This window comes from Myotis daubentonii, chromosome 17 (assembly GCF_963259705.1).
Source record: "Myotis daubentonii chromosome 17, mMyoDau2.1, whole genome shotgun sequence".
Classification (NCBI taxonomy): Eukaryota; Metazoa; Chordata; class Mammalia; order Chiroptera; family Vespertilionidae; genus Myotis; species Myotis daubentonii.
This window is the reverse complement of record NC_081856.1, coordinates 15,563,259-15,707,437: the sequence shown is the minus strand read 5'-3', so window position 1 is coordinate 15,707,437 and position 144,179 is coordinate 15,563,259. Positions and strand designations below refer to the sequence as shown.

At 42.2% G+C, this 144,179-nt stretch overlaps 1 protein-coding gene, 1 non-coding gene and 1 pseudogene across 2 annotated transcripts; 1 reads left to right on the top strand and 2 right to left on the bottom strand.

Moving 5' to 3' along the window:
• Positions 1–50,769: 50,769 nt before the first annotated feature.
• On the top strand, positions 50,770–50,988 carry LOC132220210 (U2 spliceosomal RNA; annotated as a pseudogene).
• A 27,507-nt stretch (positions 50,989–78,495) lies between these two features.
• Positions 78,496–128,266, bottom strand: TRPA1 (transient receptor potential cation channel subfamily A member 1). The gene is made up of 28 exons (XM_059672891.1): positions 128,182–128,266; positions 124,821–124,978; positions 118,928–119,087; positions 116,492–116,667; positions 112,094–112,201; positions 108,500–108,608; positions 107,216–107,361; positions 106,618–106,754; positions 104,274–104,322; positions 103,159–103,258; positions 102,446–102,546; positions 101,315–101,484; positions 101,065–101,229; positions 99,012–99,129; positions 97,952–98,118; positions 95,502–95,595; positions 94,247–94,306; positions 93,679–93,771; positions 92,333–92,403; positions 91,628–91,790; positions 90,749–90,838; positions 89,154–89,323; positions 86,577–86,706; positions 85,976–86,158; positions 83,122–83,190; positions 82,559–82,672; positions 80,040–80,137; positions 78,496–79,445 (listed from the first exon to the last, which is right to left on the bottom strand). Exons 1-28 carry the CDS (start codon positions 128,201–128,203, stop codon positions 79,241–79,243), a joined length of 3,426 nt encoding a protein of 1,141 aa, XP_059528874.1. The 5' UTR covers positions 128,204–128,266; the 3' UTR covers positions 78,496–79,240.
• LOC132220225 (U6 spliceosomal RNA) lies at positions 106,390–106,496 on the bottom strand. The gene has a single exon (XR_009449727.1). It is a non-coding gene; the product is annotated as a U6 spliceosomal RNA (small nuclear RNA).
• Positions 128,267–144,179: the final 15,913 nt, after the last annotated feature.

Below are 144,179 nucleotides of genomic sequence, written 5' to 3'. Positions count from 1 at the left end.
AACTGATGGCAGGGCAAACAACTACCCTGAACTATGGGGAGAGACATGTGCTTTCAAAGAAAGGTGGTACTGTTTAAGCTCCATATATGCCAAAAAGAAGATTCAGCTAGAAATTTTGAATGAATTCCCAAAGAGTGAGTGGGAGTGTGAAGCCCTTGAGGGTTTCAGACATGTGTATCCGGGGGTTACACCCTCTTGAAGGATTTTACTCTAGGGACTCACAGGGAAGATTGGGGACAGGCCTAAGAACACTTGTGATATAAACTAGGGCAGGGGAGGAGACAGGAGCCACTGCAGAAATACTGCCAGACTTGACTGTGTCATTTCAGAGGAACAAAAGCCCTAACATGCAGGGGAAAGGGAACAAAAGTGTAGATTGAGGCCCCTGGGGGAGGGACTCTGTGTAGTGTTACCCCTGGAGAAGGAGCAAGAATACTTGAGACTGTCACAGGCCCAAGACCCAGGTTGACAAGGCCTGCCTGAATCTGAGGTTTAATAAGAACATCAGACAACACCTCCTTCCCCCACTCCTCCAGCTTCATCACCCTATCAAGTGTCAAATAAAGTTAAAGTGGAGTACAGCTAGGAGAGCTGGAGAGACAGACAGGTTCTCTGTCTCCTGCACAGAAAGAACAATCCTAAGCCAAGTGGGGAGACCCAAAGCCAAACAGGAAGCAAGCTTCAGAGCCAGCCCGCCTTGCCCAGACTGACACGAGCCCCTCCCTGCATGGACGGCCCAGCTAAAGGAAAGCTGTGCTCATCTCCAAGTATAACAACATTTATCTCATTATCTGTTGTCTTGTACAATATGTCCAATTTGCAATGAAAAACAAAAGGAATATAGAGTGGGAAGAAAAAACAGTTTAAAATGACAAAAAAGTCAACAGTCACTTTTTTGAGTTTCTAGTCTCATACACTGATTTTCAACCTGCATGTACAGCAGAGTCACATAGAGGGGACTTTAAATACAGTTTAATTTTGTCATCTTCACCCCTGAAAATTAAATCAGAATCATTTGGGGATGGGGGTGGAAGGAGGGAAGGGATATCCATTTATAAGTATTTATTTTAAAAGATGACAGATGATTCTAATACAACTGGGGTTGAGCAACACATTTCAGTAAAGAAAGGATATATAACACAATTACCTAAAATGAATTTGCTTCCCTACCTTTCTATAACAGCTTTCCCACATTATTCAATAGATTTTAAAATATAATAAAATGTGTTATGTATATAATTAAAACCGAAACCAAGGTTCAACTGCCTGCCGCCATGAAAGCCAAATATATGAGACAGGTGCTGGTGAAGAAGGAAAGAGGTTTATTCCAGTGTTGGGCACCTAACAAGATGGGAGACTCTTGGCACAAAGCCCATCTCAACATCTCAGTGCACCGGGTCCGGGTGCCAGAGTGAAGCTGGTGCCAGCAGCTGGGGGAAGGAAGGCCTACTCTTGCAAGAATTTTGTGCATCGGGCCTCTAGTTCTTATATAAACATGCTGTTTATTTACAAGCTCCATATCAGGTCAGCATTTACAGAAACAATGTCAAAAGAAAGGTGAGGTGGATTATAATTCCCCACTGCTACATAATTTTAAGCAAATAAGTGCTAAATAGTATGTTTAGGCAAAGAGACAGTATATCATCCCTTAGGCTCTTATATATTTAAAAAAAATTGTCTTACTGATTTAAGACAGTATATGCATATATGTGTACATATACATGTGTGCGCACATATATAAATATATATAGCATCTATATAATTAAATATAAAGTCAAGGAGAATATTATATCTTGAACATGTATCTGCAGTTCAGAAGAGGCAAAAAAGATAAATCACAAATCACAGATTTTATTGTTTGTTTTAGTGGAAAGTTGTTAAAGAGAGTCATTGCTAGAATTTTTTTCTGGACTATATAGTACTTAGAGATTAAGTAGATTTACTACCTGGGCTCTAAATGGTGAATTAACATATGAAATGAAAGGTTTGAACTCAGCTAGGGTAAAAGCCAGGGAAGTGACCATCATTATTCTCTCACTCGCTATGGATTTCCTCCTTGGAATTCCTGGCTCTTTGTGTTTTAATTTGGCGTGTAGGTTGGGAGATTATATTTAAACCATGAGGGGATTTTAACTGGAGAAAGGTGAGAGCTGAGAGGTAATTGTTACTAGATGACATGACAATACAAGGTACTATCAAACATCCAGCTTCAACTTGGAGAATCATTTATCTTCTCTGCATGAAGAATGCCAGACATAGTCATAATCAATTATGTGTTCTTTTTCCCTTTTTTCTTAATAAGTTGGTGTTTGCGGGTGGAGGGAGTAGCTAGAGGCATAAAACCCCCATTAGTCACAGAGAATTATTTGTTGTATAGAATTACTTATTACGATGGTGAACCGCTTTTATGGGCCATTTACTGAGACTTGGAAATGATTTACCTGGTGTAGTAGGGAGAGCGTGGACATTACACAGACAGGTCTCGTTTTGAATCTCACTTACCACTTATATATTCTTTGGTTAGTTTACCTCTTTAAGTCTCAGGTTCCTTTTCTATGTATGGGGATAATAATACCCATCTTAGTAGACACAGCCAGTTCATTCTCGGTTGGTCCACAGGACCCAATAACAACTCTTTAGGGCAGAATACACTGCTGTTCCCAGTTGGCTTCCAGCCTATCCCGGGTCACTCTACTGGAAGCTTCAGCCACACACAAAGCCATTCCCGAAACATTGCATATTCTTCCCTGCTTCCTGCCTTTCTGAGTGCTATTCCTTCAGCCCAAGGTGCCCTTTTTTCTCTCCATACATCTGGTAAGCTTCCACTTCTGTTTTGTGGTCTAGCTAAGATGTCAGATCCTCTGAGAATCCTTCCCTGCTTGTTGCAGGCCCCCAACTCCCATGATCTGCTGTAAAAACCTGTAACTCTGGAAATTAGTGATCCATTTGTCTCGCTGTATAGAATTATTATCCTAGAACTGCTGGGGGGGGAGAAGAATTTTTGCCACTGGTTGGTGTTTAATAATGGAGCGTGTGTGTGTGTGTGTGTGTGTGTGTGTGTGTGTGTGTGTGTGTAGTGGAAATTTCCATTAAGATAATTTTAGATTCATATGCAGTTATAAGAAATAATAGGGAGATCCCTTTTTACATTGCCCATTTTCCTCCAGTGGTAACATTTGGTAAAACTATAGTATAATATCAAAACCAGGATATTGACATTGATACAATCCACCAATTTTATTCATTTTTTCCAGCTTTGTTTGGACTCATTGTTGTGTGTGTATTAAGATTACATAAAAATGTATCACCTGTGTAGGCTTGTGTATGCACCACGACAATAACAATTCTGAGCTGTTCCTACACCACAGGGACCCCTCCTGGGCTCTTTTATAACCACATCTGTCCTTCTACTTCCCCATCTCCCACTGCATCCCTAACCTTAGGCAACCTTTTATCTGTTCTCCATTTCTAAAATCTCATCATTTCAAAAGTGTTGCATAAGTGGGATCATACATTATGTAATCTTTTGGCACTGGCAATTTTAACTCAGTGTAACTCCCTGAGGATTCATCCAAGTTATTCCATATTTTAATATTTCATTCCTTTTTATTGCTGAGTAGTATTCCATGGCACGTATATACCACAGTTTGTATAACCATTCACCTGATGAAGTACATTGGGTTGATTCCAGTTTGGATAAAGCTATTATGAACATTTGGGTTCAGATTTTTTGGTGACCAAACATTTCAGTTTCTCTGGGATAAATACCCAGAGTGCCAATGCCGGGTCATATGGTAATTGTGTATTTAGGTTTATAAGATACTGCTGAACTGTTTTCCAGAGTGGCTGTGCCATCTGACATTCCCACCAGCAATGTATGGGTGTACTATTTCTCTGAATCCCAGTCAGCATTTGCTATTGTCATTATTTCTGTTTTGGCCATTCTGATATCTCTCTTAGTTTTCCTCCTCCCCTCTTTCCCTCGCTTTTTCCCTTCTTCCCTCCCTCCTTCCATTCTTTCCTTGGTTCTGTGAATTATGCCTCCCTCAGTGTGTGCACACTTCTACTGTGAGAGTATTTGAAGTAGGGGCCCCCTCCTTCCACAGACATTTATTTTCCTGCCTCCTGTGCATAGCCAAGTAGCATGCGTGGCAGGGAAGGCAGGGCTCTTCTGTTGTGGGGCCGGTGCTAACCACTGGTCCTGCCCTGGCTCCACCTGTTCTGCACCCATGGTTCTTTCCTATTCCAAAACTTGGTTTTCCAAACACCCTTCTAGGGGGCCTTCCTTGCTGTTTTTCTCCAGATGTCTGTTGCTTAAAACCTAGAACCCTAGTTGATAACATTGACTTTTACAATTTTAAATGATTTTAGCTACTAATTATTCATTGTAGAGTATTTAGCATATATTTTGGTGTGTATTCTTAGTGCTCTAACACATGGAGCTACTAGCAATGTGGAATAATGCTGGGTATAACAAAAGTTATGTAGGCTCAGAGGGAAAACAGTCATGTTTACCTGGGTGGGCATGGGCAGAGGAAAAGCTTTGTGGAGGATACAGAATTTGGTCTTAAAATCAAATGACATTTAGACTCATTATAACCCAAATTGAACGTTTGCTGAACATTGATTTTATGCTTATCCAAATAAAAACCACAATGATAACCATTGAATGTCTTTCCTGCATTTTCACTACCTATATGTTTACCTGTTCTAAATAGATAGAAAGTAGATCCTGTACGCTAACACAATCGGATTACTTTAGATTTGTGTAAGTGTAACCCTGTCTGCCCTGAGAGTGATGGCAACTGTGGTGAACTAAATGGCCAGGGGCTGGGGAAGAGGATGCAATCTGACATATTAATACTAGGTGGTGCTTATAGTGTTATTGACAATTGCTGCTTTTTTTTCTTTCTAAAAAATGCTGTGTTTTATTCAGTTGTAAAACAAGATGGAGATAGGAAACTTTAAAGTAGACATCTGATTATTCTAGCAGGAATCACAGCAGTAGGGAGACCCACCCACTGCTGCTGGCTTATGGGTGGTAAGGAGCGATATCAAAGAAAGGAGCATAAAATAAACTTGTAAAGAACTTCTTCATGTGTTATAGACATAGTTTAGCATGTTTATTATAACTAGAGATGCCAGAGAATGGATTCTTACATGGAATGTTATGACCTCACTGAATATTATATTTCACTTAGCTCTAGAAGCAATGAAATCTGTATCAAGTCATAAATTATATAAGTGGGGTTAAAGCAACATCTGAAATATAGTTAATATATCAAAGAGGATTGTATTTTAACTTATATTAAGGAATTAATTTGTGACATTTTTGAGATGAGTGACATGAATCACAAAACATAATGATGAATTCTGGAAATATCACAACCCACCCGTATTTTCTTATTATGACATATGACACTGCTATAGAAGAGTGTAAATAACATATATGCACACTTTAGAGAACAGCAAAATAAACAGCCATTTTCCCAGCACCCGGTTTTAGAAATAGAATGCTCCCAATATCTTTACAATCCCCACTTTCCTTCTTGGGTCCCTTCTTCTGCCTCCCTTGTGGCAGTGGTTGTGAGCCTGAATTTTATGTTTATCTCTCTCCTGCCTTTCATCATGATTTTATTACATATGTACGTATTATATGCAATAAATATTTTAAAATTTTGCATTCTGCTGAAGCACCGATAAATGGAGTCTACTGTATGTGTTCCTCTGTGATTTCTCCTTCTCACTCAATATTTAAGATTTAATCACATTGCTACTTGAGCTGGAGTTACTCATTTTTACTGCTATATAGTGTCCATTTGTAATGACGTCTCACTGATATTTTTATTTATTCTAATTGTAATAGACATATATTTTAGGGCCCACTTTTAGTGGATGTAAACATATGGAATGTGAAATAATTTACAAGTACTGTTTTTCTATTACAAATGTATGGTGAGATACAAGAGTTTATGTACAATAACATTTTACAAGCTTTTCTGGCCATAATATAAATTGGTTTTGCACAATTTTCTCAAAACAATATTTGGATCACAAAGGATGCCTTTTGATATTTTCTGTTCCATTCCACTCCATTTCATTTTATTTTTAAAACTACTGGTAATGTTCCTCTAAATTGATTTCTTGACCTACTCATGGGTCAATGAGTCAGTCAATGAGCAGTTTTAAGAAGGTTGCACCAGCACCAGGAATGGAGTTGCTGGGCTGGGGAACATGCACACCACCAGCCCATCACACAGTGCCCAGTGGGTGTGGTCAGTGGCACTGGGCTCCTCCCCTACAGCCACAGCGCATGTGCTCTCTTCTACTACAGCTTTGTTCACATTTGATACCATCCAATTCTTACATTTTCTCTTTTACTACATTCCAGGTCTTTAATAAAAGTAATTGAATAGGTACCCAATATTAAAGCTCACCACAGATCATCCAGATTAGAATAATCTACTCAGTCTGTCAATAAAAATACAAATTCAGAAGAAATCAGGTTTCATTTGGGGGCATTTTCGCATATGAGCTTTTTCTTAGGAAAAAAAAAGTGATGTATGCTAAACATATACACTAAAAAGTGAAGTGGCATCTGAAGTACAGTTCCTAAATTGACTCTTCTGGGACTCTGATTGTCAGATCACTAGTCAACTCTGAAAAGCATGAACCTATAATTGTAAAAAAAATCTACTTTGAATTTTAATCTGAGTCAACAGAAATATTAGCAACACCAGTAAGCAAATGAAATGCGTGTTTTGTATTCTGGGAGCCCAAGTATACCACATATTCAAATAATTCCTGGTGTTGTCATTATGCTATTTCTATTTAAACTTAGACAAAAAGAATTCTTTGATTTTCCCACTGTATTCAATGAAGAATGATAGGAAGAGATTTGGATAATCTGTTTCTTTCACTCTTCTAAATCCTCGAGATAAATTTCTGGGGAACATGCCACTCACTCACTAGTGGAAAATTAGGGGCTTGGGATTGGGACTTGGGGCACGGGAACTTTCACTCTGACTTGTGCCTCTCTCTGGCATGTGGAAGGTCTGGAGGAGAGGATTGCTAAATTTCCATGCACACAATCCTTCAGAGGTCTGCACCATCCCAGACCCTCAGCCATCGCCAACGCTGTGGCAAATTAGCAAGGCCAAGGAAGGCAGTCAAGTTCTCTTCTTGCAGACAGGCAGCTAATTTATTTATGGCAAATTCTTTGGCCCCTTGCCAACACCAGGCATGTTCACACAAAACTGGTTGGGGAGGGGAGGCAGAGAAAGGAAGACTGCAAAGCTGCATCCTGGCCCACAGCATCACTAGGGCTTCCAAAGGGTACAGCCTCCACGGGAGGGCTATCTGGGGAAAGGTTCTGAATCCGGTTTAGAAAGAGAGATGTATTCTACCACCAGCCTGTCCCCTGCCTGGAAAGCTGTCTTACAGAATTGCCCTAGCAGTATCCCACTTGGTAGAGCAGAACCTAAGGTCCAGGAACGAGGGAGTAACGCTCTTAGGAGCTTAGCAGTTTTGGGTCCTGGCTCTGTTAGCAGTTTGCTGACTTTTAAAAACAAGTTTCATTTCGAACTTGTCAAGAGGGTTTTAGATCCATAAAGTTCCATCTGTATTCACAGATTTAAATGCAAGCTATAGCACCTTCTGCCATTTAACTCCCAAGTTATGTTTCCTTATTTTTCAAACACTGATCACTAATAGTAGGACTCTTTATGTAGAGTATTTTCCATCAGTTTGATTTTGAGTTCTTAAACTTTACGGTTTTTATGAATCATTTGTGTATTCACATTTATATTTTAAAGAAATAGCTTTATGTAAATGTGAGTCAAGAGGCTGAAAAAATAAATTTTAGTTTATATCTAATACAGATTAATATTCAAGTAATAATATTCATTTATCTTCATTCATTCATTCATTCATTTAACACCTTTCTAGGCACATGCCTGACATTTACAAAGGGCTTTATGTCATGCATCATTTCACAGAAGTCCAACAGAACCCTGAGAGCATCTTAGTGGGTTCAAATGACGACGACGTTGGTGGGCTCTGGAGACCCTCTCAACCAGACTGAAGCCTGAGGGTCTTCTCTGGGGTCTAGCTAGGCAGGCAAAGGGGTCATCTGAAGGCATTGGGACCTTGGTCACAGTTGACCCCTTCCTCCCATCATCCCATCTTTACCCAGTTCCTATGCTCTGGAGGACAAGGTGGAGATAAGAAAAGACTAAAGTGCTAGTGATTCACTAGGCCAGTGATGGCGAACCTTTTGAGCTCGGCGTGTCAGCATTTTGAAAAACCCTAACTTAACTCTGGTGCTGTGTCACATATAGAAATTTTTTGATATTTGCAACCATAGTAAAAAAAAAGACTTATATTTTTGATATTTATTTTATATATTTAAATGCCATTTAAGAAAGAAAAATCAACCAAAAAAATGAGTTCGCGTGTCACCTCTGACACGCATGTCATAGGTTCGCCATCACTGCTAGGCCCTTCCTCCCAGGAATAGCTTTCTGAATGTTCTAGCACAACCAGAGGGAGTAACTCACTGAGATTGCTGCTGGCGGCGCTTCCTGTGTGGTGATACCCAGGTGGAGGAAAGAGTTTTGCTGATCACCTAGTTCCTCGTACAGGAAAAATCGGGTGATAATTTCTGTATTAACCCAACAGCTTCTTTAGTTTTATTTTTCCCTTTGCAATACTGTTAAGACTTCTGATATTTTTGTGGCTGTTTTCGCTATTACATTAAGTAAAAAAACATTCCCAAATGGGCGATAACAAGTTGAAAAGTTGCTAACCAACTAAGGGAAGGAGTGATTCTTAAATCTACTCTCCAGGCATCTAGAATAGCTGAAGGCTGTGCCTGAGTCCTAAAAAGCTGATAAAAGAACCTCCAGGCAAATGAGTCAGCTAATGATGTGCCCTGAGGAATTCTGCTTCATAAACTCTGCAGCCTACTAGGGACAAGCTAGCTTCCTGCCTCTACCTTTCTTCCATATGCACATGTTGATAACATTTCTCAGGTATTAACATAACAGTAGGGAATTGTAACCCACCCCACCATTCTTTTGACATTGTTTCTGTAAATGCTGACCTGACTGTTATGTAGCTTGTAGATAAGTAGCATCCTATATAATAAAAGGCTAATATGCAAATGGGCCGAACAGGAGAACGACCACTTACTATGATGCGCACTGATCACCAGGGGCAGATGCTCAATGCAGGAGCTTCCCCCTGGTGGTCAGTGTGCTCCCACAGGGGGAGCACTGCTCAGCTAGAAGCCAGGCTCACAGCTGGCGAGCACCGCGGTGATGGCAGGAGCCTCTCCCACCTCCACAGCAGTGCTAAGGATGTCTGACTGCCAGCTTAGGCCTGTGGGGAGCGGGCCTAAGCCGTCAGGCGGACATCCCTCAAGGGCTCCCAGATTGCAAGAGGGTGTAGGCTGGGCTGAGGGACCCTCCCTCCCCCTGAGTGCACGAATTTTGTGCACCGGGCCTCTAGTGTTTATATAAGAATCCTAGGAACTAACTTCAGAAGATACAGATTCTGAACTTCAGTCATCCAAGTTCCCAGAGATTTGCTGACCTTCAACCATAGAACCAGGATGAAGAAGACCAGGATGACACACACCAGACCGTCACTTGATCAGTTTCGAGGTCCTTATCAGAATAGACTGTGCTGGCCTGAACATAGAGAACTTTTCAACCCCCCCCCCGGCCCCCCCCCCGCCCTTTGATTTCTTTGTTCTGTTTTCCCTCTCCCTCCTTATAATAATCCCTACCTGCACTGAGATGTTGAGATGGGCTTTTTGACAAGAGTCCCCCATCTACTCCAGGGCCCACACTGAAATAAACCTCTTTCCTTTTTCACCAGCACCTGTCTCATGAGTTTGGCTTTCGTAGCCGCAGGCAGCCAAACCTGAGTTTTGGTTACATTAATAAACTACAAGGAAACAGTTGCCAAGTCTTTCACCCGTTATACCCCTCCCTGGTGGTGCTAATGGGCACAGATACTCTGGTGAAGCAAGGAGATAAAAGAGAAAAGTCAACCATGATTAAAATAAGTAATGGAATTTGTGTCCCTCTGGAGAAGTCTTAATGGCACATGAGCCTCAGGTTAAGACAATACTAAATGCATTTTATCCACTTAGGGATCTGCATCTTGCTAGAAGATGGAAAGTGATCAAACCCAAAACCTAGATATGTGCCCCAACAGGGAATTGAATCCACAACCTTTGGTACATGGTATGATACTCCAACCAACTGAGCCACACCAGCCAAAGCAATGCATGTGGTTTTTATGACTCTACAGTCTTGACCAGGAACATTACTACTTATGCCTCCTGAGAACTCTGAGGATGAACTCATACCTTTAACCTGGTTTCATACTTAAGAAAACTGGTAAAGGCTCTGTGAGCGCTTGGAATGGTGACATTTGGCAAATGGCTGAGTCATTCTGTTCTTTGTGTATGTTTTTGCGGAGGTTTTTAAACATATCCTAAAATGAAAAAGGAAACAGCTTCCTAGTTATAGTTGCCACTACAGTAATATCATATCTGTAGAGTTCCTAATTTAGAGTTGCTACTGACCTTTTTCTGAATAGAAATTGGCACTGATTAGGCAATATGCCTAGAAAAAAATCTCTGATATATTCATATACAATATCCTTTCCAGAAACAATGTTCCAATTCCAAGTAGGTCTAGAAAGGGAAGCACTAACCATCGCTTCCCTACCTAACTGGAAGACTTCCCTTAGCAGGGGATTTTGTTCTGTCATTGATACCTCATTTAAGCTATTCACTGAATGTCACTAACTTAGTTCCTGGAAGCTGGCTGGGAGCAAGACAGATGGGGGGCTGTATGGGTTGTGAAGACTAGAGTAGCAGCTTTTATCTCTGTTACTTGAAGATACACTCTTATCTTGACTTCTCTCAGGATGACTTGGCGTTTGGCTCAGCAGGAGATGGTTTTAGAAATCATGTGTGGCAAGGAAGAAGCTAAAGAGCTAGGTTCTTAAATGCTCAGGTACTTCTTGACCTGTGAATGCCAAGAGTCATGATCATGTTGAAACTGTGCGTGTTGCCTTGTAAGGGCTCAAAACTGCCCAAAGAGGACTACAGCGGAATATACTGAAGTCATGTTTTTGAGAGAAGGAAGATTTGATAGCTGATTTTAAGTCTCTCCTTATAATAATGAACTACCAGCAGTTTGACGATATGTTATTTCTAACTAACAAGTTCCTGTCAGCTCATTAATGCTATATTTATAAGAAACGATGATAAACATTGTTCTAATATGTACACAATCTACAAAATACAGAATACTGTAGAAATAAAATTATTGATGTAATTATGCAAGTATGAAATTAGGGATTTTTTTGTATCAGATATTGTTATGTTGCAAGAACATTTTTTAGGGGAACTTGGGCAAGGGGTGATTTTGACAGAAAAATGTGAGAGCAAATGAACTTTCCATCTCTGGATTTCTCTTTACACTCGGAGTGGATGGTTCATTTTGAGGAACTGGAACTTAACTGTTTTTGTTTTGTTTCCTTTGTTTTTAAAATCGCATGCCCTTTATCTCTGAGCATCAGAGCAAGCACTTACCACAATGCACTGTTTCTTAAATCTCAGTTAATCTAGGGCCTGCTGGGAAAGGTATATTTGTATTGTGAGATAACACTGAAAAATTAGGTTTTCCAATGTTTCTTTTGAAGTTGAAATCTATATTGGAACAGTGGGGAAGTAATCCAGGGTAGGGAGACAGCCAGGAAAGGGTGAGTTATCAAGGCAGCTACCAGTGTGGACAAGTGGAGCCTAATTCCATGGGGGGAACTCTGGGAAATAGTGCGGGCTTCTCGGAATAATTCCCCTGAGGAGGCAAGGAAGTTCGAATCCCTCTACACCAGCTCTCACTATTATTGGCTGAAGGTTGTTCCCAGGGACTGTTAATTCCCTGGCACTTGTCCTTCTGTGCTTCTGGCAGGAGTTCTTGGCACTGAGAGGCAGGTCCCAGCCATTGGAAGTTGCCTGGAGTAACTGAATAGTGGGGTTCAAGGAATACAAGGGGCATTACAGTACCTGGTACAATGGACGGTGGAGTTACTGCCAGCAGTCCAAGAATCTGCACATTGGCATGCAGTGATCATCACACACTGGCATGGGGGTGGGGGCCTTTTTCTGATACACAGTTATTTATATACTAGGCCCGGTGCACAAAAATTTGTGCACTTGGCGGGGGGCACCCCTCAGCCCAGGCTATGCCCTCTTACAGTCTGGGACCCCTCGGAGGATGTCCACCTGCTGGCTTAGGCCCGCTCGCTCCCTGGGGGATCGGGCCCAAGCTGGCAGTCAGACATCCCTCTGGCAGCCCAGCAGCCCTCGGGGGATGTCCACTTGCCAGCGGGGAGCAGGCCTAAGCTGCAGTCAGACATCCTTAGCACTGCTGAGGAGGCAGGAGAGGCTCCCACCACCATCGCTGTACTGGCAGCTGTCAGCCTCTCTTGTGGCTGAGCAGAGCTCCCCCTGTGGGAGCGCACTGACCACCAGGGGGCAGCTCCTGCGTTGAGCATCTGCCCCCTGGTGGTCAGTGTGTGTCATAGTGACCAGTCATTCCCAGTCGTTCTGCTGTTAGGATCAATTTGCATATTACCCTTTTATTGTATAGAATAGAGGCCTGGTGCACAGGTCGGGGCTGACTGGTTTGCCCTGAAGGGTGTCCTGGATTAGGGTGAGGGTCCCGCTGGGGTGCCTGGCCAGCCTGGGTGAGGGGTTGATGGCTGTTTGCAGGCTGCCCAAACCCCCTTCAGGGTGGGGGTCCTCACTGGGGTGCCTGGCCAGCCTGGGTGAGGGGCTGATGGCTGTTTTCAGGCTTCCCAAACTCCCTTCAGGGTGGGGGTCCCCACTGGGGTGCCTGGCCAGCCTGGGTGAGGGGCTGATGGCTGTTTTCAGACTGACCAAGCCCACTGGTGACTGAAACTCCCAGCCTTTCTTTTTTTTGTTTTTTATTTGCTCCAGCTCTGTGGCCATGGCGACTGGAAGCAGGTATCTGGGGTTTATTTACTTTCTATAATTGAAACTTTGTTGCCTTGGGAGGAGGCAGCAGCCGCCAGGAAGCTTGGCTTCTTCCATTGCAGGGGCAAGCAAGCCTCCTGCTCGCTCCAGCTCCGTGGCCACAGCCTGCTGAAAACAGATATCTGGGGTTTATTTACCTTCTATAATTGAAACTTTGTTGCTTTGAGTGTAGCTCAGAGCAGGCCGTGGCAGGCTGGCTTCCTCAGTCACTGGAGCAAGCAAGCCTCTTGCTCGCTCCAGCTCCGTGGCTGCTGGCCACCATCTTGGTTGGGTTAATTTGCATATAGTCACTCTGATTGGTGGGCGTGGCTTAAGGTGTAGCAAAAGTACAGCCAATTTGCATGTTTGTCTATTATTAGGTAAGATTAGTTTGAGAACAACTAATATAGGCTATTGATCAATGAATCCTAGATTATCAGAAGGTTGTCTAATGCAATTCTTATTTTATAGTCAAGGGAACTGAAGGCCAGATAGCTTTAATGACTAGTCAATGTCATAGAACCACTTTCGGCACATGGGTCTCATGATTCAGTGAATTGTGATGGACAGATGATCTGGTTATTAACTTGGTTGTCTAGAAATTTCAAAATATTAATATGTAGGCACAATGGCTCCAATGTTCTTGGCCTCCACTTTCAGCACCATTTCTCCCTACCCTATGTGCAACCCACCCTCATGTGTGACATTCCATTCTGGGTTCCTGAAAACTGTTTTCATTTGGAAACTTACTTCACTCTATACTCTTCAAAACTTGCTTAGGAAAATATATCTTAAGTGTGTGGATACTAAGGTATAAATACTAAATTAATTTATATCAAAGAATTTGTTATAAGGGATGAAGCTTTAATATTTTCAAGTGAACAGAAGTTCTCTTTGGGTTCCAAGGGCCTAAGGCTAATTGTAAGTATTAATATAGGGCTGTCATCTACTTTTGGAAAATACTACTGACTTTGTAACCATTAAAGTGCATTATATCACATGAGCTTTATTTACTCTGGGGAGTAGTGTGGTCCTTAGGGAACTGAGTGTTTAATAACTCTGAATCCAGTCACTTACAATAATATAATTATTATCAGAGTTTTATAATTTAGAGATATCTAGTTGTATTTTTCATTATATTGGGTTAAATACAAATATGAAGTCCATTTTTAAAAATCCTCACCCAAAGATATATTATTATTTTTTTATTGATTTTCAAAGAGAGAGAGAGAGAGTAAGGGTGGAGAGGGACAGAGAGAAACATCAATGCACAAGAGAAACACTGATCCATTGCCTCCCATACTTGCTGGGAATTGAGCCCACAGTCTTGTGTGTTTGTGTGTGTGTCTGTGTGTGTGTGTGTGTGTGTGTATAGGACAATATTCCAACCAACTGAACTACCTGGCCAGGGCAGTGCATTTTTAAATTATAAACTAACTAGAGGCTCGGTGCATAGATTCATGCACAGGTGGGGTTCCTTAGCTTGGCCTGCGGGGATCAAGCCAAAATCGGCTTTTCAACATCCCCTGAGGGGTCCTGGATTGCGAGAGGGTGGTTCTCGGGCTCCCTCCTCTCTGGTTCTGGGTGCATCACCTGAGAACCGCAGCTGCCAAGTCACTGCTGGTGGTCAGTGTGCATAATCGCTAACAATCAAATGGTCAAACAGTCAGATGGTCGCTTAGGCTTTTTTATACACACACACACACACACACACACACACACACACTAGAGGCCCAGTGCATGAAATTCATGGGGGGGGGGTCCCCTCAGCTAGCCTGAATCTTCTCCAATCCAGGACCCCTTGGGGGATGTCCAACTGCCAGTTTAGGCCCGATCCTCTCACAATCCTGGACCATTGGCTCCTAACTGCTCACCTGCATGCATGCCTGCCTGATCGCCCCTAACTGCCCCCCCATCAGCCTGATCACTCCTAACTTCCTCTGCCTGCCGGCCTGATCGCCCCCAACTACACCCCCACTGGCTTGGTTGTCCCCAACTGTCCCCCCTGCTGGCCTGGTTACCCCATGCAGCCTGCTGCTCAGTCATTTGGTCATCCCTTGCAGCCTGCTGTTTGGTCATTTGGTCACCCCTCACTAACCCCCCTACCGGCCTGGTCTCCCCATGCAGCCTGCTGCTCAGTCATTTGGTCGCCCCTCATTAACCCCCCTGCTGGCCTGGTCACCCCACGCAGCCTGTTCAGTCATCCATTTGGTTCCAATGGTTGCTTAGGCTTTTATATCTAATCTAATAAAAGAGAAACATGGTAATTGGCGTACGACCGCTACCCTTCCCATTGGCTAATCAGCGAGATATGCAAATTAACTGTCAGCCAAGATGGCGGCGGGCAGCCAGGCAGCTTGAAACTAACATGGGGCTTGCTTGCTTCAGTGATGGAGGAAACCAACGTTCCCCGCCTGCCTTGCAGGCCTCTGAGCCTGCAGTTTGAAACATTTTAACAAATACAGAAGCTAAAAAAAAACAAACCCAGAAACCAGCTTTCAGCAAGCTGGGATCTCAGAGCTGGAGTCAGAGCTGGAGTTATACATTGTTTCGATTACCTACTTTCAGCAGCAGAGGCCTAAGAGCAGGAAACTCAGAGCTAAAGCTGGCCCAGAATTAAAAAAAAAGAAAAAAGAAAAAAAGGAGTGGTTGGGAGCTTCCATCACCCGCCAGCCTGAAAACAGCCCTCAGCCCCTCACCCACACTGGCCAGGCACCCCAGTGGGGACCCCCACCCTGAAGGGTGTGTGACCAGCTGCAAACAGCCCTCAGCCCCTCACCCAGACTGGCCAGGCACCCCAGTGGGGACCCCAACCCTGAAGGGTGTGTGACCAGCTGCAAACAGCCATCATCCCCTCATCCAGGCTGGCCAGGCACCCCAGTGGGGACCCCCACCCTGATCCAGGACACCCTTCAGGGAAAACCAGCCAGCCCCACCCATGCACCAGGCCTCTATCCTATATAGTAAAAGGGTAATATGCCTCCCAGCACCGGGATCAGCGGAGCCGAGAGGCCTCCCGGCACCGGGATCAGCGTGACAGGGGACAGCGCCCAAACCCCCTGATAGCCCTGCGGCTCTGTGTGTGACAGGGGATGGGGCCACAACCTCCCTATCCGTCCTGCTCTGTTCGTGACAGGGGAAGGCGCCCCAACCTCCTGATCAGCCCTGCTCTGTGCCTGATACGGGGGAGCTCCCCAACCTCTGATCACCCTGCGGCTCTGTGTGTGACAGGGTGCGGCGCCCCAACCCCCCCACGGGCCCTGCTCTGTGTGTGATAGGGTAGAGCCATAACCTCCCCATCGGCCCTGCCCTGAGTGTGAGAGTGGTGGCATCCCAACCCCCTGATCGGCCCTGCCCTGTGGGTGATAGAGGGTGGCACCCCAACCCCCTGATCTGCCCTGCTCTGTGTGTGACAGGGGGCGGTGCCCCAACTCCCCTATCGGCCCTACTCTGTGAGTGACAGGGGGAGCTCCTCAACCCCCTGATGGGCCCTGCTCTGTGCATGACAGGGGGTGGTGTCGCAACCTTCCCATCGACCCTGCCTTGAGTGTGACAGGGGGCGGTGCCCCAACCCCCCCCCCCCACCAATCGGCCCTATCCTGAGCGTGACTAGGGGTGGCATTGCAACCTCCCAATCCGCCCTGCTCTGTGCATGACAGGGGGCGGTGCCCCAACTCCCCAATCGGCCCTGCTCTGAGCCCGACCAGGGGCTGCACCTTGGGATTGGGCCTGCCCTCTGCCACCCGGGAGCAGGCCTAAGCCAGCAGGTCGTTATCTCCCGAGGGGTCCCAGACTGCGAGAGGGCACAGGCCAGGCTGAGGTACCCCTCCCACCCCCCCAAGTGCACAAATTTTTGTGCACCGGGCCTCTAGTAGATAGATAATAATAGCAACTCTTCAGGGAGTCAGAAAATATTCAAACTGCAGATTTAAAAATAATTCCCTATTTGGCTTCTAACTACTATAATATTTCCCAGATAATGTTTTGTTTTTGACTAGGGTTAAATTTCATTTCATTGTGTTCAATATTAATAGCTATCATTTTTGAACTTCTACCAGATCAAATGTTAGGGGATTTACATAGTATAACTCATTTAACTTTACAGTAACCTTGCATGATGAATATCCTTATTTTATAGACATAAACTAGTTTCTGTAATTAATTTATGTAAAAAATTCAATGCCTGGCATGTATTAGACATTTGGTAAATATTTTTGAATGCAGAATGAGTGACAAAAACTTGCCCAAAGACATTGAGCTTCGGAGTGGACGGTGGAGCTGGCCAGAGGGCCCTGGAGCCTTTCGGCTGGGCAGAGGAGGTGTTCAGTGGTGGCACAGTTCCAAGAGTGTAATTGTAACATGGCTCTTACCAGGCAGTCTTGGTGGCTAAGAGTAGGTTGCTATTGTTTTTGAAAGGTCTGTGCGTACTCTCCAATAGGGCCTCAAATAAAAATAGAGCATAGTCCTGGCCGGGTTGCTCAGTGGTTGGAGCGTCGCCCGTACCCCAAAAAAGGTTGTGAGTTCCATTCCTGGTCAGGGCACATACCTAGGTTGTGGGTTCAATCCCCAGTCAGGCATTCTCTCTCTCTCTCTCTCTCTCTCTCTCTCTCTCTCTCTCTCCTCCCATTCCCACTCCCTTCCTCTCTCTCTAAAAATGAGTAAACATATCCTCAGGGGGAGGATTTAAAAAAATAGAGCATCATAAAATAACGGTTCTTATCATCTGAATTTCCCCCTAAATCAAAGATCCCTTTGTCACAAAATATTTTCTTTGTATCTGGGTTTATTCATAGACTTTTGGGAAAGGCATTTTTAGTGCTAATTTTCAGTGCTAAAAGCTAGTCATGGTATCAGGAAATAGTTGTACTGTCCTTTAGAATTTTTTCCAGAACTTCAGATAAAATGTTTTTGCAAAGCATTTTTTTTCCCTTCAAGGCTCATGTTAAAATAAAGGTCAGGAAACTCAGTCAAGTAAACAAGCTAGCCACAACTTTCATCCAAAGGGACACGCACCACAGGTGTCGCTCAGTGCTGCTGGAGTTGGTTTAAACACATTGGTTATGGTTATATATAGCACTTAAAGTCCAAACATCCACTCCAGCTCCATCATCACTTACTCAGGTTGTCCCAGCAAATTCCTCTCGGACAGTTTCTTTGCCAAGTTTAAGAAGTAATGGATTCTAAGCTATAACAGAGAAAAATCAACTTACTCATTTTAGAAAAAGGTAAAATGTTTCCCCTTTCTTCCTTCCTCTACAGAGAAAGCTTTTCATATGCAAACAAGTTTGTAAATAAGTATATTTCGTTAATGCAACAATGAAATCAATACACTAGTTTATCTTGGTAGAAGACATTTTTACAAATTAAAAAAATTGTAAGAAAATAATGATATTATTTTGCTTTAAAAAAACGTGAAGGATAAAAATAGGAATGGCAGATTATTGTATCTGTTATGCTTTTGAAGTGAACCTTTCTCTGAGGGAAAATACACACATAAAACACCCAGTTCAGGGGTGTACAGCGAGAAGAGTTTTCACAAACTGAAGACACCCAGGTGACCAGCACTCAGCTCAGAGACTAGACCATCATCGGAGCATGATCCTGAGCCCCCCTCCTGTTCTCTGCAGTCAGTACCACTTCCTACCCTTAAGGGCAAGCAGGACCCTAACATCTAATACCATGCACCTCTTTGGCCTGCTTTTTCACTTTGCATCTTGTATAAATAGAATTATGCAGTGCTGTGTGTAATTTTTTGGTGTCTGGATAATGAACAGTGCTGGTGAGAACATGGTTATATATTTCTTTTGGGGAACACACATGCATTTGTTTGGGGTATAAGCCAAACAGTAGAAATGGTGGGTAATAGAATAAATACATGTTCAGTTAGGATAGATAACGCCAAATTGTTTACGTTTTCTTTTTATGAATGCCTGTGCTAAACTATAATGCTTATAAAAACACATTGGACTATCTCAAGACTAACATATACAAATTTTTTAGAATTTTAACTTCTGAAGTATTTTTCATATTAGGTAGATTTCAGCATTATGCATCAATCTTATAAAATATAGATGTATATATTTAACCCCATTTGGTCCTTTAACAATCATTTAGTAGACCATAAAGCTGATCTCCAGAGGCCAAAGGACCAGCTCACAGTCGTGAAGCAGGCTTCCGTGACCTCAGAGCGAGTCAGGGCAAGTCTGGACTCCAGATTGGAGGCCTTTCCACGCCCTGTAGCAGTGCACACCCACCCCTAACGGACAGAGCCCTAGCTGGAGGCTCCAAGCCCTTTAAATTCCCAGCACACTTCTCAGAAGCTGGGGATGGCTAAAAGGCATTTCACAGTGGGAGTGATTTGCAGCCAGAATCAACCAGGCTTTGGCCTCGTTTTTTGTGTGGTTTGGATGATTCTATCATCAAATCTGCCTCTCCATATAAAATGTTTCCTGTTTGAGTTTTCTTTTTCAAGTGAATGGATTTATTATCCAGGAGGAAGACTTGGCCTAACTGTTCTGAGAAGGGCAGGACGAAGGAAAGGTTATAGATCACATGTCTTTCGTGTGGCCCTGTCAGCTGAGGATTGGTTTATGTGTGTCATTTATGGAAAGCAGAGGTCAGTGACACACATACTGAATTTATGGGGTCAGGTGTAACAGCACTGGCAGGCCTAAGAAAACAGATACACACCTGTATGGAGAGAGGGGGTGGGCAGGGTGGAGCAAGGAAGGGGGAGTTAGTTCACATGGCCCCTTCTTATCTCACTTGGGAAATCGAGAGGTGTGGGCGAGAACCTTCCATGCCAGTGAGTGGAGAAGAGGGTGAACAGTGCTGGATGTAGAAGGCTGAGAAGGCTTCATGGAGAAGCTAGAGTCTTAGCAGGATTTGGAAACAACATTGCCTAACACCTGTTGAATACCTACTTTATTCAGCATGATATCACGTAGTCTTTGCAACGTCCATTGAACGAGATGCTACTGTATTTTCTATTTTAAAACTCCAGAAGGTGAATTGCCCAAATCACATAGCTAATAGGAGGGAACTGGATTCCAGCCAGATGCTAAAGCACATGCTCTTAACTGCACTTCTCTGTGCTGCTCAGACAGGGCAGAGGAGAGGTGCCCAGGCCAGGGAGCAAACAGGGACAGAACAGTTTAGACCAGCAGTTCTCAACCTGTGGGTCACGAACCCTTTGGCAGTCGAACGACCCTTTCACAGGGGTCGCCTAAGACCATCCTGCATATCAGATATTTACATTATGATTCATAACAGTAGCAACATTACAGTTATGAAATAGCAACGAAAATAACTTTATGGTTGGGTCACAACATGCGGTACTGTATTTAAAGGGCCAAAAGGTTGAGAACCACTGGTTTAGACAAAGGTGGGGAGGTGAGTAGGACAATGGTAGTATGTTCTGGGGTCAGTGCAACTGGCCTGACCAGTGGGTGGCCTAAAGTTATGGTTGATAAAACTGGAGGATTGATAAGATTGGGAAATAATATTATGGAAAATACTATTTTCTTAAGAAGGTGAACTCAGCAGCCAGGTGTAGATGGACAGGAGAGGGATGGACTGGAGGCTAGGAAGTTATTGAGAAGGTGCTGCAAAGTTGAGAGAGATGTAACAATGAAGACATGGACGAGCACAGCAGTTCTCAGACAGTTAGTTGACCTTGGGACCATTGATAAACCTACAAATGAGGGAGGACCCAACAGTTTGGTTTCTGTGGCTTTTATCTAATTTTTTTTATCATATCTGAGAAATTTAAAAATATTTTATTAAATTTTTAAAAAATAACATAATAAACCCATAATATATTATCATAAAAACATTTTCATGAAAACTTACTATGTTTTAAAAAAAACTGAGAAAAATTACATTGTTTTACACTTTTACAAATTTCTTAATAGAATCCAGCTGGATTGTCACACATTCAGTTGTCATCTGTACGATGTGTTATAGCATCACACGACATGTGGCCTCTGAGAACTCCACTGTACACTTGTGAGAGAAAGTGAAATAGGCCCACAACACCCTGAACGACTCTCGGGGATTCCCAAGGGCCCCTGGACCACAGTTGAAGAGCCATTGGGCTGGAGTGTGGCCCAGGAGATGGAGAAAGACAGAACCACACAGGGACACACAACAGCAGCACCTAAAGGCAGACTAGGGGTAGGGGGAGCTGCAAAGGGAAGTCTCAGATGATTTGAGACATCACACCTGGGTGACGGGACACTTGTGGGGCTTCTTGCAGAGCAGGGGAAACCCGGAGGCAGCTTGGTAATTTCTGGTTTTAGTGATTTGAATGTGAAGTGGCAGAGCGATATGACAGTACACATAGAATTAGGTCACAGAAGATCATTTGTTACTAATGAAAGTAATGTTTTCAAAACAATTTAAAAATGAAATTTAAAGAATTAATTCAAAAATAAAAAATTAATTAAAACATTAAATGGGAAGCAAGCACTATAATTTCTATTTAATTCATCACAGAGTATTTATTTACTTAAGAGTGGAATATTAGAAGAATTCAACTGTATTTGAAGGATTTTATTTGTTAAGATGGATATATATATTCTTCACACATGTTATATGTCTGGAATAATTTATAATAAATTCAAAGTTTAACTCTCTCTCACACACACACACACAATATTTATATTCCTTAGATCAGAGCCCATTTTATTTCCACATACTAGTGATAGGGATGGGCCATGTAGAGAAAGGAAGAGAGAGACAGAGAGAGAAAAGGAAAGAGAGAGGATAAGGCAGAGGAAGAGAGGGAGGAAAGAAAAAGAACCTAATCTGAACTCAAAATCTCGCACCTTTTCTTTAGATACTGAAATGCAGACTGTAGAGAAAGGGCTTACCTGCAACATTGGAAAAATACAGGGAAAGTGTAAGCCAAATAGGGAGACACAACTATTCACAAGATACCAAAGACCGTATTGATGACGTGACTTTAGCAAAGATTCAGTCAGACCCCAAGTCCCTATTGGAGTTTACGGCACTTAGTGGGAGAGGTGAATGGGAGACAGAATTCCTGTGCATGAGGCATGTTTCCTGTGGAGTCGGCCATCAAAAGAAGGAAGTACACGGGGGGGGGGGGGGCCTCAGAGAGAAAGGGGCTGACCTCTCTGGGAGGCTGGGTAGCTGAGATCTGCTCTGGAGTCAGAGGTGACCTGGATGTTGGCACTGGCTCAGGCAGGACTAGCTCTGAGACTTTGGGAAAGTCACTCAATTACTTAAGCTTTCGTTTTAGAATATTTTTATTTCTTAAAAATACAGAAATAGTCCGGCTCACAGCGGAATGGGTGCCAGGGAATGTCGGCTCCTCTTTCTGTATAGCACCAACCAATAAACCCCCATCTGTCTCAGAAGTGTGGGCCTGCATTTCCAGCAGCCTTCACCCATAGCTTATCTTCCTGTCTGTCTGTTTCACAGGCTTTTCATTCTCTGATTCTTCCTTAGCTCTATAATGATTATATATATCCACTGTATCACATACCTTCCTTTGCCTTAGAATTCATTCCAGAGTGTGTCCATTTTAGAAATGAAGTGAAAAGAAAATATAAGTTGTTACATTTTTTTTAGGAAAGTGATATGATAAAAACTTCTAAAATTATTTTAAAAAACATTTGTGTGTATACGAGGGCAGGATGAGAGAGGGTGATCAAAATAGTATTTTAGATCACTAACAAGTAAGTTCATGTGCTGTAGCTAGCTGTTATTTACCTTCAGTGTGTCCTATCGCAGCTATGTGGTGAACTAGCAGTAAATCAGGTGCTCATGAAGCCAGGTGCCTTCTTTCAATGGATGGATGGATGGATGGATGGATGGATGGATGGATGGATAAATACAGGGTATCCCCCCAAAATGTACACACACTTAACAGCTGACAGCTCAATTTATGTTTCTTTCTTTTCAGATTTACCCCATTGGAATTAATAATTACTCAAAGTGTGTATAAATTTTGGGAACACCCTATCTATGCAAAGACTGCTTCGCCCAAAACAATGTCCATACACTGAAACATATGAATTGTACTGTATAGATAATTTATCCAAAAAATGAAGTTAAACTTTCTTAACAAACAGCAATTTAATTTTTGTGGGTTTTTTCCCCCCAGGGATATAATTCATATAAAGTAGGGATAAATGTTAATTTAATGCCAAGTAGAGTATCTTTCTACTAACAATTTTCATAAATATGTGTTCTATAAACTGTCATAACCCTCATCTTTATTTGAAGTTGTTTCCTGACCTGTTGCAAATGAATGACAGAATCGTATTTGCTCAGCTCCCTTTAGTGCCCAATTACTAGAAATTTAAGGACCTAGCAGGTCTGCAGCTGTTCTGAGTTTCAATTATTTTTCGTCTTATCTCCAGGCTAGTAACTTGGAGCTCTAGGCTGAATTCATTCCCCTTTTAGCAGTGGGAGCATCAGGAGGGTCTTGTTTCCCACATAACTGAGTGGAACAGGAGAACGGGGTCACCCACAAGCCTCAGAACCCCCTCCCCTCCCCAAGGGCTCAGCAAATAAGCAGGAGCATCTACACTACTGGGAACAATTGGTTTTAATCAGAAGACTCGGCAATAAAAGCAGAAAACTGGTCTGGACCGGAAGGGGTGTAGGAAAGACTCCCTGAATTGTAAAAAGTGCCTGTGTAAAATAATGATATGCGTTCTTGGTGAATCTGGGCATTATTGTTGTGGTTTAGCACCAAAGTGTTGAATCACATAGAATCATAGATTTTTCACAGAGCTTTATTGGGTCAAAGGGATCATTTGGATCGATTTCGTTATAGCTGAGGAGCCTGGGGTCCACAGAAGTGGAAGGACTTAGCCTAAGTCATACAGCTTGTCCGTGGTGGAGCTGGGAACAGAACACATTTCCTCTTCCCAGTCAGTGCACTTCCCTCCGCCACATCTGCTTCCTCTCCGCCCTGCAGGCCCAGTGTTCCCAGCACAGTCTCCAGGAGGATGCTTTAGACACATCTGTGTCTGGGCACCTCTTGTCCCTAACTTAACAAATGATGTTTTTGTCAAATTATTCGGTTTTGTGTTCAATTCGGGCACCGATGTTGAGAAGTTACTGTATTTGGACAATATCTAGATACGTAGCTGTGTGCCATTGAGTTCAAGTGTGTTTAGAGAATCGTGTTGCTGGAAGGAGTTATTTGGATCAAGTAATCTAAGTCTCTGCTTTGCAGATTAGGAAACAAACACCTAGAAAATTTAGTGGCCATCAGTTCAATATTCAGAAGTCCTAATGTCATGGAATATTCTATCAAAGCAAAGTGTATGCCTTTGAACTTTGACTCTATCAAAGACTTAACAGGAAGTAGGTTTTTACTACGTTCTAAATAAGGTTGTTTGGATTGATTAGATGTTGAGGTGCACTATTATATTATTCATTGTTTTATTCAATTCTAATGGGAATAGCATGAAACCATTAACCATTAAAAATTATTGGAATGCTGGGGTTGGTGTGTAATAGGAAACCAAATAGTTGAATGTAATGTGAGCAGTAATGGATTTCCATGGTCATCAGTGTTAGCATTTGATTAGATTGGCTGTCAGTGCACTTGTCACACATGTTTCTGCCTGGACCTCGCTGGTTATGCTGTTGCCATCTCACCATCCTACAGCTTCACCTGTGAAATCCTCCCCGTCCTTCAAAACACAGGGCAAGTGCCACTTCCCCCATGAAACTTTCAACAGTTCCTTCATACCTGAGCCTTCTCCTGTCGCTTAGACCACATAATTGCTGGGTCACCCCTATTCTAGGTTTTACGCTCCATAAGAGAAGAGATTATCAATAGTTTTGGTTTCCCCGTGGTATCTTGTATTTTGGAGATGTACAGTATTTGTTGAATGAGTAAGAAATATGAAAACATTTGGCCGAACACAAAGCATTATATTTTAGAACACTAATGTTAAAAGCACAAATTTGAGGAGTCCTAACTTTTTAAAGTTGTTAGTCAATTGAGAATTTGTTGAGAAACTGAGTGTCCAGAACAAATATCATAAAGAATGTTCCTCTCTGGGATGTCTTTATTCACAGAGGAATCTGGGAAATAACAGCCTGTAAAATACTAAATGATGCCACAAATTGTAAGAGTGGAGTTTTCATAATAGTCAGTCCCCTGCAATGCAAAAACCACATGGTGGCCTTCCAATAGCTGTGTTTTAGCCGAATCAGGTGCATGACCAGACTCCGGGAACCATCTGCTCGGCCGCTGCCAATTAAGTTTGCTGTGTGCTCCCTGACAGGCGGAGGTTCCATTAAAGCAAGTGGCTTTTCCAGGAAAAACGATCTCAGGATTTTCTCGGGTCATTAGATAGCTCTACAGCAGATAGGAACATAACAGTTTTCTTTGTGTGGGGAAAGAGGAGAACTTTCCTGAAGGTTGACTCATGTTACAAAAATGGGGGGAAAGGGATTTATGTGCTTATTTCAGTTCCTTTTCCAAACTTGGAAAATTAAATAGTAGCTCAGCCTCAGCCCTTCAGAGGACTATCTCACTGCAAATGTAAACTCTACTACTCACTCACAGTGTTTAATATATTACAAGTACCCCAGACGCACGATTTGAACTGCCGCATGCAAATCCTCGTTTAGAGTCTAGAAGTGTTCGTGAGATCAAAAGCAAGAGAATTCTCGATATGCAATTGGGTTCTGGTTTCTTTATAACTTTACATTACGGAGCCCCATCTTTATCTTTTGAAATGAAAAACAGATGAGAAAACTAGCATCATACTGTTATTAACTGGCCACAGAGCAAATGGGTGGCAGGAATGGAGCATGGCCTTTGCCTGTGAAACTTGCCCAGGTTCATGAGCCCAGGTGGCCTCATGCTTGGCTTGGCTGCTGCTGCTGAGTGTGAAGAGGGATGGAACATACCTGACTATCTGAAGTGCATCTTCTCTAAGGTCAAAAGTTCCACAGGACGTATTTCTTGAAACAGCACCTGGGTCAGAAAACTCTGTAATTCCATCTCTGCAGTGTACTTGACTCTGTGAGCTTCATTGTTCCCATTTTGCAAAAGGGGAATACTCACTCACCCAGCATATTTTTAAAACTCGTTACAAAAATCAAGGTAGCCTTGAAACTTGTAAAGTCCTGCATAAATGTAAGGTACTGTTATAACTAGAGAGAGCTATGTGTACTCACCTTGTGACCCTTTGATTTTCTTGGCTAGAAACACTGAAGCATACTGAAGATCAGATACCTCCCCAGAGTGTTCCTACTGCTCTATCATCACTACCTCGTGGAGGGGAATGGGCTCTATCGGGAGAGGAGGGAAGAGGACAGAAAATCTTGTTGATTAATTAGCATAGAAAACACATATAGGGAGTTTTTGTCACCTGAGGAAGTGTTTCCTTCTCACTCCCCCTTTCTCTCTCTCTCCCCACACACACTCACTCACACACACACACACACACACACACACACGCATGCATGATATAGACTCATGATTCTTTGTTGTTTTTCAAGTCAGTAATGATCCATTACTTTTATTTTGTTGCTCAAATTAACACAGATTTGGCCATGGGGAGCCCCTTTAGTTGCCTCTGGGACCCACTGACAAGTCCCACCATTCTTTGAGCACTTCCTTATTTATATTTTGCATACAATGTGTTAGGCTTACCTTGTACTTTCCCTTTCCCAGCCCTAGAATCAGCCATTTTCCCGAGAAGTTCTGGTTCCTTTAGCAGAGAATGGAATTTAGAAACCAAGACCTTCATGTTATATGTACTCATTACTGCTGGAGTGTCATTACTTTAGGTCCATGGTCGGCAAACTGCAGCTCGTGAGCCATATGTGGCTCTTTGGCCCCTTGAGTGTGGCTCTTTCTAAGCCTTAGGAGTACCCTAATTAAGTTAATAACAATGTACCTACCTATATAGTTTAAGTTTAAAAAATTTGGCTCTCAAAAGAAATTTCAATCGTTGTACTCCTGATATTTGGCTCTGTTGACTAATGAGTTTGCCAACCACTGCTTTAGGTCATTGCAGGGAACAGTAAAAAATCTGGAAGTAGCCAGTCAGAAGTGTGTATCTGTTTTTAGGTGGCATAAGGAGTTTTCCAGGTAGAAAGAACAGCATGTGTAGGTGTGTGTGTGTGTGTGTGTGTGTGTGTGTGTGCGCGCGCGCACGTGCGTGTGCAATTTTATTTTCTTGGTTTTCGTTTCTCTGATTACCAATAATGCTAAGCCCTTTTGCCATGTATATTTGCCATTGATTTTTATTCCTTTACTAGAGGCCTGGTGCATGGATTCGTGCACTGGTGGGGTCCCTCAGCCTGGCCTGCGCCCTCTCGCAATCTGGGACCCCTTGGGGGATGTCAGACTGCTGGTTTTGGCCCCATCCCCACAGGCATTGGCCGAAACCAGCAGTCTGACATTTCCTGAGGGATGTAGTAGTGCGCGAAGCCGCAGGCATCATTGAGGAGCCTGAGCCTGGGCAGGGTACTGTTCCCACTCATCCCAGCCCCACTGCACCTGCCTCTGCCGCTCAGTAGTGCTGCTGCAGAGGTGTGAGCCTGGAGTCTGGCACCTGTCAGTCAGCTGAGTGGTGCTCCCACTGTGGGAGTGCACTGACCACCAGGGGGCAGCTCCTGCTCGAGTGTCTGCCCCCTAGTGGTCAGTGTGTGTCATAGCAACCAGTCAAATGGTTATTAGATCGTTCGGTCACTTAGGCTTTTTTATATATAGATGAAAAGAAATGTGTATTTTTTTCCTTTTGCCTAGTTCTCTATTGGGTAACCTTCCACTCTTCTTATGTATTCATATCAGGTTTTTTTTATTTAACTTTAAAATTTTTAAATATATACATGTTTTAAATAGGGATCAATATGTGTTTGCATATTACAGATAAGTGTATGAAACATTACTAATGATAGCTAAAACGTGGAAGCAAACCAAGTGTCCACCAACACATGAATTGATAAACAAATGTAGGATATACATATAATGGAATATTATTCAGCCATTAAAAGGAATGAAGTTCTAATACATGTTACAATGTGAATGAACCTTGAAAACAATATGCTAAGTGAAATAAGCAGACACAAAGGGATAAATATTGTATGATTTCACTTGTATAAAATATCTAGAATACACAAATTCATAGAGGCAAAAAGTAAATTAGAGGTTATCAGCGGCTGTGGGGAGATAGGAGGGGGACTACTGCTTGGTGGTTACAGAGTTTCTCTTTGGAGTGATGGAGAAGTTTTAAAAATAGTGGTAAGGGTTGCACAGCATGGTAAAAGTAATTAATGCCACTGAATTGCACACTTTAATGGTTAAAATACCAAATTTTATGATATATATATTTATCACAATAACAGGTAAGTAAATGGACATGTTTGTGTGTGGGTCCACTTCTGAGCTCTCCATTCGTTTGTGTGTCCACCCCTCCACCAGATCCACACTGTCTTGGTGACTGTAGCCATATAATAAATGTTTCAAATTTGAGTAGACTGGTTCCTCCCACTTTTCTTTTTGAAAATTATTTTAGCTATTTTAGTTTCTTGTTTTTCCATATATTTTAGAATAATCTTGACTATACCTACAATAAAAATTTCTTGCATTTTAATAGGAATTAGCTAAACCTGTATTGTTATATCTTCTTGATGTAACATTATGTAATATTTTTTGTTTGTTTCATAGTCTAATGCGCCTTATATAAAAACTGCCACTCCACCTCTCTCATGTTCAGCCTTTGCAGGGCATATCATTGCTAACCTTTACATTAGGCTTATCTGTGTCTTTATATTTAATATTTATGGATAACATATAGTTAGGTTGTTTTTTTAAATCTAGTTTGATAATCTCTAACTTTTCATTGGTGTGCTTGCACCATTCACATTAAAATAATTATCTATGTTATTGAGTTGAAATGTTTGCTTTCTCCCATCGTTTTATCCCCTTCTTTCCTTTATCTTGCCTCTTTTGTATTGATTAAATATTTTTGTATTTTATTGTCTCCACTATTGCTTGCTGTATCTGTTTTGTTTAATTTATTGGTTAATGTTGCTATTCCATTATTATTATTATTATTATTATTATTATTTTAAATTTATTTTTACTGATTTCAGAGAGGAGGGGAGAAGGAGAGAAAGAGATAGAAACATCAATGATAAGAGAGAATTATTGATCGGCTGCCTCCTGCACACCCCCTACTGGGGATGGAGCCCGCAACCCAGGCATGTGCTCTTGATTGAAATCGAACCTGGAACCCTTCAGTTCGCAGGCCGACGCTCTATCCACTGAGCCAAATTGGCTAGGGCTATCTTTATTTTATTTATCTTTATTGTTGAAAGTATTACATATATTCCCTTTTTTTCTCCCATTGGCCCCTTATAGCCTGCCCCTGCCGCTACTCTATCTTTAAATAACATTATATCCCTTCACTTATAGTAGAAAAACCTTGCAACAGTTTATTTCAGTTCAACTCTGTCCTTCCTGTTATTGTTCCCATGTGTTGACCTCTACATACAAACCCACAAAACATTGTAATTATTTTTGTTTTAGGTAGTCATTTTCTTACCCTCAGAAGTTAAAAAATGAAGACAAATAAGGTCACCCCTTTATTACAAATATTAGAGACCATTGGATAGTCACACTCCTCTGGGTATTTAGCAGTTAGTCCCTGTGCTTACACTGGAAAACTGTCTATTATTTGTCTTCAGGCTCACTGGGGTTTTCTCCTGCAGAGTCTAATACACCCTTTCTCATCTCCAGTGATTTCGTTTTTATTTCAGACAAATTATCTCAGACATTCCATTAGGTTCTTTTTATGTTTTTAATAATTATTATTATTAAATCATGTTTTATCTTAAATTCACGAGCATATTTAAAGTAGCTTTATGCCGAAACCGGTTTGGCTCAGTGGATAGAGCATCAGCCTGCAGACTAAGAGGTCCCAGGTTCGATTCCTGCCAAGGGCATGTACCTGGGTTGCGGTCACATCCCCAGTAGGAGATGTACAGGAGGCAGCTGATCAATGTTTCTCTCTCATCGATGTTTCTAACTATCTCTCTCCCTTCCTCTCTGTAAAAAATCAATAAGATATATTTTTAAAAAAATAAATAGAAAAATAAAGTAGCTTTATAAAGTCCCTGCTGCAAAAATATATCATTTCTTTCATTCCTGTCTGTTTTGTTGACTGATTTTAATTTTGGTTATGGGTCACATTTTTCTGCCTCTTCGCATGGCTAGACTTCTTTGAGCAGAATATAGACATCATACTTATTAGGTTATTACGTGCTGCATTTTGCTGTCTTTCCCCAAAGAGTGGTGGACTTTCTTTTGTCATGCAGTTAAGTTACATGGATCCGTTTGATCCTTTGGGGGGTTGTTTATAATATTTATTAGGGAGAGTTTAGAGTAGCCTTAACTCTGGGGCATGGCCCTGCTGGAGTCTTTATTGAATGTTCTCAATGTTCAACAAGGATTCTTACTCTGACCAGTCAGAATTGGAACATCACTCAGCCCCATGTGAGCTTTGGGAATTGTTCAGTTCCATGGAGTTTCAGACTATACACGTGTAGATTGGTATTCAGCCAATGATGCAAGATGAATGATGCAGAGAATTCTGGAACTTTTTCTATGAAGAAAACGTTTCTCTCAAACTCTGATGCTCAAATGATAGTTGGTTCGTCTCTTGAACTGTAATCTCTGTCTCTTCACCTCAGTGTGACGCTCTGTTCTACTTGGGGTCCCTCCCTGCACAGTGACCAAAATGTGCCTCAGACTGAATGCTCCAGTTCCCACAGGGCTTACTTCAGTGATTCACTTGCTTTTCCAAGTGATAGTCTGTGCCGTCTGTTACCAGTTTTTGAAATGATTTGTTTCAGATATTTTGTCCATTTTAAAATTGTTCCTTACAGTGAGAGGAAAAAGTATGGTCCCATTTATGCCAGCATGGCGTCCTCATTCCATTTTTCCAGTTAGCTTTCCTTCTAACTGTGCTTTTCATTGTTATGCTCCTAGATAGAAATGCTCCTACACTCTTTATGATAATGCTTCCAGTTATCCTCTCACATTGCTGTGACCATCTTGTAAACAGCAGGGCATTATTACAGTTTTATAGAATTATTGCTCAGGGATTCTCCCCAAGAGAAATGCCAAAGCTTAGGTCTACTGCACATCTGAACAATGAAATCCTAAATACAGTATAGCTGCTGCCTCCTGCACACTCTCTACCAGGGAGCTAGCCCGGCACCCGGGCATGTGCCCTGACTAGGAGTTGAACCAACAACCCCTCAGTGCACGGGACAACGCCCCACGAACTGACCCCCAGTGGCCAGGGCTTCCTTCCCCTGCACCCATCCAAGTACCTGCTGAGAGAGCGAGAGAGAAGGAGAAACATCATTGTGAGAGAGAAGCATCGATCTGTTGCCTTCTGTACATGTCCTACTCAGGGATCAAACCCACAACCCAGGTATGTGCCCTGACCAGGAACCAAACCAGCAACCTTTCAGTGCACAGGATGACACTCGACCAACTGAGCTACTCAAGCTGAGCAAGATAGCGTTTCTCAGCAGAGTGGAATCATTGACGATTAAAATGATGACTTGAATAAGCCAGAAAAGTTTATAACACACTCAGCTCATTTAGTTACGAAGGTAGGGAAATGTAAACCGTCACTGAGATTCATCTTTTCTCTAATCCAGAGTTTACTGCCCCACAGGGACTTGTCTGCTATATGTAAGTTCTTTTATCCTTTCTCTTCGCGTGGGTTATTTCTGTTATCTTTCGGGTTTTAACTCCAGGAATTCTCCCCTCAGTTTCTGGTCAATATTAGGTCCTTCTATTATATGTGCTTTCATTGTATCCTACACATTTCCTTTATGGCTTATTCAGTCGTAATTATAGAAATTTCTATATTTCTTTTTCAGTATTTATCAACATCAGTAGGCTATGTACTCCTTGAATACATTAACCATATTTGTTTGAGTCATTGCTGTGTTGCCTAGTGAACGTGATGCCAGTAACTAATTTTTAAAATAAATAATGGTCAAACTAAAAAACACTCTCAAAGTGTTGCCAGTTATCTACAAAACTTTGGTCTTAATACAAATGTGGAGTGTGACTGAGTTTCTTGTGAATGCTTTTATTTCTTCTTGGATCATAACCCAGTGTGCATGATAAATACGTGCTGGATGAATGATGCTGTACAACCATAAATTACTCTCTGGTTCTTTTCCCTGAGAATCAGTGGTTCTTAGCACCTGAGACTTGACAGTAACTAAATATTTGCACATTTTAACTACAAATTACAATTTTAATTACAAAACAGGTCATTTCTTTTAAAATATTGGAAAATTCTAAATCCTGACAAGCGTAACAATGGTACAAATGTAAGACAATGCAACAGTATATGCTTAAATTAATTAGCCACCTTAAACCCTGAAGTATGCCCCATTTTACTTTTTTTTTTTAATTATAAACCCTCCCCAGACTCAAACTGATGCCCCAACAGGAAGCTGGCCTGTTCTATAGCTCACAACAGGCATGCGTGGTGCCAGAGACAGCACCATTTCAGTGGGGAGGAAAAACAAAGGTTGTGTTTAAGGTAATGGAAAAGTAGGAATCCGAAACAATTTGCTCATCAATCAAAACACTGGAAATTTTGAAAAAAGGGGACTTCTCGTTAACAGGCTTTTCACATGGGGCTCATTAGTGGTCGAAAGTGGTTCTTTCTCCAGTTTCTAACTAATGTGTGGCTGGGAGTCAGGCCAGGTGTTCCTTCTACTGATTTCCACTTGGAGCAACTTCATCTGGAAACCCACCCTTTTCGGGGCACACAAATGCAACCTGCTCCTGGGTCCATTGGACCAGCTAGGTCTCCATTTGGTCCTAGACCAAGAGGAGTGGCTGGTAACACACGCTGAGAACGCTACTTTTTTTTTTTTTTTTTTTTGCCTGTTTGTTTTTTGTTAATGAGACTTCGAGCTATTTGAATTTTAAAAAGTGGGGTTTTTAGGTTGTCTAGCCATTACAAAGGATTAAACAAGAGAACGTTCTCATAGTCATTTTGACAAATTTGTTGAGCAATTAGAAAACTAGGATAATATATTTAAGTGAAAAATTTTAAGTTTACAAACAAGATCCCTCTGTCTTCTACCAGGTTTCAGCAAGAGAACTGTGTGTGGAGGAGGAACTTGCCCAGATCTGCTTGACTTCCCTTCTAGAAGGCTCTTCATGGTTTTCCCAAGCTCCAGCCGACTTCCGATCTCCCTTATCTGGTGAGAAATGCCTTGACATGTTCCTTCGTTTAGTGGAAGGTCTTCCTCTTTAAGTCACGGTGCGCTAGGTGCGGGCAGCCAAGGATGTGGAGCTCACCAGACCCCACTTGTCCAAGCGCCTGTGGGGTTTATGACAGGCCAGATACGTGGGAATCCTCTAGGCTAACATGCTTGGTGAGCCATTAAGAAAATAGAAGTTTTATTGGTTTGGAGAAATGGGAAACAAGTCCCGAAACTATCATAAGGGGGAGACAACCTGTGAGTCCAGTGTAAGGAGGGAGGGAGTCAGAGAAAGGCAGAGTGGAAGAAGTCAAGGCAAGTAATGGCAGAATGAACACAGTGTGGAGGGGGAGGGGCCGTGACTGCCATCTGTCTCTGAATTAGACCAGGAGAGTTTCATTCATGGCACAGAGAATAGCCCTGGATATTTAGAGGAGGACATGGGCTCCCATCTTCTTGGAGAAAGTGTAAAGATGGTTTTCAGGACCAATCACAACAGCCTTTGAAAGAAGCGACACGATTGGTCATTGACCATGATATGCATCTGTTACTTATGTAGTGATATTTGGGCTGAAGAGCTAGTAGCAAAGTCCGTACTGTATGTTACTTACCGTTAATAGAACTTGGAAAGTGAAATTTGAGCCTGTTGTTGGAGGATTGTTGTTATTTAACTAAATCATGGTAACTGAAATTCATGCACTTGGGAACACTGTAAAATTTAAGTTTACAAGCAATATCCCTCTGAACTTTGTAGCTGATGCTTAGTGACCAATCACCGTAGCCTTTGAAAGAAGCGACACGATTGGTCATCAGCCAAGGTATAATAATGCCAGTCATTTGACAACTAGATGAGTGCGGTGGCCACTTACATCTCTGCTCAGGGAAGCGCTTCCCAGGAGCTGCTCCTAGCCAGCGATGGAGGGTGGCACAGGTAAGGAGACCCACTCCTGACAGACGGGTGACTTTGCCTCAAGGACTCCCATTGGCCTCGCTGACATGTTTTAGAACTGCGCTGTAGTCTGTGGCACTTCCACCCAACCCTCCTTCCTTCCTTTCTCCTTCATAGGGGTCTCACCAGTGTCATGGTCCTAAGGCTCTCCCCACCTCCTGCAGCTCTTTCTCTTGCCGACATTCCCCTCAATAAATCTCTTGCACGTCCAATCTCATTTTGGCATCTGCTTCTCTAAACAAATACAAGTAATCCTGAGAGTGGGCCAAGAAAACAGGGGTGGCACGGAGATTTGGGCCTATCATCACATGCTGGTGAAGAGAATGCCATCATGAGTGGTATGCAGGGTACAGATTTCTCAGATGGTGACCTAGAGAAATGTCCCGATGAAATAGCGTGTTTACAGATGTGGTGATTTGGGCATTTGGAGTCAGCAAGAGAGCGGAGTCAGCGGGTGATTGCTGAGTTGTCCAGGTGCCCCACAGAGGGAGGATGAGAATTGAAGGGCCATTCTCAAGCAGTTGCAGGCTCACGAGGAGTGACCCCCCCCTTTCCTGCTGGAAGTCAGAGCAACTGAGCAGCGACCGCTGACCTCGTAGACTCATGGAGCCCCGGGCCTGCCTTGTCCAAGTCAGAGCCCCGATTCACAAAACCTGGGACCTAAGTGGATGCCTCTGAGGATTTGGGCTTTGCAGAACCCCCAAACCTGCAGGGCTTATGGCAGTGGCCCCCTCCCTGGTGCAGGCAACACCCAATGCTGGAAGACACCCGCTCCTCTGGCTGTCAGTGGACAACCAGTCAGCTGTCGACCGCATGGTATTTTCTGTCTAGTAGGAAATACAGAAAATAATGAGAACACAAAAGCTGTGGAAAGCAAAGGAGGGAAAGCCAGTTCAGTCTTGACCAGAGGAGGGGCTGAGAGAATGCAGAGACTGCTCAGAGCAGGTCCGGCCTAGAGTGGGGCGTGGACCTTGGGTGGAAGAGGACGATTGGCCTGGGAAAGAGGAGAGAAGAGGTACTACCCAGAAGGCACAGCTGAGCAGAGACATGGTGGAGGCCTTGGAAAACAGCGCCTCCAGGAGCTGCGATCAGCTTAGTGTATCTGAAGCACAGGAGACACAGAGGAGAGGGGTACCTCGTGTGTTACGAAGAAAGGTCAGCTTTCATGAGACAGGCTACAAGTGGCCCCAGGAGGGTTGCATCCGGAGAGGAGGGCGAACTGTGTGCGTCTGTGTATCCTGGTGGCTGTGTGGGAGATGGACCAGGGGGGTGATGGGTTTGAGATGGGATTATAAGGAAGGCTAGGAGCAGGGAGAGGCCTTGGGAGGGGCCCATATGAGAAAATAATGAAAGTTTGAGCAAACATGGGCAGGGAGAAGGAGCTAAGATGTATTTCAGAAAGTCTTAGAAGTAGAGGAATAGGACTGGGTGACTGGACGAGATGAGAAGGGAGAGTAGAATAGGATGGTCCTCAGGCCTCTGTAGTCTGGATTATGTCAGTTTTCACTCATAATTTTATCCTTGAAGCCTGGCACGTCAGAGTTAATGTTTGTTTTATGAATGACTAAGCTGCAGTTGAATCCTGTTTTTCCCTAGAATCTTATTCCTGATTTATGGACAATAGCTTTGTATAGATTTGGCTATACAATTAGATTTAGTTATTAGGATAGTCCATTTTTAAAAATAATCATGTTACTTTCCTGCAACTATTGTAACAAATTACCACAAATTGGTGACTTAAAGTAACAGAAATCTCTCACCTCCTGGAGACCAGAAGTCCCAAATCAAGTGTCTGCAGGGATGTGGTTCCTCTGAATGCTCCTGGGGGGACTCATTCCTTGCCTCGTCCAGCTTCTCGTAGCTGCAAGTGTCTCTTGGCTCATGAGGGCATCACTTCCATCTCTGTCCCCATCACCTTCTCCTCTGTGAGTCTGACTTAGGGTCACATCCCTCCAGCCTCTGCCCCTGTCTTCACATGGTCTCCTCCACTCCTGTCTACGTTTTCCTCGGCATCTCTCTTGGAAGGATAACTAGAGGCCCAGCATGTGAAATCGAACACGGTAGCCCACCACTGCTCACAGCCCCACCCACCCACCACCCACTTTGCTGTGATCGGAGCCTGTGGGCCACGGGGGAGGGACCAAGAAGTGCTCAATGCACCTCGTGGTGACCAGTTGTTTGGTCATCCTGGTCGTCACGGACACTGGCTTTTTTTTTTTTTTTTTATTGCTTAAAGTATTACAAAGGGTATTACATATGTATCCATTTTATCCCCCCGCCCTAGACAGTCCCCTAGCCTCCCCTATCACCCAGTGTCTTATGTCCATTGGTTATGCTTATATGCATGCATACAAGTCCTTTAGTTGATCTCTTACCCCCCTACCTCCTGCCCCCCAACCCTCCCCGGCCTTCCCGCTGCAGTTTGACAATCTGTTTGAGGCAGCTCTGCCTCTGTATCTATTATTGTTCAAAAGTTTATAATGGTCTCTATACAGACACTGGCTTTTTATATATATAGATTGGTACTGGATTTGGGGCCCACCCGGATAACCCAGGATGACTTCCTCTTAACCTAATTACATCTTCAAAGGTTCTTTTGACAAATAAGGTCACATCCACAGGTCCCCTGGATGTGCCCCAGACATATCTTTCAGGGGAGGGCACCATTCAGCCCATGAAATAATTGTCTGTTCTCAAGGACCGATGTCATTGTAGCATCATATACACCAAGCTTTGCTTTATTTTAGTTGGCAGCAGAAATGACATTGTTACTTTTTAATAAAAACACAATGTAAACTTTCTTTCTGTGATTAGATGGAATTAGAAATGTAAATAGACTTGCCATTTGCCTTCCTAAACTGTTTGTGGACATTGTGGGGGTAGTTTAGAGAATTCAGCCAATTTGAATTCACTGGGTTTCTATCTGAATCCTGGTTCTTAGGATGACATTTTTTAGTAGGAAAGTCAACTTTTAGCTTCTGTTTCCAGAAGATCTTTTCTAATCAATATTTATTGTAATAATGGAAAGAGAATGACTATAGAAAGTGTCTTTCAGAAGCCAGAGGGAAATAAAAAGTGACAAAACATATTTAAAATTGTCATAAAAACTTACAGTTGTGGACAAAGGACAGTTTTGTAATAAAGGCTCTTTAAAGACCCAGAGATGTTATCACCTTCCCATGGACAATACTGCGCTTATTGGAACTTGGCTTTAGGAAAACCAGCGCTGACTGAAGGGAACACCACTGTTTTCTTAGGAATTGGAATCTATACACTTTGAGAGGACTTGTTTTGTTTTGCTTTCCAGTAGAATTGGGAAGTTGGTTCCATAGGAACTGCATAAAAGATTGAAATTTATTTTCAATAATGTTACAACCATTATTTGATGTTTCAAACTTGGAAGTCCAAAGCACAATAGGAAAGATTTCATGTGGGAGATTTAGTTTGGGGTATTTGGGACATATGGAGATGGATCAAATCCCTTCCTGAAGTCCCCCCGGGATTGTCTGAGAGTGAGATTAAATCTTTTTATATCTATATTTTTATTTCTTAATGGGACATGGAAAATGGCATTAATGAGAACTGAAAATGTCATTTAACGATCGGGCAGTATTCGGTTGATAATGGAGAAGAGTTTTGTCTTTATCCCAAGTGATTCTCTAGGAATCCCGCAGTGAGCCCCATCCAGATGCTTCATAAAAGCCATCAGTATAATGAGTTAGATGGAAATATGAGTCCTTCATCTGGTGTATTTTGACCCCAGCTGGTAGCAGGACGGTGACCCAAGGCAAGAATTTCCAGAAGTACTAAGTACAATTGGAACAGCAGCAACAGATATGAGTCTCAGCTGTCATGATATCAGATTGTCACTCTCCTCCAGCCTGTGCTACATGAGCAACTCACAGTCCTGTGAGATGCTTCTCTAGCTGGGATCCCCAGCATCCAAATTCCTTCTTGCATAACAGAAAAAGAACCTGGAAAATGTGTTGGGAAGTGAGAGTCAGGATGGCAAACCTGCAATCCAGTTCCCTAGGAATTTCTCCAACGTGGGTGGCTAGCAGTGTGGTGCGGACAATGAGGTCAGACCAGCCGTGGGTCACAGAGGGACAGTTAAAAGACACCCCGCAGCTGTTCCCATTTCTCCTGAGGCCAGAGGAGGAAATGGGCTCACTCTGGAGTGGGGGATTAGACTGGCATATGAAAGGATTTCTGGCTCAAGGTAAAGTTTTCTCACAAACAGCACAATCCCATCTCCTGCTTCTGTTGTTTAAAAACATAGAATCTGGTGTCTCTTGTTGGCCAGTTAGAGACCAGAAGTCCCCAGAATCCCAGGGACCCACAGATGACTCCTTTAAAATCTCAAAAAGCCTAATTATACAAATTAAACATTCAAACCCAAAGCATTGAATAGACAAGTAAAAATGTCCTTTTGAAAACCTTTCGACTGAAATTATACCGAGTTTTATCTCACGTTGCTCAGACATACTCATTTGTGTTTTTTAAATATGTTTTTATTGTTGATAGTGTTACAGATATCTCCCAGGCCCTACCCACCCCCAGGTCTTCACTACCCTATTGCCATGTCCATGGGCTGTGCATATAAGTATGTAAGTTATTTGGTTTATCTCTGCTCTTCCCCTCAACCCCACATCAAGGTATATCAGTTTGGTCCGTGCCTCCGTGCTTCCGGTCTTAATTGACCAACTCATTTGTATTTTAATAAATATTTTATGACTAAAAATGGAGAACTAGTTGCTATTTAATTTTTAAAACTTGTTTCCTGGTCAAAATTATATCAAACCTTGGGTTTAGTGGGAGAGACAGGAAAAATGAAAAAGAGGCTCTTGGAGGCAAAAAGGCAGGACCCATTTCTTTAGAAGGGAAAGCAGGATGCATTAATAAACGGGATTTGGCATTCGGATACCTCTGGGTTAGAAGTCTGTAACTCTTTACACATTGTCCCCAAGCATTTATTAGCCTTGCTAAGCCTTTCTGTGCTCACTCTAAAAAAATAATACTCAGCTTGTAGACTGTGACTATTACATAAGAAAATACATGCAAAACTAGATTTGAAGATCTCTGGTTCTGAGCAAGATGGAAGCACAGAGATAAATTTTCCAGGAAGGATATCAACAAGTACATGGATTCATGCAATGAAAGGAGGAGAAATGTTGTCAAGTGGGCTTTAAAATGACAGTCATGTCCTGGCCGGTTTGGCTCAGTGGATAAGCATCGGCCTGCGGACTAAATGTTCCCAGGTTCGATTCCAGTCAGGGGCACATGCCCGGGTTGCAGGCTCAGTCCCCAGTGTGGGGCATGCAGGAGGCAGCTGATTGATGATTCTCTCTCTTATCATTGATGTTTCTCTCTCTCTCCCTCCCTCTCCCTTCCACTCTGAAATCAATAAAAATATATTTGAAAAAATAAAATAAAATAACAGTCATATCACTGTTGCCTCTTAAACATGCATGCATGGCTCAGGTTTTCCTCACTACATAAATGGAAGGAGCACATTTGCAAAAACACAAGCAATAAAATGAAGAGCTTTCCCAAGTCATGATGACTTTCTTTCTGGCTGTCTCTGCCTTCTCAGTTATTGGTAATTTTATTATTATTATTTTTAATCATCACCCAAGGATATGTCTATTGATTTTTTTTAGAGAGAGAGGAGAAGGGAGAGAAAGAGAAACATCGATCAGTTGCCTCCCATACATGCCCCAACAGGGGATGGCACACACAACCTAGGTGTGTGCCTTGACTGGGAATCGAACCCGTGACTCTTCAGTGCACCACAGATGATGGCCCAACCAACTGAGCAACCCAGCCAGGGCTGGTGATTTTTTTTTTTTTTAATATATTTTATTGATTTTTTACAGAGAGAAAGGGAGAGAGATAGAGAGTTAGAAACATCGATCAGCCGCCTCCTGCACATCTCCCACTGGGGATGTGCGCGCAACCCAGGCACATGCCCTTGACCGGAATCGAACCTGGGACCCCTCAGTCCGCAGGCCGATGCTCTATCCACTAAGCCAAACCGGTTTCGGCAAGGGCTGGTGATTTTGTTAATGCAGTTTTAACACAGTTGATTATATATCCAGCTTATTCATTATTTATAGGATCTATGTGTTATTATTCCCTCATTGATTTTTCAAAGCTCAAACATTCTTTAACCCAGTGGAAAATCAACGATGTAGTTCTTAGGGGCTGCTGCCGATGTTTCTCATTTTCTTTGGTTATTGTGCTACCAGCTCCCTCACAGAAGAGAAAGCTGGGCACCCATGTCTGAGTTAGACCACGTCCTTTGATTTCCTGCCTCTCTTATTCCCACACAAGAGATATTTTGCCTTGTCCGCTCTGAAGGTTACCCAGGTGCCTTTCTGGCAAGAATGAATAAGAGTGGAGACCTCAGCTCCAACTAGAAAGGGCACACAGGGGCAGCAATTTAGGAGGCTGAGAGCAACCCAGAGCAGACACCTGTGCTGGTAGTGTCAGCCTAGTTTCCAAGGAGCATCTTACCTGGAACCTCTCTTCCTGCTTTCCTACAGGCACCTTAACCATCTGCTATATATTTAACCTCTTTATTGGATAACTCAAAAGTAGACCCAGGTGGTGCCAGTGAGCTGGATACATGGCAATGATGAATATCAGTCCATGGCAAGATTAATTTATAGACATCTTTTTAAAGTAATAAGAAAAAAACCTCTGATGTTTTGAAGTAACACACAAAAAAATCTCTAATATGGAATGGCTGGCTGCTTTTTTTTTTTTTTAAAGCAAATCAGAAAATAATAGTGTGGTTGCATAATGGTGATGGAGTTTGGGAGGAATTACCTTTTTGAGGTAAATTTATAAGAAAGGTTGGAGCATTTCTTTTGAAAGAAAGTGTTGCATAGAAATAATGAAGCAGGCCATGCCCCTGTATTAGACAAGAATTCCCCAGGGTCTGAAATGTGCATCCTCAGACGTTTACATTTGAAAGATAAACTCAAGCTGTGTGTTTTCCCTGCGGGCCTGGCTCAGCCATTAGAAGGCCAACCGTGGACTCAGAGGCCAGGACTCCCAGCCTGCCCAAAGTTCACCTTCCAAGGTCTGTGAGGACTTGCCTTGAAATGCCATTAGGCCGTGGGTAGGCATCTTCCGGTGTATGGTTACGGAGAATGTGGGATCCGCCGGCGTGGGCGATCGCAGCAGGAAGCCCTGGGCTGTTTGCTGAACAGGGAAAGGTAATTGGGCTGGGTCACATCATATTTAACATTTAAATACACTCAGCCACACACCTCCCAACGCCCCGCCCGGCCATCTGGGCAGAGGACCCCCCCCCCCCCACACACACACACACACACACATGACATGGCCAGTGCCGGGAATGCCTTCCCAGGCGCCTCACTCCAGATCTGAAGAGCCTCTGTCTTTTTTTCCTTTCTCACTTCTGATGTAGATTAAAGTCTGCACTCACAGCTCCCTCCACTAGTTTAAGGATATGTGATCCTTCAGGATTTATCCATTATTGGCTCTGTTTACCCAAGGGAAAATTAAGTGCAGGGCCTCCGAACAGGGAGCGCTTTAATACGCGGATGCATACGCTGATCTCTGACAGATGTTGGTCCTTGGGAACAACAGAAGGAGAGCTACGTCATCCGCTTGGGAAGCTGCTTGTGCAAACCCACTGAGCCTGCAGGTGCCCGGGCAGCGTGGCCGAGCGGCCTCAATGCTGAGAAAAATGCCTGGTGCAGGGACAGCTCCCACGTGCACGGTTTTCTCACACAGGCCCAGCCAGCTGGCAGCATGCTGAGCAGCACTGCCTCTAGGAAAATGAGTGGACCTACGGGGTTCAGATTTTAGGTATATATTTATTTCTGGGCTTTCGAGTTTAACTTCGTGTTTCCTACAAAATGAACAATCTTACTTGTATTTGTCACTAGGTAGTCAGGTTTTTAAATCTACCCAGGTATGGAGCTTTTCTCAGGCTAAACTGAACATTAGGCTGGATAAAATGTAAAGTGACTTTTGTGCATGTAAGATGGGAAGTAGCGAGAGAGAGAGAGAGAGAGAGAGAGAGAGAGAGAGAGAGAGAGAGAAGAGAGTATATGTGTGTGTGGTCTTGTGTATATTTGAGGTAGAAGAAAGCCCTGCAGGCAGGTTTTGGTAAAAACTCTTTGTTTCTGATTTAACTTTTTTCTGTTTGCTGTTATAGGAGGCGCTTAGGACTGACTTGACTGTTGTCTCTGTGACAGTACAGCTTTTCTGTGGAGCTGTGTGAGGGGTGTGTGTGTGTGTATGTGTGTGTGAAGTGTGAGATGTGTGTGTGCAAAGTGTGTTTGAGATGTGCATGTGAGGTGTGCGTGTGAGGTGTGTGTGCGAGGTGTGTGTGTGAGGTGTGTGTGGGAGGTGTGTGTGTGTGTGTGTGTGTGTGTGTGTGTGTGAGAGATGTGCGTGTGAGGTGGGCGTGTAAGGTGTGCATGTGAGGTGTGTACATGTGAGGTGCAGATTGCCTGAAAGTGCCTTTTGAGGACCTGGGTCTCTCATTCACCTGGGTGTCCCCTTTACTAGAATGGTGCCTGTTATACTGAGGTGCCCAGGCTCCCAGAAGGCTCACCCCTGCCCCACCCTATGTAATTGTTTCTGTGCATCTTATTCCAAAAGGGAAGAAACCCTCCATGGGAAGCCATGGCCCTGAGACTTTGTGCGAGAACTTCAGGAAAACGTTCTTTATGTTGTGTGTGGACACTCCCTGTGTTCTCCCCCACCCATCGCTGAGAGTGTAAATCAGCACCCACGTCTTATCTGATGCAGGCACCCTCCCTGATGGCTGCCTTTATAGTCCTGAGCTCTCATCATGAAGAGCAGCAGCCCTGGAACCAACTGGCCCAGGTTCGAATCCAGGCTCTGCCGTTCCCTGGATAACCTTGTGACTTAGACTCTCTCTCAATCAGTTGTTGGTGTGGGGTTTCAACGTCAATGGGCGTGAAGAACTTGGAGCAGGGCCTGACGTCTATTATGTACTCACTACATATTAATTTTCATGCTTTAGTACTGTGTTTTCTCCAGTGACTCAGAACATGGCGCTGTCCTGGGTTAGGGCTCTCTGAGGCCTGAGCTCTCCTCCCCGCCTGCCCAGCCTGGATCTGACTGTCCATCTCACTCCCCTCCCAGCTCTGCTGCCCCACCCTGGCCCCTCTCCCCATTCTCACATCTCCACTCAGATTCCTCCTGGAGCCTATCGCCCACTCCACCTCGGTGGTGTAACTTCAGTGGCTGCAAGGCCGTTTCTGTAGTTTTAACTGAATCAAGTTCCACCCCACTGAGTATCTATGCCCTGGAAGGCACTGTTCTCGCTGCCTGGTCACAACAGCAAACAAAACAGCATCTCAGTGCTCGTGTATCACGTCCTAAGGAGAGGAACAGAGAATTATCAGCACAGACGTTTACTCGAGTGTCAGGTTTCTGGCTCACCCAGATTTCCTTAGGGTTGCAAGGTAGGCACCACAATCACCTCCATCTAAGGAATGTTCTGCCCTGTAGGTCCTCTGATGCCCTAGAGCAGCCCTGGGCAAACTATGGCCCAAAGGCCGGATCCTCCCTTTGAAATGAATAAAACTAAAAAAAAAAAAAAAAAAAAGACCGTACCCTTTTATGTAATGATGTTTACTTTGAATTTATATTAGTTCATACAAACACTCCATCCATGCTTTTGTTCTGGCCCTCCGGTCCAGTTAAGAACCCATTGTGGCCCTCGAGTCAAAAAGTTTGCCCACCCTTGCCCTAGAGCCAGGGCCAAATCCTGTTTAAGCAGGAAGCTTCGCACAGGCTATGTTCTTGCTTCCAGGAACGTGTCCGTAGTGAGTGCAGTGTTACAGGGTTGAGCTGGGCTGGCATAAGGCCCATCCGCTCCTCCTAGGACATCACCTCCCAAAAGCCCTGGAAATCCTGGGGCCAGAGAAGAGGCAGTTCAGCACCATGGCCATAGGCTCAGGCTTCAGAGCCCCACAGAACTGCTTACCAGCAGAACAACCATTGACAAGTTACTTCATCTCTCTCAGCCTCTGTCACCTCTTCTCCATAATGGGACATACAGGATAGGCAAATGCAACGGTAAACCTACCTTTACCCAGCCCTGAATAAGTATTCCGGTCATACAGCTTTGTGAAGGTTAAGTTAGATTACGCAGACCAGATTTGACACAGGACAAAACAAACTATAGCTAGAGTTTAAAGGGAATGACCTCAGCTAGCTTTTGCAGGGACATTCCTGACAGCAATACTGGGACTCCTTTGTGGTTATTCTTACACATGATGATACAATTTTCAAATATTGTCTCCTAATAGTTGGCCAGTGGTATCTCCCACCGCATCATGATAATTAGAGCTCTCCAAGTTTGCCTATGTGAAAGCGATGTCGTTGTGGGTGGATCTCTGTTGTGACGCCAGTGGCATTCACCAGTGTATCCCAAGCAGGTAGAGGCCCTTCGCCAACATGTCCCATCCCCTCAGTCCTCAGCATTTTCCCTTGAGCCACAGGTGACCGCTGACTTTCCTGTCCAGCCCATCCACTTCGGTGCGGTGCCTAAGTTCCAATGCAGCAGCTATAGCTCCCTCCCCCCTCCTGCTAGCCCATCCAACCAGCAGCTCAGACTGAAAGTGAGCATGGCCTTATTGTAGAAATGAACTTGAAGCTCCTCAGGTTGATTGCAAAGACCAATTTCTAAATTCCAGAGCCAAAATATTACTAAGAAATCACTTTTAACAGAATTTATAGATTATTGTGATTAATCAATAGTTTTAAACTGCTATTCTGATCAAGTTCACCAGTCAGAGATTTGTGTAAATCAGAACAGTTCACATCTTCGGGAGGCAAGGTTTTCATAAGTAAGATGCAGTGAAGTATATAATCTGTGAAATCTTTTTAGCCACGTGGGTCTTTTGTGGCCTTTGTTCATGGAGATTGTGTGAAACAGGGCACACATGTTTCAGTAGTGACTATAGCCCCACTGAGAAAAGGAGTTTTTGAGTTGTGTCTGTAAAAAACATTCTTATGCCCGGCTGGCGTGGCCTATGAACCAGGAGATCAAGGTTCAACTCCAGTCAGGGAACATGCCCAGGTTTCAGACTCAATCCCCAGTAGGGGGCATGCGGGAAGCAATCGGTCAATGATTCTCTCTCATCATTGATGTTTCTATCTCTCTCTCCCTCTCCCTTTCTCTCTGAAATAAATAAAAATATTTATTTTTTAAAAGCATATGTGAAGAAAGATGAGAGAGGGTAGACCAGAGAGCATCATGTAACAGAAGAGAAGGTAACACTGACTTCCTCTGGAAGAGTGGAGTTCCCTCACCCCTCTTTAATTTGGCCCCAAAAGCAGTTGTGTGCAGTCAGCTTCCCCTCCCAGTGTTCTCAAGGAGAAAGAAAGGATGACCATGGAGATGGGTTTATTCCAGGGCATTCATGCCCGATATGCTACTTCTTCTGGGCAGAACACTTTGTAGGGTCTTTACCCGAATGTAAGGACCCAGGGGAAGGCAATGTTGACTAGTAATCTTGGCAGTTAATTATTAGAAGGTGCAAGTTTTGTCTTAAGTCCCTAAGGACACTTAGTAGTGAAGAAGCCAATTGAAGATTTTAAGCGGGAAAGTCACATTGTTGGGTTTTTGTGGTAGAAAGATGACTTTGGGGGAGTGGGAATGCATCTAACTGAAGCTAGACTTGAGAAGACCCCACAATGCCACTTCCAGGTATATATACCACTGAAAATTCCTCACACACATGTAAGAGACACGGGCAGAGAGATTCAGTACAGCCTCCTCTGCAATAGCAAAAAATCAGCATCCAAGTACTTAGCATCAAAGGATCAAATCTGTCTAATGCTGCAGAGTCCCATGAATACACGAATTGGCACAATTACGTGGCATAAATGTGATCTTTTTATGGCAGCATAGACTGACTTTAAAATAATGTTGGGGGGGAAAGTGAACATTTTGGTATGGTATCATTTATGTAAATTTATAAAACACTCACAGACACAAATAACATCTGAATGTGTGTAAGCTGTAAGTAAAATTTTGAATGAGCTGGACACTCACACACCAATGTCCTGGTGATGGTTGCCTGAGGAGAAGGGCCAGGAAAGAAGTGGGGTTGAATGAGGATGGTGAATAAAAGAATCTCTAACTTTATCTGAAATGCAATCTTTCATTTTGTTTTCAAAGGAGATTATAGGATTATGTTACATATGTAATTTTCTTAAGGGCATAATTAACGAAAAAAGAGTCTGATAGCAAATATCACTCACTGCTAATAGGTATTAATTCTGGGTTGTGGATGTTTGTTAAATTATATTCTATTTTTAATTTTAATTTAAAAAATTTTATTTTTTTAATTACAGTTTACATTCAATATTATTTTGTATTAATTTCAGGTATGCAGCATAGCGTTTAGACAGCCATATACTTTAGATGTTCCCCCTTATATTTTAAATTATATTTTATGTTGTTTGTAGTTGAAAAAATAATTATTTCCTTATCTATATATGTAAAAGGCTAAGATGCAAAGTGTCCCCTCAGGAGTTCAACCGGGAGACCAGGAGTTCGATTGCTCGCTATGATGTGTGCTGACCAACAGAGGGTGACACAGAATGAAGGAAGGCCTTGGCTGGCAGTCGGAAGGCCCCTATTGGCCCTGATCACCAGCCAGGCCTAGGGACCTTACCTGTGCATGAATTTTGTGCACCAGGTCTCTACTAAGTAAAATAATAAATGTAGGGTGTGTGTGTGTGTGTGTGTGTGTGTGAAAGAGCAGTAGCCAGAGAAGTGTGAATGCCCTCAGAGCCTGATGACTAAAACCAAGGGACATGAAAGTTCAAGAAGAATTGTCAACAACGTCAAGATTACAACCAGAAGAATTGAGCCAGTTTGTAAATTGGCCAGTCCTTGGTAGCTGTGGTGGGGTGATTCCGGCCCAGTGATGTGAGCAAAAGTTGTGTGGCAGTCATTGAGTGAGTGAAGGTGAAGTAGAGGCGACATGAGTTCCCTGTTTCCAGAGGGTTGACCGCGAAGGGGGTGAAACCATTGAACTGGTACCCAGAGAGGATATAGATTTAATGAAGATGGCTGTTACTTTTAAGAGTCGGGAAACGTGATGTTCACCTGAAACAGGAAAAATACAGTAAAGAAAACAGGGTAAAGGTGTGGGAGCAGAGAGGGCTCTGGATAGAGATCTACTGTGCCTGGAGAACTGTGATTGGAGGAAATGGAGGAAGCATGGGTCAAGGTCAGACTACAGAAGGCTGGGGATCTGGGCTTCATTCAGGGAATAGGAGAGATACCTATACACTTTATTTTGAAGAATGACACACAAATACTTTCCATTTCAAATGTTTTGTTCTTTCCAAACAAAAATGGAAAAAAAAATTTTCTTTGCTCATTTGCCCCTGTATTGGCTAGATCACAAATAGGGAGGTGGCCGCTGACTCAATCACACTCTTGGTTGAGAAAGTAGGGAGTGTAAACCATGGTTGTGTAGGAGCAAGGTGAGTAAAGAAAGCTCTGCTCATGGTGATCTGGGGTCTACAGGTGATGGTGGTGTTCACACCTTACCCACCCTCTTCATGCTGACCTGTGAGCTATCATCACACTTAATAAACGTTTTAAAATCAAGAATTCATTCATCTGCCAGCTTATCTGTGCTAAATCCGACTAACTGTTCATATTATTAATTATTGCTTTTGATATTTACTCACCAAACCCTTTTATTCTCAAAGAGAGAATATTTTCTGGTTTTTCATCATTTTTTCCTATTTATTGGGTTTCTGAGTGAAGAGCCATCTTGAATTAACAGATGTCATGATGTTACATGATTGGAATCGGATTAAAAATGTAACAGTTTGAGGATAAATTCAACAGTGATGCCACAGAAAATCATAGATTTTTTTATGTTTTAGCACAAAGGAAAAGAAGTGAGGCAGAGATTTTTAGAAGACCCACAGAGCTAGCCCTGTCTCTTTGGATGTCCTGTGGAATTTTGCAAATTGGGGTTGCTATTTCGGGTATCTTTCTACCAAAGAGGTTTATTATTAATTTATTAGTGAATGATGGAAACTTTTATAGAGCTTCAAGGTGTTTGGAGAACCCTTTTTGTCATAAGATAACCTGATTTGTATATTCTGAGAGCTCCCCGTGAAGAAAGCTACATGGATGCTATGACAGCAGCACTGCCAAGAAATGACTGTGCTCCCATTCTACCTGCTTGCCTAGCAGCAGTTTCTGTTTGCAAAGCCTTGTGTTGCTGCTCCTGCAAAGGAATGAAGGGGGAGGTGGAAGATAGAAGAGCAGCAAAATCCTCACTTGGGGGGGTTAACACTGGCCCAATATTTTTTAAAATAATCAGGCTCCAGAACTGTAGTGCAAAAAATAAAATTAAATCAGTCACATTTTTAGTAAAGAAGTTATGCTGTGAGTTTGTAACCCACAAATTTATGAAGAACTAAGCTTTTGATACATTAATTAGTTTCAGCCAACACCCCTACTAAGCTGTGTACTATTTTCTTTGAGCAGATCTGTTGGTTTAGAGAAGCAAAAGTTGATAACAAATTACCCTTTTCTTTGGAAAGAGCTTTCATACCATATTATTATAGAGGAGGTCTGGTAGGTTGCATATTAGAAAAATTTTCTGATTGTTTTGATATATTTGATACAGAAATATTTTTCATTTTTTTATGAGAATTAGTTAATTATTGCTAAAAGTCTAATTAGTTAAGAAGGTGAAGGTATATTTTAATGTCAAATAAATCACTTTTTAGGAGGGATGGAGCAAAGGTGGCAAAGCCAGGAGTTATTGTGCACAAAAGCACCATCTAGTGACCAGAGTGAGTAACTGCATGCTATTTTTGAAAAGGGAAAACTTCTCAACCATCCTATATAATCCTATATAATAAAAGCCTAATATGCTAACTGTCTGGTCATCCATTCAACCAATCAAAGCATAATATGCTAATGATATACTAAGGCTGCTCAACCGCTAGCAATGACATACACTGACCACCAGGGAGCAGACAGTCGACCGGTTGACCAATCACTATGACGTGCACTCACCACCAGGGGGCAGATGCTCCGACTGGTAGGTTAGCTTGCTGCTGGTGTCTGGTGGATCAGAACTGAGCCAGACCAGCTGGACATGCCCTGGAGCCCTCCTGTGGTTTCTCCCCAGCTGGCAAACCTCCTGCATCCCTCCCCAGCCCCGATTGTGCACCAGTGGGGCTCCTCGGCCTGGCCTGCATCCTCTTGCAATCCAGGACCTGTCGGGGGATGTTGGTGAGCCAGTTTCGACTTAATCCCCTAGGCCAGATCAATGGACCCCACTGGTGCGTGAATTCGTGCACTGGGCATCTAGTTTAAAGTAATTAACCATTCATGGCATAACATTTCCTCTGATTGAATGGCATAGTCATTAGAAATCCACTTGGAAACATTCAGCCAGGCATTTAATTGTTGGCTATTAGTACTTTTCTACTGCTGAAAAGGGCATCCTATCTAATAAAAGAGTAATATGCAAATTGACCATCACTCCAATACAAAAGATGGCTGCCCCCATGTGGAAACAAGATGGCCTCCACAAGATGGCCAGCAGGGGAAGGCAGTTGGGAGGGACCAGGCCTGAAAGGGAGGGCAATTGTGGGCAATCAGGCCTGCAGGGGAGGGCAGTTGGGGGGGACCAGGCCAGCAGGGGAGAGTAGTTGAGGGCGACCAGACCAGCAGGGGAGGGCAGATAGGGGCAACCAGGCTGACAAGAGAGGGCAGTTAGGGGTGACCGGGCCGGCAGGGAAGGGCAGTTAGGGGCAATCGGGCTGGCAGGGGAGCAGTTAGGCGTCGATCAGGCTGGAAGGGGAGTGGTTAGGGTCAATCAGGCAGGCAGGCAGGTGAGTGGTTGGGAGCCAGCAGTTCTGGATTGTGAGAGGGCAGTCAGACATCCCTCAAGGGTCCTAGATTGGAGAGCATGCAGGCTGGGTTGAGGGACACCTGAACCACCACCACCCCACCCCCCTCCACAAATTTTGTGCACTGAGCCTCTAGTTACATATAAAGCAAAACACTATAAAGTTAGGTTGGCATATATGGAAATTATGTACTATTTTCTTACTTTTTATTTTATTTTTTCCTAATCCTTACCCGAGGACATATTTTTATTGATTTTTTTTTCCAGAGAGTGAGGGGGAGAGAGGGAGAGAAGGAAGAGAGGAAGAGAGAGAGAGAGAGAGAGAGAGAGAGAGAGAGAGAGAGAAACATTGATGTGAGAGAGAAACATGGACTGGTTGCCTCCCACAAGCTCCTGACCGGGGATTGAACCCACAACCCAGGTATGTGCCCTGACTGGGAATCGAACCCACAACCTTTTGGTGTACAAGACAACACTCCAACTAACTGAGTCACCCGGCCAGGGCTATGTACTATTTCTTATCCAATACCATGGTTCTGTGTTGTTGCTTTATATTTAAAATACAGCTTACTTACATCGCTTCTCGGCCTTTTGGCTAAGATCAAGTGTAGTATCTGTTCTTATCAGTTTAAAATACAGCTTACTAACAGCTAAGAAACAGATTTCATCTAAGAGTCCATCTGGATAAGTGAATTACCATTTTTTTTCAGGCCTGATTTTCATTTCCTACCTGCTGTACAACTTGCCTATTCAGCATGTTTCTACACATTTCTGTGGCTTAGAGAAGTGCCATTTTTATCATCAGGGGACATCCTGCTATTTATTAAGAAAATAGTGTCACAAACTAAATGTCCAATAACAGTGGAATGATTAAATAATATATAGCAATTCTGTATGCTGGACTGCAGCATGAAGCAAATTGTCCAAGAATATTTAATGGCACAGAAAAAAATGCTTCTAATATAATTTGGTGAAATTTTTTAAACCCTTATTACTATTTTAGTTTGATCTCTATGGAAAAAAAAAGTTTTTTAAAGAATTTTTATTTTTTCTGTAGAAATAATACCAGAATGATAAAGTCATTATTAATCATGGTTACTGGTGGGTGGGTGGTGGGATTAGGGAATAAGTTTTAATTTTCTGTTTATCCTCACCTGTCATTTCCAAAATTTTAGCTACTATTTTGCAAAATCGTATTACTGCTTCAGTTTTTCCCAGTCTCTGTATTCTTGTACTTCACCATGTGATTTTTTAGCTCTCTCAATATGAAGGAACATTTTGGCCACCCCTTATATTTGGGTTCACTCTTGTAACTTGCTTTGGTTAATGAAATGTTAGCAAGCATGTCTTTGTGAGCAAAGCCCTGGACAGTGGCTTTGTGGTCTGGCTTGCGCCCTTGCGCCATGTCCATGAGAAGATTGGCCCAGGCTAGCCTGCTGGAGGAGGGTGACGCAGGCATGGAGCAGGCGAGCCGAGCCCAGCCCAGCTGACCCCTGCCTCCCTGCAGGTCTTGGTCTGCGGCTGAGATTTTTGTGGTTGATAGTTACGCAGCATTATCGTAGCAGTAGCTACTCACTTCATTGTTATCACAAGGAAAATGCTCTCTGTGCGATTTAAGCCTATCGTGTCCAGTGTAAAAGTGGAGTAGGAAAGAGGGAACGGGGAGGAACAGATGTCCCCTCCCTGCAGACATGCCCCACAGGGCTAATCTCAAGGCTGCTCCCCACTCTTTTGCATCGTCTTCTTAGATATGAGACCTTAACCACTTTGAAATCCAGAGTCCAGCTGTGGTGATTGCAAGGACTCTGGGTCAGCTCAACTCATTTCCGTGCTTTTCCTGGGAATTTTTCCTTTTAGTCAAAGTGGGGAAATTTATCAGGAATATATTCTTTGTCAAAGAAGTCACTGTGTTATTTTTCAATTTTCTATGTCCCAGTTTCTACCCCACCCTTCTTTCACTTTCTTTCCTCTCTTCTCCCATCTCCATGGTTTTATTACAACAGCAAAACACAACACAAAGAGGCAGCAGTTCTAGGGGGTTCTTTTCAAAGACCACTCCTTTGGTCTTTATGGTATAGGGCCATGTAACTACTTTCCCCCAAAGGTGTTAATCTCATGTGCTGTCCCCTGGTATGGGGACACTAGTGCCTTTACAACCGAAACTTGACTACGTTTGGCCAACCCACTCCACTCACCTCACCCCAAAACAAGCGGAGTGCTAGTGGAGGCGAAGGACTCAGAACTAAGGCGGTGTATCCAGAGTGGGCTTTGAGGGATTGCTTCTCTCAGGGAGCCAGGTGTCGGGCTGGTCCTGGGTCTCAGCAATGCCGAGGAACCAGACATGCACCCCATGCCCTTGATCCACAGAGGCAACTGTGAGCCACTCCGGACGGCACGGAGAAGCCGGCACAGGACAGAAAAAGACAGCAAGCCCATCAGGCGCCTTTGGACAGGCTGACACCACTTGGCCTCCTTTATCCTCTTGCGCACTCAACCTCAAAGGAGTGGGTGTAGGGAGGAAGTCCACCCCCTTCACTCCAGGCCCCTCCAGCCTGTGCTGGTCCAGGGAGGAGAAAAGCTTGAAAGGAATATGAGGGTCAAGTTTTAAAAAATAAAACAACCAGAGTGCACTGTAAGAACAAAAAACTTTTTTTTTTCTTTTTTTTTTTTATTGCTTAAAGTATTACAAAGGGTATTACATATGTATCCATTTTATCCCCCCGCCCTAGACAGTCCCCTAGCCTCCCCTATCACCCAGTGTCTTATGTCCATTGGTTATGCTTATATGCATGCATACAAGTCCTTTAGTTGATCTCTTACCCCCCTACCTCCTGCCCCCCAACCCTCCCCGGCCTTCCCGCTGCAGTTTGACAATCTGTTTGAGGCAGCTCTGCCTCTGTATCTATTATTAAGAACAAAAAACTTTTAACAAATTGACGTGACAAGAAGATGGACTTGGAGTCACATCATTAAAACTGAAAATCAGCCAGAGTCGAGATTCGACAGAGCAGATACTAGAAAACTGAAACCATTTCATGTTCAAACTCCAAGCCAGTTGAGAGAGCTTACTAATCCAGCTTCCTCACCTTACTAAACAGAGGACTCGGGTGGGAGGAAGAGGAGAAACACAGGGGGCGAGCTTTCTCTGACTGCTCTTGGCCAGATGGCCGGCCCCTGCTCTCCCTGCCCCTCCATCTCTGTCCAGCCCCTTTCTGCACACCCCAGTCAGGACTTCGCTGGGTTTGTGGACCAGGTGCTTTCAGACAAGAGAGTCTCCAGTCAGGCGTCTTGTAGGAAGAATTCTCGCCCAGGTGGCTGAGTCCATTGGGAAGAGACGGTTGATGCCACACGCTGTGTGTTCCCCTCCTTCCTCTTCTGGGCCCTCCTCTTGTAGGATGTGTGTATGGAGTGGGTGTGTGGGGGCGGGGAGGAGGGTGGTTTGTCCCAGTTGTCCTAAAATGGTAGCTTGGAATTCTTTAAACATGGAACTGGAGGTGCTAAGCCCCTGTGTCCTCCTCAGTGGGAGGTAGTAGTTATTTCCAGGGAAACAAGAAGCACTTCCTCCATACCTTACACTGGCCAGCTCACCCACACTGCCTCTCGTTTGCCCAACCAGACACATAATTGACCTACCACCTTGGACTTTATTTTTTAATTGATTTGATAGAGAGGAAGGGGGTGGGGAAGAGAGGCAGGGAGAGACACATCTACGTGTTCCACTTATTTATATATTCATAGGTTGACTCTCCTATGTGCCCTGACAAGGGATCTAACCTGCAACCTTGACATACTGGGATGATGCTCTCACCAACTGAGCCATCCTACCTGCCAGGGCCCATCTTGGGCTTTTATTCCTACTGTGCAGCCTCTATGATGATGATGTTCATAAAATACCACCCGAGCGCCTACTCTGTACCAGGTGCCTTGCCTGCTTGTCCTTTAAGTCTCACTACAACACACATTTATTGTCCATTTGACAGACGAGGAGTCTTTGGCTTTGACCACCTCTCTCCTGTCCAAGGTCAGAGCTCTAATATCTCTCCCCTGACCTTGTACTCTCTGAGGCAAACTTGGGCCATCACAGCCACCCCCGCCCAGGAACCCAGGGCCTCCACGGACTTTACCTGCCTCCCTTGCCAGAGAAATGACAGACAGGAAGTGATTTTCCAGAACCAGTTAAACACTTCCCAGCAATGACTCTGCATGTTCTGTTGACAACAGCATGCAGACTACTTCTTCAGTGCAGACAAGATTGACTCCCTACTGTGCGGACAAGAGGTCTTCCATTTTGATGCTTTTTCTCCCCTGCCTCTGTTAACCGAGGACCCCTCTGTTAACCGAGGACCCCTCTGATGGGACCCCTCCTCTGCAGCTTTCTCCATGCAGGGCCTCACTTCCCTCCTGGGGCTCACCGTCCTGGTTGGTCCCCACTTCAGGTGACAATCAGGGAGGCCTTGGAACTGCTGGATGAGGCCATGCGAAGTAGCCCTGTTTGCAGGTCAAACGTCAAATGTCAGCTTGTTGGTCTGTGTTCACCCGGCCTCTCGCACTTACCAAACCCAAGTACAGGTTTGTGTCGTGTGAAGTCAGCCACTGGGCATTTACTCAGAACTGTGTTAGAGGATTTAATATGTTACTAAACCCAATGAAAGCCTTTTTATCAGTTTATTTCCTTAAGTTTCCTTGCATCATACGAGTGTGCACCTGTGGCCCGTCTTTGTTTGGCACACTGGGTTTTCTGTTTTATTTCATTTTGGGGTTTTTTTTTGTTTTGTCTTGTTTTTCTGAAGTCAAGCATGGCAGCGTCTGTTTAGCGGAGCTAACTCTAAACTCGTATATCACATGAAATATGATTGCATGTCAAGTTGAAACATCAATAAAAGAAATAACATTAAAATGTCTTAAATAAATGCTAAACCCAAGAAACTAAGCCAGGAAAGTACTTGTGGACTCACTTGAAAAACAGTTAGAACCATTGTTCAGAAAGAGCGACTTTAACTTGCTTCAGGTGTTCTCAATTCCCAGCAATTAATGCTGGATGTGCGAGAGAGGAGGTTCGCCTTTCAGGGCCGGTGGGTTCCCTGGAACTGGATAGTTCTCGTTCAAGGTCACTTAGCTGCTCGCTCCTCTCCAGTCTAACGTGAAGCATTTAGAAAGGTCCTTTTCCTTGTTGCTCAAGTCACACATCCTAAAATCCTGCAGCTGTTCCCCTAAGATTGCCAGCAAGATAACAGCTATAAAGCTCCAACCGCAAGATGCAAATTCTTGCCCATTTTCTCAGTTCTAGCCCAGCATAAACATCCCGCCTCCTCCCCTGCTTCCTAAGCGCGGTTGCTCCATGGGGCTTTCCGACTGTTCGCGGGGAAAGGAGAAGGGTCTACAGACCTGTTGGGCTGCCCTGTGTCTCCCTGCCTCCAGGACCCCCGGTTTGCCCAGGGGGACTTCATTCAGACGCGCTGTGTTTGTTTCAAAGGACAGCGCACACAGGAAGGGCCATCTCTGGAGTGAGTGGACACGGACCACCCTTTTGCTTTTGCCAGCGAACGAAAGGACAAGCTTTCTGGTGCTAACGGTTTGGGCTAATACAGTGTGAACAACTAAATATAGAATACTTTTGTTAAAATCAGATTAGACTAATTCTATATGAAGTGCTTTAATGAAAAATGTTTAATGGTGGAAATACTATACCACTGGCGTTAAAGTGCAGGTGCAAGAATGATATTCTATACTCCCCGGAGAACCAACGAGAACACACTGTGAAATAGCAATTAAAGTTTATAGTTGCCTGCGTTGGCTAAATGTCTTTTTCATGGGAAATTTTCATTGTCTTATGCAATGATCATTTTGGGTTAAAATATGTGCTGAATTATGTGGGCATTCCAAGTTATTAAGAAATGGATTTACTTTACAAGCAAACTGTAAGCATTCTTTGCTGTTTTTATGAGGTCATCGCCATGACTTCTAAATGGGGCTGTAGGCCAACTCTGATTCTCACATCAGTTCATTAATTCACACAGCTGTCTCTGAAAACTACAAGCATAATATATACTGCAGACAGAGGGCCAGGGAGGGGGTGGGGTGAAATTTCAAGGCCGTATTTCAGTCCGGAGATCCTGCTGACATCATAAACTATGAGAAGACAGCTTAAGCTGTTTGGGGAACCGCAGTAGCCCCCCTGAAGGAAATATGGCCAGTTTAATTGATTCTTTTGCGTTTCAGAATATACAGAGTAGGGACACCCAGTCGTTTTTATTCTGAGCAAAGCCAGAACATGAAAGGCGGGCACCGCGGGAATGCATTAGCAGGGAAACCCAAGCAGCAGCCCAAGGTGCGGGGACGGATTTGATTGTGCCGATGATATATGAGCAGCCGCGCTGACATGTGAAGGGCATTGGCAGGGTTTACTGCACAGTGATCGTGTTTTATAGGTGATTGTGAACTCACCCTCCCAATGAAGACTTTTCCAAATGCGATGTGACAGGGATGATAGGACTGTGGTGTGCGTGAGGGGCCGGGAGAGCTCTGAAGACGGTTCCCCGCCGCCCCTCCACTTCCTGATTGTAACAAACATGGACTGTGAAGGGCTGAAACCTGTGGCAGGACCTCTGACAGCTTTTCCCGCTTGGTCGGGAAGAGGCACTGCTAATATCTGTATTAAAAACGCACTCTGCTGTGTATGAGCCCACAGGCTGAATTTGGAGGCAGCTTAGGCAAACCTAATGTTTATGAGAATGTCCCGGTTCCCAATGCCTCCCTCCATGTCCATATGATCTTTTTAAAGAGGATATCGGCAGTTTCACATCCTTTAAATGCCAAATTTGTTTTGGTTGCCATGGGAAGGTGAGCTAAGTCTCTCTGAGAGTAATTTCAGTTTTACAAATAAAACCAGCCGCATTTTTACGTTTTTGGATGGAGGAAAGTTTCGTGAAATGTGACATTTTAAGTGTGCTCTTCAGTAACTCTCCATTAAAACACTGACACCTGTGTCCATGTGGGTGTTGAGATTTGCTTACCCTTATCTCATTTGTATACACAAATGTCTTTTTGTACATGTGACCTGAAGTTTTGCATGAGAAACAGATGTGTCCTTAAGGACTATGCATAAGACTGTTAACCCAGAAGACAGAGTGAGAAAAGTCAAATTCACTTAAGAGTTTGGGGCTGAATCTCCTCTAGGCTCTCCCTACATGCTTTTCATCCCCCTCCTATGCTTAATTATTCCCTGGATAAATGCTATGGACTTTTCTCTTAGAATCATGAAAAGATGTAAAACTTGGCATGTTGAACAGGATTGTCTTAGTCTGGTCGGGCTGCTATAACAAAATCCCGGAGACTGGGGGGCTTAAAAACAACAGGCATTTATTTCTCACTGTCCTGAAGACTGGGATCATGATTCCCAGAGGTTCTGTGCCTGCTGACAGACCACTTCCTCATACAAGGCCTTCTTGCTGTAACATCACAAGGGGCGAGGGATCTCTCTGGGGTCCCTTTTATAAGGGCACTAACTGTATTTGTGAGAGCTCCACCCTCAGGACCTAGTCACCCCCAACAGCTCCTCTGCTGATACCATCGCCTTGGAGATAAGGATTTCAACATATGAATTTGAGGGAGACACAAACATTCGATCTATAGACGAAGCCTGGACTAACAGGTGGCAGTCCCAAGCATTATCTGAGAGATTTTCCATCTCTGAGTCACACTTGCTTGGCCATAATTATTTCTTATTATATAAAAAAGTGACACTAAAAATATGTGATTTGTGATTTGTTATGACATTTACCAAATTAAATTAGGATGATAAGATTTTACTTTTCATTAGTACACTAACATATTTTCCAGGTTAACCTTAAAAGCTTTACTAACATGACTCTGTGAAACTGTATTGTCAGAAATTGTTCAGTAAGTCCAGGAAATATGTATTTCAGCATTAGAGTCTAACCCAGTCGTGGGCAAACTACAGCCCCCGGGCCGGATCCGGCCCGTTTGAAATGAATAAAACTAAAAAAAAAAAAAAAGACCGTACCCTTTTGTGTAATGATGTTTACTTTGAATTTATATTAGTTCACACAAACACTCCATCCATGCTTTTGTTCCGGCCCTCCGGTCCAGTTTAAGAACCCATTGTGGCCCTCGAGTCAAAAAGTTTGCCCACCCCTGGTCTAACCAGTGGTTCTCAACCTTCCTAATGTCGCGACCCTTTAATACAGTTCCTCATGTTGTGGTGACCCCCAACCAGAAAATTATTTGCGTTGCTACTTCATAACTGTAATTTTGCTACTGTTATGAACCATAATGTAAATATCTGATATGCAGGATGTATTTTCATTGTTCGTGACCCACAGGCTGAGAACTGATACAGAAACCACGGGAGCTCTTTTTCTGGAAGGCTTCAAATCACAATGATTCAGAGTCCTTCCAAATATATTTCTTTCCTAGAATTATTTGTTCTGTCTACTTTTACCTAAATTCTATGAGTAACATTTCAAAACTTCTGATGGGTATATGGAAAGTTTTCATTTTATTTGCATTCTGTGCTGGGCACTCAATTCTTCTTCCTCTTCATTTACAAAAAGGTAAACTACAAGTAGAGCCTATAGTAATGAAATTTAACTTTTATTTAGACATGCCGATTGATTTCCTAAAAACTAAAGCCGAGTTTCCAACGTTCTTCATTGTGCTGGGCTGGAACTTTGCTAGTGTTACACTTTCCCTTGCAATATGTTATACTTACAAAAAGATGACACAAAACTGGGAACTGGGGGCAAAATATCAAATCTATTTCCAAATGTCCACATGTTCCGACTGTAGCCTAGCAGGTTGTGATTAAATATTAATCTTATTCTTAATATTTAGTTACTACCTAACACCATTAGTTTTTATTAATGACTACATAAAACATAGTATGATGAAATGCATTACATTTCTTTCACAATAGAAGAGATTTTTTTATCTCATTATTATGAGGAATTGATAATTTTTATAATATTCAAGTTGATTTTTTTAAAAATGCCAATGTATGAAAATATTTTTATATGGTTATTTTCACAACTAGAATGTTTTCTAACTGGAATTATTTATAGCATTGCTCACACAAATAAATGAATTTGAATTAGTTTATATAAACACTCATTAAGTTAGTTTCGGTTCATTTATGGTTCTATGTAGTGCTGTTACTTTTCTCCTCACTTTTAAAATGAAATACTTACAGTAAAAATGTTATTATGATATAACAAAGAAGAATCCAAATGAAAGTCACTTTATATGAAATTTGCCCTCGCCTTATAAAATTAGTGACTATAAATTTTATGATGCTGACGGTATATGAGGTGTTGGCTGTGGAAATGGCTGGGTGTTTTCACAGGTAGACGAATGTATGTATAGAATGAGTGTAACTTAATCTAGATGGAATTTCACACTGAAAGAAGTAATTTATTGCATATTTGGCCCATTAGATCTGATAGAGGAAAAGTATTCCAGAAAAAAAAAGTAGTACCTCCTATGAAGAATTTCTTAGATGAATGTTCTGTGCTATTTTGACTTTGAACACACTGTTTTTTCTTAGGTCCTTGTGAAATAAACTAATTCTCCGTCTGACTAAAGTGAAATGGCATATTTTAAAGTTTAATTGAAGATGAACTTACTTTGATCAAAGATGGAAGCTTATTTTGGAATGTACATGCAAGTTATACACTTGAATGTGAACAATGGTGTCTATGATCAAAATTCTCTTTCAAAATTAACTCAGATTGTGGAGTTTGACACAAATCCTCCTCCATATTGTTGGATTGACTTCTTGAATTGGCTCAGTAGTCATTCATTTGAAAGGAGACTTTAAAGGGTCTCAGGGAAAACTGTCTGCCAAATCCGTCTCCCATTCTAGCTGCCACAGCAATGGGGTCTGTCATAAGTCTTTCTCGTTACTTTAGGTGATGCCTTAGTGCAGTGGTTCTCAACCTTGGCTGCACATTAGAATCACCTGGGAATCTTTTTAAAATCCTGATTTCTGGGCCTCATTCCGGAGGATTTTAAAAAGATTCCCAGGTGATTCTAATGTGTTGCCAAGGTTGAGAACCACTACCTGAGTGAAACAGGAGACTTCCTTTCTAGCCTCCCTCGCTAGAAATTTGTATATCTTCCTCTCCTCTCTCTTCCTTACCCTCTTCACACTCACCTGATCACAAATACCTTTCCCAAAGTCTGTCCTTCTCTCCTCTTCTGGCCCTTTTCTGGGGCCTCTGAGAATCACATCTCCACCCCAGGCTCTCCTTCATCTCCTTTGTCACTGGTTGCATGTCTTTTGCTTCAGGCACACTCAGTTTTTACTTTTCCTGGAACACTTCTGGCCCTTTTACAACCCAAGACACCCTCTTTCTGTCTGTGCTTTTATTTCACTTTGCCTAGATAAAAATAAACAAAAAAAAATGACTCACCAGCCAGTGTTCAGCTCAAATGTCACCACCTCTGTGAAGCCTTCCCGGCTGGCCCTTCTGTGTCCCGGCAGCATATTTCTTAGAGCATGTAGCATGTTGTACTACAATATATTATTAACGACACCCTCCGTCCACTAGGCCGAGCTGCCTGCGAGCATTGAGGATGGGTCACTGACACGCTGCATTATGCGTCCCTGTGCCTTCGCACCCATGTACCTGGCGTGCAGTAGGTGCTCAAGACATGTTTGCCAAATAAATGGTAGAACCAAAACTTCAACATTTGGGAGTAAAACATCAAGCCACTATCTCCTGTGTTTACCAGGTCCATTTCTCTGGCCCTAAATAGCAAGCAAACATGGGGAATTTGGGGACCCTGAAGGGGCTGAGGAGGCCATCAGCCACACTTCACCTGGCTCACAGTGGGGCCAAGGCCAGCCTGGCCAATGAGATCAATACCAGGAGCTTCAAATAGTGGAAAATGGCCAAAGGAAAGGGGAAGGGAAGAGGAAGGGAAGGATGGCCATTGCTGGATACTCCGATCACTTAGATGACTACTCTGTGGAGAAATACATTTTAAAACAATCATCTGTTGAGGTGAAATTCACATAATATAAAGCAACCATTTTAAAGTGAAAAATCCCAGGCATTTAGTGCAATCACAGTGTCGCACAGCCAGGAGTGATGGAGATGTTCGAGAACTAGATAAGTACCTAGTTTTAATCCATCACCCTGGCCACCATTTCACAGTGCCTGGCAGTAAATGAAGACATGCATGGCTATCCTCACTCTCAATCTTGAAGCAAATGTGCAGCCTCAGTGTGAGAAACACATCCAAACGCCTGCATGACTTGAATTCCACCTGGACTCATCCTGGTGTCATTGTGTGATGCAGAGAGAGGAGTGGGAAATGCAGACTACAGGGCAACACTAGACCCAGACCAAGGCCCACACTTCTGCTGTGAAGTTGGGACAAGAAAGACATTTATTGAGGTTCTTCTCTGGTTTCAGTTAAGATGACGCACAAGGAAATTCCCTTATTTAAGTGAGCACACAGCATAGGAATAGTGTAACATTGTGCCAGGTTAACCTCCACCTGCCCTAGGCAAGCGAGTGTGTGTGTGTGTGTGTGTGTGTGTGTGTGTGTGTGTGTCAATGTATACCAATGTGCCCCCTTCAGAAGGCTGGCAGATGTTGGTAAGACTAGATATTCGTAAACATGTAGTTATGATTCTTCCTCCTCCATGTTTTCTAATTGTTCAGATACCCCATATAGTGCCATGATGAGTAACATTAGCTAGGGCGAATATAAACATACACAATTACAGTTTAGAAATCGAACTGCTGAAATGTGATCGGCACAATTGAAGACTATGTTTCTCTACAAACTATTGAGACCACGTGACTGTGGGTCTGTATGTTGGTGAGTTATGAGTGCAGTGAATGGTGTAATAGGAGGCATGTCAAATCTGCATAGTACAACTGGCTGCCTGTGCCAATGCATCTTATTATTTGGGATTTCTTAGCTTTAGTTTTAGATTATACTTCTCCTACAGGAAATTTCTTTCTTGGCCATTGTGCATTCTGACACATGGAAATAGCTCTCAAACTACTACGACCGTCCTGTCACCAAGCTAAGACTATCCTCCCATTGCTCACAAATGCTTGGCTCAGAATAATGTCAAGTGACAACAGGGAACAGGCTGCAGTCACCCTCGGAGACAGCGCTCTGCTGCCATGCAACTAATGGGCTGTGGGGAGATTTATCCTGATCCCCAATATGTGGTTTCCTTCCAATAACACCGTTTGGCACTTGCCCATTCAGAGGCCTGACTTCAACGATACCGAGAAACCGAACCACACACTCCAGCTCCTGGAAGAATTCAGTGCCTCTGAGTATTAGCTTTGTTTTCACAGTGACATCAGTTTGCTCGAACATTCCCATCAGGGATTCTGTTGTGCGAGGAGACGTAAATTAGGCTTTACCTTATTTATTCTGAGTTTCTCATGAGCAGAATTTTGATGATAATCACCTTTGAAAATCCAAAAGACCCTATGCACCATGGTGGCACAATCCAGCTTCTCCCTCACTATCCCATCTGACATCCTTCTGAAAAAAATTAAAAAAGAAAGGCTATTTTAGGCAGGAGACAAAAAAAGGGGAAGAAGGGGTGTGGGGGTGAAATTGGGGACAGATGAGAACCCCAGAGCTGCGGGGAATTGGATCTGCTCGCTCGCTCGGTGCGCGGACCGAATCTCAGTCTTCAGTTTCCTCCGCTTTTCCACCCCATTTGCCTCCCCCTCCAGCAAGGTCAGCTGCTCCAAGGAGCCATTTATAAACTTGCAGTTCATATTGTGGTTGCAGTTCCCGGACTGACAAGAAATTAAATCAGTCTTGAGTGCTGTAGGATGCACACGCTACCTTCCGAGCTTACTAGGCCTCCAGGCTCCTCATAAATCTTGGGGAGGTAGCATTCCACCAGCGACGGCCCGTTTCTCCCCTCACGAAAGGACCTCGACGTGGAAACAAGGACGTTTTCTTCAAGGCCACGTTTCATCCCTGGGAGAGACTTGCAGGGGAGGCACATTTTTAAGCCCCTTTTCCAGCTCTGGGCAGGCGCTTGTGAGACTGTGTTAAAGGAGCCAGAACTGACTCCTCCTCCATCCCAGGCCTGGCCATGTGGCGTGAAGACACCCAGAGAAGTTGACTGCACCCCAAAGTATTTCTATTGTTTTTAAGAGCCTAGAAACTTCCCTTTGCTCCCAGTGACCCAGCGGCTTATTGATGGAGGCTTCCCAGTGTGGCCGAGAAGGAATTGGAAGGCGATGCTGACAGATGTTTAACCCTGAATTAAACCCGATGGTGGCTCATATTTTCTGCTGTTTCACAATTTAATCTTAAATCTTTAGTCGAATCTGTGTAAAACCTTGGGACACGAAGCCAGTGATGCGGTCCTGTGCAAAGTGTTTCATGGGCACGAACATCTAATGTTCCGGGAACCCCTCCGAGCCAGGCATCACGATGGTCCCCGGTGATGGTTCATGTCCTGTGTCAGTTCAGTTAGGGCCGCGCGAGCCACATGCGGCTCTTTGGCCCCTTCAGTGTGGCTCTTCCACAAAATACCACGTGCGGTCGTGCACATACAGTGCGATTGAAACTTCGTGGCCCATGCGCAGAAGTCAGTATTTTGTGGAAGAGCCACACTGAAGGGGCCAAAGAGCCGTGTGTGGCTCGCAAGCCGTGGTTTGCTGAGCCTCAGTTTGCCGACCACTGGGTTAGGCCATGGTACTCAGGGGACCCAGTTTCGGCCAAACACCACTCCAGACGTTGCTGGGAAGGTATGTTTTCGATGAGATGAAGCTTTAAATCAGTTGACTTTTGAGTAAAGCAGCTTACCTTCCACAATGGGGTGGGCCTCACCCCATCAGCTGAGGCCTTAAGAAATAATTTTTGAGGAAGAGGGAATGCTGACTCCAGACTGCTTTTGGCCTTGGGGCTCCAGCATCAGCTCTTCACCTGGGTCTCCACCCTCAGGGCTGTTCTGCCGATTTCAGACTGGCTGGCCCCCATGATCACACCTAACAACTCCTGAAAATCAGTCGCTCTCTCCCCACAGACCCCCGAGATTTCCCCAGACAAGCCTGACTAGTTAGTACCTCTCCATTTTATGGCTGGCGAAGCAGTCTCGGAGAGAGAAGATAACCGGCCACAGGCCAGGCAGCTAGTTAGTGGCAGGGCAGGTTGCAGGCTGCTCTTCCCTGCAGCGCCACCCCCTTTCCAGTCAAAGTCGCGTCCCTGTTCCTTCCCAGCCTGTGGCCAGCAACCACACGAGGGGCACGTGAAGAGTGGGTTGAGTTTAATCCTGTCATCGGTTTATTGCAAAGCTTTGCACTGCAGCCCGCGTGAAGGAAACCGATTTGCTGGGACGAATGTGGCCACCAATGTGTTATTTCCCTTCATCTAAACAGAGCCTCAGGCACACTTCATTGATCATGCCTCTGAGCTGAAAGGTTGCCTTAGTGCTGGCCAGCAAATATTATGTTTCTCAGGCAGCCCTGTGCTGTCAGCCACGTTTCCTGATGTACTCTGATTAGATATATAAACAGCTTCAGTCAAACAGAGCCGCGCTTTGCTGTTAGAAATATAAGATAAGGCCTCCATAAAGATTCATCAACAGCAGTGATGCTGTCCAAGTTAGGCCTGCGCCCTCGGAGCTTACAGCCTTTTTTTTTTTTTTTTTTTTGATGTGTAAGAAGGTTCAGTAAGCAAAGAACCATGATTTATAATCATGTTTTAATAGTGGCTGGTGTGTGGCTAGGGGACACCTTGGGGAGAAGAAAGGGTTAAGACAGCCATGGGCAAACTACGGCCCGGGGGCCGGATCCGGCCCGTTTGAAATGAATAAAACTAAAAAAAAAAAAAAAAAAAAAAGACCGTACCCTTTTATGTAATGATGTTTACTTTGAATTTATATTAGTTCACACAAACACTCCATCCATGCTTTTGTTCCGGCCCTCCGGTCCAGTTTAAGAACCCATTGTGGCCCTCGAGTCAAAAAGTTTGCCCACCCCTGGGTTAAGAGGATTGAGCAGGGTCACAAGGTGGCCTTGCATGAAGGACCCAGCATGTGGTGGCATAAAAGTAACAGTCAGTTTGTATCTGCTATGAAGTGTCACCTGTCCCAGCTGAGAACAGGGAAGTGGGCCACTGCCTGCCAGGTGCAGAGGCTTAGGAAGGTAGAACCCAGACTCCCCTGAAATGCAAATGAGTGAGTCAGTGAGGAAAATGAAGCCATCCAAAGCAAACATGTTATACCTGCATACCTTCATACCTTCCATGTGCCTGTTTCCCATACATCTTGTATTATAAACAAGTACAAGGTGGGAAAAGGTTAGGAATTTTATTATAGCCGAGTGTTTAATTGGCATACATTTCAAAATACTCCTCTAACATTTGTGCCAAGGATGGACTAAGTGACCTAAAGGATTTTCCCAGCTCCAGGTTTCTTTGAACAAGAACATATGCCTTTTTTTCTTTTTCTTTTTTTAATATATTTTTATTGATTTCAGAGAGGAAGGGAGAGAGATAGAAACATCATGATGAGAGAGAATCATTAATCAGCTGCATCCTACATGCCCCACTGGGGATCTAGCCCACAACCCGGGCATGTGCCCTGACAGGGAATCAAACCCTGATCTCCTGGTTCATAAGTCAATGCTCAACCACTGAGCAACACAGGCCAGGCAGCCTTTTCTAGATAATTTTAGGTATTTTTTTTCTCAGAAAGATAAAAAGGATTGTCAACATCAGTGTTAAGGGAGGAAAAATGAGGTGAGTAAGAGGACTATCCACAGTTGCCTGGTGGGGAAATGTAAGACGTTAACATACTGGATGAAGTTTTAATGTGCTTTGCTATGTAAACACTGAGTGGCCAGATTTTTAAGACCAACCTGACATTTGTAGGCAAATTAGCCGTACACTGCATCGTATGGGATATGGAAGCCGAAGGCCTGTTCAAACACCTTTGCTGTCTGCAGTTATCAAGATAAAACGTCTCCAATTCGCACAGGAACACAAGGATTGGACAGTTGAGCTTTGGAAAAAAGTCATGTGGTCCGATGAATCATGTTTCCAGTTGCATCATGCAGATGGCAGAGTGAGAATATGGCGGAAACAGCATGAAAGCATGCACCCCACATGCATGAGTAGAACCCTTCAAGCTGGTGGGGGCAATGTTATGGTTTGGGGCATGTTTTCCTGGCATGATTTAGGCCCTTTATTCGTGTGGAACAATGTCTGAATAGCACAACATACCTAAGTATCATTGCTGATCAAGTTCATCCTATCATGTTGATGGCGTATCCCAGTGGAGATGGCTTCTTCCAACAAGACAACGCACCATGCCACGGTGCTCATATTGTGCAGGAGTGGTTTCAAGAACATGAGGAAGACTTTACCTTGCTTAGGTGGCCCCCACAATCACCAGATCTCAATCCAATTGAGCATTTGTGGGACGAAGTTAAAAGAGCCATCAGGCAGCTGGTTCCACAACCATCAAATCTCACAGAACTGGACAGTGCTATTCATCAGGCATGGTGTCAGATTGCTCGCATCACCTTTCAACATCTCGTGGAGTCAATGCCAAGAAGAATCGCCACAGTATTGAAGGCAAAAGGTGGCCCAACGAAGTACTGGAAGGCAAAAGGTGGCCCAACGAAGTATTGAAGGCAAAAGGTGGCCCAACGAAGTATTATGATGGAGTGGTCATAATAATCTGGCCACTCTGTGTGTGTGTGTGTGTGTGTGTGTGTGTATCTGTATCTATCTATATATATATATATATATATATATATATATATATATATATATATATATTTCCCACATTCAAAGGCTGTTAAATCGCATTGTTTACCCATATCTTCAGAAAAAAATCACTTCTACTGTCATGGTAAACAACCTGCTTCCCTATTTATAATGGTCTGGCCCTCTAGCAACTTCAGCACGAAATTATAGCTAATTTGCCTACAAACGTCAGGTGGTCATAATAATCTGGCCACTCAGTGTATGTAATTTCTAAAGGATATTTTGCTCGCATACAGAGTGGATTACTCACACTTTAATGATCATTTATGAATTTCCTAAATTAACCAATACAATTTCTACTCAATACTAAAAGTAATCGCTAACATTTGTTGAGCATTTACTGTGTACCCAGCACTGTTCCAAGCACTTTATAAAAATTAGCCAAAAACATTTTTTTCAGCAACCAAAGAGCTTGCTGCTCCCCCGCCACCCCGCCTTAATCTTAGCCCATAGAATTATACATGCTAAATGCAAACCTTTCTTGAATTAAATAATATTCTCCCAGGTTGACACCTGGTTTGGATTAACATTAAATATAAATATCTTTTATTCTTCAGAGATGGTAGCTTTATTTTCTTGGAATTATTGTAACTAGTGGTTTCTATGTCTCTGAGCATGAAAATCAGGTGAAGAACTTTCCCAAACTGCCAGTTCCTGCGCCAGACACCCCACTGCTGATTCTCTGAGGGTGGGACTAGGAGTCTGTGTTCTAACAAGGAATATGCTATTTTTAATCCCCATCTCAGAAGAAGTAACTGAGTCACAGTTAAATAACAGCCTGAAGATGCACTAGCAGTAAGTGGTATTTCTGAATGCGAACACTGGATGATTGTAGGTTTTTAAAAAATTGTTCTTTAGCTGGTCTTTGTGCCATTTGTGCTTCTATGACAAGCAGCATCTTTTCTTTGTACAAGGAACTCATACTAAAAGTGAAAGTGATATGAGGCTGCACTGAAGATACACTGGGGAGCATGGGCCACCTCTCAGGCTTCCAGAGAAATGCATGCCTATGGACTGTCTTCCGATCTTTCCTTCAGATCAAATACCCTTAGGCTTGGTTTACACATGCAAATGGGTTTCTATGATTGGAATGACTGAGAGAGCCCCTCAGACTGAGGTAGGTCCATGTGGGTCTGAATCTAGGAACTCGGCTGTAGGCTGTAGAGAGGTCTGGGACCAGTCCTGTTAGGGGAGGAAAGACAAGCCCAAAGCTAGAAGCAGAAGCCCAGGGTGCCAGTCCTGTCCCAGTCATGGGTCCCTTCCTGTCTGCACAGCCCTGAGCAAATCTCAAGGCCTCTCTGAGATCACTTCTAGCTGTTGCCTTTGACATTTCAGGATCGCCCGCACCCCTCCCCTCCTCCCACCCCCCCCACCCCCACCCCCCCACTTCCCCCTCTGAAGGACAGTGCCCCGGGCATTGTCTGATGAGGTCCACAGCTTCCCCAAATGAAGGCTCTGAGCAGAGGTTTGGGGCAAGGATTTCATGAGCCCATTTGGGAATAAATGCTAATTCGTCAAGAGGGACAAAAAGCGAGTCTCTGATAAAAACCCAGGAATGGAGAGCCTTGGAAAAGGCTCACCTTCTGTTCCAATCGGCTTGTTTGACATGGCACTACCGCTCCGAGCCGCGGGTGTTAGGGAAGGACAGTGCACTGCGGAACCAACACTTGGTTCTGCGTGTCATTTTTAAAGTTCCAACAACATAGTTTCCCACATTTTCTCAGGAAAGGAATTTCATTTTATAAACATTATGCTCAAGGCCTTTACTGTAACAGTAAGTCATTTCCTTAATTTTGTCTTAATTCCCAAGTACACAATGCAGCGATAAACAGGTCTGGCCTTTAACCATTTGAAGCTCTGAAGTATTTCTGTACAGATCCAGGAACACTGCAGGCAGAGTGCACAGGGCAAAAGAGATCAGGCTCCCGCATGTTCCAGCGTGTTCTTCGGTGGCAATCTCCTGTTTATTCAAGGTAAAGAAGGGTCTTGCTACCACAGACTGGAATCAGACATAGCCGCTTGCACCCATGAGAGCTGAAGTTAAAGGACCATCACTGTTTTTCAAACAAGCTGTGTTTACTCTGACCTCTCCAGGTCTAGCCCAGCCCATTTCCTCGTCATGTTTATGCAGCATTCTCTGTTTACATATTTCTTCCCAAACCCTGATGGCAGCTCCACATGTGGTGACTTTTCACCTCCATGAGGTAGCACCACCTTTTCCTTATATGTCACATGGCACATTGATGAAAGAGCATAGTAATTGCCAAATGCATTCTCTTCTGCTGCTCACTGTCCGTTGATTACCTAGTACCATCTGAAATAGAAGTGAAATAGGCGACGGTTCCATTCATAAAGAAATAGGACAATTTTTTTGCATCCCCACCTTTACAAAATTCAATTCATCCCACCCTCCAGGTTAGGTTTAGGCCAGCGGTTCTCAACCTGTGGGTCGCGACCCCTTTGGTGGTCGAACAACTCTTTCACAGGGGTCGCCTAAGACCATCCTACATATCAGATATTTACATTACGATTCATAACAGTAGCAACATTACAGTTATGAAGTAGCAACGAAAATAATTTTATGGTTGGGTCACAACATGAGGAACTGTATTTAAAGGGCCAGAAGGTTGAGAACCACTGGTTTAGGCCTTTGCTCCCCACTTCTTACTATGATGTCTTTCAAAATGCAACTGCAATTGGTGAGTAAGCCTTTTGCCCTCAAATCAAGTACCTAGCAAATGCTCATTTTTGGTTTCTGACTCATCTTCCTATTTTCAGATGCAGTGCTAGGTGGACTTACAGAAATGCAAAGTAAGGAGGTAGTTCAAGAATTAGCAGAAGTTCCTTAATGAGAAAATTGATCTAGGCTTGAGGGACCTCCATGGGGGTAGCTCGAACACATTTTGTGAGGGTATCTTATAATTTTGTGACTAGACCTGTGAATGAGCCCATGCACAGTAACAGGAGATAAGTAGACCAGGTCTTCTGGAAATTCTAGAGAACAGTTAAGCAATGACGGTTTTCGGTTTCTGTTTCTATTCTGATGCAGTTTTAATTCCTGTAGGGCCTTATAGACTTTTATATAGCCCTGAATACTGGTCCTCTTCTCCAGGCTTATCAGCCTTGGGCTATGACATCGGGGGAACAATTCTTTGTGGTGGGAGCTGTCCTGCACGTCGTAGGATGTTGAGCACTATACTCATCAGATGTAAATAGCATTTCACCACCAAAATGTCCCTGTCCCCCATTCTCTGCCCTCCATTGGATGCCACCACTTTAATCTTACACTTCTCAAGTCCTGGGGGGCGGAGTAGGGAGCAGGCTGCATCTCCACCAAATGGGTAAAGGTAGGTACTTCCTATTGGCCACATGTGGACCTTAGAGAAGGAACTCAGTCACTACCCATTTTGTAGAGAACCCCTTCCTGGAGAATGAGGCACCTCGGCCAGAAATGGCTGGATATAGAAGTTTGCATATAGAAAGTACGGGGTGCGAGACAGCAGCCAGCAGGAGAGGAGACACAATCCACACCAGGGAACTGCAGTGAGAGGCCCCCAGTAGATGTTCAGGAACTCACAGTAGCATTCCATGGAAGCGTCCACTTTGGATGTCTACCATACCCACAGGGAACAGATGTTTGGGCTGCACTAATCAGTGAAAACTTTCCCCCTCCCCTCCCTGTAGGAGCCAGAGGCAGCAGACTGAACGTGGGAGGAGAGGTTGATGATAAAAGAGAGGAGGGGCCGAGGATGACACATCCTCTCCACACTGCAGGCTTCTCAGGCCAGCCAGGCTAGGCCAGGGCAATCAGGTTAAATTAGGTGAGAGCCTTTGGTTTTCAGAGTGAACTTTTTATTAGCTAACAGTGACTGGATGGAGGCAAAAGAAATGAGTCCTCAGTGTGCCTTTGTAGGGTCAGCCTTAGAGTGAATTACCTGCAGTTTGTAATTTGCCTGGTCTTCAGCACTGTCACGGGCATGTTCCCAACTCTGAGATCCTCAAAGTAAGTGGAAACAACGCACATCCTGCATTAAATTGTCATCATGAGATGGAGCAGACATTCAGTAGGAAAATAAAATGCCCTAAAGAAGAAAAATATTGGCTTCTGTTCACAGGTGGCCTGAAAGTTGTCCCGGCCCCACCCTTTTTGGTTTCTTCTCCTGTAAACCATTGACTTTCCCAGGTATGTTCTTGCTTCTTACAGTTCCTTTAACGTCTCCATCCTGTAGCCTATGGTGATGAGACACATCACTGTCCAGTGTTCTTTTTAGACTCGGTGGGAAGGGAACAGCCACAAAGCTACTGTATCACCACCACCATCATCATCATCATTATCATCATCATCATCCCCCTGGTGTAACGAGGTAATTTTAAGTGGTTTTCAGATAAGACATTAAGTAATGTCAAACCACCCACTGATGAAGTTATTTCCTTTTCATTTGATGGCCTCCTGGATGTTGCCGGGTGGCACCGGTCATACCTGTTGACATTTCATCTTTGAGCAGATCTCAAGCTCAGAGCTGGCATTCAATAGCATTGTTCTGTTTTCATTGCATTATTTTTATGATCGCTTTCTATTTATTACAAACAATATTGCCTTTATTAATGGTAGTGTTTAAAGTATTCTTTAGAGCAGCGGTTCTCAACCTATGGGTCGCAACCCCTTTGGGGGTCAAACGACCCTTTCACAGGGGTCACCTAAGACCATCGGAAAACACATATATAAATACATATTGTTTTTGTGATTAACCACTATGCTTTAATTATGTTCAATTTGTAACAATGAAAATACATCCTGCATATCAGATATTTACATTATGATTCATAAGCCCTAACTGGTTTGGCTCAGTGGATAGAGTGTCGGCCTGCGGACTCAAGGGTCCCAGGTTCGATTCCAGTCAAGGTCATGTTCCTTGGTTGCGGGCACATACCCAGTAGGGAGTGTGCAGGAGGCAAACCTCAATAAGCCAAATGTTTCAAACCTCAATAAGCTCCAGAAGAATGCTCTGCCCCCTGTGGGACCCCACCACCACTGGCTGGCAACCTGATTGGCACAGGTGGCCAGGCAAGTAATCCTTCCCACATCGGATGGAGAGGAGGAAGTGACACCCACTGGTGCCTCCACTACCCTGGTATCAAATGCCCTGGCTCCCTCCCTGGCCTCACAGCCCAGTTAGTCATTGGCTATACCCATTGCATCCTGCTCAGCAACCAGGAGGGGGCGCCTTCATGGGACATGCTGGTCTCCAGTGGTGCAGTGGCTAACAGCAGGGGCTCTTGTCAATGGCCTAACACTCCCACTGGCTGATTTTGAAATGGCAGTGTCTGAAACGGGGCTGGCACATTCCTGAGGATGGGGCACTTACTCCTGGAGCCAGTAGCAGCAGGCTCCAGCACCCTCTGCAAGTCATCCCCACTGCAAGAATGTCACTAGCCCTTCCCTAGTCTGTTTTCTTCTAAACTTTAAGCTCCAGAGAGAAGAAACCACATCTGTTTTATTCACCACTAGGGGCCCAGTGTATGAATTTGTGCACCTTGAAAGGAACTGTGGGTCCTGAGACTGTGGGCACAGGGGCAGGTCTTGGCACATCCTCCAAGCCCCCACCCAGCCCCTCCCGCCATGACCCCAGGTCCCCTGTCTGCCAGCAGCCCCACTCTCACTGCCGCCACTCCCAGGTGCTGATGGTGTCGGCCCCACTCTCACCCACTGAAGGTGTGGGGAGATTGGGGCTGGTGCCAGCAGCAGGTGCAAGCAGGGCCAGCGTCATCAGTGGGTGCAAACAGCAGCTGCTGCCCCAATCGCCCCTCAGGAGCAGGGGGAGGTGGAGAAGCCCTGAGGGGCAATCGGGGCCAGCAGCCGCTGCTCGCACCTGCTGATGGCACCAAGCAATTGGGGCCAGAACTGGGCACCGGTGGGAGCAAAGAATTTTCAGTAACCACCAGAGGCTCACCCCGATGACAGCAACCAGCACCTCACCTTAGTCTGGTGCCCTCGCTCACCTGCTCCGCCATCCCGCCACGGCTGAGGCCCGCCATGTTCCACACTCTGCCACCTGCTGCGGATGCCGGCCATGTTCCACCCGTGCCCCATGGTGATCAGTGCACATCATAGCGACCGGTTGTTTGGTTGTTCCACCATTCGGTCTATTTGCATAGTAGCTTTTTATTATATAGGATGGTAACCCCTAGCTGATGCCCCACAGAGTTATTGGCCACTATGTATTGGTGAGGCTCTGAGGTTAAAAGGAATCCCCTCAAGGGCCCCAGTTCTTCAGATTTTAAAGACTTGGAAAAAAATTTATATCTATATCTCCAGTTGCAGGCTCCATCTGTTGCAGAAGACCAAAGAAATACCAAGCATGCTTCCTAGAGTAAGGGCGGACCCCGTTTATTAATACTAGTGGACTCCGGGAATAATTTCCAAATCAGAGTGAAGAAACATGCAGAGGGCTTCACTTTTTATAATCTTTGGGGGTCTTTGTCTTGCAGATGTGGTTCTGCCCCCTTTTGTGTGCTTACAGGAAGGCCCCCAGGTGTTGGGGGTCCCCAGGCCATATCCGATTATCTGTCCTAAGGCAAGTGATAATGACCTCCCCGCCCTGCCCCCAGTTTTTATGGCCTGACACACCTTGCAAGACCAGTTTCCTCCTCACATCCCCAGTGTGGGCTGTGCAGGAGGCAGCCAATCCATGATTATCACTTGCTCACTCCCACCGGTGTACTCCCTGTCTCTCTAAATTTGTCTCTCTCTCCAGTCCCTCACATGGGGTTGAACAAGCCTCTATGACATGAGCTGCAGTTTCATGGTCTAGCACTGAGGGAGACCAATAGACAGAGAGGAAGTCAGGCCTTCAATTCAAATGAATCCCGACATCGCCCTGCGTGAGCTCAGATCCTGACACAGATGTTGCCTCAGCTGAGACCACAGCCCATGTCCTGAGAGACAATGTCCTGGCAGAAGCACCCAGCTGAGGCGGGCTGGATTCCTCACAGCCAGAAAGTGGGAGAAAGTGTGTGCTTGTTGGTTAAACCACTGACATTGGGGTAATGTTGTCACGTAGCCGCAGATCACTAATGCAGTTGTCTCCACACCGGGCCTTGAGCCTGACCTCTCCTCCCGTATCTCTTCTTACAAAACCTTTGTGGATATTTGTCCATTTCAGAGACCAGATCGAACAAAGCTGTCTCTGCCGTGAGGCTAAGACTTACCCTCAGTAGCTACAACTGGAGATGAACAAGACATTGAATCTTTTATCAAAATTTGGTTTAGCTACCTTAGGGGTTGGCACCTGACTTAAAGCACCGTCAAGTCTCACAAGTTTATTTATTACAGGTCTTATCCGAGCCTTTATTAAGCCGGTGTGCATTGTGAACCAGGAGTGGGGGTGTTAGAGTAGGTAGCATTTCCATATTTGACCAGAGGTTTTTTATTATTTATTTATTTTTAATATATTTTTTATTGATTTCAGAGATTAAGGGAGAATGAGAGAGAGATAGAAACATCAATGATAAGAGAGAATCATTGATTGGCTGCCTCCTGCACACCCCACCATGGGGGTCGAGTCCGAACCTGGGCATGTGCCCTGACTGGAATCAAACAATGACCTCCTGGTTCATAGGTCAGTGCTCAACCACTGAGCTATGCCGGCCAGGCAGACTAGAGGTTTTTAAATTATGGATCCAGTGGTAACAGTGTGAAGTCTTCACAAGAGCAGTGTGCTGAGCCTGTGATGTGCATGGAAACCACCAGGCCATCTGGGTCGCATCAGGTGCTGCTTTTCTGAGATTCTGCATTTCTAACAAGCCCTGGGGATGCTCGCGCTACTGGCCCACTATGCATAGTAAGGCACTAGGACATACTAGGGTCGAGAAGAAATATTCACCACCCAGCAAGAGGGCAAATGACTCCACTGAAGCACATCTTACTCCCGGTGAGGACCACTGTTTAAACAAGGATGCTATCCAGAGGGGACAGGAGAATGTGGGGCAAACCCACATGAAGAGCAAGCTCTGGAGGACGCTAAGGGCAAGAGGAAATGTGAAGGACGAGCTTATGCAGGGCAGGTCTCATTCAGCTGACGTTCAGGTGGTGAGTTTGTTGGGGAAGGGACATGGGGTGGTCAAATAGCCCCTCTATTGGCATATGGACTAAGGTAGCTTCATTTTTTGTCATTAAAACCTAGGTAAGGGGGGAAGAAAGCCAGACCCAGTACTGGTTCAGATCTAGTTACTCTTGTCTCTTTACCCACAAACTCAAGTTGCATGGGTTACTCTTTAATTTATTGTTCAGAACGGGATATTAATGTCAGACACTGGAAGGGGAAAAGCTGGCAGACATAAAAATAGGTTAGGCTGGGTCAGGTGAGGAGCTCACACCACGCAACACTCAGGGAGTTAAAGGTTCATAAACTCTTCCCTCTCCTGCAGACATACCCTCTTTCTGGCCAGGCTCTGTTCTCGTCTGGGAACCTCGGCTTGGCACACGTGTTACTGCAGCTGCAGCGGCTGCTGCAGCGGCTGCTGCTCTCTGCTGGCTGCCTTGCCTAGGAGGCTCTCTCCGGTTCCTTGGCAACTGTGTTTTAATAAACTGTGGGTCACACGATTCATAAATGTAGAGCTAGGATTAGCCTAATGGAGGTGTGTTAAGGTTCTCCCACAGCGTCTACCAATGATTCATTTCTACCAGTTATAGCTTGACATATTTTGATAACTTATTTGAAACAAAAACTTTAGTAATTCACAACTTCCTAATAGATCAAAACCTCAATCAGGGTAAAGCACTGTTTTTGCCTATGTTTCATTTTCCTTGAGTTATTTCTATTAAGTTCATTTTGTCACTCCTGTTGTTTACATTTTATATTTTTCTTTGCTCATCTTTCTGTAATGCTAATTTAGATTATTCTCTAGGAATTAAAATTTTAAACCCAAATGGAGAGTATTTTGCCTTCAGTGATTTTTATGTTTGTGATCAGGATTTATAGGTTTTATTTGTATAGTCTTGTTTATGCTTTTGGATTTTTGTGGGTCTTGATGCTTTTCCTTTTTTAAAGCTTTTTTTATATTGTTTGTTTATTTTCTTCTTTTAGTGTACTGATAGATAGTTATTCTATTTAAATTGTGTTTATGGTTACAATTTTTAAAAGGAATTATCCAACCTAGGCTTCAAATGTCAGGTATGAAACAGTATCTTTAACTTTGATTTGAATAGAATGGACTCCTTGCTGAGAAGAATGGGTGATTTAGAATGTTTACCATCCCCTGCTCACTCCCCCCGCCCCCACACACACACCTCCCACCTTTGAAATGCAAACACCTGGTTTTTGTAATTGTAAGAGCCTTTGTTGCTCAATGCTGAAGGCATACTCGGCAGTTACACAGCGCTTGGTCTTTGAAATGTACAGGTTAGTCATCTCCCCATAAATGTGTGTGCTGTGTCGTGTGTGCATATCACGCTAGTGTTCCACCTCTGGGAACTTTTGTTAATTAGTGAGAATTCATAGGGGTCTCTTCTTCCAAAGGTTAGGCTCAGGTATGATCAGTTAAAAATAAGTTTTAAAATATCACAAAACAGCCATCCAATGCCCAGCATTGGAGGGAAACATTCTTTCACATTTCTGCCCTGCGTTTTATTGCTCTTGTCTTATCTGGTGGAATTGTCACATGTCAAATGGTGCTCCTCATTATGGTGAAAAATGAAATGAAAGGTGCTTTCCCCCCATTACCTTCTGTCCTGAAGCAGCCAAAATATACACACAGGGCAGCAGGACAGTTTGCCTTTCTCGAACTTGTTTGAAAAGCACAGCGCAGGCAGGCTGAGTCCAGCTGGGAATTCCCTGGGTCCCCGGTGTCATTAGCAGTGCAGGGCCGAGGCCACCCCGAGCTGACTTTTTGGAATATTTACATGGTAAGGTTAAGTTGGAGGTGTATTTTTGTTCGTGTTGCCTTAAGTCTTCTCCTTTTAAGGTTATGATAGCTGCTTCGAGACTAAGTGGTTATTTTTCTTTATCAGTGACACATTTTTTCTTTCATTCGAAAGCATCTGATACTTCTTGCCTTTAATCAAAAATTGTAATTACACATATAAAACTATGTATATTAATATAACTGTTAGTGGAGAATTGCGTGGATTTCCCTTCTCCTTTGCTAGTGGAGTGTGGTTTGGGGTCGCCGCTAGAGTAAGAATTTCCGGAGGCCCCCAAGGGAGGATGAGATGTAGTAGAAAGCTTTGTTTACATAGAATTACATCCCTGGGTTGCAGAAGCCCCATTTCCCTTAAACCAGTCCTGGAAAACGTGCAGCCGGGGATCCAGCAGAGCTTAAAAGCAAAGCCAGTGTCCAGTGTTTCCGTTCCAGGGTGGAGTTGAATCCGGCACAGCGTCAGGCTAGTAGTCCATCAGTCCAGTGTGTGTGGGGTCCACATGACTGTGGGCCATGTGGGCAAGTGTGAGCACTGCACAAGCCAAGAGTCAGCAAAAGCAGCGAGAGAGCAAGAGAGAGAGAGAGCCAAGAGAAGGGAAGGGACTCCTTTGTTCAGGAGCGTGTGTGGGGTGCACACAATGGTAGTCAGCAGTTGTTGGAAGCCCTGTACTAGATGGACAGAAGGTGACACGGTCATATCTTGTAGACAGAATGCCCATTGTAAAGAGGTAAGATAGAGAGCAAGAACCAGCATGATAGCACCTCTATAAATAAAAGCACACCCCAAACAACACTGTTCAACATAACACAAGGATACATACATGGCCAAAGACCAAAGTGGGTGTCTCCTGGGGAATAAACATGAGAATTGGTGCAAAGAGGAACATAAATTAGGAGCAGTACCTTGAGTGGGATGAATGCAGTTACATCATTTCCAGCCCCTTATTCATGGATCAGAGTTCTATCTGCCTTTTGTCTAAAATGAGTTTCATATATTTTGTCCAGTAGTTGTCTGATGGGGAGGGAAGTTAGTCCAAAGTCCATTATTTATCATAGCTAGAGAAAGAAATGCCTTTTAACCTTTTAAAATTACTTTAGTACGTTTGCATTTCTATTTTCTTCTTCTCTTTCTATTGCAATGTTTTAGTTGTATCATTTCTACACATGGCTTATAAATGGCAGACAAGGGTCATGATCACAGAGAATGGTAAATACCTTTTTCAAATAATTTATATCTTATTTGTCATTTACTGCAGCCTGGATGTTTGTGTTCCCCCAAATTCATATGTTAAAATCCGAAGGTGATTGTATTAAGAGGTGGGGTGTTTGGGAGGTAATTAGGTCAGGAAGGCAGAGCCCTCCTGGGTGAGATTAATGCTCTTATCCAAGAGGTTCCAGAGAGATCCTTCCTTCTTTTCACCATTTGAGAATAAAACAAGTCTGTGACCCTGATGAGGGCCCTCACCCAACCATGTTGACACCCTCATCTAGGACTCCTAGCCTCCACAACTGTTGTTTATTTTAATTTTTTTTTAAAAAAGAGAGAAGCACCTTGAAAAGATGAATGAAGAGGCATGTGACTGACACTGGACATCAAAAGAGAAAAGGGCGTATGCGATGGAGGCATTTTTACAAATCTCAAAAAAACTAAATGCAAAGAACATCTCACAATAATCACTGAGGTGGCTATATAGGTTTTACATTTATTATGATCACTAAGAAACAAAAAATACAGAAATAACACATGCTATCTGTAGTAAAGTCATGCATATCACAAGGCCTGTGGATTTGAGCCTCAGAGTGGCATCAGGTGTGCTGGGAGCAGAAGGGTGGGGCCATTTATTACCGTCAGAACAGAGCACACAGGGTTCCACCCACAGGATCTTCCAACACAAAGGAGTATGCCAAATGGAAGCAGCGAGGCAACTCTGCACTGTCCAATGAATTACACATTATATAATTATCATCATTATCCAGCAAGACTCTAGTATTGACATTTGCATTCTAGCTCACCCGTTACATTTATTACTCCTTATCATCAAAAATGTATGTGCTAGCAAATCACTTTCCACCCATTCAAACAGTGAGGTAAAGTCCAACTTGAACATATCAGCAAGGATATTCCCAATGCAGAGTGACTGGCAGAAAATGTGATTAGAAAGAGATAGTTTACTTCTACACAGGATTTGGCTTCAGAGGGAGGGAAACAGAATCAGCTTACTGCCTTTTCCTCACTCTCTCCACACTGGCGATCAGACCCCAAGTATATATTGTGCATGTGGGTTAATATGCAGGAGATGCACATGCAGGAAGCCCACTGCTAAAGGGTGACTCCTGCTAAGGGTTCTGCGTTTGGGCCCTTACTGCTTTCAGCACGGAATTCCACTTGCTATTCCTTTGCTCCTGCTGCTCTCTCTTATAGCGGTCTTGGAAAGAACTATGGTTATCTTCGTCCTCTGTCTCCGAGATGATTTCCATCTTCTGAATGATGAGTTTAATAAGCTCATGCTGTTTTTCCAGAAGAGAAGTCACGTCCTTCAGCCTAAAGGGACATACAGGTTTCATGAGTTTATTTCAGCCCTCCACATGCACAAGGCCTGGGGACCAGAAGTGCTAACAGGTATCGGGTTACCTGTGCTCAGGTTACAGCCTCCGGACAGTCAGAATCCTGGTCAGGAACACATATTTTCAAAGTATAAGAGATTTTCCTACGGTTATACTATTGGTTCACAGCTGGTTTATTTAGGTTTCCATTTTAAAGATTAAAATACTGTTGCACAGAAAGGTTAAGTGCCTTGAACTCAGGTAAATGAACCCTAAAGCCCTTGCATTTAACCACTGTACACTATGCATCTGCTCCTGGGATCCTCACAGTCTTTCAGAGCTTTGATGTATGACTGGAGATGGCTCATGAGGGATGCAAGCAGCTCAGGATACTGTTGGGTGAGTACCAGCAAATAAGTTGTTGGAGGTTCTAGAAACTCTCTCATGATTCCCAATCCCCTGGCAGCATCATTGAGTTAAAGCATGCCTTAATACAGAAGATAAACACAAATATACAGTGTAACCCTTTACTATGCATCATTATTTAAGACTTTTGAGTTTCTCAAATATGGATAAAAGAAGAAATACATACCGGTATTTCTGCTTCAATATTTCTACTTCTAAAGCTGTATCCGCATTTGGTATTTCTTGTCTTACTTCTTGGGTGCAAAATAATTGGTGAAATATGCACTGTGGGATAAAAGATTAATAGTTACTCAGATTAAACTCAATTCAGAAACTATTTCCTGAACATGTGCCATAACCCAACTTCTGAACCAGGGCGTGCTAGCACAGGTATCTAAAGAGAGCCATGCCCTCAAGGAGCTCACAGTCTGTTGAGAGAAATAGACATGCAAAGAGCTGTATAACAAAATTATACACATAACAGAGCAAAGTACAGGATATATAAATAATACAAATGCAGGGGTAAACTGGAATGGAGGACTGTTTAGGAAAAGGTTTAAGTGAATCATTTTCATGAGGAAATTCTCATGAAAAATGTCCATCATAAGTGGCGGTATTTCATCCTGACCTGTGTTGCTCAGTGATTGGAGCGCTGTGTGCATGAAGGGTATTGGGTTCAATTCCAGGCCGAGGGCACAGCCTGGGTTGCAGGTTACATCAGAGCTACCAGGGTATGTGCAGGAGGCTACAGGGCTATTTATGTGTCTCTCTCAAATTGGTGTTTCTCTCTCTCTCTTTCTCTCTCCCTCCGAAAAGCAATAGAGAAAGTATCCTCAGGTGAGATTAACAACAAAATAAATGGTGGTATTTCACACAATATAAGCTATTTCTCTCAAACTGCTCAGCATCGTATGAAACACAACTGAATTTCACATGGGGACATTTCTGAAATGCTATTTTAATATTTTTAAAATTTAGGATCTTTAAATGATTGGTGAACTAGAGAGGATCGAAGGAAGATGTGAAATGACCAGGAGTGAGGTAATTCTAGGAGTCTAGGCAAGAGGAGGTCACCCAGCAAGTCTGATGGCCTAAACCTGTGATTGACTGATGTAAGGGGATAAGAAGAGGGAGGGGCAATGTCAAGGCTGCCATCTGCACAGGCAAATGGTGTGGATGTTGATTGACATAAGCAACTTTGGAGAAGGATGAGCTTTTCCACCCTTTCTCTGTAGGGGATGTTGGGAGGGAGTGATTTGTGGGAAGAGTGAAAGGCATGAGCTTGTTTTGCAAGAGTTTGTTTTGAACATGCTGAATTTCAGGGACCTCAGACACACCAGGGAAGATGTCAAGTCAACAGCTGGATACAGGGGCCCAGAATGCACAGAAGAGCTGTAGGCCAGAGACATTAATCGCTGAGCTCCTGTGTTAGGTGGTAATTGCAGCCATGGATGTGAGTGAAATCAGATAGGGCGATAGTGTAGAGTCAGAGTAAAGCATAGGCTGACACTTAGGTTCCCTTTATCATGTTATGACTACACAATGAAAACTTATCCTACAAAGAACTCAGAAAAAATATTCATAGAGAGGGGGCCCAGGCATGCTTAAGATTAGCATCCAGTACTTCTGACTCTTAGTATACTTTCCCATTATAATACAGCTAGAAGCCCGGTGCACGAAATTCGTGCACAGGGGTGGGGGGAGGATCCCTCACCCCTGCCTGCACCCTCTCCAATCTGGGACCCCTCAGGGGATGTCCAACTGCCGGTTTAAACCAACAGTCAGACATCCCTCTTGCAATCTGGGACTGCTGGCTCCTAACTGCTCATCTGCCTGCCAGTCGGATCACCCCTAACCACCTCTGCCTGCTGACCTGATTGCCCCCTAACTGCTCCACTGCCTGCCTGATCACCCCTAATTGCCTCTGCCTCAGCCTCTGCCACTATGGCTTTGTCCAGAAGGATGTCTGAAATGATGATCGAAAGGTCTTTTGGTCTAATTAGCATATTACTCTTTTATTAGTATAGATGGCCTGGCTTATTCTCTGTGTATTTTCTATATGTATTCTCCATGGGTGTGTATCTGTGAATATGTACACATGTGTTCTATATAGGCACACAGACACAGACATACATACATCTGCACATATAAGTAAGTGATATGTGATTAGGAAAAACAGCACACCTGCAATGTAAAAAGGATACTTAAATGGTACACCCACCAAGTGTTCTCACAGGGACGTGGCACATGTTTAACACTGAAGCTGTAGCTGAGCCACATGAAGAGAGGCCACTGCACTGCCCATCACTTTCTCATCCTGCACTGTTTTTTTTTCAAACAAGCTTATTTGTTTCCCACAAGCAGAGTGACTCAGGTGTGTAGAAAGGCACCCGTTGGGCCTGGCTAATATGGTTCAGTGGTTGAGTGTAGACCTGTGAACCAGGAGGTCACGGTTTGATTCCCAGCCAGGGCACATGCCCAGGTTGTGGGCTCGATCTCCAGTAGAGGGTTGCAGGAGGCAGCCGATGGATGATTCTCTCTCATCATTGACATTTCTCTCTCTCCCTCCCTCTCCCTTCCTCTCTGAAATAAGTAAAAAATATATTAAAACAAGTAAATAAATAAATAAAAATGAAAAGGCACCCCTTGGGGTACACAGTGAAGCAGTGCCGCACTGTCTATGCCATGACTGTTCCATGTACTTACTAGTAACCCTCGGCTGTATCTGGCTCTGTTGGGATAGACGATGATGGATTTCTGATCCACTTTGCGTAGGAACCAGAGCGGCAGCTTCTTCTCTAAGTTGGTATGGAGTTCCACCTAAAGCGCGTATTGGGTTTATTGATAGGGATCATTCATTAGTAGCTGGAATTCTCACACTGCACAGACGAAAGCATTAGCACAGCAACTGAACACTGACTGCTGTGTCACTGACGGCTGGGCAGCCCGTTTCCTGGGCCCCTGGCAGCCGATCACCTGCCCCTGCCTTTCACCACATCCACCAGCACCACAGCGGCTAGCTGCCTGGTTGGCCCCATGTTGACCTCGAAAGAGGCTTAGGCAGTGTCTCAATTCCTCTGCCAACATTGTTGTAGGATATTTTTTTTTCCATTTTTGATTCTCTGATGACCACAGGTGCACCAGAGAACATGCATTGCAGGCACGGTGGTGAGAACACGCCCAGGCTCAGCAGCTTGTTCTCAGGACTCAGCCACACCTGCATGTGAACGGTTCAGGTGGTGCTGATTCGAAACAAACACGACACTCACCTGCATGGCGATCCTCTTCAGCAGGGCGTGCTTCTGGACCTCGGCAATGTCCCCAACTGCCAAACCGATCTGAAGCACAACACGGCATTGCATCACGACCAGTGTAACGGCTCACGTCAAAATGCACTTACAGTCTCCCTGGATGCTGTCAGAGTGGCATGGAATTCACCAGCAGGGCCCTTGAACACTTTGTCCCACACCCCACGGGGAGCTGCGAAGCCTGTATAACTCCTAACAGCAGTGGCCATGGCGGTGGGTCCAGTAATGGCAAGTGTTATCATGAAAAGTTAAGACATAAAAATAAATCTGAAATTCATTTTAATTTCACGTAAAAATATGTTCTTTTGGGGGAGGATGGGAGTGATGTGATATCAAATGCCATTGGCAATAGCATGCACCATGCCTGGAAACTGCAGGAGTTTAGCATCTAAGGTGGACAACATGGAAAAGTTAAAACATTAAAATGAGGGAATGAAGAAATTTATATATTATGTATGTTTGGCTGTAAATGGTACACTTTAGGAGTGGGTGAGACTCTGGTAATACAAATCCTCCAGAAATCCATTCTGCTGGGCAGAATTAGGTGAGGGGAAGCTGTCAGCTCAGTTCTACTGAGTCCAAATTAACTCACTCTTCCACTGGGAGACACTCAGGGCCTATGTCTGCTGACCCCAACCCCTGCTTTCTTAGGCCGGAGAGGCTCACAGTCAAGTGAACTCCAGCTCTGTAAACAAGGGCTCTGTCCCTCCAGGTTACCACCACATGCCCAGTGCTTAGAGTAGTGCAGGACACATAGTAGGCACACAAAAAAGCTGCTGAATGAATGAGCAGTGAAAGTCTATTCCAGGTGTACAAATATAGTCAGCAAGTAGCTTTTACCTGGCAGGATAATGTTTTCTGTTATTAATTTGCAAGTCCTGTGATGAGCAGTCTCTCTGGTTTAGATCTTACATCAGAGGTGCTTGCCTGGCTCTGAAGACATCTGAGTCTGCTGAGCTGTGCGTCCCATAATTTATTAATACAAGTTATAAGCTTGTAAGCCTCATCATTTACTAATTAAAATAAGCAATACATTAATATTAAATGTTAATCAAATACTATTAATATTTAATAGTAGCTAACATTTGAATGCATATATGTTTTAAATTCTTCATATTAGCTCATTTCATCCTCACAATAACTTAGGAAGTAGGTTTTATTATTGTCTTTCTCTGATTTGTGTCCTCAAAACTATGATAACAGACTCCGGAGTTGGGGTGGGGTAGAAAGTCTGCCCAGCAGAGATGATGCCTGGCCTGAATGTTGAAAGGTGAGAAAGAGTTAACCAAGGTGGGGGGTTCCAGGAAATGGAGAGCAGACCCAGGAGGCAGGAGGAAAGCCTGGCACACCCAGTGACCGTGTGTGCTGCTGTGTGTCTGGGTAAAAGCTGCGGACAGTGGGGAGTTGGATGAAATCTGGGTGGGATCCGGATCATGAGGACCCTGTGTGCAGTGCTCATGCACTGAGGCTTTAGAAGAGTCATAGAAAAACCTTTGAAAGAGACACTGACGGGCCCAATTTTTCAGGATCAGGGCATCACTGTGGTGATAGTTTGTGGGAAGGATTAGACAGAGAAATGAGATGAGATGGAGGAACTCTTCAGCCTTCTGCAGCAGTAGGGATGAGGCACCACGAGGTGCGAGCTAAGAGGAAGTAGGTGGAGAGGCAAAGGTTTATTGGCAGAAATGAGGAAAAGGGGGCCGGGTGGGTGGAGAATATCGAGTCCGTCTGAGGAAGAACAGTGTCAGTCTTGGCCCTGGTAGGTCTGATTTTGCTCTGGGACAAGCCGGTGGTGAAGCTCACTGGGTGCCGGCCGTTCAGATCTGCGGGTGGCACCTACCTGTACTACCGCTAACCCAGGTTCTCCTCTGGACAATGGGCTTCCACACGGAAGTGAGTCTCAGAGACAAATGTGGGCTTCATGTCATTCTTTATTATTCTTAGTTGCCATCTTGTACTTTTCTATGTCACCAAAATAAAACTGGAGTTGTATCAAGTCAGTGAATCAAAACATTGCATAGTCTGTACTATCACTTTTTCTTTCTGGAAACACTGCCCAGCACGGTCCCTGGTGCAGAGTCAGGCTCCAAAAGTGTGGACTATGTGCACATTCGAGTAAATGAATAAGGAAAAAATGTGCCCTGTAATGCCAGCTGGGACTCTCCATGGACTTGGGATGCATTCCTGCCTGCATCAGCCAGGATGCTCAGGGCTGGACAAGTTCTCCTGGAAGGGCAAGGACATGTCCATATCTGCTGGGGGTAGCCAGCCTCTGACTTTTTAGAGGGGGCATCTGAATGCCACAAATACCTCTCACCCTCGCTCCCCACTTAAATCTCTGGTCCATGAGAGATTCAAGAGATGAGTTCTTCCTCCTTCACTCCATGAAGGTCTCTGCCTAATCTTTTCCTTCCCCTGCTCCCGGAAACCCTAACGCAGCACACACCATTCATCTTTATATCCTTATAGCATTTACCACCCCCACGACATCATGCTGCATACTTATCTGTTTACTGCTTGACTTCATGACTAGTTTATAATCATGTAGGGGCTGGGTATTGATCTGTCTGTGTCCCGGCATCTGGGTCAGTTTCTGCGTCACTTAGGAGATTCTTGATAAACATTTGCCAAGTGAATGCATCTTTGCATCCCCTGGGCCCCACGTTGTGCCTGGCACACTCAGGCCTCAGTGAAAGAATGGATTTCACAGGTGTCCCTTTTCCCTTCTTGGAGGGAGATAGGGGAGGCTCCGAATAATGATTGTGAAATGCCTCAAATGATCAGCAAACGGGAAATACAAGGATAAATTACTTACAAGTAAATTCATGAGGACGATTGGGACAAACATTGTGAAGGTAATGAGTTGTATAAAGGACAGAAGTGGATATGCCAGTTCATTTCTCAGAAACGGCTCTAGGAAGGCATCGCGATAATTAATGTCTCCTAGCATCATGCTGAAGGTCTGGACTATGGAAAGCAATGGAGTGCTGAAAGCATCCTGAGGAGAGACGGGAAGGGAACCATGAAATGCAAAATGCATATAATGAAAAATGGTTCCTGGAGAGTAAAATGATAAAAATCGTATTTAAAATATTTTTAAAGTCATAGGACTACAGCTACTAAAATACAGGGATAAAAACTACCAATAAACTGGTGGTAAAGTCATCAAAATAATCTTTTCTGCACACAAATCATCGTGCATTACACATAAACATTTTGACAATGGAAAAAAATCATGTAATAAGGCTATATTTCTCCTGCAGTGAATATCATTTGAATGCCAACATATCAGATAAAATGAAAGTATCCAAATATTGTTGTGTTATTATTGATATTATACACCATTGAGACTTCAGTATAAATATATATTCCCAATATTTACAGCAAGGAAATGAACCACAGGCACAACTCCTCACCTGTATACTCAGGAGGACGTAAAAGCTGAGTCCAAAGGCCAAAAGAAGGAAGACAAACACGACTGTGGACCTCAACAAAGTCTTCATAATTACCTCCAACATAACGATGAAAATCCCACAGTTCTCAAATCTAGGAAGATTTGAAAAATTAAAATATTTATTCACTTTTTTTTTCAAATGGAACTCGCATTTGACCCAATAATCCCACTTCTAGGAATATATCCCAAGAAATCAGAAACATCAATCAGAAAGGATATATGCACCCCTATGTTCATAGCAGCACAATTTATAATAGCTAAGATTTGGAAACAGACTAAATGCCCATCAGCAGATGAGTGGATTAAAAAACTGTGGTACATCTACACAATGGAATACTATGCTGCTGTAAAAAAGAAGGAACTCCTACCATTCCCAACAGTCTGGATGGACCTGGAGAGCATTATGCTAAGCAAAATAAGCCAGTCAGAGAAAGATAAATATTGCATTATCTCACTCATTTGTGGAATATAATGAACAACATAAACTGATGAACAAAAATAGATCCAGAGACAGAGAAGCATCGAACAGACCATCAAACCTCAGAGGGAAGGCGGGGGAGGGTTGGGGGAGGGGTAGAGGTCAACCAAAGGACTTATATGCATGCATATAAGCATAACCAATGGACAGAGACACAAGAGGGTGAGGGCATGTGCTGAGGGGGGCAGTAATGGGGTATTGCACAGACATATTAATACCTTTAGCAATAAAGAAAAAATAAAACTAAAAGACCTTGCAGGAAAAAAATACATTTATTCACTTTTCTGGTCCAGTGTATTTCATTCAGGGTCAATATTTATCATGCACTAGGCACTAGTTTCCACAGATGAGATAACTGAGGCCAGTTACTTTCCAAAATGAGACATGAGAATTCATGAAGCATCAAGTCTTATTTTCAATCCACTCACACTATCTGCCTTTTTCCTTTTCCTTTTCTCTTCTTGTTAATGTTTATCTTTCATTGTGTTACCACTTGACCAAAGTAGGAGAGAGAAATCATAGCTTCCCAGTATCCAAGATGCTGCTACCAGATGATGAGGGGATGAGAGAGACGAGTTGTGTGGTGCCTTGGTGGGGAGTGACGAAATGAGCTCATGCTCCTGGGGCATCTGTCGCAGGCACATACCCATGCTTCACTCTCCCATCCTTACAGCTCCCTACACTTTCCTGTGTCTCCCCAGCAACCTACACTGTGAAATGTCTGGGTAGATGATGGGTGTCTTCTGACCACTAACTTGTATTTTCCCTTTGACAAGACACCCTGTTAAAAGGGGAGTCAAAAGATTTTAAAGCTGAAAGAGACATCAGAGGACTTAGAAGCTCAGTTCCCAGAGACATCCAGGACCTCGCTCAGGTCACTAATAAGTGACAAAGCCAACAGAGTGGCACTGCCTGGACCTATCTTGATGCCTCTTGCCTTCCAGGTCAGAGCTCTTCCTACCAGATCCTGTCCTTTTGGGGGTTGGGGATCAGCCCCTCTGCACTGTGCTCAGGGCAGCAATGCAGACCTATGGTGGGGAAAGCGCTGCCCCAGGGTTGGACCGACTTTGGTAAAATGCCGACATCTGACTTACCAGCTGAGATCTTGGGCTAGTTACTAACTCAGTGCCTCAGCTTCTTCTTTTATAGACTGTGAGTAATAACATTTACCGCTTGTTATTGTAAAGATTGTGTGAAATAACATTTTTAAAAATCCTCACCTGAGGATATGTTTAGAGAGAGAGAGAGACAGAGACAGAAAGAAAGAGAGAGATAAACATTGATGTGAGAGAGAAACATATATGGGATCGAACCAGAAACGTAGGCATGTGCCCTGTCTGGGAATCAAACCAGCAACCTTTTGGGGTACAAGACGATGCTACAAAGAACTGAGCCACCGGCCAGGGCTGAAATAACACATGTAACTCACCAGCAGCAAGTGTGGGAGGCCGGGGAGCCTGGTCCTCCTTTCCTCTCTAGAATTAGTTTTGGGGTTGACATTTTTCCCTCCTATCACTATTACTCACCATACCTAACACTTCCTTTTAATTGTTTTAATCTAAAGTAAGTAATTATCAAATAATACCAGGCAAAACAAGAATAGCCAATACTTTCATACCCATTTACTCCCACATTTAATCTAGATTTGACTAGACTGGTGGGTCTGGATTCGAGGTGATTTTTCCACCCAGAGAATAACTGGCAATTATCTAGAGAAATGTTTTATTGTCACACGGGTGGGGGAAGGTTACTACTGGTATCTAGCGGAGAGGCCAGGGATGCTACTAAACATCCTACAGTGCACAGGACAGAGCCCCACAATAAAAATTATCTGGTCCCAAATTTCAGTAGTGCCAAGGTTGAGAGAAACCTGGTCTACACTCTGAACTCCAAACCTCCCTCCCCTTTTCCTTAATAATATAAAAGATATCCTCACAGTTTACAACATTGGAAAAGGAAGAAGCCAGTTACATATTTATGGGACTTAAAATAGCTCTTTTTTATATTAAACATGCCTAAAGGATGTTTAAAGGACATAGAGATCATTGAAGCCAGTTTTACCTCTGAAGATACATTAAGAAGTTCATCCAATAGAAGTAAATGGCAATTGCTCCACATTGCCACTGCACATGAGCTGGTATACTGATGAACAAGGGTGACACGAAAATGATGCTCGTTGTGTAGATAACCCATTCAGTTCCATTGCTCTGATCCAGTAAGTAATTCCTTTTCTGGGGTTAAAAAAAAATGAAGAATTATCCCATGTAGAGATCAAGACCTGACATCTTATGGATGGATATATATTTGCAATGAGTCACAAGAGTTTTTCGTTGTTGCAGCTGGGGATTTAGGACCAAGGAGCCAGCTCCTGCCATCCTGGACTGAACTGCGCTCTTGGTTCGTATCATTGTTGGAGGTAGCCCAGCCTCTTCTATTGACTTGGCACCTAGGCAGTCTGATGCCTCTACAAGTTTCTGGGCTTTCCCCATAGAGTCCACTTCATCCTAAGGAAAAATCTGGGGATGGAGGACTGCAGGTTGGCTTTGTAATTCCTTTCTGCCTGTATATAGACATGCATGTGGAATTCCCAGGATACAAAGCAACTCATTCTGCTTCTAAGGAGGTTTGAGACCTGTGCTAAGACTAAATTACCATACCGATTTGGTGTATTTTCTATTCTTAAAGGTGTCATGTAGAATAGGCCATTATCAATAAGAACATGTGGAGACCAAATCTGTAGTTCTCATGTTTGAAAATGACAAGAGATATTATATAATATGCCCTAAATCATTTAACATACAATAGAACAATACAATCTAACTCTCAGAAATGTGACAATTTACTGAAACTGTATACATATAAAAGTACTTGGCAATGTATATGTAAAACAAATGCAAAGCACTATTATCATCATGCAAATACCCATGTACTCATATGATGTAGAGAGGTACATTTCCATAGAAAATGAGGTATTGTGTAAAAGATATAAAACATAGACAGTAACATGCACAAAAAGTATACTCCAAAAGTGAATAATAAAAGACTGATGCCATTTATCAACCCAAGCAAGGACCTACAGGCAATTTACATAATCCTTGTGTCTGATCTGAACTTGGTTCATCCATTTTAAGAAGTAAAGTAGAAAGTAAAAAGTATGATAAAAAGTTCCCCAATTTTATTATAACTTGACATTTTATGCAATAAATAAAGTATTCCTTTTAGAAGAGGAATAAAAAAACAAACACATTTGCAATGGAGTCTTGGCCCAAGTAAGTTCTTTATAAACAGTTACATTCAAAATTAGAAAATTCAAAATCTACCTTTTATGCCAGCAAAATATTAAGTCGCTATCAGAGAAAACACAGAAAAAGTCATGTGTAGCCAGACAGACCCACATGGACTTGTCATTCTGGACTAACTTGGCTTCAGGTGTGTCAACAGGCACCGTCCAGGGCAGAGAGTGTATCTAACATCCTGTGATTTCTACACCTGGAGAAGTTTATGCTTGGTATTTCCAATCTATACATTTTTCCAGGTATGTGATTTTATTCTGACATTAAAATATTTATTCTGCATATTAAAATATTTACTACATTAATTTGCATTCTGCATATTAAAATATTTCCAATTTTAGAGATACAAAATGTATTGTTTACCTGTTGGAAAATCTGGACCAGTTCTTTGCAATATCCAAATAAGCTTGATAAAAAAACTAAAATCATACAAACTTTTATAGAATATGAATCCTGAAACAAAAAAATAATGTAAGCACTTACAAGGGTATACATTAAAACAACACAAATTTCTTAATAATTTCCACTATTACATATTTATTTTGTTATTCTTTTGCTTCATTTCTATGTACTGTCCATATTTGCTTTAAACAGAAAATTACTGTGATGCCAATATAAAGAAGACACATATTCATTTTATAATGTCCTAAGACAGGTTCAGAAATTGCCAATGGAATTCCAAAGGAATATGAACCTATGCAAAAAATTATTTTACTCTGGTAAAATGTGCATAATATAAAATTTATCATTTTGAGAGTTTTACATTTTATCTTTACATTTACATTTTAAAATGTACACTTCTGTAGCATTCAGTACATTCACAGTGTTACACACCATCATCACCATCTAGTTCCATAACTTTCTCATCACCCCAAAGGGAAACCCTGTACCCACTGAGCATCACTCCCCTCTCCCTACAATCCCTGGCAGCCACACACCTGCTTTCTTGGACACCGATTTTAAAGTTTTCTATTTCAGCATTCAAGCTAGCATCTCATACATGTCAATTTCTTTAAATTAATTACGAACTCATTTACTGACCCATTTATTTATATTCTCTCTCACTTCACAAAGGACTTTAGGAGAAATTGTTAGCATATATGAATCCTATAGGCTATTTATAATAATAAGAGTCCTGGTATTTCAAACTTATAATAGGGCTAATATTATTAGGGAAAAAACACACTTTTTAATAACCTTTTCTTTTAAAAGGTTGAAATATGAAAATAAGTGGAAAAATACCTTGGTGTCTAATATTTCTAAATGATCATTAGTTTCATTGATGATTCCAGTTGAGTTGAAAGCCATACCTGGCTTTATATTGACAACAAGAAAGGTCATAGGCAGGAGACCAAGGCAATAAGATCCTAGGTTCATAATATGGGCTCTAAACCCATAAGCCAACCTACAAAAGAAAATAAGTAAACCATAATTGAGGAATTTCAACAAAAATATTTCCTTAAGATACCGTGGAAAAAGTAGTTATGATCTTTCTCAGAAATCTATTTGGTAAATCAACTGAACTTTAGAACCAAGAAGACCTTCGAATTCATATTTTTTCATTTTCAAAAAAGGAATCACAACTTCCCAGTAAGTCATGAGTTACTTAAAAATCTCTCACCAATTAATGGAAGAGCCGAGACATTAGCTCATATCTACTAATTCCATGTTGGCTCTTCCCAGGAACACACCTCTCACTTCATTCATGTCCACTAAACTGCAGGGCCCAGGAGAGCCTCTCATTGTCTTATATAGTGGCTTCCCCTCACCCCAAAATATGTCACTTAATGTAAAAAATAAACATCATCATCATTTTAATACCAAAATACGCCTTCAACACATTTCTTTTTCAAACATGAAAATACCATTTAAACATAATTATTTAGAAGACTTTTAATAAAATTAATGGAGATATTATTAAAAAAAGAAATACTACCTAATACCCACCATTTCATAAGTAAATATTCTTTGCACACAGGATGGTTGAGAAGCTCTATGCGGTTATGGTGTACCATTGTCTGAGAAATAAAAATAGATCCATAAAAATACAACCATATGAAGCAATCAAGTATAAATTAAGCTTCTTGTTTGCTGGCTTTATAAATTTACCTGATATTACAAAAGTAACAACTGTTTGTTTTAGAAAATTTGAGAAACCAAAGTTCTATCAAGAATATATTTAAAACACACACACACACACACACACACACACACAGGCTAGAGAGAACCATTTTATAGAGGTGCAAGTATTTGATTCAGTTTGTCTATTTCATTTTCTCACTAGTTAAAGCAATCAGCTTTTCAATCTTATACAAATTACAACTGGAAAGGACATTTAGGATAAATAAGCAAAAGCTACACCCTTGGTCTTTCCTTGAAGAAACCCAGGCTTATCTTTCTGGAAGCATTTTAAATAGTAAAGTACACATAACAGTGGTTAAATTAGCCTGTATTTTATAAGTTGTCATGAGTTATTGGAGCTACTAATATCTATCTCAATATTGATTTTTAATTTTCAATAAATTCATAGAGGAAGTGATGTTAGCAAGATGGTGGACGAGGAAGCCCCAGAGCCTCCTTCATCCACTGAGACAACAGTGAGTAGCCGTGTCCTTTCACACCAGGAGCTCATCACACACCTGTCACCTGCTTCCTGTGCAGTAGTTTCCTTAGTCTGAAACGCTGGTTTAGACAGAAGTAGGTCAGCCTCATGGCTTTTATTGCCTCATCTGCTAGGAATGTGCAAGAACTCTTTGGATTAAGAACTGGTTTAGAACAAGTCTCTTGGGAAATTTGGGTCCATTCTGAGCATGTAGGGTTTGCTCTCTGATTGCATTTCCTCTTCCAGAAGGATCTAAGAGCTTCTGAAAGTCAGAGTTTACCTTGGGGCCAGTGGTCAGCTGAACTTGGAAGCTATGACTGTTAAATATCAAGCCCCGCATTTTCCTCTGATTTACACTGGAGCAAACTCTTAAATCTGTGTGTCTGTATTTAGGTGGACAGTCCATGTTGTCCCTGGTGTATTGGATTCTGGGTTGGGACAGGTTTAACATGACCATGAGGACGAAAGTGATCAAGAGTGTGGAACTTTAAGGAGACCAAATTATAGCAATTGTGGAAAATTACTGCTTTTTTTTTTTTTTTTTTACTAAAAATAAAGGTTGGGGCCACATGACAGACAGACATAAAACTATAAATCTGGAATTCTCTCCAGGTCCCTTCCTGAACTGTAATACCAAAACACTGCAGAGCCCATGTAGAAATTACCTGGATAATGAAAACACTAGACTTACATTGATGGTTGTGAGAGGCTCATATGTAACATCCTGTGCATTTTTTTTCGTGAATTCTAATGGGCATTGAAGATATCTGAAATTATACTCGATCTATAGGAGATAAAATTTTTAAAGTCTTAGTCTAGTATAGACCCACAACTGTCCTTGACAAATCACAAACACAAGCCTACAATTCTGTTGAAAATTAAATGATTCAAATAAAAGTTGAGTCATCTCATCTGAACAAAAGTAAATTAACTTATTGCATATTACTTTAAAAAAAATATCCTAGGAAGCTGTTATTCGATTGATTTTTAACTCATAATCATTGATTTTTAACTCATAGTCATAGTCACTTACACCCAATTTAATTCTTCAGGCAATACAATACAAAACAATTAAGATATTAGGAGGAAACTGAGGATCTAAGAAGTAAATTATCTCATAAGTAGGAAATAGAGTAATCTTACAAATGAAGATAATATTTACCACCTTTTGAGATTGGGGAACTCTACTAATACCTTTAATATACTTTAAAGAATTATAATAAAATAAACTTCAAATTGTTATGGTAAAATAAGCTTACATGGTAGTCTCGGCAGGACTTGTCTTCCGTGGAGGGTGTCATGCAGCAATCTAAAAGCACCTTTGGGAGGAAAAGTGGCTAAGATATTTGACAGGAGAGTGGAGAGGAGACAGGATTTGATCCCATCTCTAAAACAATACCTGAGACATCCCTTCCCTTCTTTTGCTTCTTGCACCTCCAAGGTAAACTATAACCCATGTCATTCATGAACGAAGTTTAAAAAATAAAATATTAACCACTGCACACAGAAATTAACGTGATTCAGTAAAATACCATCCACTTTGAGAAACAAAGTACATTTGCTAAAATGTAAGAAATCTTCCACTGGTTTTGCCCAAGATTTGGCATCTTTCTGGGCTTCTAGAGAATATGTAGATACTTGAGGATTCATTTGCCCAGCACCTTGTAGTGATCATTTCTTGTCCCTAATCCGCTTCCAGGGGAGCCCTGGGGTCTTTGGCCTAGTTCCTATCTGCATTGCTCGAACCTGATACTGTGTTTGCTTCTGTACCTCGCTTGCTGAGCACTGGGACTGACACGGTCTTCATCTAGAGCAGCATGGCCAAGGCAGCGCGGGATAATGTTACAAGGAGAAATTCTGCAGGCACTCCAAATGCTTCTTCTTTACTCTTCACAGTTTGGATACAGGCATATATAGAGAAATATCACTCTACTACCAGGGGAGCAATTGCACAAGGCGGACAATACATGGCAACTAACACTGGGCCTTAGAGCTGAATGTACAAAAGGAGGAGGCAGGAGAGGTGGGAGGGTGCCCCACCCAAAGGAGCAGCTGCTACACTGGCACAGCAATTCCTGCCTTGTGTGCAGGGAGGCCCAGTCACCAGATCTTCTGATTTTTACAGGAAGCCAGATAGATATCTAGATCTTTAAGGGGGGGGCCTCCTAGTTTTAAATGTTAGCTACTAATGCAAATTTGAAACAATAACATGCATTCCATTAAAAACAATTAGAGGATTTGTTCAGCCAGCAATTGCCATTAGTAATCTCTGCTCTAGACTTGGATTATTTGAATAAAAAAAAAATTGGTTGCCCATATTTTCTGTATTCCACATAACAATTGGATTCTTTAATTCAAATAGGTCCTTCCTAAATATTTGTTGGCTTGTGGGAAACTAGAAACTTTTTAAAGATGGAAATTGCTACTATTTAGGTTGTGATTACAACAGTAAATCCTCACATTATATTATATACCAAGCATATACCCAGAAGGAGTTTTGTTTGGAGAGCTTACTTTCATGCATTCGGGGAGGTATTCTACCATTTCCATGACTGGACATTTGTTGCTTGGAGAATTATGACTAAAAGCCTTAAAACATTCTTCCCATCTGTAAAACAAAATAATTAAAAAAAAAACAAACCACGAGTCTTAATTCTTTTGTTCGGCACAACCACAAAGCTACCAGCTGATACTCAAGATTGTATCTTTATGAGAAACCTGAATTGATTACAATGGAACCAATATTTGAACCAAGATGAATCCATGAATAAGGGTCCTTGTCCATTAATGGGAATTAGAAATGTGGGCAAATTCCAGGATGGTTGTTATCATCGCTTTTCTCTTTCTCTAAATGCCTTCTAGAAAAGGTAGGCTTTTGCCTTCTTTTTTTTCCTGAGATCGTAAATTGGTCATGTTGGGTAGATATTCACACATTCACATACATGGGATAGCAACAAGAATACAGGATATTTTGCATCTAATCCATTTATTCATCATGTATTGAATTAAACTACAAAGTAACATGGGTCAAGTATGTTAACAAGCACGGGTCCTGCCAGAACATTGCAGAGTCTGCCCCTTTCTTCATTTCCATCCAGGAAGACGGGATAAGATACTTACGATACCAAAAAGGAAATAGATCTACAACAGGAAGTAAAGAAAAGCCCATATGTTACCCCCAGAGCCAATCTATGTCATAGGAGACTAGTTCTAAAAACTACTCAGACAGATTTTCTGTTAACCCTATCAGCAACTCCATCTAGAGCAGCGGTTCTCAACCTGTGGGTCGCGACCCCTTTGGGGGTCGGACGACCCTTTCACAGGGGTTGCCTAAGACCATCGGAAAACACATATTGAATATATAATTACATATTGTTTTTGTGATTAATTACTAGGCTTTAATTATGTTCAATTTGTAACAATGAAAATACATCCTGCATATCAGATATTTACATTACGATTCATAACAGTAGCAACATTACAGTTATGAAGTAGCAACGAAAATAATTTTATGGTTGGGGGTCACCACAACATGAGGAACTGTATTAAAGGGTCACGGCATTAGGAAGGTTGAGAACCACTGATCTAGAGCAGTGGTCAGCAAACTGCGGCTTGGCAAACTGCAGCTCGCGAGCCACATGCGGCTCTTTGGCCCCTTGAGCGTGGCTCTTCCACAAAATACCGGCTATTCCACAAAATACTGACTTCTGAGCATGGGCCAAGAAGTTTCAATTGCACTGTACTTGCGTGCCCACACGTGGCATTTTGTGGAAGAGCCACGCTCAAGGGGCCAAGGAGCTGCATGTGGCTCGCGAGGTGGGGTTTGCCGACCATGTATTTCGAGTATCTGCACAGTCAGTAGAAAACTTACGGTTGCACACTTGCATTGATGGGTGCTTCAAAAGAATGATCAGCCAGGGATCCTGAGATGTCCCATGTTCATGAACACAGGCCTTATCTGCCTGGAACATGAGATGGTTCACCTCTGTGTGCACTACTGGGTGACACTGGGCCCTTGTGATTATATAGAAAAACTTCGGCACAAGAAGTGGAAAAACCACCCTCCAACTTCATCATAAAAACTCCTGGGAATCTGGTTCAAAAACCCACTGCCACAAAAGACCATGAGTTAAGGAAGATTCCATTAGATGGCACTAATCACAATAACTTGGAGAATATGTTCAGCAACATCCAGTTTTGGGGGTTCTGTTGGCAGGAGAATGTCAGGGAAGCTCAGATAGGGCAGGGCACAGCCTGCTTGACAATGACCATGGTGCCAGACACAACAATGCCCGAACCCCTGAGTCTCCCAAGTCAGCCACGACGGCGGTCCAAGCTCCCATGATGTAGAAATTGAAACTGAAGATCAGAGTTCAAACAAAATGTCTGCTGTCACCCAAAGAGTTCATTAAACATTTTCTGTAAGTGGGTGGTGTTCTCAGTGGTTAGAGCAGAGGGTCTGCAGGGCATATAAGGCCCACAAAATCATTTTGTCTGGCCCTGCCAAGATATTAGCAGTGAGTTAATTAATTGTTGGATAATTTTGTATGGGCTGAGAATGATATGATAAATATCCAAATGACCATTAGCAGAGAAAAGGTTCCCCACCCCTGAGTTAGAGCGTCAGCCCAAGCACCAAAGAGTTATGGGTTCAATTTCTGATCAAGGGCACGTACCTGGATTGCAGGTTTGATACCCCCAGGCTGGTCAGGGCTCTCATGCGGGAGGCAACCAATCAACGTATCTCTCTCACATCTATGTTTCTTTCTCTCTTCTCCCCTTCCCTCCCTCCCTTCCACTCTCTCTAAAAATCAATGGGAAAATATCCTCAGGTAAGGATTAACAACAACAACAAAAAAATGTTGACTAACAGCTGAAACTTATTCTCTTTCTGTTTCCTCTCAGGCTGTGAACTATCCCTCATGCCCGGGACACTCAAGGCCATGGACAGGAAGACAGCGCACCTTCTGTTCCTGATGGTCATAAGAACCACCTCCTTCCTCTTGTTGTGAATGGCCAGGTGCAGAAAGGAGGCCTGCTGCCGGTTCAGGAGGATGTCAGCGTCATAGCTCAGGAGGAGGGCGGCAGCCTTGGCGTGGCCTTCCCTTGCAGCCAAGTGCAGCGCTGTGTTCTTTTAGAGGAAAAAGAAAGGAAATGCAATGACAATGGCTCATCGTCCCTTGGCTATTTTACTGCCATGTTTCATTGTTGAACTGTTTAAAAGAAATGAGTAATAAAACTAACCATTCAATACCAAAAATACATACAATTTAAAACTGGTGGTCAGAATCCAGCTTCAAAATAATGAGTTTATAGTTCAAGCATGGTGTGTGTGTGGGGAGACGGGGGGCGGGGGGAGCCGAATGTGTGTATGTGAATTCCAACTGGTTGTTTTGCCTTGTTTTTTTGCAGTGGAATGACTCCAGGAGGACAAAGGACAAGCTCTCTGGGTAAGGATGCTGCAATGAACACAGAAGAAAATACTTCTGGGAGATTTATTATTTCGTAGAGCAGCGGTTCCCAGATTTTGGGCTTTCACAGGCTTGCAATCTTTTGTTTTGCTACATAAAGGCATTTTTAGAAAGCAATGACAATTTTCTATCATTTCATGAAAGAATTTAGATCCAATACTTGACCCCACAAAAAGGAGGAAGAACATCATAGTAGAATAAAGTGTAGTCCTTCAAGTCAAATACACTTGGTTTTAGGAAGACTTACCCCTCGCCTCTTCATTTTTCTCAGTTCACCAGAGTGGTGGAAATTTTATCATCAGTCCACACAGACCCCTGAGCCAGTTTCTGCGAGACTGAAGAGGTGTCCTCAACACACACCCACCCCTTAGCATTCTCCATACTCTGTTCCCCTTTCACATGTTCCTCTCTAAGGGTCAGCATAGTAAGAGCCCAATAAAAGGCTATGAACAGGGCAAGGAAAGGAACAGGGTGGCTAAGCAGACTTCCTTACAATTTTTGAAGTTTCTTATATGCCAAGATTTGGGGTGGGAATGAAGAACACAATACGTACCCCATCTTCATCAACCTGATCGGTTGTGCACCTCAAATTAGTGTCAAGAATGACCTTCATGGTCTGAGTGTACCCGCCCAAGGAAGCGTGATGCAAAGCAGTCCAGCCACTGTGGTCACTGTTAAAGAGATAAGAAAAGACGTGTGCATTCCCCTTACAGCTGAAACGTGGGACGGCACGCCACCCATTTGAAAGGTAGGTCTTATCAGACCAAAAAAAAAAAAAAAGCAATCTAAGTTCTAGGAACTAAATATTTATTACATATTTATAACAAATGAGCTCACTTCAAGCCTAATGAATGGTCTTAAATGATGTACCTATAATGTGATTCACATATTTTTTAATTTAGCCAATTAAAATATAAAAGTATATAAATATAATATCAGAAACTTGCGGGGGGGGGCGGTTTGAAACTAAAGTTAGCATGTCTTTATCAGACATATTTTTCCCAAGGCTGTAATGTACTTATATACATGATTTTAAATCTTGTTTCTTCTTTCATTGAGCATTATATCAAAAATCTCCATGATGGCCCTAACCGGTTTGGCTCAGTGGATTGAGCGTCGGCCTGCGGACTCAAGGGTCCCAGGTTCGATTCTGGTCAAGGGCATGTATCTTGGTTGTGGGCACATCCCCAGTGGGGAGTGTGCAGGAGGCAGCTGATCGATGTTTCTCTCTCATCGATGTTTCTAACTCTCTATCCCTCTCCTTTCCTCTCTGTAAAAAATCAATAAAATATATTTAAAAAAATAAATCTCCATGATGGTGGTATTAGTCTTCATGACCACTAGATATTACTACTACTAATGATAATAATAATAATATCATCTTGTAATACATGACTATAAGATAACTTAGTGCCACTTAGTTTACTAAGCGTTCAGGTTCAAAGATATGTTTCCTCTGTGCTCTTAAAGATGCTTACTTAATTCCTTTGTTGTTTTTTATGTGTGTGTGTTTTAAAATTTATTTTTATTGATTACAGAGAGAGGAATGAAGAGGGAAAGACAGACCTCCTGGTTCATAGGTCGACGCTCAACCATTGAGCCACGCTGCCCGGGCCTTACTTAATCCCTTTGGAAAATGTTTGTCTTTTCTCACAGAAATTTAGTATTAACTACAATGAAGGCTTGACATTTTTCCAAATTATATATAGAAAAAAGTGTGAGATCCTGACACAATTTAATTTCAATGCCAGTGAACAACTGTGTGAGGGTGCAAGAGCCACTTCGCTATTTCAGTGATGATGTAATTAAGTAACCACTCTCTGGCCTGGCCCACTGGGGTCCCCTCTGCAGGTCGCTGCCTGGTGTTCCCATGGGAGCAGGTAGGAACGAGCAGAGCATGCAGTTCCCAGCTGCATCATGATGTTGCTGGGACTGACAGTCTGATAAAGAAATGGGATTTTGAACATTAGCTTAATGAGCTCTTTGCTCATTCACCTGGGTGACATTAGCAGCTAGCTCATCATATGTCTATAAAACTTTTCTGGGGTTTTACAAAGATGTCATTTAATTATGCTACTTTTTATTATGCGTAATTATTTTAATTTGGTTTTGCACCTTGTGTGAGAGTTAAGTATAATGAAATTCAGGGGTATTTTATATCTCATGTTGTGGTTTAAAGGCCACTTTTTATGTGTACCATTCATCAGATGGAATGAAAAGTAGTCTTTGCATTTGTATGGGGTGTGCATACATGTACACACACAGTTTTATACCTGCATTAAAAGACGGTAGCGTGATGATGAAATAAAATATGAGGAACTGTATTTCAAAGCTCCTGGGAGCTACTATGCACAAAGCCATTTATTCTGTGACCCTGAACTTCAACTCTGTAAATCTCAGTATCTTCATTCATCAGTTGGCAATAACATTGACTTCTCTTTCAATATTTCAGAGGTCACAAATGTTTCAAGGAGTAAATTAGATAAAAGTACGTAGGGAGATAGAAAGTTAGGTACCATAATTAAAAATAAAATAGAAAAATAGCCTGGAAATGGCTAACTAGTTAAAAAGAATACTATGTAAATATTCTAATCATATATCCTCACCTGAGAAATAAGGCACCTTTTTTCAAAAGAAGTTGGACAACTTTATCATGACCATTTTTTGCAGCCAGGTGGAGAGGAGTCATTCCATGAAGGTCACCTTCATTCAAAAGCCTTGTATCACTCATGTCTCGCAGGAGCCTCTGACAGGTATTGATACGCCCATAACTTGAAAAAATTAGGTTTCATATGTTCAAAGTAAATATCAAACAGAAAGATGACAGGCTCATATGTCACATCAACTGACCCTTACCTGGCTGCAAAATGTAGGGGTGATTGTTTATCTTTGCTTTTGGAATGAATGGACACATTAAAGCCAAGTAGGTTGTTTACAGAGACAGGGACCCCCTGTCTACAAGCGTAATGTAGAGGAGTACACCCATCGTTGTCTTCATCCATTACCAGCTCTTTAATGTGTTGCATCTATGGGAAAAAATTAATATCCTAAACATAACTCTGCTATCATGCTAATTACAGTGTTTTTCAAACTATTCTATAGCATAGTACTTTCCAACAAGGGTCAATATGTATCCTTTGAGGACCAAAAATATTAATAACCTGAAGGGTGATAGAGTAAGATAAATGTGGATGACGGTGCATGCTGTCTCCCTCCAGTGCTCACTACTGTGATGTACAAAGGCCCTGGAAATCCTCAGAGCGAGAACTCAACAGTTTCAACCTAACATTTTCCAAACATATCAGACCACAGACCATCCTCCACACCCTTCCCTTGCCTCTCTCTCACCCCCAAATAACAATTTGAGAACTTAATATTAAAGTGCTCTTTTAGGAGAAAGGGATGAAATATTAAAATGAGGTTTACTTTATCTTTTGCATGAATGTTAAATTTAAAACCAATCAATAACAAACATTTTCATTTAGAATATTCAAATACATTTTTATTCTTCATTAAAGATATTGGCAATACTGAAAAATATAATGTACTTCAGATACATCTAATAGTCACTCAATAAATATTAGTCAGTAAATATAAATGTGGAGATAATGTTTTCACCATGCCATCAAGTCAAGTATGATGAGCAATTTTTCTGAATTGATGATAGAGTACTGCTAACCCACACATGAACTTGGCCTTTTTATGATACCCAATTCATAATGGTCAAAAAATGAAGGAAAGCTGACTCAATATAGATAGGTGGGAACCCTCTGTAACTTGAAAAATTCAGTCCCAGTGTAATTTATTATCATCATAATAATCACCACTATGTTGTAAATAAATATTAAATACAGAATTTTTATTTTAAAGTAATTTTAAAATTCCAGAATCAGCCTTCATAATAATAAAAATCATAATAAGCAAAATCAGTTTACTCTCTGCCAAACACAACTATTTCTGGGAATCCATACATAAAATATATATTACCTGCATAAACTCAGGTTGCAAATTGCTTAATCCATAAGGTTGCTGTACAGTCAAATGCAAAAAATTACGTCCAAGATGATCTTTTATGTCTACTTGGGCACCTGAAAAAGCACAATATAAATATAACTTCTGTTCATTTATTTAAATCATGGTCTATGGTGTTTAAATTGAACAAAAAAATTTTTTTATTTAAATCTCTTCCAACCTTGAACTTAAACTAAATATAGTTAAAAATGGGTTTACCTGACTGTGCGTACTGTGTGTAAAGGGGGGAGAGAATATATGATTTATTACATTAATTAATATATGAGGTCTTAACCTTTGAAAGCATAAACTACAAAGATGGAGAGATTAAAGATCAAGAAAGACCAGGGGACGATACCTGTTCTTTGTTATCATCACATCAGGTTAGTATTTAAAATGGGGACAGTTACAGTACTTCAATTGCATAAAACTTAACCATTGAGAGAATGTAGATAAAATGTTCAGCAAAATGCCTGGGACATGATAATTGCTGTATAACTATTATCTATGAGTGTTCTGAAATAATCTTTTTAAGTACTGGTCCCTGACTGCACTGGATATTATTCTAGACATGGGAAATATTCTATTTATCTTTGTATTCAAGCATCTGGCCCGATGCCTGGCCCACAGTAAACATTTAACCAAAGTGTGTGGCAGTTCTAAAGGTTTGGCGGGGTCCCTCGTTGTACCTTTCGAGAGGAGCAGATTTACAATATTCCAAGATGCAGAAGCCGTGGCTAGTAACAGGGGAGAGCGTCCTTCGGAATCAGTGCTATTAATATCTGCTCCCTAAAATAAGACAAGTCATTCAACAAAAAGCTTATGCACAGACAAGTCAGCTTACATTACAACCTGTAAGTAATACTCATTCATCAGGTTAGAGTGCCCACAATATGGCCAGCACCCAAGCATGTACCTGACTACAAAACTGTTTGAAATTTCCCTATAATTCATATGGTGTAACATCAGAAATCCAGGCATTCTTTTATCGTTTCAGCAACAAAAATTACCCTCACATGTTAATCTATTAACTGATGTCTGTGTTAGATCTATGTTACTACCTATACCGCAAAAATAAAATCCTTTGACCTTTAGCAATAGTTGAGTTCTCACTTTAAGATTTTTAAATGTCCTCAACAAAAACATCTTCCGCATTTAGTGCATACTTGGTTTAAAAACACTCACAAGAAAGTGTTCACTTTTTAAAAAGTCTCCTTCATCTGAAATAGATGTAACTATCACCATATCTAGAGTTGCTATTGACAACAAATACATGTTAAATACTACAAAGGAAACTATATTCGTTGCTGATATGGTAGGACTTAAATAAATACATCATATATTCATTGGTTAAAATTTAACCCACAGTTAATTCCCCAGTTTTCCATTACCTGAAAGGCAGCACTGAGGCAGCTGGGGTGGAAGCTTACAGCGAGTGGTGAAGTGGCCAGTGCTGCCCCCCTCCCCGCAACCCCCCAAAGCCTCCCAACCTGAAGAAGGGTCAGCGAAGTGGCCAAGCCTGGCACTCAGGAGCTTCTCTTGCCATGTAGCCACCCACTCCCCACACCAAACACACTGACACTGGCATCAGAACACACTTGGGTTCTTCTAACTTCATGGTAGTGACATCTGGCTGTTATGTATTCATGCATAATACACTCTAACTGCACATGTGTCAATCATCTTTTTGTAAACTTTTTTGCTGATAAGAAATTAACATTTGGTTTATTTTTTAAAATTCATACTATGTACTTATATGATTTTCAACTGTAAATAGTAATACAAACATCAACTGAGTACTTACCACTGAAATTAAGTACTCTGCTAGTTCATGGTGATCAAATAATGAGGCCCTGCAAAAGGAGAATTATAAGCTTATCACACTACTAGTGATACAAAATAAAGCTACTATATCCAGAAAGTTATTGTAAATGATAATTTTATACATGGTAAAATGCTAGAAAGTTGAAGAAACTTTCAAAATCTATAATTCTGATTAGGATAATATTTTCAACGTAATAGTAATAGAGGCACATCAAATACATCACAAGATTTTCTTCCTCATCTTTTCATAAACCTGTGTTCTCCATGTAAAATCATGAAGGTGTTCTGGAGTGAGTGGTAATATCTGTCCTAAGAGCTTAAAGTAAAAGAACTGGTTGTTACCACTGTTGACCCTGGAGAATAACAAGAGTTCATGCACCTAAAATTCATCTGCAGGATTCAAAATGCCCCCTCTTCGGCAAAAGTTAACAAGGCAGGGTTAGTGTCCTGAGGTTTTATGAAGCCAAAATAATTACGGTGAGAACTGAAATCATTTTGGTATTGTAAGGATAATATTAATAAGGCAAATAAAAATTTCCAATCTATATCAAAGCACCAGAACAAATGTTAATGACTTAAAACTTTGTTTCCTATGGCAAAGCTTATTTCCTTGTCCCTGTTCAAGATTGCCTTAGCAATACTTAGCCCGTTGTATATAAATATCAGAATCTGCTTGCTAATTTTAACCCAAAATTTACAAGAGTTTGTATTATATCTAAATTATATTAAATGCATTTAGTAATTTTTATAAATAATGACGTCAAAGCCCCATTTTGTTTATTCCTCTATCTCCCCGGTCCACAGCATTGCTATTCAAAGTGTGGGCTGCAGACCAGCAATATTGGGTGCACCTGGAGTCCATTAGAAATGAAAATTCTCACTAGATCTGGATGCTGAGGCTTGAAGAGGTCAAACGACTTGCCAAAAGTTACATAGCCAGGTGGGCTAGAACCCCCTGCCCCTGACTCCAAAGCTCTCTGTTTCAGCCAGAGCAATGCGCTGTCTGTGCACCATAGAATAAAATGCTAAAAAAATTTAAGAATCTTTCAAAATCTATAATTGGTTCTGATTAGGGCATTTTCTGTTTTAATCTATTTATTTTGACATAACTGATTATTCCTTCCTTTAAATTTCTGAAAGTATTAAATAACATTATCTTCAGATTACCAGATAATTTCTATTTCCTTGGAAGTAGTCTTTTGTTGCCTTTTACAAGTTTCCTTTTATGCTGGGGAATTTTAGTTAACAAACTCATCCTAAGTGAGAGTTCCTTGGAGTTCCTTTCTATCCAGACCGACCCCACTGTGCCTGGTGGTTTTGCTAACGTACATTCACCCCCTGGCCAGTGTAGAACCAAATCTTACATTGGTAGGTAAGGTTTCTATTTCCCTGAGAGGTATTGTAGATTTACAATATGTATAGCTCAGCTCTCTTCTGCCATTCCGGGCTTCCAGCATATTCACACTTGTGTGTGTGTGTGTGTGAAAGAGAGAGAGAGAGAGAGAGAGAGAGAGAGAGAGAGAGAGAGAGAGAGGCAGAGAGAGACACAGAGACAGACAAGGCTCATCTCAACCACCGCTTGCACTCACTAGGAAGCATTAAGTCCTTGTCTTCTTGAAGGAATTGAACTCTCAGCCTACACAGCCTGTTCCCTGTCCTAGCATCTAGTAAACCTATAGCTTTAGATGCGTTTCTCTGATGTGTATTTCTGTTTAAACTCTACAGAAATATTTGCCTTGTTTGCAGCTTGGCTATCATTTCCTAAGATGATGTTTTGAAAACTTTATCATTTTGGGTGTGGGAGAAAAGGGGAACAGGGAGGAAAAATGGAACACCTATATGTACCTGCTCCATTACTTTCACTAAAAATGAGGATAAGACATTGGTGGAACCAGAATAGACTATAAAGTATGTGCAAAGCCACAGATGTTGACCTTCTGAGCATATAGAAAATTATATGAATTTATATCCACTAGATTAAGAATTGATTCAGAATATGCCACTGGTGATTTTTATTCTTCCAAAATCTATTTACGGTTCTACTTTGATTCCAGAGGAGTGTGTAGTTTCCAGTTGAAGCCCAGGATTTTTTTTTTTTTAATATGGAACGCTTCACGAATTTGCATGTCATCTTTGTGCAGGGGCCATGCTAATCTTCTCTGTATCGTTCCAATTTTAGTATATGTCCTGCAGAAGCGAGCACAAAGCCGAGGATTTTTGAACTATGTACTCGCTGATGTGTGAGTGCTTACTTCTCCCTGCAGGGTATAACTTCGCACCTGAAGACTGAGAGTCTGTACACAGAATGTGAGTAGGAAACTTGCCTGTGCAGCAGCGTCTCCTGGTTTCCATCCACTGCGTTGACAATATCGCTGCTACCAGAGTAGGAGTTTATCATCAATTTTACAATCTCAGTGGCCCCCTGGGTGGCAGCAAAATGAAGGGCTGTGCACTTCCCGTTCTGTAAGGAGTTGTGACATCAGAATCAATGTCTAAGTCCCAGTTGAAGGATATAACCTAAATTCAGCCGGGAGGTTGTTAATTTTTTCTTCCCAGGTCAACAAAATCATGGAATATGGAATTTAAGAGGATGAGTAGTAATCAGTTTCATCTATTGAAAAGTATAGTATAAAAATCATAGCTATCAATTTTGCTTCCTTGCAACCTGACAACTTGGACAATACTTCTATCAACAGTATCATTATCATTACTGGATCTATATTTGTGTTTGCAGTTGTTTTGGGTAGCTCTCAAAATTCATTACATAGGTTGAAATTGGGAGATTCTCTTGTGCTGCTTCTACACAAACAGCAGGAAATACCTGTAACAATCTAGTCAACTGTCCAAGAGCTAGGAAGCATTTTGGAAAATAACGTATGACAGTTCTAAAAGAAGAGTCTCATGTAGAATATGAACAGTTACCTCCATCAGCTCTACTTGGGCACCGTTGTCTAGGCACATTTTAATCATGCCCAAGTCACCACTCTGAACGGCCATGTGGAGAGGGCTGGCTTTCCCGTTATTCACAAAGTTAATATGGAACTGTCTGTCATATCCATTTTCTTCGCCTTTAGAAGAAAATAAAATTCAAGATAAATCCTATATAATAAAAGGGTAATATGCAAATCAACCGAACAGTCGAATGACCAGTTGCTATGACGCACATTGGCCACCAGGGGGCAGACACTCGATGCAGGAGCTGCCCCCTGGTGGTCAGTGCACTCCCACAGTGGGAGCGCTGCTCAGCCAGAAGCTGGGCTCATGGCTGGCGAGTTCAGCGGCGATGGCAGGAGCCTCTCCTGCCTCCACAGCAGCGCTAAGGATGTCCAACCCTGAGGGCTCCTGGACTGCAAGAAGGCAGGGGCTGGGTTGAGGCCCCCCCCCCAAGTGCACTAATCTCATGCACTGGGCCTCTAGTATTATAAATAAACTAGTGGCCTGGTGCACGGATTCGTGCACATTGAAAGGAAATTAATTAGAAGAAATATTTTAATATCGCTATTCGCCCTTTCTCTATAATAGAAGTGTCAACCAAATTCATGATTGACAATGACAGATCAAAATACACATGTGTGATTGGCACCAGCAGAACAGTGCATGTCATATGTATAGGCCAGTCAGCCAGTCAGCTGGACAGATGGTCAGTCACTTAGCCTTTTATATATGTAGATTAGAGGCCCAGTGCACGAGATTCATGCACTTGGGGGGATCCCTCAGCCCGGCCTGCGCCATCTCAAAGTCCAGGACCCCTTGAGGGGATGTCAGCCTGCTGGCTTAGGCCCGATTCCCCCGCTAAGCCGGCAGTCAGACATCCCTCTTGCATTCTGCGACCCCTAGCTCCTTACTGCCCACCTGCAGAGGAGGCAGGAGAGGCTCCTGCCACTGCCACTGCGCTCACCAGCCATGAGCCTGGCTTCTGGCTGAGCAGCACTCCCCCTGTGGGAGTGCACTGACTACCAGGGAGCAGCTCCTGCATTGAGCATCTGCCCCCTGGTGGTCAGTGCGTGCCATAGTGACCGGTCATTCCGCCATTTGGTCAATTTGCATATTAGGCTTTTATTATATAGGATAAAAGCAATTTTTAAAAAGACATTAAGTACTTAAAAGCCCATGTGTAGATTCTATTAAATATTTTTCAAGTTATTAGCATCCACCAATATAGGCTTCTTTGTAATAGTATAATAATGTAGGAAAGCCTCTACTCACCAAACTTTAAAATTATTTCCATGCATTTTTTGGCTCCTGAAAAGGCAGCCTGGTGAATAGGAAAACATCCCCATTTGTTTGATTTACATGGTTTAGCTCCATGTCTTAACTGGAGGAAAAGAAAGAATAACAGCAAAAAAGTCAAATGACACCACTTAGACCCCACGTGGCAAGGATGAACAAGGAGTTACATCACTTTCCAAAACTATTTCATTATTCTGTAACTATGTAAAACTATACAGAAGAGCTTCAAATGATATGAAATCTAGATAGGAAGGTAACTTTGGAACTAGGCTAAGATTCTGAAATAGAGACACTACATTTTCCAAAGATGAGGTGACAATGTAGACACAAACCATCAATCTCGATAGCCCAGAAAACTAAAGTGAACACATTTTTCAATTGGATTATTGAGATATTTTTAAACATTAACATGACTCTTCCTACACCCTTCTCAATTCCTTATACAAATAGAGTGATGTATTTTCCAGATTCTTCCCCTTTGTTATTTATGTAAAATTAAATAATTAGACCAGCATTCTTGTTAACTATAAAAATCAGGTATTTTCACTAATGGAAATTCTTCCCTAAAAAATATATTAGAAGTAGTGAATCATATATTACCTTGACATTAGAGTTAATAATTTTCAGTGGTAATTTTCTATAGATCATTGGACTTTGGTTGCATTGTAAGTACCTTTTATTTTCATAAAAGAAAAGATTTTGAAAAAGCAGTAAAGTGTGACAAAGCAAATATTTATCTGTAATCTCATCTTCTAGGGACAGCATTGGGTTATATTTTAGAGACAGTATACTTTTTTGTCTTATTTGCAAAGGTAATTTTTATGTATATACTTTGTAGTCATACTGTTCAGAAAAGATTTGCTTACTAATATTATTTAAAAATTAAATTATATTTTGGGGCACACAAAACTTTATACAATGAGTCCTATTAATTGAACTTCGATTTTTTTCAGTTTTCTCCATCTGATATGCACTGAGTGGCCAGATTATTATGACCACCTGACATTTGTAGGCAAATTAGCTATAATTTCGCACTGAAGTTGCTAGAGGGCCAGATCATTACAAACGTCTGAATAGCACAACATACCTAAGTATCATTGCTGATCAGGTTCATCCTGTCATGTTGATGGTGTATCCCAATGGAGATGGCTTCTTCCAATAAGACAATGTGCCATGCCACGGTGCTGGTATTGTGCAGGAGTGGTTTCAAGAACATGAGGGAGACTTTACCTTGCTTAGGTGGCCCCCACAATCACCAGATCTCAATCCAATTGAGCATTTGTGGGACGAAGTTAAAAGAGCCATCAGGCAGCTGGTTCCACAACCATCAAATCTCACAGAACTGGACAGTGCTATTCATCAGGCATGGTGTCAGATGCCTCGCATCACCTTTCAACATCTGGTAGAGTCAGTGCCAAGAAGAATCACCGCAGTATTGAAGGCAAAAGGTGGCCCAATGAAGTATTGATGAGGTCGGTCATAATAATCTGGCCACTCAGTGTATATAACACTGATGTTAACATCAGTGATAGCTTTAATTATCTCTGGGATGTATTCCCAGAATTGAAAAGGGCGAGTCAAAAAGTATTCACACCCACAGTGAATGTAATTCCCCAACTCATGAAAATTTCTCTAGCTCTGTATATCAACAAAGTTTTTTTCATCTTTGATTATTAGAGAAATTAATTAAACTTTATGTGACCCTTGCCAGTTTCCCATGGAGTGTTGCTTTTTTCCTTATGGATTTGTGAAAATACTTTATAGGTTAATATATGTCCATTTAAAATTAAACATATAGATATAATCATATGCTTTGTCTGCTCAGGGCAATTGATGTGTTATAATCCAGCACTGAACTATCCATACATGCTCTGCCTAAGGCCAACATGTATTTCCTGTTACTCTTAAATACTCTGATGAATTCATTGCTAGTACTTTTAAGATTTTACATCTACATTTACTTTTATGGTACAATTCATAAAAGCCTTATCTGGGATTGGCCTACTAGAGGACTTTTCTCTTGCAGCAAGACTATGATAAAACTAAAATGTATTTCAAATTAAGTTGTTTAAAAAGAATTTATTAAAACAAGCTGTTTCCTAAATACCTTGATTCTTTTTAAAAAGCACACAACCTCCTACCAGAGTCTCCTGTTAATAGAATGTGTGCTGACGTGTCAGCAAATGAATTAAGCCTACTAAATTATTGCCCAAAGCAAATGAAACAGATTTTAATTCATAAGAACATATAGAGAAATTACTGATGGATGAAGGAAAAAGAGACCACAAGCTTCACTTGATGGACTTAGGCACTTCCCTAGCAAATGGTAGAGCAAATGGTAACAGCTCACTCCAGAGCTTATATTGTAATGCACTTTTTAAAAATGGTTTATTGGTCCCTACAGGTCTTTACTTTTTTAGTTAATGTTGAAATATTAATTATTTTCAGCTATTAATCCATTAAAAGGGGATTTATAAATTTTTTTTAGAATTATGCATACTGATCTTTTGTCATTTAAGAATTACTATCAGATCCAGGTAAAATCCTTTCTTATTTCTAATTTTATGTATTTATTTGTGCTTTATCTTCTCCTGTTTAAGGTAGACTTGTCAATCTCTCTCTATTTGATTATCTTTTTCAAATAAATGACTCTTGATTTATCAAATAATTTCAAAATCATTATTGTGTTCAAATATACTATTTAGTCCAATTTTCCTTTTGGTTTTTTTGAGGCTCTTTTCTAAAGCCTTGGTTTGAGTGTTATGTAATTTATTTTTTATTGTCTTTTTGTCCTAATCATGACAGCTTAAAAGAATATGAATTTTTCTCCAAGACATACAGTAAATATGTTACAGCATATTTACGGAATTAAATATTAGAAAGATATTTTTAAATTATTTTTTAAATAACGATTAAGGAATCTTGGAAAGAAAGCTCTTTGCTGGAATTGTAGCGCCACACTGGAAGGGGCACTGGCGGAAGCAAGAGTCTGTCAGATGGGGCCCAGTTTCCATGGGCCCCAGAGGGAAGGCGGCTCCCTTCAGGGCTGTGGCCGAGGGTTAGCCGTTGCTGTCACACAGGGCTCCCTTTGTGAGAACCCACGGCAGCAATTTTTCTCTTCTTGGTAACATGAAGGGCTATGTCTCTCTTGGCTTTTATTTCATGGGCCCAACAATAAGTCTGCAATGACTATATTTACCTTTCCTTTGACTGTTCAGAAGTTCAGAATCAACAGTAGGAGCCACTTTAATTAACACACAGGCTATTATACTTTGTGTTTCATATTCTAGCCTGATCACCAGCTTCCTCTTAATTTTTCCTGTCTCTACTTTCCTTCACTTTGATCTTCTCACGTTTCCTTTAATGCTTTCCTGTTAGTCTTTGGAATCCATTTGAGATTTAAGGTGGGTGTTCATACATAAAAACCCACAGAACTATTTTTATGACATATTTTCTGTACTTCATATTTTGCCTAAAAAGAGAAACTGGGAGCTGTTGTAAATAACAATAATTCATATTGTACTAATGAAAAGGGAAAGATAACAGAAAAAATAAGGTTAAAATACAAACCAAAATCTGCAGAGCCTCACTGTTATCTCTGGAGCATGCGATGATCACAGCCGTGTTTCCATTTTCTCCTTCCAAATTAATATTCGTACCACTGTGCTCGATCAAGACCTGTGTAAGAGAGGGAACAACTGTCAAGATTTAGCCTGCAGTTTCCAAGCAGGGTATTAGCGTATAAACTCTGATGCCTGGGACCATGTCCTTATTCAGTTTTTCATCCCTTTCCCACACAATCAGGCACAAAACCTTGCACATAGTGGGTGCTATATATATTTTTTTAAAAAATTTTTTAAAATATATTTTTATTGATTTCAGAGAGGAAGGGAGAGAGATAGAAACATCAATGATGAGAGAGAATCATTGATTGGCTGTCTCCTTCACGCCCTCTACTCGGGATTGAACCCGCAACCCAGGTATGTGCCCTTGACCGGAATCAAACCCAGGACCCTTCAGTCTGCAGGCTGTCGCTCTATCCACGAGACAAACCATGTAGGGCTTAAATTTAATTTTTCCATCAACCTATATCCCCTCTTTGCCCTCTTCCACCTCCACCCATCCCTCCCTGGCCCCGCAGTCACCATACTGTGGTCCATGTCTGAGTTCTCTCTTTTTTTCCTTTTTTGCTCAATTCCTTCACCCTCCCAACCCCACCCCCACCCAGAGCTGTCTGCCTATTCTCTATCTATGAGTCTGTCTCTATTTTTGCTTCCTATTCAGTTTGTTCATTAGCTACATAGATTTCTCAATCAGATGAATAGTGGCAATCTCTACATCATATCCATTGAAGCAATTGTGAAACTGGACATACAGTAAGAATTGTGGTTACTCGTTAACACAGTTCACTTCATATTTCTCACTTGTATTAAGTGAACTATGTTAACTAAAGTCTTCAAGAAAGGAAACGTATGGATTGGAATGTATGGATTGGGGAGGAGGAAAAGAAAGATGCAGAAGGGATGGCAGGAGAGGGAAGGAGAAGAAATGTGTGTGTTTTTTCCTCTAGTCATGTTTCTTTTACAGAGATTGCAAGTCTTTTGGGAAATGTCAGTTAAAACTCCATTGTCTTCAATAGAGAAAAGAAAGTTTCATATAACGCTTGTATAGCTTAACTCAATTAATTCAGAGTTGGCCTGGAATAGAAACTTTCTCTATGATGTAAGAAATTAGCATTCCTGACAAAATGGTTAAGCAGTTTTTCTAATGGAGACCTGAAGACCTGTTACCCCCTCACCTGGTTGGCTTCCAGCTGATCATAACCAGTCTTTATATTATATTAAACCTAACAATACTTATCTCACATAAATGGGTCTCCCAAGAGAGAAGTCTGGGATTGGCCTACTAGAGGACGTTTCTCTTGTGGCGAGACTGTAAAACTATAATGTACTTCAAATTAAATTGTTCAAAAAGGATTTATTAAAACAAGCTGTTTCCTAAATACCTTGACTCTTTTTTAAAAGCACACACAGCCCCCTGTTAGTAGAATGTGTGCTGCCAAATGAATTAAGCTTACTAAATTGTTCCCCAAAGCAAATGAAACAGATCTTAGTTCATAAAAACATATAAATTACTGATGGATGAAGGAAAATGAGAACACAAGCTACATTTAGGTATTTTCCTAGTAAATGGTAAAGTCACATGCAAAGCTACCCAAGTCTCTAAGAGGAGATTTCCCCCTCTACCGTCTTAGACCCATTGGTCATTGACCTGCGGCATGTATTAGGGTGTTCTTGTATTGCCATAAGCACAATCTTTCATAAAGCTGGGTCTAATTATATGTGCAGGGGCCCAGGGAGAGCAACTAAACTGTGCACCCGCTTCAGATTCACTCATGTCCAGGCACGTCTGGAGGTTCTCAGGTGAGGCCTCCAGGTGTCCGTCCCTTTGATGAGAAAACAAGAAGCCTCATGGGAGGGTCAAGCCACTGGATACTTTGAAGTTAAGCCCTAAGGACGAAGGCCTGTAAGCAACTGAGAAACAAGGCCCCCAGGCACACTATGTACTGGGCCAGTGTGCCCAGGAAAGCACTATGCATGCCAACAGAGTCTGCATGAACTAGACTGCATGACCGTGGGTAACAATTTTTCAGTTAACAACCATATGGGCCATGGTGGCAGGTTTGGGGAAAGGCTGGCAGACCAGACAGTGGAAGAGCATTCTAAACTGGCCAGAACCGGTGTGGCCCAGGCCTGCCCCTGGGGGTAACGGGGAGAAAAAGGGTGAAGACCATTTGCCAACACGAGACACTTTAAAATTCCTCCTCCTTCTTTTATTCTCTTCATCTTGGGTGAAACACAGGGGTTTGAAGGTAGTATTTAGAGGAAATTATGGCTGGCAAGGGCAAGTAAAGGAGAGTTGATGTCTTTCTCTTATAACCCCACTTCTCTTCTTGTCCTGGTGTATCCCAGGAAAATTTGTTATAGCCGCCATTCTAATTTATAAATCACTTGTGGGCTTATTTCTAAACTTTCTTTTCCATTTCTGTGTGATACCCACTTTCTGTATTTGTTGGCCAGAAGAGTTCTGATTTCTATTTGTCAATAGCCTTTCAACCGTTACTGCCTTTGAATTCCCAATTCACACTTTGAGCCCAGACTAATTAAGTCAATGGGCATTTGTTTCTGATGAGAGCCTTCAGAGGAAGCCCAGGAGTTCCTTGGGGAAACACTAAGAGACAACTCTGGGGGTGGCAGGTGGGGTTCCTACAGTCACTAGCAGCTCAATTCAGATGGTTCATGAATGATGCAGACATTTAAAGAACAAACAGGCCACTGGCAGAGGCCTTTCCAATAACTTCCTCCAGGGGCCGCCCTGACTCCCCTTCTTAGGTGCAGATACCTAAACTCTCCCCTTTTTTTCTTCAGCCAGAACCCCGATTTACTCATTCATCCATCCATCCATGCATTCAAGAGTCATCCTTATCAGCAGTGCCAGTGCTGAGGACTATTAAGATGAGTCACACACAGCCCCTCCTTCGAGAATAACCAGCCAGAGGCGGGGAGAAAGCCATAAACCTGTGATTACAATACCCTGCGCTAGGAATCAGGACAGACAACGCGGAAGTGGAAAGGGGGCTCCCCTCATGCCCTCTCTGCCTGGAGTACAGGGATCCGGGACTCAGGGGGCCGAGAGGACAGTGTTAGGGCTAAAGGGAGCATAGAGCTCATAGACACCCATGTTTTCTGTCTTAACTGAGTTGTGTTTGGTGATTTATAGACAAAGTAAGTTGTGGGGTGGTGTGATGGGCCAAATGTTTTTGTTCCTCAAAACTGAAATCCTATTTCCTAATGTGATAGTTTAGGAGGTGGGGCCTTTGGTAGCTGATTAAGTCCTGGGAGCAGAGCTCTCATGAAGGGGATTCGTGTCCCTGTAAAGAGACCCAGAAGCTCCCTTGCCTCCTCCAACATGTGAGGACACAGCAAGACAACAGCCATCTGTGAACCAGGAAGGGATCCTCACAGGATATAGAATCAGCCTGACCCTGGCTCTTGGGACTTGCAGCCTCAGGAACTGTAAGAGATGACTGTTTGCTGTGTAAGCCACCCAGCCCATGGTACTGTGTCACAGCAGCTCAGCACTGACCAAGTTGACTTAGCACAACAGCCAAGTCACTTGAAATATTGTTTCTACAGGAAAACGTATTATAAGTTCCAAATTGCCTACCTTAAAAACAAAGTTCTGAAATACGTTCCACTTGTAAATTGCATTCCTCTTTAAGTAAGCATGTGAGTTTCCCAGCATATCTGTGAGACTCAGATGTGTTTGAAAGCCAGGGCCCAAACCTTATCCTTTACGCACTTACCAGGGTTTCCTCTATTTGACCTAACTTACTCTCAAAAAAGAGAGAAAGCCTTGAAAAATATTAATTTCCCTATAGTATCGAATGTCTTCTGCTAAGATGATCACATGCCATCCACTTGAACCAAATTAGTAAATGATCATTATGTTTTCTGTCTTCACTGAAGCACTTGTCACCTTCTGCCTTCGTATCATTAAATCCGTCAGGAAAAAGCGGTAAAGAATCAACTTGCCAACATGAAGATCAGAACAGAATTCCTAATTCTTGCTTTCACCAGATATCTGACATTAGGCAAGTGATTTAATTCTCCTTGAATCATTCTCCCCAGCTATGAAATGGGAGTAAGTATTACTTCATAGTTTGTTAAAATGAGGATTTAAAGAACTGAAACACATAAAGTCCTTAGAAAAATGCTTGGTAAATGCTTTATTTGATAAAGACCATGTCATCATCATCATCATCTTCATCATCATCACCACTAGCAAGGTCATTAGTAGGTCAGAAGTAAAGCCAACCGTATAATAGGTACATTTGCCCTGGCAGCTGAGGTGGGCCATTCTGGCCCAGGCAGAGACAGCTGGCCAGGGGTCCCAGCCCAGGCTTACCTGCACCACCTCGTTGTGCATGCCCTGCACAGCCAGGTGGAGGGGTGCCATCATGCTGTTGTTTTGGAGGTTTGGGTTGGCTCCTTTGCTGAGAAGAAATCTAACACTTTCCACCTGGTTTTTTTCTGCAGCCCAGTGCAGAGGGGTGTTTCCATCATTGTCCGTCGCACTCAGCACTAGGAAAAGAAACCAGTATATGGGTTAGGTTTTGCTTGGACGGGATTGAATGCCTACTGCATCCCTATTCACTTCAAAGCTCAGTGCCAGGTGCCACTGTGACAGGCTTCACCTCCGTTATACAAAATAAAAATATAGCTTCTGGTCTCAAGAAACAGCTGATGGACACCTTGAGGGGATGCATAGAATTAGGACACTGACTTTGTCAAATGAGTGATATCCATCTATGACATCGATAAGAAAAACAGATCTTCCGATTGCTACATGTGTTTATCTGTGGTATGAATTTGGGAACTGTTATCACATATTGTGCTCAATAGAAGCAATAATTATATGCCAGGCACTCTACTGGGTTCCATATAACCATTATTTCACTGAACCCTCCAACAGCCTGCAAGGAACCGTGACTGTTTTTCATAAAGATGAAGATGCTGAGGCATAGAGTGGCTCAATATCTTGGCAACATTACACCGCTAGTAAAGAGAGTTCGGTAAGTTGCCTTACTTCTTTTAACCTGTTTTCTCATATTCAAATTTGATTACAAAAAAGAAATATACATATTTGTGATGTCTTCATGCACAGTGTTTGGCCTATAGCAATGCTGAGAGACCACAGGACTGGAATTAGAGCTTGAGCCTCCAATACCACACATGGCTACAATATGACATTTCACACTATTTATTCTTTGAGCTCAGCACAGGAATGGGTAGCATCTTATATCTGTTCTAAAATAGACATGACTGTCTGCTTTATCAACCATTTTAATTAGTGGCAGTATATCTTTATTTCTGAGGAGGGAAAAATACTCACTTTTGAAAATGACTTGGGAACCATCTATAATGCTTAGACCCATGCTGCAGCCATGTCTGTTTTTTTTTTTTTTTAATTATCTCTGCACTATTTCCTTTCACTCATCCAAAAGCCTCATTCTTAATTATACACACACATATATACACATGCACTCAGACTCACACAACCCATCACACACACACACACACACACACACACACACACACACACACACACACATCTCTTAACCATTCTGTATGATCAAGATTGAGCACTTCAATCAGCACCAAACTTGGTTAAACAGGAGCCTAAACTTACACACTTCCAATCACTAATTAAATAACTTGAATTTGGCTTTTGTCTCCGCCTCTTTTCAGAAATCATTTCCACAAAGGTCCTGAGTCTTTCTAATGTGAGGGTGTGCTGTGATCTTCCTCCCTTGTTGGGTGTATCTTCAATCCCTTTCCCATCACTCTCTTCACCATCCTGCTCCTGGCTTTTTCTCTGCCATCTGACCCTTAATATTGGTGCTCTCCCCTTAGCTACCTTGATGGGCAATTCTCTGGTCTCCTAAAGGACCTCTGGGCATCCCCACAGTCCCAACTACTTTCTTTGCAGCAGTGGCTTTGTAGGGCTGGCGCCTTTCCTTCTATATTTCTAGTTGTCTACTGGATATTTCCAAGTGCATATCCCCTGGGCCTTTTAAACTCAGTAGGACCAAACCAAAGTCATTATCCCATCACACGTCAGACACACTTTTCCTGTATTTTCTTCTATGCCTCCTTTTCTTTGTGGTCATATTATCAGCCTCATCTCTTTTCAGAGTCACTTCTTGCCACTTCCTCCTTACATCCAATCTTTTATCACACACTGTTGACTCCATGTGCAAAATAGCTTTCGAATCTCTTCCTTTCTCCTATTTCAACTTCAAAGCCCTGGTCGACTCTTTACATTAAAATAGCTCTCTAATTGGGATTCCACTTCCATGCCTCTTCCACAATATTGACAGAATTATCTCAACTTATAAAAGCCTTATCCTTCCACCTCACTGCTGACGTCTCTGTGGCATCCACCTTCCTTGACTACAGTTGAAACAAGGCTGGTGTATGAAGCGGGGTTGTGGGAATATGTTACCTCTTCTTAGAGTGTTAGTTTTATTCACTGATGAGCAATGTAAGTGTAGAATAACCTCAATAGAAATAGTATAGAGGGATACAATGTGTATGAATTTTTATGACCCATCAGAAAGACTTGAAGTGCTTGCCATGCAGTGTCCCCGGTCTCTGCACTGTACTTGGCAGTGTTTCAGTGGGGAAAATTGAGGACCACTGGCCTATAGGGAAAGTCACACTCTGAGTGAGCTACTCAGGCCCTTTAAACTAGTCCACCTTCAGAGTAACTTCTCAGCACTTTTTTCAATGAACCTAATGGGATAATGGATAGGGAGCAGGCACTGTAACATTTTGTTACCTTCACAAGAGGAGTCATTGATGATCATCTCCATCAGCCCAATGTCGCCTTCTTCTGCGGCATAATGCAAAGGGGAGGCGTTCACATCATCATATTTGTGTGGCTTCTTTGGTTTCTTCAGACAGCTTTGTAATTCATTTGCGTTTCCTTCAAAAACCACCTGGAAGGATATTAAAAAATTTTCACTTCAAACAAGCATATGTAAACTTTATTAACATAAGTTTATCGTTAAAAGTTATTATCACCCAAAATTATTTATCATGCTTACAATAGATAATTTTTTTGAAGAACACAAAATGTTCACAGAGATAAAGAAAGTGCAAACAAATGCCTAAACATTGATAAGTACCTTAAGAAACTGATTTTATTTTCAGATTATAAATGCGTATATATCATAGAAATAAAGGTTTCGAGAAAAAGTTTTGAAGCAAATGTAAGGGGTGTGATCTGAGAAATAAGAAGGATAGCGACGCTATAGAGGAATTCTCCCTGCCAGGTGAAAATGTAAACTACAGCAAAAGGGATTTTGGTGAGATAAATTCTTTTTCATGAATGCAAGAATGAAGTCCAGGAATCTAAATTGCTATCCTGTCATTGGCCTTCAAGCCTACAGCCAATTCCCATCCAATGTTTCCCTTCTTACATACCAGAGCTAGAGTCCTGGAGCATTGCCATGTCACTCACGTGGTCAGTGTCTAGAATGGCGTCCACTCGCACCTGGGAACGAGCATTCCTATCACTGGGATCCTATTGCAGCCAAATCATGTCAGGCTCACCTCCTTGGTGCTCTCTGCACCCAGGAAGAGTTAGTGTTATTTGCATTTACGTAGGACTCTATATCAGGGCATTGTGAGGATATGTCACTTGCCCAGAGGCACAGTAAGTGGCAAATTCAGAACTTGAACAGGAGATGCCTGGAATATATATTTTGGCTGAATGATGGATGCTAAAAATCAACATACACTAGAAGCTGAGGTCAAAACCACCCTCGTACAATGGATATAATATCATCCATTATATAATAAGATATTATGGAGCCTAAGAGGGGACTTTGTAGAGTAGGCTCAGTACGTTCTGGCATCACTGGCTGCTGACCCTGGCCTGTAAATGTGGAATTCCAAACACATGTTCACGTCCAATGATGTCTGGGGAAGAGCAAGAGCTTTTTTGAATATGTCATTTTCTTCTAACACTTATTTTTCGTCATGCTTTTTATATTCTTTATTATGACTGGACTAAAAATGATTTATCACAGGTGACTTTATGTTTCCTCCTTGTGAAATTTTAAGGCAACAGTGTGGACATTCTGAGTTTGATTCATTCTCACAAGATGTGAAGAAAAATTCCCAGATAGGTCTTTTTCTTGAAAAGCTCATGACATGCATAGAATTAGCTTACTAAAAAGTAAATAAATCCTTAAAAATCATTGTATTCAATGTTAGTAATGTTCCTATAGCAATTACAATTTTAAAAGAGCTTTCATAGCATAAACTTGCTTCTATGAGGCTACCTTGCATTATAATTTAAATTTATATATATGATCAAAGAGTATGTAATGTTCTTCCTAAAATTAATGCATCCTTTATTAATATCTACATTAACAGACAATCTATTTCTCTATTTAACTCTTTGAAAAATCTTAATATCTGTTTTGGTTCTGAGGCCAAAAAAATGTTTGAAAAAGCTCTAGTTCTTTTCTAATACTGTCTATGCTAAAGGTATACTACACATTTGTATACTTATTTTCCATGTTGTAAATAATTTGTATACTTATTTTCATATGTAAATAATTTTTCCAGAAAAAGGGAGGAAGGAAAGAAAACACATTAGGTGATGCCATGTGGACTATTAGACACATTAGAACTTCCCTTAGACTACTTGGTGAATTTCAATTCCCTAGAGACTTAAAAAAAAAAAACAATGGGAAAAATTAATTGAACCTCCTTCCTGTCCTGTGACAATATAGAAACTAAGATTTTTTTTCTCAGTGTTCCTTCAAGCTTTGGAAATATGTGCCCAAGCAATACATTTGACTGAATTTTTTCCAAAGCTATTTCTTAGCAAATATTTCGTCATATGAACCAGAAATAAAATGTTCTACAAGACAGTAGCTTTTCATGGAACCCACTATAAAATGACTATTTTCTAAAAATGCAGAAACCTCCCCAAACAAATGATCCAGGCAGGCACTTGCTTTAATTCTACTTTTGACTATGACAGGTCACATTTGACACATGGCAATATAGGGTCAAAACCCGTGATTCGTTTTCTTACAGATGACCAGAACATTTCCTACTATTAAAATTAAAAACTATCATGAACTAAAATAAAGTCTTAATGTGCTTAATGTATTTTTAATACAGTTAATAAAGACTTGAGCACTTAGAATTCATATAATAAATATCAGGTTGAAATAAAATGAAATCTTGCCCGGCTGGTATGGCTCAGTGGTTGAGCATTGACCTCTGAACCAGGAGATTAGGGTTCAATTACCGGTCAGGGCACATGCCCAGGTTGTGGGCTTGATCCCCAGTGTAGGGTGTGCAGGAGGCAGCCAATCAATGATTATCTCTCATCATTGATGTTTCTATCTCTCCCTCCCTCTCCCTTCCCTTCTAAAATCAATCTATATATATAAAAGGCTAAGCAACTGTCTGACTGGCCAGTAGCTATGACGTGCACTGACCAACAGGTGCAAATGCTCAACGCAGGAGCTGCTGAGCTGCAGTCAGTTGGCAGCAGTGGTTCTCGGGTGATGCACCCCAGAACCAGAGAGGAGGGAGCCCGATTCTGGGGTACATCACCGGAGAACCACCCTCTCCCAATCCGGGACCCCTCGGGGGATGTCAGAGAGCCAGTTTGGGCCAGGCCAGGCTGAGGGACCCCATCTGCCGGAGGGATCCCACTCACTCTTCAGATGCCCTTCGAGCTGTGTGCCGCCCCGGGTGCGGCCAGCCAGAAAGGGACTGCAGGAGGTTGGCTCCAGGGTGTGTCTGGCCCATCTAGCCCAGTCCCACCCCGCCGGCCACCTTCTAAGTAATTTCCTTTCAATGTGCACGAATCCGTGCACCGGGGCACTAGTAAAAATATATTTTAAAAAATAAAATAAAAATCTCTTAAAATTTTGATCTTTGATTTTTGCTCCATTAACACAGAATAGTACCTAAGGAGTCACTCTTCCATGGTAGGCCCTTCAATGGAGATGTGTCACTGAATTTTCAATTACACAATTCTACACAAGCTTCATAAACCTTTAGTGGATGCATATGACAAGGGGTATCCAACCATGTCCACACATTCAGAACTAAGTTTAAAAATGGGCTTCTCACAGAAATAAGTATTCACAAGGTCTTACCCTATCAAACAAGTGTTTACCTAAGTCCGTCTGGAATTATTTTAGCACCTGAGTTTGATATGTCCTTTCACTGATAATAAAGGGACCACACTGCTCACCCCACAGAGCCAGGAAGAGCCATTTATAGGTCTGTTCAGCGATCAGCCCAGTTAAACACTCTTGGGAACAAGTATGTGGTTCAGATGCTCCCAAGGAACTGCTGAGTTCACAATGGCACAAGCACATCAAAATACTTTATACATGCTCATCAGAGGCGCTGAATGGTCAGTCTGAACAGTACATGACAAGTCAGCCTTGGAAGGATTTCTTAAAGAAAGTTCTGGAATAAGCCAAAATTGTGATTTAGACCAATGATTATATATCCATTCTGTGTAGTTTTGTATGTCACATTATGTAACTACACACAGAAAATAATAGACTTGATCACCTTTAAAGAAGCAAATTCTTTAAAACAGATCAAAGACATCTGTTTTAGGTTTCTTTAATGGAGTGCATATAAGTGGGACAAAAATAGGGAAGCTAAGGTGAGAGATTATAACAAACGGACAGTCAAATGCTAAAATATTAACTCTTTTTAAAAATATATATTTTATTGATTTCAGAGAGGAAGGGAGAAGGAAAGAGAGAGAGATATAAATATCAATGATGAGAGAGAATCATTGATTGGCTGCCTCCTGCATGCCCCCTACTGGGCATCATGTGCCCTTGACCAGAATAGAACCACAGACCCTGCAGCTAGGGCTCTATCTATTGAGCCAAACCAGCTAGGGCAAATATTAATTCTTGAAGAAAAGTCATCGGGAAAGGACAAAGGTATAAGTCAGATGGTCTTATCCACATTTCTCATCTTGTGAGGTTTCTGCCCTCCTTCAGTTTTGTTAGTATTCCTGAGATAGTGTGTGTGCTAGAGAAAATATTGTACACAGTATCTTTTTAATCAGGAAATCCTTAGAGTTCAGAACTATGACGAGTGTTATATGTATTGATCTCTAATTCTTCTCACCATTAAGATTTCTACGGAATGATCTGGAATTGCTACAGGTCATAAAATAAAATATATAAAGCCCTCCCTCCCTCTGTAAGTTTTAATGTGGCTTCTAACACAACACAAATGGCACTACTTCACTTAGGTACGCCAAGGAAGTATTTCTGGTGTGATTTTTCCAATTTTTTTATAATTTTTCCCTGTCCCATAAAATTAGTTCCAGATACACTATTCTAATGCTGGAAATTCGCTCATGACCTCCGTAGTAGGGATGAAGCCAAAAGGCCATGAAGCAAAAATCACAAGATCAAAATTTTAAAAGATTTTGTTTTACTTACTTCAACCTAACGTTTATTACATGAATCCTAAATGCTCAACTCTTCATTAACTATATTAAATACATTAAGACTTGTTACTATTGAGGAGGAAGATAGTATTCCGTGTGGATGTGCCAATAGACTCAGCTTGGGAGGCCTGGTTTGTGGGGTTATGTGATTTACTCTACATGTCTGGCTCTCACACACGTGAGTATCAATTGGTAAGTATCAATTCCTGGCTCACACACATGTATCAATTCCTGCCGCCTGTTTAGAGGGATTTTTGTCAATTTAATTTATACCAAAATGAAAGTTATACATACCTCTTGATCCTGCTAGGACTTTAACATACAAACATGCCCACTATGGTACCAGTAGACAGACAGAGAAAGCCACATGTCCCTTCGCAGATACATTCAATCATCATATGAAATAACAAAACAAAACAAAACAAAACCAGACACAGCCCAAGTGTCTACAGATGCAGAACTGGCTAAATACATCGTGATGCATCCAGAGAAGGGAATACTATAACGCTGCTAAAAATCGTGAGGCGCCTCTCCAGGTGCTGATGTGAAAAGCATTCTGAAATGTATTTTGTGAGGAAATAAAAGTGCAAGCCTCTGTAACATCCCACTTTTGTACAGTGTGTATCTGAATAAGCCCCCTCCCCCCAAATGCACAGGAACTGTTAATATGATTCCATTGCGGAAAGGGGTTTGTGTGTATGTGTGTGTGGGGGGGAGGGGCGGGGGGTTGAGAGGCATTTGTAAAGATGTATTAACGTCTGAAAAGAGACCCTTCCCCCTGCTGACAAGCTGAGGAAACCCAGGGGTGGGTCTCTGAGCGCTTGAGCCTCCGCCCTCAGACTGCACCATCGGAGGGTGGCGGTAGCTCATGCTGCCTTCAGAGCAGAAGCCACGGAACAGCTTAAGCAACAGAAGCCCCACCCAGTCCTTGGGACCCCATGGACCACCTACCCATCTTCAAAGGGCCTTCCTTTCCGCAGCGCCTATCCTGCCCCCCCCCCCCCCCCCCGGATTCTCTATGAGTCCTGTAATGCTTCCCTCAGGTGCTGGTTTCTCCGTTTTACTCCACGGGACAAGAATGCTTCCCACCGCCAAGGCACTTCGGGAAATCCGACTTCCAGGTACAGCCATTTAGTCTGAAATAAAACTTACAAAACACGGTCTAGCGACACCGCACACGCTCCCGCCCGCCGATCGCCCAGGGTACCTTAAAGGAGTCCTTGGAGTCGTCCATGTCGTCCTCCACGCCCTGGTAGACCACGCCCTGGGGCTCCTTCTTCCCCCCCGTGTGCAGCATCCTCCTCAGGTTGCGCCTCATGGTCCCCACCCCGGACGCCACCTGCTGCAGCTGCTGCGCGCGGGCACCTGGGGCGACAGAGCGCGGTGAGCCGCCGGGCGCCGGGAGGCGGGTCCGCCGGGCCGTCCCGGGACGTGGAAAACTTGCTCCGCGCGCGGCCGGGAGCTTCTGCGAGGAGCGCTCGGGCCTCAGCTACTTGTAGTGCAGGAAGGAGAAGGGGTGTGGGGTGACCTCCTGGCCCCGCGCGCAGAGATGGGGGGTGCGGGGGCGGCGCACCGAGTATCCCCAGGGCTCACTCACCACTTTAGGCGGAAAGCGCCTATTTCCTGTCCCTCCCCTCCCCACCTCCACCCCCACCCTAGTCTAGGTGTCAGGTCAGGGTGGATCTAGCTAGTAAAAACACTAAGCCCCCACCCCACACACGCCCTACCCAACAACCTTGGGGGTGGGGGGAGAATGAGATAATAACTGGGGACATTGGGAAGATTCCTATTTTTTAGAATTTATTGTTTCTAAAAGCCATTGGGCCTGTTTTTCCCTGGTCTGTTTCATTTTAAAAGCCTCTTTGGAGGTGCAGTTTTTAGAACAATTCCTATTTTCTAATAGAAGGTCCCACTTCCCCTGGGTACATTTCCTGTGGATAACAATGCTAATACACCTCAGGTTTGGTTTTTCAGAATGGCTAATAAAATGACTGTTGGGTTAAAGAAGTTAAGTCAACGGCTGTTTATCATCAGCTCTGTTGGAAAGGCCTATCTCCATGGCCTGCACTGCCTGTATATCCGACAGCATAGGTGCCGGTGTAGAGTGGAAGGTGTGTCCTCTCCTTTGAGAGGCTAGTTCTTCATTGAGGTGCAGACAGTGGGACCTCTAAAACTGTTGCCACTGTGTTTAGGTCACAAGGTTAGGAAGCAACAGACTTCCTTCCAAAGCTGTTGCACTTTGCACAGGAGAAAACTTGGCGGGTCTTTTATTTGGACACACTGCACCCCTTTGAGACCCTGGGTGGTCATATCCAGGTGGTGGTCTCCAGCACCTGACACAAGTCTGCATGGATGCAGGCTCTGGCATAGAGCCAGCACTAAATACAAGTATGTGGACTGCCCGACTTAGGGGCTACCCTGGGCTGAACTCAAGCGTGGCAGGGTGGTCATGATGCTATTGAGGCACTGGGAAGGTTCCCTCCACTCTTCCAATAGAGATGACAGGTTGCCGTCAATTCCACCCCCTGGACTGGAATTCTTTAGAAGGTGAATACTGAGGTTCCCTCCAGTCATCAACCCGTGTGGCCTGCCGGAAGACTGGTGGAGGATACAGCACAGCTTTACCACCTGCAGTTTCCCATCAGCATCTGTGCCCAGGGAGTACAGACCAGGCATCAGCTGTTATCAGGTTGGAGTGGGTAATGTATTTAGAAAAAAATCTAAAAAAAAGGATTCAGAGAGGGATGGAGAAAGAATAACGTTGAGTCACTATTGTCTGCTGGCATTTTACATCTATTAGTTCCTCATTGTAAAAAGGAAATGCCTCCGAGGAATATTAAGGTTTTCTATTTGTTATGTCCATTTACTTTGATCAATTGCTTTTCTCCTAACACTTAGCTGAGAAGGGTCACCAGGGCAAAAAGAGAATGAAGAGGGTTCTGAAAGGGGTCATTCTGGAAGCCTGGCAGAGGGTGTGTCCTAATGGCAAGCATCATTTAGCTTTGAGAGAGGACCTTGAGGGCCAGGGAACTTCAGCCTTAGAGGGGTGCAGGCAGGAGGGTCCCAGGACACCTACTCCGCCCTTCCTCCTAGCCTCTCTGCTGCTGCTCCTCAGTTAACTCTTGCAGACCACCTCTGTGTCCTGTGGTCGCTGGTTCCATCATTCTTCCCATCTCAGCATTGCTTTGCCTATATTTAACTGGACTTTTCCTTTATTTTTACATCTCTGTAGATCTGGTCCTGTCTGCCTTCCATTTTTTCCAGAAGTCTTTAACATTTCTAGACTGCTGGTGGAATTATTTTGTTTACCCACCTTAGTTTGACTTTACTCTTAACTACAAAAACTTATATATATATTCTTTGCCATTTCGTAGGATTGCCGATGGGAAGGAAAATAGGTGTGTGTACTCAGACAACGATCTGAATCAGATCGCTTTATCTTATTTCCTAGGTGATTTTTAAAAATTCTACCCTGTTTCTGCCAAATTGTATGGAAAGGGAATTTTTTTTATATACAGCACGTCTTAACATATTTAAGTTACATTAGAACTCAGGAGGAAGGGAGGAAACTGATGTTCACGAGGATCTACTGCTCACCAGGCCACGTTGCTAGTTTGGTGACACCTAGTCCCACATGGAACATTCTGGTTAATACGAACAAATTGTGAGATAATTACACACACACACACACACACACACATTTTACTGTGAAATGCTTTTTTCCTACCAGGGAACCAGAGAAATGCAGCGTACTTTGTTACAGAGAAACCTGAAGCAGACTCTATCCTGTCTGCCTCCCACAAGACCAGCTGATATACAGCATCATTCCCAGGGCCCTTGGCAACCATGGTCTATAGAGAGATTATCAGAGCCATTAATAAAATGCAAATCTGATAAGATTATTTAAAATGTCAGATGGTTAAAAAGCTAATTAAGCTGGCCTCCTGGGTAAGGAAAACCTTGCTAAGAGTTCATTATGTAATGGCGAACATAATTCCAAATTTTAGGATAAAGTAAGGTATATATACTTATTTTATTTGTATTATGTTCTTATAAAACAGTATATATTTTATGCCTTAACTTAATCAGATGATGGAATTAACCTTTATGTTGTAAATTTCTATTTCTAACTATTTTACCTGAAGCAACAGCCAAAATTTTATGATAGAATTAATTTTTACATTGAGAATTTTTTTATTTCTAATTATTTAACTAGAAGCAATAGCCAAAATTTTAAATTTGTTTCTATGCTATCTGCCAAGCCTCTCGGTGAATTCTGAACAACCATAGCTCAAACAGTTCAAACAGAATCAGATGTGAAATAAAGTTTTGTTTCATCCAATTCATGATGAGATCTAAGTTACACTAAAACTCAATCACATCAAATATAAAATGACAATCTACATTCCTTACAGTGGTTACCCAAACTGGCAATTCAGATATATAATTTTTATTATAATTAAACTAATTCCTTATGTCAGAAACCTTGAATCATCTAAGATCTGAAATATGTGTATTATTCCTTAAAATATGAAAGTTATAGGATATTGAATAAAAATTATGCTTACCTTCATTCATGGAATTTGACATCCTGTTTCAGAAGTTACACAGGCAAAAATACCCAAGCACTGAACTGTTCCTTTTCTCACCGGCGAGGTGGCACCCACTTTTATAGTCTCATATAATTATACAAGGGGCGTGTCATTCTAAGAGTCAATATTATGTCTTTTTATTAGATTACCTAATATAATTGATGGATGAGCATTAAGTTTTCATAACTCGAGCTTTAAAAGTTGATTACTGGCTACTGAAAAGGAATCACCTAATTTAATTATTGCTTATAAGTTTATCTCAGTTGCATGGCTTCTTGATAATCCAGTGCCACAAATCAAAATAGTTAATAGGTAACCTTAAGAGAATTATCTAGCTTTTGCAGAAAACTAAGTACTATACCATTCTTCTACTGAATAAAAGGCAGAATACCAAGAAAAGTAAATGAAGGATTGCAACATTGTCATTTACTTGTTTAAATCTGTTATATACCAGTAAATTGGAGACAAAATTGAGTTACCAATAGAAAATTATCATGACAAATGTCTCATACCATAAGCATGTATCTGTGTCTACCACAGATAAGATGGAAGAGGAAAAAGCCCGCAGCAGCTGGAGGGGTATTGTTTGGGGCCTGCAAGGGGGGCCGGGCAATGTAGTGCTTGGGCGGAAGAGGCGGTGTATTTATCGATAGTCCCTTCTGCAGGTGCTGTGGGCCCACAACTATGGGTCCGGGAGGCTCCCTGAAGGAAGCAAAGCTCATCTTATTTGATGAGTAGCAGCTAACCGGGAGAAAATTGGGGCGGTGAAGGAAGATGCATGCGAACAAGATCATCACAGACAGAAGGAAGAGCATGGGCAAATCATGAAGTGAGAGAGGATGGTGACGTTAAGGAATTGCAACAACATGGGTTCTCCCGAGGGAGCAGAAGGAAAGAACTGTGGATGCTTTCATAATTGGGCAGTCCATATTATAGGGTTTAAAACTCCTTTTTTTTTTTTTTTTTTTTAGCTCCCTCCAACAGCACTGTAGGGGATGAACCAAGTAGGCCAAGAGTGGGGTCAATAATATCAATAAAGATGGCATAATGATCATGAAGTCAGAAAGGATAAAGTCCTGAACCGTGGCAGTGGAAATAAAGAGGGACGGAGGATTTAGTGGATCTCCAGGACATAGGCACCACAAAAGTTGGAGGACAATTCCAGGGTGAGACGAGTAAAAGTAGAGTCTATAGAATGACTTCCAGGTTCCTGATTTCCTGGGGAGGAGAGAAGAGGATGATAAAGGTGGGGTGTGTTCAGATAGGAAGGAAGGAGAAAAGATTCCATCACCCAGAAAGCCATGAAATGAGAGTATTTCAAAATTTTAGAAATGTTAACTTTTCTGCAAAATCTGCAAAAATGACAAAGAAAATGGGGACCAAAAATACCCTTTCAATACGGAAACTAGAATCTCACTAGTGACCTTGCTAGGAGCAGTGTGAGAATTTAAATCTATAATAATAAGTGTTTCAATATGAATATCATGTTTTTATGATAAATAATAGTAGTTTAGTGTTTAAGTGATTTAATTATAGATAGAAGGGATTTTAATGGTTGTCATAATGATATTGGGCAAAGTTTAAAATCTGACTACATTCTGAATACAACAAAAAGATCTCTAGTTCATAACTACTGAAGCTCCAACCCTGATATTTCTCCATGTGAAGACTTTCATCTCTGCCTAAATTTGTTCAGAAATTTGTTGATGATAATGCACATGATTTGTTGTAGTTTGCCATGTTTTCAATAATTCAATGTCAAAATGATAGAAAATGATGCTATAAATGAGATGACGTGGAGTTTATAACAACAAAGTTTCAAGGTCTGCTGAATATGAAAGGATTTTTTAAACCCTCATCCTGAGTAATAATATGCTAAGTTATTATTTAGTTGTCAAAAATGAACATTTTAATAACATTTCATGTGCAGGACAATATCCCTGAAGGAAAAGGAACAGCTTACAGAAAATTAGCAAAACTGGAAATGGTAGAATAGAAAATTGTGGTTTTACTAAGAAAATAAACTCTTAAAAATTAAAGTGTAATACTATATTATCTGCAATAACAAAATTCCAAAGAAATAAAAGTGATTCTGAAATTCAACTAAGAAAGATATTTGGTTATACAATCATTTGTATACTTAAAAACTGAAATGGTGTTCTTTTTGCACAAAACATTCTATGAGAAGCTTAAGTGGAGAATGACCTGCATTTATTTTAAATGTATACTATCGTGGGTTATTACAAAGAAAAAGAAAATAAGTAACCTGTCTTTTACCTTTGTTTGTTTTTGGTGTGTGGTTTTTTTTTTTTTTTGGGGGGGGGGCCTTCGCCAGGGATGAAGTAAATACAATAGCCCCTTATTACAAAACAAATATAGAGAACGCTCCAAAAGCTGGTCCACTGCCCCAGTAAGAAATCCGCAAAACCACGTCCAAGTTACCATCTAGCCACAGATTTCACAAATGCTCTGCTGAACCAGATTTTTCCAAACTAAGACCAGAAAGTCAGACAATGACCTGGAACTTGAAATAAGAGGACCAACGTTTGAGTCCCTACCTGCCATCTGGCAATTTTGTAACCTTAGGTTGGTCATTTAATTACTGCAAATTTCTGATCACTTGGACACTAATTAGAAATAATAAACCAGCCTCATTAGGGTGACATTAGGAACAAATTAGACAATGTAAGAAAAAACTGTAAAGCATGTCATCAGGGTTTTACCAGCAGCGTTATTTATTATGCAGGCGACCATTTCAGTAATAGGAGAAAGCATTAGGAGCGCAAACAACACAGAACGTTCAGGGACCTTTCAGGTGGCAGAACATTGCATCTCGGGCTCTTCTGAAGCCAAAGGTCTTCATTGTGGTTCTTGGGAATCAGACAGACCCTCGGGAAAGAACCATGGAGTCATTTTTTAATCGAGTCACTGTAATAAAAGGCAAAGAATGCCTTCTGCTTCCGCCTCATTCCAGAGTCACCACGATGCTTACAGTAATTACTGGACATTGTTTGTTACATCGATGGCCAACACTCACTCATCATCACAAGAGCCAGGTTTCGAGCTTGTTCTCTCATTTCAGTGTTTCACAGTGATTATCCCATTGCATTTGCATGGCAACTTACGAAGCGGGCCCTTCATTTCCCTCATGTGTAGGACGAGGACGTTCAGGCCACATGGGTAGGAAACGCCCCGAGGTCAGTGTGCAACAGTCCGGCGGCGGCGGCTTCGCTTTCGGTGGCTGCAGTTACTGGCAGGCAACCGCAGGCTGAAAACACCCACGGAAAACTCCAGGAATAAACAGCTGCAAGCGTCCCGGGGCAGGCCCTTCCGAGAGGGGGGTAAAGTCTCGCGATATCTTGCTTCCCCGCCCCCCCACGTGACCCGTCCCTTCAGCCCGCGGGTCCACGCTGCGGGCGCTCCGCCATCTTGGTTACTGGACGGCCTGTGGGGTCGCATCCAGGTGTTTGTGTGCAAGTCCCCCCACCGACCCGAAGGCTGCGTCGCGATGCCTGGTCACCCAGCTCCTTTTCCTCCTCCCGCCGGCATGTTACCCTCCGGCTTCGCCACCGAAAGGGTGAGTGCAGCCCAAGGAGGTGCTTTGAGGGGCTGAGGCCATGCTCGTCACTTTTCTTGCAGTGTATTGTTATGTTTTATTAGCTGTCCTTCTTAATCTCTTACTGTGCCTAATTTAGCAATTACAGTGGGGCCTTGAGTTACGAGTTTAATTCGTTTGAGACCGAGCTTGTTAAGGAGCTCGTTAACTCAAATTACTCTATCAACTCAATGCAAAAAATCGGCCGAGAGACAGCTGGTATCTAAAAACACTCGTTAGTCGGACACGCCTAAGTCAAGGCCCCACTGTACACTTTATCATCGGTGGGTAGGTGTGGAAGAGAACATGGTGTATATGGGGTTTGGTACTGTCTGGTTTCAGGCATCCATGGGGTATCCATGGGCTATCCATGGGCTATCCATGGGTTATCCGCGGGGTATCCATGGGGCATCCATGGGGCATCCATGGGGTATCCGCGGGGCATCCATGGGGCATCCGCGGGGTATCCATGGGTTATCCGCGGGGTATCCATGGGGCATCCATGGGGCATCCATGGGGTATCCGCGGGGCATCCATGGGGCATCCGCGGGGTATCCATGGGCTATCCATGGGGCATCCATGGGACATCCGCGAGGATGAGGGTCGACGACTGTGTGCAGCTTTCAAGGACTGTTGAGAGATTCCCTAGCATCTTGGTGTCAGTTCTGACATTTCCTAATCTCCGTGCATCAAGTTGCTCACCTCCTCCTTTCATTGCTCTGCCCACGCGATTATTCTCCTCTTCTGTCAACACGGAGACTTAATAGTCTGATTCATCCTGACTGTGCCCAACAGATACTTCCTGACAAATTGCCTGCCCGAGAGGAGTCCTTCAGATATAAATCTCCTGTGTTGTAGTTAGAGAAAACAAAAACAAATTATAATTGCTCGATTGCTCAGTAAGGTACAAAATTCATCCAAATCACGGTGGATATTGGACAGATCGGTTATCATGCCCACTGGGAGGTGACCCAAACAAAGGGAGACAGCCAGTTCATCTTTAATCAAGGCCGAAGTGAGAGCCCGGGAACATAATCACCCTTTCTTTAAAATGTGTTTCCCTGCTTCAGAAAACATCAGGGAAATATCAGGGTGTGTGTGTGTGTGTGTGTGTGTGTGTGTGTGTGTGTGTGTGTGTGTGTTTATATCTAACAACATTTAAAATAAATCTTAATGTACATTTTGAAATAAGATTGAACATTTGACCCAGTATAGCAGGCTAATTTTTAAGTTGACAATTTTGCGTGGCCTTTGGACGGTGTCAGGAATATCCAAATGGCCCTTGGCAGGAAAGAGGTCCCTGACCCCTGTTTTACAGGGAGAAACCCTTACGTGTGATTTCAGGAGTTGAGAGATGTGGAGGAGGCGTTTGAGGCAGTAAGAAAAGCAGAAAGGGCTTACCGGCCTGGAAATCCGACAAAGCTTTTCGATGCCCTCATGGCATCAAACTGATGAGGCAAGTGAGTGGCTGCATGGTAGGGAAGTGAGATCATCAAAGGCTTTACTTATCTCTTATCTTGTAGGTTGGGTGAGACACCAGAAAAGTGGAGCAGCATTCAGTTTGCTGCTTAGAAAAATTAGTCTGGAATGGGCTGAAGGCACAAAACCCTAAAAACAAGGAGACGATTAGGCAGGTGATGATCAGGGGCTGAGTGGGGGTGGCCCCTTTCGGGGATAAAAGCCTGGTGAAAGGAGTCAGAAGCAGCAGGAACTGGGAGGGATTCCTGTGGGTACATGCGTGGGGAATTCTGTCTGAGATGACTATTTCTGGGTGGTGGGTAGTTCAAAAGGGAGCTCTGAACTTTAAGTCCTGTTGAGACCACTAGAGTAATAAAATGAACCAAAATGAGTAAGTAGAGCAAAGATTGCAAGGCAGACCACAGTCATAAATAGGGCTTGGTGGGGAAAGGAAAAGTACTGTGCAGGTAACACGAGTGGCCCACCCGGGAGCCCATGTCCTGTCCAAAGCCTGCTCAGAGTGTGGCCCACTACTGTCAACATGGATATTCCCTGAAAGTTTGTTGGAAATGCAGAACTTCAGGCCCAGCCTCAGAGCTGCTGTAGCCAAATAGGTATTTTAACACTAAAGTTTGGGAAGTTTGGGTTTAAAAGATGTAACTGATTTTCAGCTCTAGGTAATGGTTTTGATGTGGGAACATGGGCCTTGTATTGTCAAGTCTTCTGATTTTCCAAGAGGCAATTTCCCAATTTTAGGAATCTTCCACTATGATCAACATATTAGGTGTCTATAATTGCCAAATGTCTGATTTTCTATCAGGTTGCCTCATCACTATTTGAGTGTTGTTTCCTAGTCAGAAGGGTGGGTAGCCGTATGAAAAATTTAAAACATCAGGAAATCTGTCTTAGAAAAAGCAATAAATATTTGGGGAGAAGATAAACTCAGATGTGATTGTTCCGGAATAGTAATCACCATATAATCTCCATCTTCATCTGTTGATTTTACATTCTTTTGGTGGACTTTTGTGCTATCTTTTGGAATGCTCTGATACATTTCACAGTGTTAATTTGGTTTGAGGAAAATCACTTGGTGATCTGGTATATAAAGATGAAATAGCATTACAGTGCATATGCTTTTAATGATTTTTGTGTCATGGCGATGAACTTGCATTCAATTGTTCACAGTCCTTTCTACTGATTCCTTATAGCGTTATTGTAGGATGGAAAATACCTGCTCAAATATTATCCTCATTTCAATTTATTAATTAGCTGGAGCAAGTTTAGTAAAGTGACCTGATTTATGAGCCTTCTGTTAAAAATAGATATTTAATATATGTATGTATATATGTTTATAGGACATGTCTATGCCCCAGAAGTACTAAGAAATAAATTATTTTTCTTGCTTTTCATGTTGATATCTGTTGACCTACATCTGGCCAGCTTCCATATAACACATTAGAGAATGCAGTTTTGGAAAACTCATGTGAGGACTTTTGTTGAAAATGGTGGGTAGCAGACAACCACTGTGAAAACCAGGACAGATGTCTTTCCTTATCTACCTGACACCTGTTCCATTGTTTTCTTGGATAACATCAGTTTTGCCTGATAAGCCCCAGGAACTAAGCCATTGTAGGTAAACTAATCATGGTTATCCTATTCCACTTTGCCAGTGATTGGTTTGGGTGTGAATACCTAGAATTTGAGACATTGGGGACTTTGGGGAGCAGTGGGCTTCTGAGAATAATTTTTATCCTTGATTGAAGGAGAAAACCATCTGATAAAAGGCCTTTTTCTACCTGTATACCTCCTTTTTTATTTTTTTTTAACTTAAATTCTATTGTTGAAAGTATTACATATGTCCTCTTTTTTCCCCATTGACCCCTTCTAGCCTGCCCCCACCGCAAGCCTCAGGCCTTCCCCACCCTATTGTCAGTGTCCATGGGTTATGTATACTATATACATACAAGTTCTTTGATCTCTTCCCACCCAACTACCCTCCTCCACCTTCCCTCCAAGATTTGGTAGTCTGTTCTCTGCTTTTGTCTCTGGATCTATTTTGTTCATCAGTCAATTTTGTTCATTAGATTCCACGTATGAGATCATGTGATACTTACCTTTCTCTGACTGGCGTATTTTGCTTAGCATAATGCTCAATTAAATTTTTTAACTTATTGAGAGAGAGAGAGAGAGAGAGAGAGAGAGAGAAATTGATTTCTTGTAACTATTCATTTATTTGGTTGCTTCTTGTATGTGCCGACTGCAAATGGGACCTGCAACCTTGGTGTATTGGGATGATGCTCTAACCAACTGAGCTACCCGGCCAGGGCTCTGCATACTTTTTTTCATTTTTGGACATGTCAGATGAAGATGTAATGCCTGGATCTGCAACTATTTTGTGACAAGAGGCAAGCAGCATGAAAATGGGAGCTGGTATGCTAAGAGTGGCACAGAACGGGGAGAGAATCTGTCTGTGACACTGCTGTTGAGCTTTTGAACCAGCTCTGGAACTACTTTACTCTGTACTTTTTGTTAATAAAACAATTAAGGCTTTTGTTTCCTTTAGCAGTTAAAAACATTCCTTCTCTTTAGGGCCTGGGACGCAATAGTAATGTGTGTGTTGGAGGAGGTTTCCCACTACCAATAAACAAGTCTCATTTCTGATCGAGAGATAGCATCAGATTCCACTGATTAAGGCAGTGGTTCTCAACCTTCTGGCCCTTTAAATACAGTCCCTCATGTTGTGACCCAGCCATAAAATTATTTTCGTTGCTACTTCATAACTGTCATGTTGCTACTGTTATGAATCGTAATGCAAATATCTGATATGCAGGATGGTCTTAGGCGACCCCTGTGAAAGGGTCGTTCAACCGCCAAAGGGGTCGCGACCCACAGGTTGAGAACCGCTGGATTAAGGGCTCAGTCCCACAAGACTGCCCCCTCCCTCTTCAGACATCAGTAGAAAGTCCAAGCTGTTACCCATACTTCAGACCAATTGGCTATAAATCAGAGGTGTCTCCCACCTCCTCCTTGGGTTTAATTAATTTGCTAGAGTGGCTCAGATCTCAGGGAAACATTTGCCTTCCTAGATTACCAGTTCATTCTAAAAGAATAGAACTGAGGAACATAGGGCAAGGTATGGAGGAAGGGCACCAAGCTTCCATGCACAGGCCCATCAATCTCCTCTAAATTGCCATGTGTTCACTAACCTAGAAGCTCTCTGAACCCAGTTCTTTTTTTTTTTATTATTATGGAGGCTTTCTTACAGAGTCATGAATGATCAAATCATTGGCCATTGGAAATTGAACTCAGTCACTGAACCTTCAGCCCCTCTGCCCTCTGAGAAGGTCAGGGAGTGAGACTGAAAGTTTCAATCCTCTAATCACAAGGTTGGCTCCACAGGCAAAGAGCCTCGATCTTTAGGTGAACACAATATCACCTGACATTAACATTTCATTAACATATCATTATTGTTATGATAACAATGTGAACATTATGTTAAATCAATATAAACAAAGATAACTTTAAAGCTCTCTCCACTTAAGAAATTACAGTGGTTTTAGGAGCTCTGTGCCAGAAAGGGGGATGAGGACCAAACTTAAATTTCTTACTGTAAATCATATCATCACATCTTATGATGCATAGCCTCTCCCAATTTCTCATTGAAATGCCAGTGATGACACAGGGAAAGTACTAGTAACTCATTCTAAAAATGAAACAACTGCAACAAAAAGCCTTTACCTCTACCCTTTTTCCTTTATTAAAAATGGCACAGATTTGGAAGATGTCTCTTGGGAGTTGGAAGAAGGGGAAATCAATCAAAATCAAGCAGAGATGAGCCCCCCAATTTTAGCTTTACTGGGCACAGTACCACTCATTAACCATATTTTCAAGCCTAAACAGTTAGCTGGAGTTTCTTCCATGTTCTGCTTATCTGTTGCTGAGATCACTTAAGGTGCAGGAAGGATCAGTATTGGTAGCCTTGCCATCACCATAAATGTTTATTCATGGAAATTTTTCCAGAAAAACACCATCCTACTGCAAGTGCTTAGGCCAACTTCCTCAGTGATGACTCAAAGTTCCTAACATCAACACATGTTGAGTAAATATAGGTCAGGGTGATGTAAATTCCCTTTGCCAGCATAAAAGAGTGTATCCTGGGTTTAAACATCCTGTGCTCAAGAAGCACCATAATTCCTTCATATAAATATCCAAACCGCATCGATAAACATGGCCAGTGTATTATTATATGTCACTGGAATCCACAAAGCTGTAATTTATTGCAGAAAGCTAAATTTCCATTTTCTGCCACTTGAATTATCTTAAGAGCCTTCTTATAATTGTAAATTAAAGTATAAAATTTTAAAAGCAATTTTATCAACTATATTTACTCATATGCATCATTCCAAAAATAGGATATAGTAAAAAAAATTTTTAACAAAACTGGAAAACTTGATCATAGACATTCATAAGAAAGGGGGGCATTTTATACATAGATTTAAGAGTGTGATTGTGTGTGTGTGTGTGTGTGTGTGTGTGTGTACCAATAACATTCAGGGAATATTGTCATTTATTCATTAAACAAACCATTAGTAACTAAGTAAACTTGCTTATAGATGTTTAACAGATGAAAAAATAAGTCAGGAAAACAATAAAAACAATACAGGAATTAGATCCCATATTGAATAAACTTCTCTTGCATTAAAAACTGTGTAGATGCTCTGTTTGGAAACTTGAAGGCTAACTGCATTTTTAAAATATAAATGAAGGGATTGTTACCAATTTTTTGGATAATGTTATTGTGGCTATGTTCTTAAAAGAGGCTTTATAATTTAGAGATTCTGACTAAAATATTTACACATGAAATGAGTGATATGATGTCTGGAATTTGCTTCAAAACAATATGGGAAGTGTAGTCATAAACTGATCACTGTAGCCGAGTATTGTTACATGGATATATGGTGGTTCATTTTAGTATTTTGTGTATATTTTAAACAACTTGGTAATGGAAATCTCAGCTACGTTTTACAAATAGAACATACATGTGTAAATGGCACTCAGATGAAAACAAAATATTACTAGAACCTCAGAAGACCTACTTGTGCTTCTTGTCGTAATACCCATACTTTCCCGAGGATGATCACCATCCTGGCTTCTCACATCAGATCTTTGCCTATTATGTAATTTATATAGATGTAACACTCCTTTGTAGCTAGGATTTTCATTCATTATTAGGATGAGATATTTTGGAATTGGTTTATGTAATTGTAAATCATTCATTCTCACTGATGCATATATTCCAATGTGTGAATCTACCACCATTCACCTGCCCCTTCCACTATTGATTGACATTTGGAATTCTCAGTGTTTTGCTTTACAGACAGTGCCACTGTGAAAATTCTATTTCATGTCCATTGGCAAATGTATGCTCATGGGTTTTTTCATTGCTGTTGTTGCTGTTGCCGAGTGTATACCTAGAATTATTGGATCATAGGGTAAGTATATGTGCAGTTACAATAGATGCTACTAAACTAATTTCCAAATGGGTTATACCAATTTATATTCACACCTGCATTGTATAAGTGTTCCAGTTTATCCATATCTTGGCCAACACTTGGCATTTTCCATCTTTTTTATGTTTTATTTCTGGCAGAAGTATTGGGGTATCACGTTGTGGTTTAAATGTACAATTCCCTGATAACAATGAGCACTTATTACAGGTTTACTGACTATTTGACTATCCTCTTTGGTGATGTATATGTTAAAATATTTTATCAAAATATTTCAGATGTCTATGTTTTTCGATGGATTGGTAAAAGTTCTTTATATCTCTTAGAGAAGAGTCTTTTTTCAGTATATGTAAGAGAATGCCTTTCATTCTGAGTTGTTTTTATTCTCTCTCAGTGACATCTTTTTAAAAAATTTTTATTGTTGGAAGTATTACATATGCCTCTTATTTCCCTCATTAACCCCTCCATCCCACCCCCACCCTCCACCCCAGGCTTTCACCACCTAATTGTCCTTGTCCATGGGTTATGCATATATAGTGGCATCTTTTGATATACAGATGTTCTTAATTTTAACATACTCTTCTTTGTCAACTATTTTCTTTATTTCAGTGCAACCTAAGTTAAATATTTTAAACAGTCTCTGCCTATTTCAAGTGACAAAGATGACTTCTTACATTTCTTACTAAAAGCTTTGATATTTCATCAGTTACATATAGACCTACAGCCTATCTGGAATTGATTTTTATATGTGTTGTGAAGTGGGGAGTCAAAGTACACTTGTCCCTCATATGAACATGTAATTAATAACCCAGCACCGTTATTAGAAAGCTGTTTCATCTAGTGTACTTTCCACGTCAGCTTGGTCATAATGCAGGTGTCAAAACATCTGTAGGTTTGTTTCTGGAGTATAGATTCAATCCCTATGCTCAGTTTGCTTACTGTTGCACTGGTGAAACACTATCTTACTGCTGTTGATGGATTTTTAATAACCTTGTCTGTTAACCCCAATATCTAGATCATTCACAGGTCTGTTCTCTGTCTAGAAATTGTTGATTATGTGCAGGACAAAAATACTGTAAAGAACCATACAGACTCTAGTTGAAAGAACCATAAAGGCTGTAGTTGATGTAATATCTCACCAGAGAGGTTTTCATATTTCCTTTCTTAGGAAGAGAGGGAGAAAAAATGAACAATTCAGTCAAGGATTGTGCTGAGTCAGGGGCTGGATTGAAGTTTTAATGGGGTTTATTCTAGGTCTGATTCAGATGTATTTTAATGGGAACTTTCATTGAGATGTTTTGGTGCTTGCCTGCGTAGTCTTGAAACATTGTAAATTGTTTTGCCTTTGGAGTTTCTCAGGTAATCTTTTTAGATGCTACTAAACTAATTGCCAAATAGGTTATACATAGCTTTACATCCTGGCAAGGATCTGGAGGAATACTGGCTGTGTTTTTAGGCAGTGAAACTGCCCAGGATCCCACTCTGCCTTTTAGAAGTGTTTTATGTTCTTCCTCAGCTTCCTCTGCAGACCTGGGACTCAGGACATGGCCCATGGGGAAATTTACCATGCACTGAAACCCCTTAAGTCTCCAATTTATTATTCTAGCCCCATATAACCACTAAAACCTTTGCCTGTCTCTCCTTTCTCCTGTAAAATCCCTCTGTGTCTTCTAAAATCTATCCTTAGCCATGCTCAGAATTTTCAGATACTCCCAGAGGAAAGACATCTGACTGTCATCAGTTTACTTTAGAAGGGTGCCACCTCTCTATAACTTCCTGTCCTACTGCCTCCATTATTTACAATTTGAGGAGTTAATGCCCCATGGATTCATGGGACCAAAATAGATGTCAGGAAGTCTGGAAATCAACAAAAATTGTATTGTTTTATTCATGTGTATATAATTTTTCCCTTGGGGAATACAAATTTTATCAGGTTCTCAGAGGAGTTCATGACTCAAGTGAAATTCAAAATTACCACTTTAGCCATTGTTCAGTAAATGTCTTTGGTATATTTTGAGGTGGACATTTGTGATTATCTTTCTGACCATCCATCTTCCCCCTTTTCAGGAATAGCCACAATTTTTATTTGAGGATCAAGTTCCCACTATTCTTCATGCCTGAAACAATTTCAACTTTGGTGAGAGCCAGTATATTGCCTTTTTGCTTAAGAGAATTTAGGTTGGAATTTCTGCAACCAAAACCCTCCAATGACTAACTCACTTTATCATACATTCTTTATCCTCAACTACTTGACTTTGTTTTTGCAGACAAGACCACATGTTGGCTGTAGACAAAACTCAAGGTTGGCCAATAGAAGTTGCTGTCATTTGCTGGAACAGATTATGATATGGGGAAACACCAACCTTGTGCTAGTTTTGAGTCGCCATCAGTTGATTTTGTTATCAGCACTTCCCCTATTTTTGCTATTATCATAACTGTTAACCTTTCCTGCCACTGCTTCCTGCCCTCAGTGGTCATGTTTGCTTACATGACATTGCAAACTTAACATTCCTCCTTCCTGGAGAGTAGGAGAGATCACTTTTTGTCTTCCTTTAATAGTATATTCTTCTAAGTACTCATTGTTTTATTTTCTGGCTTTTTGCCCTATGAAGGGAAGATTCTTAAATAAGGATTATGAAATTCAACTTCTTCTCTACAGACTGTTGTGTTTTTCCAATTACTGCAAACATACAATATTAATTTCAGGTGTACAGCATAGTAATTAGACATTTATATATACCTTATGAAGCAGACTGGTTCTTTGTTAATGCTTCTTGGGAGATGCAGAGAAGGTCGGAACTATATACTGGATAATAACTCTCAACCACATTATTTAAACCCCCACTATGAGAATACTCCTAACCTAGATGGAATCAGTCCTATTCTTCTGTAGACACTTTTTTTCTTTTTATACTTCATAATGGGAAGTTGTACATACTGAAAAGTAGATGGACAAAGCATGTGGTTATATAGCATAACAGCACTTACCCTCCTACTGAAACAACCAGAAAAAGTCAGATAAATTATGCAAACTAGATTTTTAAAGGTAGAAATGAGGATATTTCTTTTAACTTTTCAATGCTCATATTTCTTTTAGGCAGTGCTGGATTTCAGTTACAGATTGATAGCTAAACATAGTTGAAATGAAGATTTCTAATTGTGCTGAGCTGGTTATTTAACTCCCTTAGAACTGCACATGAAGAGGTAGAGTGGAATGTTATAAATGGGTTGAAGCCAATTTGGTATTGCATAAATCTTAGGTCCTCTTTGGTGGACAGCAGTCATAGAAAAGACTGCAAAGGTTTGGCCACTCCTCCATGATCTTTTTATCAGGTATAATACAAACAAGTATCAGACCAAGTTCTGTCTACAGATGCTCATCAACAAATTGTTTAATCTCTGTAAAATCTAGCTCTGTCCACCATCCTTCTAATGAATGGTTGGCCATGGGGCCATTTAAGGATCAGTCCTTGAAAGTTCTCACTCAGAGTGCAGGGCACAGGCCTTGCTAGATTCTCTTCTCCTGTTCATGCAAGTACAGAAAATACTTCTCAATCACTTTAGTCAAGCCACATACTTTGGATACTTTATACCAATGAGCTGTTACTTATAATATGCAAGCCACAGATTTCACCAGTAAAAACTTTCTGGTGTTTCCTGAACTACCTAATAAAGCCTCAGATGTTGTTTAAGATGCAGGCAATTGACGTGCTTATTGAAGCCACTGGTGAGGTGTGGCTTTTTTTTTTATGTGGCCCAGTTTAACTCTGATAAGATATCTTGTCAGTGCAGAGGGAAGTGATGCCACTCTCTCCCTTGTTCTGCAAACAAGGAAAAACACCTGCACTACCTTTAATGTGGTAAATGGGTCCGTATGCATTTGATGTTCAACAGATGGAAAGGTACGAACAAAACTGAGGTTGTTCATTGGGGATTCCCTGCCCCTCCTTCCACGAAGCCTGTGTAGCATCCAATTGTACATCTACGACACTTAGAGAGGTAACATAACAACCTAACACCCTTAAACACATCCCTTTCTGCTTAAATTAGGTTGAATGAATTCTGTTGTCTGCAACTGAGAACACGTACAGATACAAGGTCCAAGGGCAGTATTCTGCAGCACTCTGCTAAGATCTTCATCAGCCCATGTATGTGCCTTCACAGGGCACATGTCACAAATCAGTTCCTAGTGCACTTAACCAATAAAATATGTGATATTATAATATACCAAAATCACATTGATCTTGTATTTTGGGGATACCATAGTGTGGGGAGGAAGGATTAACCCCAGTGAACTGTCATAGAGTCCCCAGGATGTGCCTTGAATTGGTGATGGGCTGAGTCATTCCCTGAGGTTCCAAGATATCAACCTTGACCTGCAACTGGAAACATAGGAATCTGGAACTGGGTGGCAGGGACCTGAGGGGCCTTAGAAGTTTGAACCAGGAGAGTTTGATTATTTTGTTTTATTGGATTTGAGCTCTAAATGGGGATTTTTTAACAATATCCAAGAAAAGGACAAGATGGAAAGAAAACAAAATCCCATTAAGTAGCAAAATAATGATACAAATAAGAACTATTCTGGGAACCAGGAATCCAAAGTGAGGATTCTATGTTGGTTATGCTTGCCTTGGCCTTGCATAGAAATTTCTCATGCAAAGATATATTTTCTTAAATATGCCTTTCTCCCCAGCCTCTTTTAAGTAATATTCTTCGTGAAAAGGTTAGACTCCTTTGTAGGGGTAGGGGTGGGGGGGGAAGGATTTGGTGTTCTGGGGCCTAGTACTTTAAAGAAGGGACAGGGAATTTTAAGAAGCCAGGCCAGGAGATAGTCTCTTGGGATGGGTATAAAAAAGACAAAGGCCATGAGGCCGGGTCTGCAGCTCTGACTGTCACATTCCAGGGATCTCTCCAGTGACCGGGCCTGTTCGCACTACAGGAGTCATTGTATTTCACCTGCATAAGGAATGTCCTTATTCTAAACCATTGGAGAGTGCTTTTTCATTAAAGTAAATATACTTTTTTTTCAACACTGAAAGATAATTTAATATATCAAAAAGGTACTTTTGCTTTTAGGGTCTTAGAAGACCCGATTTGCTTCAAATGAGATAATGTCCCAACAGCAGCTTACAGTGCCATAATTGCTGCTGTTCGTGGGATTAGTCACACAACTTCTGAGGATCCCCTTCTCGTCTGAGCTGCCCTTAAGAAATCTCTTCTCCCTCCTAAATTATTGCTGTGGAACTCTGTAAGGTGAACCCTTTCCTTTGTCTCTGTGTTGTCAGCTTCCAATTATTGTTGCTGCCCCCACTCCAGGTTTCACATTATTCTAACTCAACAGAGCTGAGGTTTCTTCACTTTTCTGAACAAGAAACTTCAAGTCATTGTGAGAAGCTTAATAATATTAAAATTGT

Coding starts and splice junctions, on each gene's coding strand:
- TRPA1 (XM_059672891.1), bottom strand. CDS start 128,203: ATGTCAAATTCCATGAATGAAG. Junction 94,307..95,501: donor ACCTCCCCGAATGCATGAAA/GTAAGCTCTCCA, acceptor TTCCTCCCAAAG/GTGCTTTTAGATTGCTGCAT. Junction 90,839..91,627: donor TAGAAATATTAGACACCAAG/GTATTTTTCCAC, acceptor TTTTTGTTTCAG/GATTCATATTCTATAAAAGT.